This window comes from Camelus dromedarius, chromosome 5 (genome assembly GCF_036321535.1).
Source record: "Camelus dromedarius isolate mCamDro1 chromosome 5, mCamDro1.pat, whole genome shotgun sequence".
In the NCBI taxonomy this organism is placed as follows: domain Eukaryota; kingdom Metazoa; phylum Chordata; class Mammalia; order Artiodactyla; family Camelidae; genus Camelus; species Camelus dromedarius.
This window is the reverse complement of record NC_087440.1, coordinates 52,308,717-52,452,895: the sequence shown is the minus strand read 5'-3', so window position 1 is coordinate 52,452,895 and position 144,179 is coordinate 52,308,717. Positions and strand designations below refer to the sequence as shown.

At 39.8% G+C, this 144,179-nt stretch overlaps 1 protein-coding gene across 4 annotated transcripts; it reads right to left on the bottom strand.

Moving 5' to 3' along the window:
- Positions 1–31,134: 31,134 nt before the first annotated feature.
- On the bottom strand, positions 31,135–97,532 carry FRMD6 (FERM domain containing 6). Of its 4 annotated transcripts, XM_031453721.2 has the most exons (15): positions 97,436–97,532; positions 84,957–85,000; positions 66,481–66,726; positions 60,463–60,553; positions 58,365–58,468; positions 57,320–57,396; positions 54,930–55,116; positions 50,244–50,399; positions 46,973–47,038; positions 46,011–46,079; positions 43,423–43,597; positions 38,730–39,065; positions 37,856–37,987; positions 36,244–36,335; positions 31,135–34,119 (listed from the first exon to the last, which is right to left on the bottom strand). In XM_031453721.2, the coding sequence occupies exons 3-15, from the start codon at positions 66,577–66,579 to the stop codon at positions 33,835–33,837; spliced, it is 1,869 nt and encodes a 622-aa protein (XP_031309581.1). In that variant the 5' UTR covers positions 66,580–66,726; positions 84,957–85,000; positions 97,436–97,532; the 3' UTR covers positions 31,135–33,834. The 4 variants fall into 4 exon arrangements, with proteins under 4 accessions (XP_031309581.1, XP_031309576.1, XP_031309583.1 ...); XM_031453716.2 differs by lacking the exon at positions 84,957–85,000; XM_031453723.2 differs by lacking the exon at positions 84,957–85,000 and having other exon boundaries at positions 58,389–58,468.
- Positions 97,533–144,179: the final 46,647 nt, after the last annotated feature.

Genomic DNA, 144,179 nt, shown 5'->3' with positions numbered 1-144,179 from the left:
TGCAAATATACCACATTACCCATCCTACTGTTGACGAACATTTGCGCAGTTTACCTTTGGGGACTACTCCAAATAGTGCTATTATAAACATTTTTGTAAGTGTCTTTTGGTGAACATATGTAACACATGCGTGCATTGCTGTTGGCTCCTAGGAGTGGAACTTTTGGGTTAGAAATAAGAATATGTTTAACTTTAGCATATAATGCCAAACAGTTTTCCAGAGTGGCTGTGCCAACTTACACACCCCTCAGTAATGTCAAAGAGTTCCATTTGCTCCACGTTATCACCAACACTTGATATTTTCCATCTTTTTTAGTCATACTGGTGGGTGTATTGTGTTATTACAGTGTAGTTTCAATTTGCATTTTCCTTATGATGAATGTAACTGAACATCTTTTCATATATTGCTTGGCCACTTAGATATCATCTTTTATGAAATGTCAATTCCCTATCCCTTATTTTTAAAATCTTATGTTGTTTTCTTCTCTGTTCCTTTTTATTTCCTTGCTGTGTAAAGACTTCATCTTTCCGTCTGTTCTGACCCCTAGGGAATCTTGATAACATTTGAATTTTTAGGGTAGCAGTCTTTCATTTTATTTTTGAGCCTGTGCTCAAAATAAGCACAGTGTTTTATTAATGAGTATTTTATTTTATTTTAATGATAAATTGTTGGGGTGCTAAAGATATAAAACAAAGGACCTTTTTTCTTCAGAAACTTAAAATTTAGAAGCATAACCTACTAGGCAAAGGAAGTCCTGCTCAAAAGGTTTTCTTTTTGTCAGATAGATTAATTTAAAATGTGATAAAATGGATATAAAGATTTTTTTTAGTGAAATCCATACAAGATTACAGAATACAAGGTTATTTTCTTACTCAGAAAGCTTACATAGAATGATAGACTCATAAACACAGAGAACAGGTTAGTGGGTGCCAGAAGCAGGGGGTGGGGAGGAGAAATAGATAAAGGGGGTCAAAAGGGATAAATCTCCAGTTAAAAGATAAATCACTTCTAGGGATATAAAGTACAGCATGGTGACTAGTTAACAACACTGTATTTGAAATATTTGAAGTGTCTATTTGAAAGTTGCTAAGAGAGTAGATCTTAAAAGTCATCATCACAAGAAAAAAATGTAACTGTGTGGTGACGGATGTTAATCACACTTACTACGGCGATCATTTCACAATGTATAGATATATTGAATCACTACATTTCATAATGCATACATCTATTGAATCCCTGTACATCTTCAGCTAATACAATCTTAATGCCAGTTACATCTCAACTTAAAAAAAAAGCAAGAAAAGAAAATCCCTCATGAAAATATGACAGATTTTTAAATTGTCAGAATATTTGTTTTTACTTACTTAATTTTTAATTCAATAAAAGCTTCAAAATTACTTAGTGAACACTTTCATTTAAAAAGAAAAACAAAGTTGTCACCCTTCCTCTGCCCACATTACAGCCCAGTGGGAAAAAAGCACTGAGGTCAGGCCAAAATCATAAAAAAAACACTTTCAATTAATTAATAATTGCTGGTATGTTTCCATTTAAATATCCTTGCCTCATTATCTCTGGTTAATACAATCGTTCTGGCTTAATTATTTAAAGTCCAGTTTTCTTCCTCCAGCACACCTGAAAAAACACCATCCCCTAGCTATCAGAATTATACTGAGATCTATAATTTTTCGTGATAAATTTGTAGCTCTCACATACACAAAGGGAAGAATAGAACTCTGAAGGCAATTCACACAGAAATCACTGTGTCGACACCCCCCCAAATTCTGTATACACACACCCCTGCATATTTTTAAAAGACGGCCTCTCTAATATTAACAATGGGATTTTTGTTTCCCACTGAGCAATTTTAATCATTCTTTTAAGACATCTTTACCTAAAGAAGAATCATTTTTTAACCATACTCTCTTTGAATACTGTTTTTTTTTTTTTTACTATTTTAACAATTTTTAAGGTATAACTCAGTGTCATTAAGGACATTCATATTGTTGTGCAACCATCACCATCATCAATCTCCAGATTCATCTTCCTAAACTTAAACTCTCTTCCCTTTAAATACTCACTCCCTAACACCTCCTTCACTCAGCATTCCACTTTGTCTTTATGAATCTGAGTACTCTAAGTACCTCATATAAGTGGAATCATACAGTATTTGTCCTTTTGTAGCTGGCTTAATTCACTTAGCATAATGTCTTCAAGGTTCCTCCCTACTGCAGCCTGTGTCAGAATTTCCTTCCTTTTTTCAGGCTGAAGAATATTCCATTGTATGTACGGATCACATTTTAAAATCCATTCATCTGTTGACAGACATTTAGATTGCTTCCACATTTTGGCTATTGTGAATAATGTTGCTCTGCACATGGGTGTACAAATACTGTTTGAATCCCTGTTTTCACTTCTTTTGAAAGAAGTGAATAAAATCCCAGAAGTGGAATTGGTGGATCCTAGGTAATTCTACGTTTATTTTTTGAGGAACTGCCACGGGGGCTGCACCATTTTACATCCCCACCAGTAATGCCCAAGGTGAACACTGTATTTCAAATCCATCAAATCTGAATACCTTTTGTACAGATCACAAGACCTCAAGACCAGCATTTGTCTGTCTGTCTGTCTGTCTGTCTGTCTGTCTATCTATCTATCTATCTATCTATCTATCTATCTATCTATCTATCTATCTATCTATCTATCTACAGAGGTATTTAGAATGAAAACATTAATTTGCAACTAATGGAAGCACCCTGAATCAGTAGGCAGTTTTGATTGGGATGTTCCTAGCTGGGCTCTCTCTTGCTGTGTCTCTTACTCTTGCGAGAGGCAGGTCAGTAGGGGCAGAAATCTCATCCCTTCAGCTCTGTAGCCAGAGGGACACGTCCTGGTGACACACCTAATTAGCCTAAGTGACAGAGATCTGGTCTCTTCCAGAGGGCTTTTCTGCAGGCTTGTAACTATCTTCTAAAGGTGGTCCCCAAACAGCACTGCCCAGAATGGCTTTTTATTTGCAATTTACTTCATATTTGACAATCTAGTTGATTTCTCCTGTTTTTCCCCCTCTAGTCTTCTAATCAATATAATCATTTGTCCTTTAGTATTTTGGCCAATACTTGTCCAAGAATTTGTCCACTGGGTTTCCTTGTACCCAGACCATCCACACCCCAGGCAGGAAGTTGCTTTCTGAAAAACTTCCAGAAGGTGATCTGCATTTTGATCAGTATTTTGTTAGTTGTAATTATTGTGACATTTGGAAGGGCAAGAAGGTTTTTTATACCTGAACTATCTGGGCTGACAGACTTGCTCATGTTCAAGTCAGCTCATGGAGAACTGACTTTTGTCGCTGCCTTTGGGGAGAGGTGGAGGTGGGGCAGGGGTTCTATCAAGGGAGGGAGTGGCTCTCTGGAGCTGAGCTCCCGTATTTATTTGTACTATTAGAACCTGAGTATTTTTCTATGGATCCTTCTCTAGCTTCCCCTTTGCTTTCTGAAAAGTCCTTCTTCCAAATATAGCCGTGGATTCTGAGCTGGATCCCCCTTCCTCACAGCCCCTGAATGGTGGGAGAGCCTGGAACTCTCAGACCTGCTCTACTCACGTTCATTCCCTAGGAAATTCCTACTAGTCCCCGGCATTAAAGAAACCTGCAGGCTGATAACACTCCAGTGTGTGTCTCCAATCTTGTCCTCATCCTAAAACTCTACATTTGTTGATCCAACTGCTGTATAGTATCTCAAATTGGATGTCTGAGAAGAATGTGGCACTGAATATATCTGAAATCAAACTCTTTATCTTTCCCACCCAAGTAAATGTTCACCTTCTCTCTTTCCTAGTCCAGTAAATGGCTCCATCATTTATCCTGTAGCTCAGGCTAAAATTCTTACTGTAATCTTTGACTCCTCACTCTCAACTGTTACATCTGATTTAATCTGTAAATCCTGCCACTCTACCTTTAAAATACAGCCATAAAGCTAACCCTCCTCACCTCCTCCACTGCTGACAACCTTCCCTGGTCACCACCAGCTCCTTCCTGGGTTCCTGCAATGGCTTCCTAACTGGTCACTCTCCTTCCATCCTTGCCCCCTCTACAGCCTAATCTCCATCGGGTCCCCAGGATCGATATTTTAAAAATGTTAGTCATACCCTGTCACTTCTGTTCTCATACTTCTAAGGACTTCTCATTTTATTCCCAGCATGTCTACTGCCGTCGTTGGTCCATTTCCCTTTTTGTAAGACTCATGTCTTGGTCATGACCTGTAGGTCATATAAGGCCCTAGGTGATCTGTCTCCGTCTCTGGCTGCCAGTCTCATCTTATCTCTTACTGTTTTTTGCCCATACATCTCTGTTGCACCCACACTGGGCTTCTGGATGTGCCTCACACATCCAGCACTCCCACCTCAAAATCTTGTAACTTGCTTTCCCTCAAGTCTGGAACACTCTTCCCATGGTTCTTAGGTGCCTTATTCCCTCACTGTGTTCCAGGTCTCTGCTCCTAGGCCAGCTTCCCTGAGAGGCCTTTTCTCACAGCCTTGGGTAGAATCTCACCCTCCATATGCACCATATGAAATCGCCACCCTCGAAGGTCAAAAAGGGTAGAATAATGTCAACTTCAATTGGTTCAATGTACACAGAAAACATTATTGTACTTACCTGTCATCCTTCATACATTTACAGGCTTATTGTTTATTTATTGGCTTATTGTCTCTCTTCCCTGGGAGTATAAGTTATCTGGAAGGCAGTAACTTGGACTGTTCACCTCTAGACAGCACCTGAAACAAAGAGGTGTTTGCACATCACGCACTGTACACTTCTTCCCTCTTCTGCCCTTTGATACTTTAAGCTCAATAAACTGCTCTCTGTGCAATCACACTGTCATTTTTGGAGGCCACTCCCTTTCACTCCTTATCACGAGCCACACTCATATCCTCAGAATTTCAGTTTTGAGATCCTGCCATTCCTCTTCTACTGTTTTCTCTTTCTGATTGTCTGGTAACAGAATTAGACTGCACTTTCCTCTGAGTTTCTGAGAGCTGTGTACTCTCATTTAGGGTTCATATCAGAGCCTCTCCAGAATTGCTTTTCTTGGGCATTTTAATCCCCTATGTGAAAGACACACCCTGATTCCCAGCCCCCGAGGCTCCTGTACTGCTTCAATAACCACTTCTTCCTGGGAGGCCAGAATTAAATCTAGGAGAAAAGTTCCTTTTGTTTCTTCCTCTTCCTCTGCAAAATGCAATTATCAGCAAGACAAGGTAAAAAATATACCATATGTTCTGCTTTTATACAAATGAGATTTCCAGTTGAAATTCAGAGGGCTGGTAAGTTCCCATTACTGCTATGACTTGCAAATGTGTCAATTCTGCAGTCTTTTTAGGAACATATTAATCAGAGCTCCATCTCACTTAGCAGAGGCTATTATGTTCACTTATGGCATGCCAGGTGCTTTCCAAACCATTTAACAGTGGGTAGCATCTTTAATCATCAAGATGACACAATGTTTAAGACTTTCCCCCCAAAAGGTACCCAAGGTCTGTAATTTGATTCCTAACTACACTTCGTTCAAAGTGATTTTTGAGTGTCATTGTTAATGAAAAAAATATTTAAGACACTTATTAAAGATTCAAACCATCGTGAGGCCACAGGGATCACTGCAAAGGGATTTTACAGTCGGGGAGAGAAACTGGGCTTGAGGCAAGTGGGAATTTATAGTCAAGGAGCAGGGTGGGAGGGGTCAGCCGATGGAAAATTACTAAGAGGAAACACTAGGGATAAAGGGGGTTCTGGCTACACTGACCTAACAGGATTCTTCCTGAGAGCAGGCCAGGGTGATCAGATGTCACCTGTGGGATGGTGGAGGATGAGGGACCTGATCCAATATCCAAGGTGGTCAGTTAGTTAGCAAGGGTTGGGGGTAGGGTCTGGTTAAACTGATTCAGCAGGGTTCTCTGTAAAACTAGATTTTACAAGGCAGTGCACAAATGGCCTCGGGGAAGTTTCAGGAGCTTGAGTAAAGTTTGGTCAAGCAAAGAATCTTTGTCACCAGGTTGCAAATGGGGGTGAGGGTGGGGGAAATAGCACAGAATAGGAATCAAGGGCCTGGACTTGGAGTCATACATATCTCGTCTTGAATCCTATTGCTCCTATGAGTGTTAGAAACCAAACCAGTCATTTTAACAGAAAAGACTTTAATAGAGGCAATTGATTAAAAGGGTCTCAGAGACCTGAAAAGGTAAAGAGGAAACACTGGGGCACCAGAGACATAGTAACTTGAGAAAGCAGCACCTGCCCCCAGAACAGAGAGAAGAGGATGAGGTTATGAGAACCTGGGCACCCAGAGTAGGGCCCTTTATAACTGGGACCTGGGTCTCTGGGAAGGAGGTGCCCCTTGATGCTGGTATTTCTGAGGGGCTGGTTCTAGGAATGTGGAAAACTTCTGCTGCTGAGGTGAAAAGCCATTACTGGTCCCTTCTCCCTCATCCAGCCTTAGAGTCTCCTTCTAACATGCCCACCAAGAGCCACGGACAAAGGAAACATGGCTTGCACAGTGCCAGCCTGAGCATCGCACAGCAGAGCAGAGGAAGTTTTGAAACAGAAAGGAATTGTCTAACCACCAGTACAATGGCCTTACGTGAATGACATACCTCTCAAAGCCTCAATTCCTCTATGTGAAGGATTAACCTCTCAAGGCTATTGTAAGGATTAAATGACAGATGGATACAGATCACTCAGTAACTGTGTTGACAGCAGCTTCAGATCTGGCTACGTCTTGGACACCCCATCTTCAGCCTCACTTCTGCAGCCAGAGGGTGACCAGGAAAGAGAGAAGGAAAGCTGGAAAGAGGAGAGAAGAAAGAAGATGAGAAAGGGGAGGGGAGGATGAGAGGAATGTGACAGGTAGCCAGGCATGTGTAGCCACTTTTAAGGGAGGGATTTACCACCACCAGAGAGAAGGGCCAAAGCCCTGTGGACCATCCCTGGGAAGGCTTTTCCCACTTTGAACAAACTACATGCTCCAAGAACTTTTAATGAGTCCTGGGCTGGGGTGTGTGTTATGATTTCTGCAAAATCATGGGAACGAATAAGTGTAGCCGGAGGTATGTGATCATTTTCTAAAACGTGAAGGATCAGTGGCTTGGCAAAGGATGACAGCAGGAGTCTTAACGAGTTAGACCACAAATTAATCCTGCCTTGTTTCTCCTGTAACTGTTTTTTTCCCCTGTGTCTTTGGCTGGCTCCAGCAGCTGTTCCAACTGCGTAATTAAGTCATTTCTAGGACTGCTGAGCAGCTGGGTCAGTACTCCATGTTCTAGTGATCGCTGGCTGCCAGGTAGAAGCTTAAATTAATATTCTGAACAGTTATCGAATTTAGGCTGCCCCATCTTCATGAAAGCTGGCAACCGGAAATGCTACTGGTATTTAGGCTTCTACTTTGATCAATACATTCAAGGAGGGATAAAATTTAGAGCCAGCCTGATCCTGCCAGTCATAGTTCTTAGACTTGCTGTTGATGTGAAAAATAAGACTTAATTTGGTCCAAGGAACTGAAAATGTTACTGTTCACTCTGTCCTAGATGGGCAGGACCATCATCACCCCACCACACTGATGTGTCTCCCCTGCCTGTAGGCCTCATTTCCTTCCTGGATAATAAATGTAAATTCCCTATCTTGCAAAAGGACCACGTTCTGGAAGTGTAAATTGAAATATGCTGGCTGTATAAACTTATGAAATTAGTTTTGCTGGAGGAAGAAACCTTAATTAAAGAGCTGCTTTGGAATAAGGAAGAGTAATAAAGCATTTTTCATTATGGTCACCTTGGCACCAACCACATTTGCTTTAAAGACCGAATTTCTATTTTCCTTATTTAATGGATGACTTGGATTAGCTTTCCCAACAGGTTCATTTCCAAAAAGTTAATGAAGTCAAGCTAAGGATATATGGTAAATCATTAGGGTTTCTGCTTAGAACCACCAATATCCCACAGTCCTGGATTCTACTTTCTGTTTGGGGATGAGATGAGATTTATCAGAAAAATTAGTCCCTTTCACACTAAATGGCTGCATCCTCTATATTAGGAAATTATTGAACTATCAGAACCTCAGAGGAAACAGCACCTTCTCCATCTCCTCCAAATGAGTAAGCTTGACAGAAGATCAGGTTTTTTGTGACTTTCCACGATGAAGAACTGAACAAAAGCCATAGATACAATGTATGAGAATCAAAACTTGGGAATTAAAAAGCTGATGTGTGGTAACCTCTCATCAGCGAGTAGGGGACAGGGTATTAAGCATTTACTGAAGGCAGTAACAGGGAATAAAACTTAACTTTTACAGAATCCTTTTTTTAAGGGGAAACTATACCCACGCTTTGTTACATGAGGCCTCTTAAGGAAAGAGCACAGCTTTTGGGGTCAAAGGCCTGGGTTTGTTAGTCTGCCATTGCCAGTCAGAATGAAATACAGGGTCTAGATTTACAATTCCTGCCTAAAACAATAAAAAGAAACTAGGAAAAAATGAAACAATGTTTTTCAAACTATAAGCATTAGGAAACAAAAAAGAATTGTGACTCTTGAGACACGAACCCAATTTTAAAAATGGGCAAAAGATTTGAACAGGCATTTCACTAAGGAAGATATATGAATGGCTAATGAGCACAGGAAAAGACACTTATCATCATTAATCACCAAGGAAATGCAAATTAAAACCACAATGAGATATTGCTACTTACTTAACAGAATGTATAAAATGAGGAAGACTGACCATACCAAGTGTTGATCTGTAAAATGAACAACTACTCTAGAAAACAGTTTGCAGTAGAGAATAACCTTTGTTTTGTTTGGGACACTATGACCTAGCCCATGGGGATAGCCCATGCTGCAAGAACAAAGAATGCCTGCAGCAAGGGGACTACAACAATCAGCCACACCCCCTCCCTTATTTTTTATATAAAAGGAGCCTGTATTCTGACTAGAGCAGGATGGTTCTCCAAGACTTTAGTCTGCCATCCTCTCCATCTGCCGGCTCTCCGAATAAAGTCACTATTCCTTGCCCCAACACCTTGTCTCCCGATTTATTGGCCTGTCGTGCGGTGAGTAGGACAAGTTTGGACTCGGCAACAATTTTGGCAAAGCCAGCCAGGAGCCTTGCTGCTCGTGGCCAACCAGGCCCATTTGGGGAATTTTCAGGTGAGGCCCTAGCAGCTGCCAGGACCACTTGTCCTGAGGATCTTCCCCTCAAAATTCCCTCAAGTGGCACCTGCTGCCCCAGCGCTTGGCAGTTGGAGCAAGGAATCGACATTTGGGGGCGGACAGACTCCATATAGTAGGGTAAGTCAATGGTGTGTACAGCCAGGAACTTTTCTCCTCTCCATTTGGGCTTTTTCTCTGGAATGAGCCGATTTGTTTTAGAGGAGTACCCTGATGGTGAGAGGAAATAGTTGTTGGACTTTTACCCAATTTGGAACCGGTTCATTTGTTTCTTCGGATGCTAACATTTGTGTTTTGTTTGTCTTGTATTCTTGTATTAAAAAAAAAGAAGATAGGGAACATTTCAACTATCCCTAAAGAAGGTTCTTTGAGGCACATTTTGAATAAGTGGTCTGATTACATGCAGCTATGAACCCATGTCTAAGGGAAGGATGACTTCAGTTTTGTGTTTAGTCATGTTATACTTTGTGTTTTTGGTATTGGGGTTTGTTTGCGCCTTTTATGTCTTATTGTTCTTAAACTTATAGATATGGGAAATATTCCATCTGTCCCTAAGGAAAGCCCTTTGGGGCGTGTCTCAAATAAATGGGAAAATATAGCTGTGAGCCTCTGACTAAGAAAAAGATGGCATTTTACTGTAATACTGCTTGAGTGGTGTACACTTTAAGCTCTGAGGAACGCTGGCCTGGAAATTACTAAACCATTCTCCAGCTAGAACTGTTTTGCCAGAGAAAAGGTAACAGGAAGAAATACCATATATACAAGCCTTTACGAATTCCCATAATGAGGAAGGTAATGACTGACAGGGCCCGGGGCTCTTAGCCATTTTAAAGACCCCTATAACAATTGCCACCCAAGAGCCTTAGTTACCACTGACAGTGGGGTCTCAACTAGTAGACTTTGTAACTTCTAAACTTTTATCCCAGTACCAAGGACTCAACAGCTGTTATGACCTCAAGAATGCAAATTTTGAAAAAGGGAGTAATTTGGAAACAAACAGAATTCTTAAATGTCTTCCACAGAAGTTATTAAAAATGTTTAGCTATCTAGTCAGGCAACTTTAATTTGTTCTATCTGCCAAAAACCCAATTTGAATCCAATGTCTTGTAACTGATGAGTCTTACACTGTTGTATCTGACTCATAGCTAAAAGTTTAAAATGGGAACTATGAGGTCTCTGTGTTTGTGTGTTTGTACATACCTATGTGTGTGTTGTAGATATGTGGTATTGCCAAAATTAATTTGCAAAAGAACTCTGGTTAATTGGCTTAAAGAAAATTAAATGCTTATATAAATACTCAGAAATATAAAAGAAGCTGGCCAGAATGAAAATTGGGTTCATGTGATCAAAAAATTATTCAGCACTGAACTGATACCTGGTATTTGAAGCTAGCTTAAGCCTATTGGTTTAATTAATATAGACATGTCTCAAGATTCATTAATGTTAAGCATAAAACTTCTATTGTACTTAGGTTTAATAGAAGTCCAATAAGACATTGTCACATCTGTTACAAATTTGTGAGCAAGAAAAACAACTTGGAATAATATTCTTGTAAGTAACTTAAATGCAAATGAGAAAGCTTTTGGGTAAACTTTTAAGGAATGATTATTTCAGGAATGTCCACTCAAATGATCTCCCCAGATATTTGGTAACTTAAAATTTTAGAGTTTTGCTAAATTAAGTTCAATTATGGAAGTTTATTAAATAGCTAAGTCATTTTCAGATAAAATATCAAAACATTAATTGCTGAATATTGACTTCCTCTTACAGATAAACTAAAGATATTTAGAAATAAATATTAACAAATGTTTGGTGCCACCCTAAAATATTCTTTACTACTAAGGGAAACATCTCAGTATGCTAGGAAAGAAAGATGAATGTTTTCAGTGAAAGAAGGTATAAGGAATAGAATTATATTTTGTTAATGAAAAAAAAAGTGACTGTCCTAAAGCTAGTTGCTTCTGAATGAAAAAGAAAATAAGAGACAAAATAATATAGATAGAGAAAATTGTAAAAAGGTTTGTGAAAAAGAAACTCTGAAAAAAAGAATTTTGTACATGGTCGGGATTGGCTAAGTTTAAAGTAAATTTAGTTGATTAAATAAATCTTAAAAGCAAGCTGGTACAAGATGATTAGATTTGGTTCTCAGAGAACAAAGTTATCTTAAAATGTTAATCTTCTTTTAGTAACAGTTTTAAAGTTTCTTTTACCCCTTAAGTGATCTGTTCTGTATTTACCCTTGAAATACTTTTATTATTAATGAATACGTACTGTTTCACAGTGACCTATACTTTTATCTGACCAAGTATTTTGAAACTTTTTAACAAGCTTCCCAAATATAAAAATTTTAATCAGAATTCTTTTGGCCTCCAGCTCAATCTGGGATGCTTCAGAGGGTCCCTGAAATATCCCAAAGAGAGATTTTAAACTAGTAAGTTTCATTTGGTATGTTAAACAGCATGGGAAGTATTGTCAAATGAATAATAAATCTCCATAGGTTACATTGTTTGAAAAATATTATTAATATAGATATTCTAGAAATTATATAGAATCCTTAAAAACCTGGTATGTCTGAAATGTTACCAATCATAATTCTGGTTATTGTGACCAGGTCTCTTTATCGATTACAGTGTAACTAGGTGCTTAACCCTGCTTTTAAGTCTTTTGTCATTTATAGACAGTTACTGTTTTATTCTGATGCTTTTGCGAAATGCTTTCTCTTCAAGGAGATTTACTGGTTTCTAATTTCAAACTATAGCACTGAACTAAATTGGGTAAGAAGTTTTAAAAGTCTGATGGAAACTCTGCTTTCATAAAACTGTTAACAAAAAAAAGGATTAATTACATGGGACTGAGTAAACTGATGGATATGGTTATAATTTTTGATTTTGTCTGAAATATAGCTGGCTTTTAATCTGAGTTCTCCAGATATAAAGAAGTCCTTCTTCTCAAGCTAATTATGACTTATAGCAGTTTGGTAAATTATACCTTTGTAAGCACCTAATGAAAGTTCTTGGCTCAAATTCTCATTTATGACCTTACTAATACTACTAACTACATTATTTGTATTTTGCCTGTTTCACAAAATTGTTGTTTCTTTTATTACCAATTGTGTGACTGAGTGACTAGGTAACTTAAAACAGCAGATCAGATACATACTTCTGTATGAGACCAATGATTGTAATAGTGTGACTCTAGGTATGGGAAAAAGCAACAAGAAGAAATATTCTCCTGGACCATAACAGACTAGTAAGACAGGTGGTCCAGAGACTTTTTACTACCGTTAATAAGGTCTAGTCCCATAATAGCACATTGAGTGGCCTATCAATAAAAATCCTCGCCTGACCTAAGAATAAGCATTCCTAGCACCGTGGGACAAAATGGTCATGTCAAACCATGGTCAAATTTCTGATCATGAGGGCACTCGCCATCTGCCTCTACAAGGACTGGATCCCGTTGGCACTTGCCATCTACCTTTGCTTGGATTAAATCACAAGCCGCTGCAGCGGCTGACCTCCAACCCTCCCTGAAAGGAGTTCAGGGTGGAGATCAGGAATGAGGTGCTCTGTGCTCTGGGAAAATTGGCTGAACAGACCTTCAGATAGTTAGATATTTTCAGGAAAAGATTTTATGAGCCCAAATTCTTGCATCACCTCATATCTAGAAAAGCACTAAAATCATTAATGGTAACATCTACTTTGGCCATTAAGGAGAAAAATGCATTTGAAAATCAAGATGGAATAACTGTAGTTCAGACATCCAAGGTAAAATTAGGTAACCAATGTAGATGTGACTTCAGACGAGTTTCTGTGTAGCTGAGAACTTGAGTGTTCTGAGCGGTGTCAAAATTAGAATGCCACCAGCCATTCTCAAAGCAGTGTCTGCTGGCAACTTGTAGCTACAACCTTATAGGTTTAAGTTCTCCTCTTGTAGTTAATGAGTTTCTGGATTCATACTGCCTGCTGTACTTCTCTTCCAGATGCATCCAGGAACATCATAACTGCCCTGGAGGACATTAAACAACAAATATATAATGTAGGGGATTCAGAAGCATATGTGCGAAAAGTTCCAACCCAGGTTAATACCTGGTTTTCTGGTCTATTTTCATGGGTACCCCAAGGTCTCAAATCCATTCTTATGGGAATGAAATTCTACAGTTTCTGTTATCACTTCTGTTAACAGGAGTTGGTATATATCTAATATTTAGGCTGTTTTCCATTGTGTAATGTGTGGGAAATGAGCAGCTAAGGCTCTTCTGAACACCCAGCCACATGGCAAGATCAGGTTCACTCATTCCATTTCAAGAGCCCCGAAACGACACCCTCATTCAGCAGGAACACGACACCCATCTCCCTATTTCCATAGAAACAGAATAAGAGAAACTGACAGTGGGGATTTTGAAGGAGGATTAATAAAATGGCTGCACTTATGCTAACAGATTGCTTATTCTTATGATAGCCCTTAAAAAGGTCAACTGGCCTGACTGACTGGTTGCTACTCACAGCTCCAGGTCCATTGTTAAAACTAAAGCTATTGATCTTACTGTTTCTACTTTATTCCAGTAATCAAAAGCTATACTCATGCTTGGTCTCTGAGTCGATCTCCAGGGAGAAGGTCACAGGACTTTAACCTTACAAAATAGCCTGAATTACCAAGAAGACCACACCTTGGGTGCTTATATGATAAAGAGATGGAGATGGAAAGAGTGACAACCGCTAGCCTCTATAAAACTGGTCGCCTGGAGGCATCATGACGCCATTCTAAGTCTTCTGATGAACTAAATAGCACAAGGATCTAGTGTAATTATGGTACAGTGGGAAAAATTAACATTAATAGATATGTATGGAGAACTAGAACCAAAACTCCAAGTCCAACAAAGTACCAAGGAGTTTTATCGAAATCAAATAGTTACAAGTAAAGAGAAAGAGAAAAAAAGAGATTATACTACTGACTAAAGATGCCCAGGAATGTTCCCTGACCAAGGCTGATCAATTCCATTCCATAATCATCCCCTTATTGCCCCTTTTCAGCAGGAAGTAGCCGGAGGGGTCGTCGCCCCTTTTCCCACAAGATTGTGGAATGGACATTGACAGTGGGGAATTATAGTAGAGAATAACCTTTGTTTTGTTGGAGGTTTACAGGGACACCATGACTTGGCCCACGGGGATGGCTGCAAGAACAAAGAATGCCTGCAGCAAGAGGATTACAACAATCAACCACACCCCCTCCCTTATTTTTTGTATAAAAGTAGCCTGTATTCTGACTAGAGCAGAATGGTTCTCCAAGACGTTTGCCTGCCATCCTCTCATCTGCCGGCTTTCCGAATAAAGTCACTATTCCTTGCCCCAACACCTTATCCCCCGATTTATTGGCCTGTCATGCGGTGAGCAGAACAAGTTTGGACTCGGCAGCAAGTTTAGCTACTTAAAGTTAGACATATACCTATCATAGAACCCAGATATTCCACTTCTAGATCTTTACCTAAAGGCAATGAAAGCCTACATCCACTACAAGGACTGGCACATCAGTTTCACAGCAGTGTTATTCATAATAGCTCCAAAATAGAAATATCCAAATTTCCATCACCAAGGGAATGGTTAAATTGTAGTATATCCATATAAGGGACTATTCCTCAACAATAAAAAAAGAATGAACTACTGACACAACAACATGAATGAATCTCAAGATAAATACATGGCAAGAACAAAGTGAGACAAAAATGAATGCATATTGTATGTTTCCATTTATATAAAAATCTGTATAAAATGAAAACTAGAGTGACAGAAGGCACGTTGTCTGGGGAAGGCAGTGTGGGGTTGGGGAAGCGGGAGGGATTCCAAAGAAGCCTGAGGGAATTAATGGAGATAATGAATACGTTCATTATCTTGATTGTGGTGATGGTCTCACCATTTCATACACATCAAAACATACTAAATTTTACTTTAAATATATGCAGTCTATTGTAGGTCAATTATACTTCAATAAAGTTGTTTTTTTTCAAAGCCTGTGTTCCAGTCATAGTTGAATGATCTCGAACTCATTTCTTCACCTCTCTGAACCCGAGCTCCCTCAGGGGTCAAATAGAGACTCTAACAACAAGCCTCTCACAACCACAAGGAATTGTATTGGGTGAGACCCTGTAGCGACAGCCCTTAGAGAAGCAGTAAGTACATCAGGCCGGGAGAGCATCGTGTCCTCTCTGTAAAAGACTTCATTTTCCTATTAATCTTGCAGACAGTGTTCTCTCTCAGATATGTTGTATCTTTCATATTTAGAAATCGAAGGATGTGATTTTTGAAGCTGTAATAAAGAATAACCTTTGTTTTGTAAGTTTACCGGGACACCATGACCTGGCCCACAGGGATGGCTGCAAGAACATAGAATGCCTGCAGCAAGAAGTCTGCAACAACCAACCACACCCCCTACCTTGATTTTTTGTATAAAAGGAGCCTGTATTCTGACTAGAGTAGGATGGTTCTCCAAGACATTAGTCTGCCATCCCCTTGGTCTGCCGGCTTTCTGAATAAAGTCGCTATTCCTTGCCCCAACACCTCGTCTCCCGATTTATTGGCCTGTTGTGTGGCGAGCAGAATGAGTTTGGACTCGGCAACAATTTGTGGTTCAATCTCTTAAAATGCCTTTGTAAACAAAGTCAGATAGGGAGAAATGAGAACACATGGGGGATTAAAAACAACAGTCCAGCATCTGCAGCTTTGTTGAGCACTCAGGTACAAATTAGGCTTCCCCTGTCATCAAAGCACGTAAGTTCAAGCCATCCAGCCTATGTGTGCCCCTCCACCCCCATTCACATGACACAAATTATAAAAAGTAAATAAATTAAAAAAAATAAAGACCACATGCTTTGGAGTCACACTAATTCATCACTCATTGGGCCTGTGACTTTGACTCCCTCTTGCTGAGCCTCAGTTTCCTCACCTGTAGACCCACCATCCCATAGGATGGCCATGAGGAAGAAACAGGAAAAGCACCTTGGGCAGCACTTGGGGGCAGGTGCTCAGCAGGACAGTTTCCCTAAGGTAAGACACTAGATTGTGGTAGAGCCTGAGTGGGAAGCTCCTGGCCCCAGTTCAATTTCCTTTCCACTGTTCTGTTGGCTGGCAAGTCCGTGGCAGCAGGGTAATTAGACACCAGGTGCCTTAGCTCTCAGTCTGGTGTTCTTGCTGCTGTGCAAGAGCATTAAAAAAAACAAAACAAAACAAAAAAACACCAAGAATCAGAATTCACTTATTTAACTAGGGAAAATGGTACCTAGAAATAAAATCATACTGATTGAGATCAGGAAAAATCCCACTGGACCCTACTCTGGTGCTATTAACTACCAGTTCCGTTCCCAGCGTCTCTCCATTGGTGCACTCTCTGACAGCTACTGCCTCTGACCCAGGAACCTTTCCAGGGCCGTAAATCTGGTAACCCTGGTGCTGGCCTGGGCAGGATGCTCTGGGTGCATAATTATTGTTGTGGCAGCCCTCCACCACAAGATGGCACACAACTCTTCTTCCAGAAGAGAACAGCCAGGAAAGCAGTGGACATCTGAGACTAGGCATGTTTTAAATCAGATAAAACACATTCATTTTAGAAAGTTGCCTCCCTCACTCTGAAATGGTAAGGGCAAACCAAAAAGCAGGAAAGGAGATTCTGCTAAGGTACGAGAGATGATGGCAGAAGGGGAGATGGCAGTGGGAGACCCAGGAAAACCTAGTCCTCGGAAGATGGAGGACTAGCCTCCCTGGTGTTTGCATTTGGTCTTATTAGCTCCCTCTTTGTCCATATTCTTGTGGAGCTCATAACCCCAAAATGAGCTACATTTGGGGTCTCCGCTCTTGATCGAGGGTATATTTGAACCTTAACTAGACTTTAAAATTCCTGAATTCCTCTTCTACTCCCATGAAGATATGAATGTGTTTCTTATCTTGTTTCTCATAATGACAGGAGCATGTTTTTTACATTTTCTCCCATGCTCTCTGTTGCTGCCTGTCCTCCACTTCAGACATTATTTATTGTGGTTATGCTGGTATAGGGTTATGGGAGTGGATTTTAATCTCCATCTCACCTTGGGTGCAACTGGCCTGGGCTGCGTGGTCCTATATCCCTCTGGGTGGCGGCTCCATGAAGCCCTCTGGTCAGGGGGTAATCATCTTTCCCCGTCCTTCCTCCTCTAACAGCTTATGAAAGGCATGTTATCGAACCTAAGCCTTGTAATATCTCCTCAGTAGCTTATAAATCACACTCTGCAAGCAAAAGAATATTTTGATTGCTTAAAGTAATTATAAGGCCTGCACTTAACTCTGGTATCATTCTCTTTCCTATTAAATTTTGAGGAACCATGCTACAGACACAGAGACAAACAATTGCAATATAAACATGAGGGGACGGAGAAGGTAGATTAGAGATGATTCTCAAAGACTGTGCAGGAGATAGCTAAGCCTAGGTGGGAGGAGGGGCTGCGGCTGGGATGAGGAAAGGTGTTCCCCTCAGACAGCACTGCAGGGTGGAAGGGAGTGAGGAACAGCAAAATGCAAGCAACCATCACAGGCAGGTCTGTTGTGCTAGAGAGTGAAGTGCATTGATAAACAGCCCCTGAAATAGGCAATTGCTAGATATTGGGGCCTTGTGTGCCATATCAAAAGGGTGGGGTTCTGACTCCAAGTGATGGAATGAACCACTAGAGAGTTTGATGATGACAGTTCATATTTTAAATAGATTGCTCTACCTCTAAGGTGGAGGAAAGACTTAGGAAGGATATTCCTATATATAGTTAGTATGCTATAGCAGTAATTCAGCAAGAGATGATGGTGACCGGAACCAGGACAGTGGTCTAAGGTATAGAGATGAGCATTTCGGCCCTCTCAAGAGGACCCCATCAATCCTCTGAATATGTGGGATCACGGATAACTTCTAAGCTTCCAGCTTATAGGAGGAAGAGTTAATTTAGAAGGAAGGTGATCAAACTGGTTTTGTGCATGACAAGTCTGAAGTAGCTCAGAGGACATCCAGGTAAGATGACCACAGGCAGGTGGGTAGACCTAGTCCAAGCTTGAAGGAGGGCCTAGGCTAGTGATACTGATTTGGGAGACAGCTACAGGTAAGTGCAGCGAAAACCAGGAGAGTGGGTGAGGCTGTTCTGGAATAGAGTGAGAGGAAGAAAAACAGTGGGTCAAGGAGGGGTTCATTGTTGATCCCTTAACATCAGTGTTTAAGGGATAAGTAGCAGAAGAAAAGCTATTAGAAAGAGAAATCCACAAAGGAGACAGAGAAGAAATAACAGTCAGGCCTAAGTAAAAGCAGACAAGTGCACTGCCCTGGACTCCAAATGATTAGGGACTCCCAGGGAGGAAGGATTCAATGGTTTCAAAGGCGGCAGAAAGGCCTACAAGATAAACACTGCAAACTCTCCACGGTATTTGGCAATGAGAAGGTTGCAGAAGAAAGATGGCAGGAGACTGGCAAGTGAATGGAAGCTGAGGAAGTGGAGACAGTGAGGGCAGGTTACCTTCTGGAGGGCACTGGATGAGAAGGGGAGGAGGGAGATGGGGTGGTGGGCTAGGGACTCGGCAGGGCTGAAATGGATAGAGGGTAAAGGAACCTTTTGGGTTTTGTTTGGTTAAGTACATGTTCTTTAAAAAATATTGGGGGGGGTAATTGGGTTTACTTTTTAACTTATCTATCTTTAGTAGAAGTACTGAGGACTGAACCCAGGACCTTGTCTGTGCTAAGCATGCACTCTACTACTGAGCTATACCCTTTCCCGTTAAGTACACGTACTTTTAAAATACATTTAATTTTATAGATTCACTGAAAGTTGCAAAAACAGTACAGAGGTCCCATGTATCCATCACCTAGCTTCCCCCAATAATAACATCTTAGATTACTGTAGTATACATTTTCAAAACTAGGAAATTGACATTGCTACAATTTACAGAGCTTATTCAAATTTCAGCAGTTTTTACATGCACTTATTTGTGTGTATATGAATAATTCTACACAATTATTTACATAGATTTGTGTAACCACCACCACCACAAATACAGAACTGTTCCATCACCACAAAGAACTTCCTCAAATTGCCCTAACCCCTGGCGACCATGCATCTGTTCATCATCCCTATGATTTTTATCACTTTGAAAATATTCTATAAATGGTACCATATAGTCAGTAACATTTCACTATTGGCTTTTTTTTTTTCCACTCAACATAATGCCATTGAAATCCATAACATTGTTGTAAGTATCAAGAGTTTGTTTCTTTTTATTACTGAGTAGTACTCCATGATATGGATATACCACAGTTAGTTTAGCTGTTCCCCTCATGCCCCACCCAAAGACTTCTGGTTTGTTTCTAGTATGGGGCTTTTAGCAATAAAGCTGCTAGGAACATTGTGTAGATGTTTTTGTGACATAGGTTTACATTTCTCTGACGTATATGGCTAGGAGTGCATTTGCTGTATCACATGGTAAATGTATGTTTAGCTTTCTAAGAAACTACCAAACTATTTTCCAGAAGACTGTACCATTTTTCATTCCCAACAGCAATTTACAAGAGATCCAGCTTTTCCATATTCTCACCAGCATTTGGTATTGTCACTATTTTCTATTTGAGCTGTTCTAATAGGGGGATGATATAGGAGGCTTTGGTTGTGGTCTGTTTCCTTTGTTTGTGGGCTCATTTAGCAAAGCAGAGCCTTTGGCACGTTCATAGGCTGAGGGGAGGGAATGAGCAGAGGTGATGAAGTGAGGGTCCAGGAGAAAGGAGGTGGGTGCACCGAGTCCTAAGAGCCAGAGGAGCAGGGGTGGAGTGATGAATGAACTTTGACGGCTGCGCAGTTGTCTTCAGAAACGGAAGGAAAGGATGTTAGGATGGGTGAGTGGGGAGAGATAAGTGAGAGGGTGAGAAGTTGACTCCAGCAGGAGAGCAGCAGAAACAAGATTAGAGGAGGAGGCTCTGGAGGACACTGTCGCCTAGAGGGTGACAGCAGGCTCTGGAGTCAGGCAGATGCCAGTTCCCTCACCTCCCAGCTATTTGACCTTGGGCACACTATTTGATCTAAGGACTCACTTTCCTCATTTACAAAATGGGGATAATAATGGATCGTTGTAGGATTATTGTGCGAATTAAATAAAATTCTATGAGCTTGGTGAGTGAGAGTGACGATGATGATAACCATGTAGCAAATCAAAGAGCTAAACATTCCAGATAAATTCATAGCTGAAATAATTTGATCATTTTTGGCTCATATGTCTTTCCACTGCCTCCCTCATGGCTGAAAATACCTTAAGGGTAGGAGCCAGATGTTTTACTTTTCTTTGTCTTCCCAGCATCCAGCTCAATGCCTTCCTCACACAGGTCTCAAGCTGCACGTCCCTTCCACTGACTCTGGGTCGAGCTTTCCTTTCTCTGCATTTGCTACCCTCCTCACATCAACTCCTCTTTCTTTGCAGTCACTAGATGAAAGAATCATAACTCCCTGATTTGGGCTCTATAGTTCCGTTCTGGAACTGCGAAAGCACGTTATGACTCATTATTAAAGCCAGGTGCTCTATTTCTGTTGGTTATAAATGCCCAAGAACTAAAAAGGAAAAGGAGACGGTGATATATTACTGGAGAGACTTCTTTAAATTACCTGTTTTTATGACCACTTGCTTCCTGGGAGGGACTGAGCTTCAGCAAGTTGACAGGTTCAGTGTCTGGAGGCTGAGTGAGTCACACCTTGACCCTGAGGGACAGAGGAAGGGCTGTTTCAGCGGCGCAGCCGGCTGGGATCTGGGCTACTGAGGAAAAGGCAGCGGCACGAGTGATGAAAGCCACAGGCACACCTGGGTCTGGATGCCAGCTTGTTAAGCTTGGCCACACCCCCAGCCTTAAAAAAAAAAAAAAAACCTGTATTCTGAAAACACCCAACTTTTTTTCCTTGTCTGTCTGTCTCGGATGAGATGCAGAAATGCAGTTAAAATGCCACCTAGAGGTGTTTGGGGAGGGACACTGACAAAATGAGTCAGTGATGGAGGCAATACAAGGACTTTGGAAAAACCATGACCTGCAAACCACCCCCTCCTCAAATCGTCCCAGTCTTGGCAATAAAACCTCTGCTCACGTAGGCAGAGTTCATTCTAACTTTTCCCTGCATTGCAAACAGCCAAACGCTCTGGGTCCTTCCTACCAACCACTCACTTCTGACCACCAGGGGTCAGGCTGCAGCCAGGAACCAGCAGCCACCCCGCAGAGCGGCACTCCATTCTGTTCCCCCCAGGCCCTGCCCCGCCCTGCCTGCCCGGGAGCTCACCCAGACTCAGTCGAAGGCATCCAGCAGTGGGAAAGGAAGCTGCCTGGAGCTGAGATAGGTCTCCTAGTGAATCATCTCATTCCCTCGTTTCCATTTGTTAAGTTTGAGAACTACTCACCTAAGAATCTTGTGTTTTGAGGGAGGGAGCAGGGCAGGGGGGAGCTTATTAAAAAGCAGATTCTGGGCCTTTGCTCATGGAGGCTGATTCTAGGGTGGAGGGGTTGTGCCCAAGAATCTGTATTTTATGCAAGCTCTTTGGTTGGCTCTGACACAGGTGATGCAGAAACACACTTGGAGAGAATGCTTTAAGCTGTTGTTCCAACCCAAGGCAGTCCCCAAGCAGAGGGGTCCCATGTGCCCTGCCACCCCAGGGCTGTCAGCCATCAGATGCATGGTCTCTGGCACACCTGAGGTGACACATTTACTCCTGGCCACATTAATAAACACCCAAGGTGGAATGAAGGGGGCTGGAAAAGAAGGAAGATTCTTGCTGCCCAGGGATCAAAGAAGACCCCTGCCAGCCAGCCCTGCCCTTTCCTGATGCCCTTTGTGCTCCTCATTCCTCTATTTCTGGGCACTGGTTTCCTTATTTTATCCCCTTTGATGTGCCTCCCTCCTCCTCGTTGCTCAGGAAAAAAGCATCCTGGATTTGGAAGCAGCTACGCCCTCTGCTTAGAATGTTTGTTGCCCTTCATTGGTGCTAAGACAGACACGGTTTACAGCATGAGCACCCTGATGCTTTAACAACTTTTCAGGGAGGAATGGGAGTGAAACACAACATCAAATATGCACGTCCACTGTTAAGATGCAGCCCAGTTCCAGAGTCAACAAAATGTGTGTTCTACAGTTGAGGAAAGTGTCTCTCTTGTTCTCATAATCTAATACTACTTGGTTCAATCAACTCGAATTCATCAAGTGCCTGTGGGCCAACCTGTTCCAGGTGCTGAGGGTAGAGGGTTAAGCAGGGCTGACATTACAGAGTAGGAGGCAGGTAATCAAATAATAATAATAATAATAAATGAATTAGGGAATCAGAGAGTTGGAGATCATGACGGGCTATTAGAGAACTAAATAGGGTCACATGGTAGAGACGCGATGGAGAGGCCGATTTCAGATGGGGTGTTCAGGGACCATTTCTGAGAAGGGGTCACGAAGCTGAGGTTGGAATGAAGAGAAAGACCAGAGGAAGAGCATCCCAGGTGGAGAGGACTTCCACGTGGTTTCCAGCAAGCTCACCTGGTACGTTGGCCCATGGCTGCACAACTTTCACTCATCGCTTAACTCAACAGTGACGGAGCACCTTTTCTGTGCCAGGTGATGCCAGCTCCTCAAGAGGCACTTGTAAGCAAGAAACGTGGTTTCTGCCCTCAGGAAGTTTATAACCTGGTGCACTTTTTAAAGCTAAGTTTCAGCTGACCATCAATTTCTAAATTTACCATTTATATTCATCGTAGAAAATCTGTTTCAGATTTTGGATGAGGATGGCCTTGATGGGGAGGGCTTTGTGACCACAAACACTAGAACCCAATGGGAAAACCACAAAGAGCCTGAACACAGCATCTAGCGGCTCAGATAGAGAAAATAAATCCAGCCACTGTTCCCTGTCCCCTTTTGGTTCTCTGCTCTCAGCATTTCCTCATACCACCCCAGGGCTGCGTGATCTGGATGAGGAGACATGGGCTCCGAAAGCAGAACCTGCATCTTCCATAACTGAAGTCAGCCCATTCAGGTATTGTCATTTTTGGTGCTCCTTCATGGGGCTGAGCAAAAGCCTAGCCTCTGGAGGCCTCCTGCCCGTACTTCTCAGACCTTCGAGGCTGTCAAAGGTGAAAGAAAGACTTGTCTTTGAACCTCTCAGTTGCCTTTCAGAGGCTCTCACTGAGGATGAATGATGGGAATAAAAATTGCAAGAGTCTAAAGGAGAGCTGTGCTCCTGCGCCTCCCAGGAAAGGCCTGCTTCTCCTGTAGCATAAATTCACAACTGACAGATGCTGTCAAACCCATGCAAAAAAGCAGATTTACCCCCTTCAGGTTTCAGAAGAGTTTCTTTTGCATCTGAACTGCTGGTAAAGAAGGAAGAGAAACAGCTCAAATAGAGAGAAGACTGCCTTGGAGTTACAGGCTGGAGTGGTCTGGAATGGGCTGGCACAGGGGCTTCTGGGAGTGGTTGGAGGAATGGATGAGGGCATCAGAATCCTGGCCTTACTCCTGGAGGTTCTAATCAGTAGGTGTGGTGAGAGGCCTGGAAATAAATCTATCTTTTAAAAAAGCTTCTTTGAGTCTTTCTGAGAAACACTCAGCTGTGTGAGCCCTTGAACTGGGGGACAGACTGATCAGCAGTCTCCGAGGTAGCTCTCTTCCCATCCTGACATCCTCTGTGTCTCCACCCCCTCCCTCAACACCGGTCCAATCTGCCGCCCCACTTTGGGACATTAGCCCCCAGGGGCCTGTGGCTGAAACCTGAGTCAGCCCCAGCCCCCTGCCAGGTGGAGTAATTGACTTGGGCCGGTTTAGTAAAGGCTTTGGGTTACCAGACACCCATCTGCTGGCTGTCCTCACCAAGGAAATGGGAGCCAGATCGCTTTCACTGGGCATCCACTACACGCTTCCCAGCATGCAGGGAGGAAGGGAGATCCAGCTGCCTTCTGGCAACTTCACTACAAACAATTCCCGTGTGACTCCCCCAAGCCCTTTTCATTAATATCCCAACACTTCCCAGAATAGCCTGCATGCGTTGTCAGGCAGAGCCCACGTCCAGAGAACAGCCCCCTCCTCCCATCCTGCCTCCTGGGCTTGGTGCCCATGGACTCTGTTCATTGGAGACAAACTGAACAGCCCACTCCTGCAAACAAAGATTGATCCCCAACCCGCTGGCGTCCGTTTTCTGGGCCTGTTCTCTTTAGGGTCTCTGGGAACCCAGGGTGCTATGCTAGTGACTGAAATTAGTTTTATCTGCTTAAAAAAAAGTTTTACATTTTTTAAAAAGTAATACATCTACATAATTTGACAGTTGAATGTACTACAAAGCCTCTATCACACTAAGTGAAGTAAGTCAGAGAAAGACAAATACCATGTGATATCATATATGTGGAATCTTAAAAAATGACACAAATGAACTTATTTACAAAACAGACACAGACTCACAGACATAGAAACCAAACTTATGGTTACCAAAAAGGAAAAGTGGGGGAGGGATAAACTGGGAATTTGGGATTAGCAAATACAAACTACTATATACAGAGCAGATAAACAACAAGGTCCTAATGTATAGCACAGGGAACAATACTCAATAGCTTGTAATAACTGATAATGAAAAAATATATATATATATATACACACACACATATATATAACTGAATCACTATGCTGTTCACCAGAAACTAATATAACATTGTAAATCAAATAAACTTCAATAAAAAAATTAAAAACAAAAAACCCTGTACATACAAGGTAATTACATATCTTATCTTTCATGCTACACTAATACTCCATTGTGCCTTTGTTTTCATATTTAACATATGCTGAAGATCTTTTAATGTCTATACACCTAAACTGCTTGTTATTTTTAACTGCTAAATACTATACCACAAGATTGCGCCAGTATTTTTTTTGACATTTAGATAATATTACATACTTCTCTTCTCAAACCAACACTGTTAAGTCTTTTTTAAATATATTTTTATTTCTCTAGAAATAAATGAGCTGTAAGTTAACTTCATTCAGAATTGTCCTATAGTGCTGTACTAATTTATACTCCTATAAAAATTATGAAAGAATCTATTTCTTCACACTTTTACAAACACTGGATATTAGCAATTGTTTTAACTTTTGCCAATTTGGTTGGCCAATTTGCCAACAGGCAAAAAAAAAATCTTAACAGTATATTAATGTTTGGTTACTCTGTTATTGGTAAAGTTGAACAGTTTTTCATGTACTTATTAGCTGTTTTAAAATTTTTCTTCTGTGAATTGCTCAATAATATTTTCTCCCATATTTCTACTGTGTTGGTTATATTTCTTTTATTGATTTATACAAGCTCTTATATATAATAGATGCCAATTATTTGTTTGTTTTAAAAGTTGCACATATTTTCTCCCCACATCTCTCCCATCTTTAGGTGACATTTATTTTTAGGTAGTATATAAGAAAGTTAAAAGAATTTTTTTGTACTCAAATTTATCGACTTTGTTTTTGGTGACTTGTGAGTACTGTGTTTATTTGGGGAAAGCTTCTCCTACCCCAAGTTGGAAAATATATTTTTCTCTCCTGTCCCCTATTTTTACAGTTTAATTTTTAAATGTTTATCTCTTTAATTAATCTATTTTTATGAGTTATACAAAGTTGATACCTAATTTTATGTTTCAAAAGAAACAGCTAGTTTTTCTGGCACTAACCTCTGAATAATCCCATCCTTCCCCTGTGATTTGAAATGCCACCTATTTCATATACTAAGTTCCTTTTTATATATTGGTCCACTTCTGGCCTATTACACTATTCTAAATCAGGAATTGGCAAACCATAGCCTGTGGGCTAAATTCAACCTGCTGCCTGTTTTGTAAATAAAGTTTTATTGTAATACAGCCAAGTGCATTTGTTTACATATTGTCTATGGCTGCTTTCATACTACAATGGCAAAGTTGAGTAGTTGCAACAGAGACCATAAGGCCCACAATCCCTAAAATATTCACTATTTAGCCCTTTGTAGAAAAAATCTGCCAATCTTTGCATCAGTATTATCAAATCAAGAACTCTGTAGTGTGTTTTGCAGCTGGAAAAGTAAATATGTTCTCACTAGGTCTGAATTAAAAAAAACAATCTTGGCTAGTCTTTATAATTGTCTTTGGGTGAATTTTACATTTAATTGATTATTGATATGGTAGGGTTTAAATGTACTAACTTCCTATTTGTTTTTTAGTTGTCCTATTTGTTCTTTGTTCCTTTTCCCTCTTTGCCTTCTTTTGGGTTTAGTAATTTTTATTATTCTATTTTCTCTCTTATGCTTTTATTTTTAGTGGTGGCTTTAGAGTTCATAGGCTATGCCTCTAGGCTATCATAATCCACCTTCAAGTAATATTCAACACTTCAAATATAGTATAAGAAACTTCTAACAGTATACTTTTATCTTTCTTTCCTGGTCTTTTTGCTGTTGTGGTCATTCACTTTATTTTTTATATATGTTACAAACTCCATAATATACTGTCTTTACCTTTGCTTTAGATGGTCAATTATTTTTTAAAGAGATCTAAAATATGAAAAAAAATTGTATTTTATATTTACCCACATATTTACCATTTCTGGGGTTCTTAATTCTTTGTGTGGATAAAGTTTTTCATCTGATATTTTCTTTTTGCCTGAAAAACTTCTATTGACATTTCTTGTGCAGATCTGCTGGTGTTGAATTCTTTCAGCTTCTGTAGGTCTGAAAAAGGTTTTATTTCATCTTTGTTTTTGAAAGAGACTTTTGCTGGGTATACAATTCTAAGTTGACAGCACTTTTCTTTCAAAATTTAAAAAGGCTTGCTTTTTACACTAGGCAGGACCAGAACAACCTTTCATCTTGGAGAATACCCTTCTGAGTAGCTTATGAGATGTTCCATGTACTACAAAGTTTTTTTCACTCTAGCTGGTAGGAACACAAACTATTTCCAGCCCTTTATAAGTTCCAGGGGTGGTTTTGCCCCTTTCTTGTGGTTCTTTCCCCAAACTCAGGTGCTTTCCTCACTTATATGTGCTAATCAGCACTCAGCTGAAGACTTGAGGGGACCCTTCCGCAGATCTCCAGAGTGTGTTCCCTCCATCTCTCCCTCTGTCTTCCTCCTGCTCTTTGCATCTCTCTCTTCTCTGGTACTCTGTCCCCTGGACTCTAGTTATCTTGGCCTCCCCCAATCCTCCACTCTGCCTTCTCAATTCAGGGAGATCACCCCTCCTTCACTGTGGCCTAGAAATGCTCTCCAGGCCAGATAAGGCCCATCTTGTTTTTCTCCTTTTGGGGCTTACTCCACTGCACTACCTGTTGCTGAATGTCTAAAAACCATTTTAATGAGTTGTTTGCTTTGTTTTGTTTTTAGCTGTTTAAGGTGAGAGGGTAAAACTGGTTCTAATTACTCCTTCATGGTTAGACTATTACATTTGGGATTTTGATTGGAATTGATGGGAAAATTTGACATTTACATCGAGTGTTTCCTTTTAGGAACATGGTATATTAACTTACTTAGGCCTCCTTTTAATTGCTCCAGTGGATTTTATGGTCTTCCACATTTATATTGATGTTGCATTTAAAGGCCCCCAAATAGGCTCCTTACCTTCTCTCTTATAGCATCCTATTTATATCCTGTAGCAATTCAGGGATAGAGTCTAAGAGGACCCTCGGGCTTCTGCTTTGCTGAGAAGCTCCTATATTGATCGTCTTCCCTGACCTCTGTGGGTCAGAAGAAGGCGGCCTGATCTTAGGGGTTGGCTTTGTCCCAGCTGACTCTTCCATAATGGCAGAGCAGGGCTGAGCAGCTCTGGACTGGGGCCCGGGTGTGGATGAGAAAACACTAGCAGCACCTCGCACAGAACCCCAAGATAGAAACTGGCTTAGAGCCACTTCATTTTGGCCTGGCTGCTCTGAAGCTTGTTTCTACTTTTACATATAGTTGGGCACTCTGAGAAGTAAGATCTGAAGACTGAACTACTGCTCTGTTGGGGGTACTATCATCTCTACCTGGTTTTGGGGGTCACTCTACCTACCTTATGTGTATGCTAGGCCTCTTCTCTGACAGATGGTTACTAATGCACAGAAAAAAAATCTCTAAGAATATCTCTGGGATAAACAGACATTTGAGGGCTAGTTAGGGAAGTTGGTGTTAAGTATTCTAAATATCAAACAACCAATTTAGAAGCAAACTTGGAACATAATTCCTTCCTAAGCTGGGAACTGTCTGAAATCCATCTCTTGCCATAATGACACTGATAAACTAAGGAGACCTTAACTGACTACAGTTGATACCAGATGGATAAACACCCACCCTAAGTAATGAGTTGGTTAATTATAGCGGTGCCATGTTTATAGACTTGTTAATCTCTTGAGAATATATAACTCTATCACCTACAATGGCTCACAGCATCTTAGCAGGACTTTTCAGAGTTAAGGCTCCTCCATTAACTCAAAATACATACCTTAAGAGTTAAAGGGTTGGGTGGAATTTAGTTTACTATTTTCATTACACCTCTGTGTGGGATCAACTTGTATAAAGCATCAGAGAAATGACAAGGCAAATAAAACAATGACAGGAGATTTCAAAATATTTTACTGGCACTCACATAACTCCCACCTCATATTGAGCCGAACAGTCATATGTATATAACACCCAAGTCTCTAGAATATGGGTGTGTTCAGACTTTCTGAGTCTGAGTTCTGTGCCTCGCTTGAACATTGGTTCACCCTCTTGACAGCCAGGTTGGCAAAAAGGAAACAATGTCACTCTCACAAAATGCAATATACCTGGACACTCTTGGGACTCAAGCCATCCCAAATGTGGATTATGCCAGTTCAAGAGGAGATAACTGATTGGTCTAAATTGCTTGGGCTCACCTATAGACCACTGGGTTGCAATCCTGATGCATAGGAGCATCACTGGCAGGACTTTTAGCAGCACCATGCCCAACCAAGTCCAGATAAATCAGAATCTCTAGGCTGGGCCCCAGGCATTTTTCTCCAGGTCATTCTAATGTGCAGCCAGGGCTGAGAACCACTGCTACAGACTAGAGTGGTTGAGGCCACTGTGCCAATTTTCAAGGTATTCATGCAGAGATTTTAATTCATAATATAAAGCCATAATTAACCCTTCATTCCTCCCAGGGACACTGCTAAGTATGGCAAAACTGCCTACTTCTCCAGTTTTTAGCTTTGGAGGGGATGACCGTGGGTGTAAGAGTGTGTGTGTGTGTGTGTGTGTGTGTGTGTGTGTGTGTGTGACAATCCCATCACTCTGCTTCCCATATAGCTTTTGAATCTTTCCCTTTTTCTCTCTGCTGCCACATCTTTAGTTCAAATCCTCATCGTCTGTCTAGTCTTGCTGCTCCCTGCCCACCAATATCTGCACTGTTTCCATTATTTCTCTCAAACATCAAACACAGCTCTTTGCTCGTATAATCCCCTTCTGTGGCTCCTTGCTGTCCAGACTCTCAGTGTCTTCATCTGGGCCCCCAAAGTCTCTCACAAGTAGGCTGGGGAGTCATTACTCAAGCCAAAGGGTCCCTTGCAGGGCCCTGAATAAGCATTGTCATCTCTGGTTTTCAGCCCCTGCCTGGACAGCATGTACCTCACCCTCTTCTGCTACAAGTCCCCATTTAAGGCTCTTTGGAATAAAACCTTCTCTGATCTTTCCACCTCCCATCCCCACCTCCCAGGTCTTCACTGCCTGTGCCAAAGCAACATCTGATGAATCCTTGTGCGTGTCTAGCAGATAGCAGGTGCGCCAAAAAAAGTGTGAAAACAAAAAGTTCCATTTATTATGCTATCAAAGTTGCAAGTCTGTCTTTCCTATTAGATTCTGAGCTTTCTCTAAAAACAGTGGGTAACATGGTGTATGTAGTAGAAAAAAAGCAGCTTTTGGAGACGAATTTAGGTTGAAAACTCCCCTCTGTCACTTACTAGCTACAGGATCTTAGGCAAATTGAACTGTTTTCTCAGCTGCAAAAGGTGGGTGATGACACCTTGAAGGGTTGTGATGTAATATCAGAGACACAGAGTATGGGACCAGATATTTTCTCCCCTTGCCTCCAACTCACAATTTACCAGATACTCTGCAAAATTCATGAATAACACCCCCACTAGAAAGCTTTTGTTTTGTATTGTATGCTTCCAAATGCCCAAAGAACTCAATCCTATAAAAGTTCAATGTTAGAAGATTTGAAAACCCTCCCCTCTCCCACCCTAGTCGTCAGGGGCATATTATACCCATTACCTTATTTAATCCCCAGCAGTCCTTTGAATGATTCCTGCTTTACAGCCAAAACAGCTGGAGCAAAGACACGGTACTGAGTTTTCTTTCAGGAGGGGAGCCGGCTTCTCAGGATCCTGACATTGACTCTGAGCTCTGGGCTCTGCTTCATGCCTTGTCGCCCTCACCGACGGTCCTGTGAATGCACACTTTTAAATGCAACCACTTGTTTTTCTGAAATTAGAACCAACTTTCCAATAATGACTGTTTAATGTGCAAAATTTAAAATAGCTATTTTAATTAAAAAAAAAAACGAAAACTATTATTCTGTTTTAAGAAGTAGAGAGTCCTTTCCGCCCCACACTTTGGGACTGAATGGTGGCTGACTGCCACACCCTCAGACTTAGCCTCTGGGAGCTTTGGTCCCTGCATCTCTAACTTGAGAAGACTAGTTCCTGCCTTATGGGAACGTGAGACTTATGTGAGTTAACACATGAACTTCTAACCCATGTAGAGCAGGTCTGGCACAGGGCAGGGCTCAGCGTCAGCTATTAGCATCATCACCACAAGGGCTGTTTTGCTCAGAACTCTAACAGCTTGTCCTTTAATGTGCTCTACCATAGGAAAGAAGAACACAGAGAAAACATTCACTCTAACACTTCTTGCTTTACTGAGAAGTCTAATAATAAAAAAGGCACTTCAAAGACAAATAAAAAGTAACTTTATTGACTGCTAATCTTACCATGAAATTCCTATAAGAATAATTACAAAATAATGCATTTTTTAACACACTTTTGGTATCATCTTGATATGATGATCCTTTCACAGAAAGGATTATGTACAGTTTATGCAGTTATAAAGTTCATTGTTGCAAATACAAATGTAGATGTGTAGAGGCAACATATACCAAATTGGTATACTGACTAGCAATGGATATTAACAAGTGCAGAAATAAATAACAGCTTTATACTTTTCTTTTCCTTTTTTTATTTTTTAAAACAATTTCGAAATACAAAAACGTCGATATTCAAAATGGATTTTCATATACATATATATAATTCTGTTGCAAACAGTGGGTCAAAAAAAAGCAAAAATGTCCTTAGCATGTTTCAGTTTTGAAAATCCATGAGACTTTTCATAAATCCAATTAGAAAGAGGGTGTGCAAAACCACCAACAATGCTGGCAAAATCCTAAAGGCCTGATTCTGTTTGAAGTAGAGAGAAAACAAAGTATAAAGCACTATGTACTTAATTAAATACGTTGTTCTTTTTTCCTTGATGTTTAAACAAGAAACACTAAGAGCTAAGGAAATGCACCACATTACGGCCTGTGCTCTTTGCAGACAAACTTCATCAGGATTTGTCTCTTAAGCATCTATAAGACATGGCGGATTATTTAATGACTTATCAGTAAAACAGTCATTAGATGATCCTTTCATACTTACATCTTTTACACAAAGATTGAGACAGTTTTATACATTCTGAGATCTGAAACTTTGGTTCTTTTTAAAACACTGGATAAAAGCAAAATCATTTCACAACTATAGAATTCTATAGAACTTTTTTCCTTTTAAAGTGTCAAGTTAAACCAATCTGACTAGGCTTGTGTATACACGCTGTCCCGTCACACCCACGTGGGGACATGGACATGCGATGGCAGCACGGGGAGCCTGCTCACGTTCTCCCTGTGTTTATAACACTGACTCCCACCCACGGGGAACACTGCAGGTTCTGCTGGACCCTAAATCTACTTCTCTGTTACCTGAAAACTTAACTTTGTATAAAAATATGACTGCTTCTTTAGAAAATAATATAGTATTTTTTAATAAAACCTGATAGGTAGAAAAAATGGTATATCAAAATATGTTAAACAAATGTTGTAAAATATGAAATCATTAAAAACATCTCCTAGAAAGACATTGTGCTAAAGTACTTTCCTGAAGCACGAGCCACGCTGTTACTGGACGTCTAAAGGTTAGTGAGCTCAGCCCTGACTGGGCTTCCCTATCTATCCTGACAGCAGTGGCTGTAACTCTCTTAAAAATGGCCCATTCTCAAACACTAACATTTTCTTCAAAATTAATGAAAAGACATCCTCTGGGTCGGTGGTTTACAACCCCAATACATACTAGCTCCATCTGGAGAACTTTAAAAGAAAAGGCAATTCCCCCTGGGTCTTACCACGAGAGACTGATTTAATTCATCTAAGGTCGGATCCTTACAATTGCCATTTTTTTTAAGGCTCCCCAGATAATTCTATTATGCAACCAGAGTTGAGAACTACGGCAAAAGACATGAGAAAACAGTTGTTCTTAACTCTATTATCTATCAGTTGATTGTCTGTAGGTATCATTCATTCAATGACATATCCTCTGTGTTAAACAAGAAAGACGATGTATACAAGACAGTCATGGAAGCCGAGATGAAAAGTTAGTTGGTAAGCTTTAAACACATATAAACACGCAGTCTCATGTATTTATATATGTCACGTATAGTCAGGGTATTTTGGTTAAGCAGAAACCGGGATTACCATAATTTGTTCTTGATTTAAAAAAATAAAACAAAACAAAAACCACCAAGCACGAATATATTCTAAGACGTTTCCATAGTTTTAAGAGATACTGGTTTGGAAATTCATGATGACAGGAACACAACTGATCCGTTGCTGGATGAGGGACTCCACGGAGTCCAGACTAGAGCTTTCTGGAAGAGCAGGAGGAGGACATGGCACGGACCAGGCATGAAGGAGTCACAAGGCATCACACTTTTGGTTATTGCTTAATTCACATCTTCTTGACCCTGGGCTGCACTTCTGTGCTGGCCACATCTTTGGCGAGCTAGAACCACATGCTTTTGACCGCTTCATCCGTGTTCACTTTGGGACAGCCCCAGTGAGGTGGCGATGGTTACGCACTGGCAAAGGTCCCTCTGTTAAAAGAAGAGAGCCTCTTCTCTCTCTCCTCCCTCAAAACACCAGCATTTCAGGGGGGAGTGGTAAAAAAAAAAAAAAATTTACAAGCAAACAAATACACCTAACAATGCCTTTCATGTGATTAAAAAACATGATGTTACATGTAACTGAACTAAAAAACAAAACAATGAAGAAATGCACCACAGTTCAATATTGTGAAGGCTTGGTAACCAGTAAAGCACACTTCCTTCCAAAGGATCAGGGAACGTCTGGGCACTTGTCTTGCTGTACATTCTCTGCAGTTCTTTTACTCCTGTGTAATACTTAAAGTGCAACTGTCCCGGGGCTTTTATTTCCATCGCAGATATTATAAAGAAAGAGCTAAGTTTGGGGTAAAGAAAATATGGCACAAGTAATAAGTAAAGAAAGAACCCACGGCTTTCACAGCCTCTAGCAAGCAGCAGGCGGTCCGCATGCTGCACAGAGGCGTACTTTATACAACAAACTCTGGAACTTCATCGTGGGTGAGATCCAGGGAAAAGTACTTGCTGGTTCTTTTGACTGGAAAAGCATCTTGGATGTTGACACACTGCTGAGCCAGGCAGCTGCTGCAGTAGAGGCCTTCCTCATCCAGTTCATGGCCACACCCAAAGGTGTAACTCTGAGCCGTGTCCTGACACAGGCCCGCAATGCGCAAGAAGTCTTTCTGGTACAGTCTGATGTCGTCGAGGCTCAAGCTGTGTCGATCGGTGGAGGTCTTTGGTTTTCGACATATAGTCTGCAAGATGAGGGAAGGTTGAAACAACTTTTAAGAGTACAGGCTAAAGTGAAAGTATAGTGATATTGCCCTGTACACAGAGAAGCTGCAAAATCATGAAAGGTTAAGGAATCCTTGCACGTTAGAAAGTGGTTTCCAGCCTGTGGTTTCTGGGCCCTGAGGCCCTGTGGGGGGAAATGCCGCCGCCACCACCACCACCACGAGCAACAGCAGCCAGTATTTACTGAGCCCTTATTATGTGCTAGGCCCCAGCGACTCATTTCATCTCCCCATCCGCCCTGTGAGACAGGTGCTATCATTCTCTACAGATGAAGAGCCCAAAGCACAGACAAGTAACTGCAAGAGGAATTCAACTGTCTCCAGCAGCTCAGGAGTCAAGCAGTCACCCTAAAATAGGTAGAGATACTTCACAGGTAGAGATACTGTTTCTTTGTTTTTCCATGAAGGCGTGGCAATTCAGCACAGCAACACTCTCACACTGTGGTCTGTTATTATTTTAATAAAAAATGGAGTGTTTCTTATTAATAAGAATAACAAACCAATTATCACTCAAGAAACACAGTTTAAAGAACTATTTTTTGAAAAGCCAGAATTCTTGGGTAGAAAAATAATACGAAGCGTTCTTGGTACAGAAAAGGTTGGGAGGCATGCCCCAGGATTAAGAGGCAGCTCCTCAACACTGCAAGGGTCGTATTCTGCCAAATACTTCACCCAGCAGGTAGCGGACTTCTAGAACTCATTACCTCAAGAGGCAGTACTGGCTGAAAATATAAGTAGGTTAGAAAAACGGCTCCGACAATGACATGAATGGAAGACACTTGATGGGTTATTTATGAAAACGAGGCAGTACATCTCTAATCTATTTTTGTTGCTGAACTCCACAAAAGCCAGCCTTGTTAGAATAAGATACCACTTTTGCTGGAGGCAAAAGTACTGGGAGGAAAGAGTGAGTCCAACTTTTCACTAGGAGGTGTCATGTCTGAGCACCCCTGAAGATGACGGCCTCTTGTACTGATGCTGTCTTCCAAGGCACCACCACAGTTGCACACACAGCATTCATTAGGTCATCGCCACAAATCCTCAAGGTGGGCACACAATGCTCTCCCCACTTCATAGGTGTGGAATCTGACCCTCAGCTGTGTCCTACAAATGTTTATATACAGTAAGAGCCAACAATGGCAGGGCAGGGATGCAAACCCAGGCAGGATGACCCTGGATCATCATGCCACATGTAGTGCTGTAAAGATTCCTCACTGGAGTTTCCAATATTTAATAGAATGTTATATTCGTTTCACGTTATGGCTACTTAAATGGAAGAGGAAAACAGGACAAATGAGAAAAAGGGGAAGAGAGAGAGAAAAATACAGGAGGGAGGCAAAGACTGTCAGAATGCAAAAGAAAGAAAAGAAAGGAACACATGTAGAAGAAAAAAAAAAAAAAGACATGGAGGGAGCCCAAGAAAGAGGCACAGGAGAGAGAGCATGTGCTCAGAAGACAGAGATGAACATCAGTTGCAGATTATATCCAAACACTGCGACCACGAGTTTCAGAGTATTTTAATTTATCTATATCTTCTGACAGTTTAATAGTCTAACCAGTGATCACAGGTTATCAAATGCTCTACCTTAGCACAGTTTGAAAATTTAGTCTGAATGGAACAATCATACATTCCTGCCATAACACACCTAACAAGAAAACCACTCTCCCAGCTGTTAAGGTCAATCAAAACAAACAGACAGACAGACAGACAGACACACACACACACACACACACACACACAGTTACCCTGAAGCCTGAAGACCAGAGACTTTCCATCTATATAAAGTATGAAACAAAGTACATTATTTATCCAAATAAAAACCAACTCAACTTCAGCAACTATTTACAGAACAAACAGAGAAGGTGTAAGAGAATTCTTGAAAAAGAAAAAAAAAGCCTCCAAGATAAATGGAACTAGCAAATAAATGGACACAAATTTAGACTAAAACTAGAATTTATGTATCTAGTAAGAATCATTTCGTTAAGGTTTTTAATTTTTGCTCGTTTATAATATAACTGTAAGCTCCTATTTAAAATTCTCTATAACTTCACCTCTTGATTTAAATTCTTCAATCCCTTCCATACCTGTGGAAGAGAATCAGTACTCTGGCCACGAAGTTTGACAACCGTTTCCGAGGAACTGGAGGTGGAAGAACCGATTTCTTTCACAATCAACCCTAGAGTAAAACACAGAGGAAAACCAATGAAAATCTCAAATTATTCATACTCCCTGCCGCATATCTAACATACACTACTGCCAAGAACCAAAGGGCAAGTAAGTATCACCCATTCCTGGAAAACCTCACTGTGACCCTTCAGTGGCAGACAACCAGGGTGGGACACATTCTCTTTCTTGTCTTACAGTAAACAGGGAGCAGTGAGATACATGTGGGGTTAGAGGATGGAGTGTAGAAACTGAATTATTAAAAATAAACTTTTAATTAAGCTGTTTATGATGAAGTCAGGAATAAAAACAAAGACTGTGGGTGCACACACACTCAGGGAGTGAGAGCCTGTTCTCTGTGCAGCTATAACATGCATGTATAGAAATATATGTTGAAACGTGTATGATAAAGTAATTGGACAAGAAAGGGCAATGTTTGGTCTGAGAACTCTAAGCATGACTACAGCAACCAGCCTGCTGAGTCCCTGTTGGTCAGAGTGATTCTCTGCTACCATGGGCAGGTCTGCTTCTGGCCGAGCCTCTGAAGGCCATGGTTTCTGCTCCATTAGCAAATGCAATTCTGCAGTAGAAAGTCCCTCGTACACCTGCAGAGCACTGCCAGGATGACGGGGGTTGTGCGTGTTAACTTATTCATCCCTGATTCCCTGCCCTGGCACACGGCAGAGGCTCACGATCAGAGACTGTGCGCCTCGACAGGGCAAAGACAGGGCACTCCAGTCGTCACAGGGTCTTCCACTCAGACAGTGCTCTAAACGTCAGAACAATACACACCGAGGTCACTTTGACAGTGCTGGTTCCTAAAGCGTATTCCTCTAAAGAACAGAGACTAACTCATGACATATGACAAAAGCAATTACAAATCTAAGGTTTAAAAATAAAACCCATACTGCTGTTAGTTTTTTTAAGATAACATCTTTCATTTGTTAGAAATATATATCATATAATATTATATAACCCCATAAAAGGGTTATGGTGAATACATATTTTCTAGAATAATTCATCAAATACGAAATTTAAGAATCTTTTTATGTCGACCTTTTTGGACACTTTTTCCTCCAGACTCCTCCTATACCCTGTATGATATAGTGGGGGAAAACAAAACAAAACAAACCTGGAGACCCGACTTCCATTTCTAGCCACACAGCATTTATCCTCTCCAAACTATGAATTTTCTCATCTATAGAAAGGAGGAGCTCAGCCTGAAGGGGCTCCAAGCCCCTTCCAGATGTATTATATAATTCTCTGATTATCATTTAAAATAGCAAAAAAAAAAAAAAAAGGCAAAACCCTATCACACATGAGGTAGAAGATGCTAATTCCAATCCTGAGTGCTTCCCCTCTCCACTTTCCCTCTCTTCCACGGAAGGCACTGGATCCTGCAGTTCGCGACACTGACGCAGTCCTGTCTCTGATCTGGAGCCCCCGCCCTGCCCCTTCCACTTCCCGGGGCACCTGCTTCTCAGTCCAGGACAGCCCACTTCCGAGGGAGAGACCCTTCCCACAGGAGCTCACCGGAGTGTCCGTTCAGCTTCCGCGACAGGAGCATGTCCTCCGTGATGTAGATGCACATGTCTGGGCTGACTTCCAGAGATTCTTCGTTCATCTGCTCCAGGTCCCTGGGGTCGTCAACCAACATCTCTATTTCTGACAAAGAAGAAAGAAAAGACATTTAGTGACATATGGGGAAATGGCCACCAAAATTCGTAGCCACACCTTGAAGGAGGCTATGTCATGTTTTATATTTAAAAATAACTTTGCTCATGAGACACTACAACAGGAAGCTCTAGGAATAATTCCCAACTAGATGCTACCTGTTCTCGTTTTTCATAATATGGTTGTGATATCTCCATGTCTGCTAGCGCCATGATTTGACTGTCAATTATTCTTTAAGGAAAAAAAGAAAAGCTGTCCTAGCATTGCTGTGATGACAAAGGGCAAACTGAGACTAATGGGTCGTCTGCCTAATGCCAAAGCAGACCGCTGACACAGACAGACTGAGCAGTGAAGCTCATGAAGCTCCCCACTGCCCACGTCTGCGTCCTCTCCAAGCGTTTAGTGACTCGATTTGAGAGCCACATGAATTCTATAGTAACCACACATATGTTCTGCAATTTTCCTTAATGGAGTCAATATATCTTTTCCCCAAACCTGAATGCTACAGAATTATTTGAGATGAAAAACAATAAAAAAGGTGCACACAAATACTAAGTTTGGCTGATATAGGCTGTAGGTCTTGTTTTATCTCCAGCCAAATGCTGTATTTCCTTCTTCCCTATTACATCAATTCTCCTGAACCAATACTGGAAAAAAAGCTAAGAGAGAAAAAGCAGAGCCCCCGTGATGACGGGTGAGTGCTGTTAGCTCAGCGGGCCTAGGGGTAGGCTACCATCGTCCTGAGAATCCTCCTCCAGCCGGTCCTTGCCACCACTCTCCACACCGGAGGTGTGGGAGCTGCCGTGGCTGGTCATGGAGCTGCAGGTCTTCAGCTTGCGGTGGATGGCGCTGCCAGAGTATGCGTCCTCCGGACCTGCGTCCCGGGGCTTGGTGTCGGCCTCGATGCCCGAGGTGTGGGAGCTGCTGTGGCTGGCGGTGGAGTGACGGGACAGGCGCTTGTGCTTCATGCTGCCCGCGCTGCTCCCGCTGGCCCGGGACCGCTTCTCCAGCTGGTCCATGTCCAGGTCTAGGTTGTCGCTGATGTAGGACTCCCGGTATTGCTTCTTCTCTGTACGTGAGGAACACGGCTCATCATTATACTCAACCAAGGCAGAAGGAACAGTCGGTTAGCTTAGGGGAGTCCTCAGACCAAGAACAAGTACAATTTCACACTCAGAATTGAGTGACTGTAAAGTGCTGATAATTCTGATAGGAGCTCAATTTAAGACTGCATAAAAGCCAGTAAAATCGATCTCAGCAGGGTGGGGGGAGGTTTAAAGTACTCAAAGACTTTTAAAGCTTCAAACACTACAGAAGAGTGCTACTCAAAGTGTAAGATGGCAGACCACTTCTTGTCTGCAAACTGTTATTGGTCCACAGTGGAATAAGTTCAGGAGTTGAGAATAACCATTTAGATACTTTCAGAGCAATCTGACATTGCCAAGACACACACTAATGTGATTCTGAACTTTGCATAAGTATCAGTATAAAAAATCTAATCTTTCCCTACAGATAATTTCAAAAGCACTGCTAGAGAAATGGTTTAATAAATATACTTATGCTAATTGTTATTCATTTTATTTGTTCATCTGTTCAATTTGGCCTGTTGTTAGCTCTAACTGTAGAATACAATTTAAAATAAATTATTCTTCTGAGAATTTCTTCCAAAACACTCTAAAATTTAGATTTTCATGGATGAAGATTGCTTTTCTCCATTTAGGCTGAATTAGATTTTATCATTTATTAAGAAAACATAGTAATCACTACTGGTTTGATGATTTATACCCATGTAGCCTCTGATTGATAACTGTTCTCTGATTTAACATGTCAGTGTCAGTGCAGCTCTAACCCGCAGTCAATGACACAGTGTTGGAAAGACCCTTTTTTTCAACTGCTAAACTAATACATAAAGGCGTGAGGTTACAGTTGGGCTGCAACTGTACAACTGACACAAAAATCACATTTTTGTGCTTTAGGTCAGAAATTTAAAACAAAGAAATGGTTTAGTTGCCTTATATTTTTAATACTGATGAGAAATAACACACTAGAAAAATGTTAAAAATTGAGACTGTGTTTACAGAATGTTAAATTGATACTATTTCAGGAACTGCTAACTATTGGACTAATTAAGTTCTCAAGGGTCTTTTTTTAGGGGTTCTTTGCTTATATACTCACAATTTATTTATTTTGGGGGGAGGGGAGGTAACTGGGTTTATTTATGTATTTATTTTTAATGGGTACTGGGGATTGAACTCAGGACCTTGTACATGCTGAGCAGGCACTCTAGCACAGAGCTATACGCACCCCGCTTCAAGGGCCTGCTAATGGATTTAACTGTCTTGTCTCTTGGTTAAGTAAAAATACTTGCACTCTCAATGTCTGAATCCAGCTCTGAAGGATCATCACCACAGGCTTCCCCAGAGAGGCAAGGAATACCAGCAGAAAGAGAAGACACGCATTCCAGGATGCAAAATGGAAAAAGTGCTTGGAGGAGGTTGTGTGCAGGTTTCTGAGCTCCAGCCTACTCGTGTCAATTCTAAGGAATCAGGCCGAAATACAAAGGACAGTGTGCGTAGCCACACAAAAGCAAGCTGGAATCAGACACCAGAGCCTAACACTCATCACTGCAACAAAAGTGCATCCAACTACATCCAATATTTGAGGGCTAGACTGGGTTCTAATGATTCCTGTTTTCTGAAGACAACAGGAGCTGAGATGAAGATGAAGTGCTAAAGGGGTCTGCAAAATCCTCACACTTTCTATTCACCGTAGTGTCCATACACAAGCCACGTGGTCCTTGGAAGGATGGGAAGTGAGGAGAAAAAGTAAAAAAAAAAAAAAAAAAAGTCTTAAAGAGTGTTGGAGATCTAAGACAACTGGGAAATGTGAATCTAATGATTTAAAAGCTTTTCTACCTCTTTACAAATAGCCCTTTTACCCCCAAATTCCTGATAGATTTGAAGTCAATTATAGTTATTCTAAACTCACAAGCATTCTCACTAGAAGATTCTGCCAACTTGTTTTCTACCTAATAGGAGCCTAGTGTGAATTACATCCTATCCACGGGGCAGTGCAGCCTTGGTGTTCCACGTGCTCGCTTCTGTCCCCACCCGAGTGCTTAATCACTTAGATCCTCTGCAAACATTTAAGAAGCTTCACATCACTCAGTTACAAAATAAGAGAAACAATGAAATAATTCTGAAATTTATTCTAAGAAATGCAAAATGCAACCTCTCACCCCCTAGTAACCACTGGTGTCAATGGTGTAGATCATCAGCGCACCACTGCTGTACTTCCTTTGTTGTGAAAGCCCAGACTACCAGGCTTTTCACATGCTATTTTGGAATATAATGCATCAATGTGACCTCGTGACATATGACCTAAGAAGAAGCCCCAGCTATTGAACAAAGCTGGGTTAAAGAAATTTTTTAATGACACAAAGCATTTTTTATCCATCTCTCCTTAACCCTGTAGGATTCTTGCAATCATTTTTTATTATAAAATGTGAAAAACATTTCAGTCAAGGTGACTCTAAATGAAACTTAATTAAAAATAAAGATTCTTTTCATGCTGTTTTTTTGGCTAATTTTGAGAAAATTTTTTGTTGTTGTTGTTGTTAAAGTGATGTAGTCCTTACGTGTGGGTGAGATAACTGGATTCAGGCCAAGGTTAGCCCAGAGAAACTTAGTTTCAGGCTTTCTTTAGATGTGGAGGGACCTCTCAGTAGAAGAAACTAAGGATGTGGAAGGAGGAAAAAGGCCAGCCACCCCAAATCTACCTACACACATCCACGTAAATGATCCATGTACACCTGTGTCATTCCTGCAATGCTCTTACTCACACACGCCCCTAAATGCACGACACTCCCCTCTTAAGAACTCAACGTTCTTTTTAACTTTGCTTTAAAACATATAGAGGAGTTTCATTCATTCTTCAGGGTCTAAAGGGCTCCCGTTAAGGTCACCTAAACAAGAATTTACTAAAATGCTGTTGGCAGAGAGCTTCTGGAATAAATGAACTTCTCAAGGTGCCAAGTCGGCCACTCAGAAATGAAGCCAACTTGGCAGATGATGGGCTCTGTGCCCAAGTCACCTATTCTCACGAAATTCCTTGGCACTTCTGTCCTGTTTGAATTCTTACTATTCACGTCGGCGTCAGAGAGATATATGCATTTGTTACCCTGATGAGTCATCCTGAGGAGAACTGGCAGTCTGTCAGCAGAGGAAGCCCACACACTTGACAGACCAATTCTCTCCTAAGACAGACGCACATTGGTGGCAAACAGCAGAAAATGATTCATGTTCTAATAGCTGCTTAAGTTACAGTGGCATCTCCAAACTGGGTCTCATTTAGATTGAGAGACAGCTTTTGAGAGAACTCAGTCAGACACAAATTTCTATAAGGGTTTTTACTTGTTAAGAGAGGACAGGTATTTGTCTTGTATCTATAGGAAAAGTGAGGTCTGAGAGGCCAAAATTTGTTTCTGACAAGGACCTAAGATATGAATCTGCATCCTAATGTGCATGCAAATATCCCAAATCAAATCTATTTGAATTACCAAAAATTACAACGTAAATTTGCAACAACAACAAAAAAATGAAGACAACCCCCCCCCCAAATGTGCAAAGTAGCATTTTGGGGAGTCAGAAGTTGGAATGTGTTGAATGGAATATCCAAAGGGCACTAAAACTCAAGATAAAGGGCTAATCATTAGGTTAATACTGTAAAATTGAAGTCTGCTGTTAGAAGCCCCCATCCCTGTCTTCCTCTGCTTTATCATGCCCCCCTTTTCTGAAGCCCCAAATGCACTGCTCTATTCTGTGTCTCAGCAAAACTCCCACAGGACTATCTGACAAAATCCTTAATTGTAAACTTCTCTCTCCTTTGTTTGTCATCCGTGCTGAGCCAGACGTGGGGGCCTGCAGCAGTCAATGAGAGGCTGGAGACATTCTGTGACCCACCTTTATGGTCACTCTAACCTAAGGAATAATCACACTGGGAGGAATTCCAGATAGCCTGTGGATAACAGCACAAGGTGGAACAGGGAATAAACAAAGCTCTGAGATGCAGATAAAAGCTGATATGCAGATAAACCTTGGCCTGCACCTTCCTACAGTGGCTTTTTGTAAGGATTTTCAAGGCAAGTATGGACAAATTTAAAGAGACTGTCCTCAAGAGGCTGCCAAATGACAGGGATAACCTCAGACATTAGGACCAGGTGCTGTGGGAGGTGGGCCTTCAGGCCTTCCCCTGTCTTACAGGACAGCGTTGGGATGTAAATAGGAATGCTGCTGGGAATCTGGAGAGGCCCAGTCCCCAAGTCCCACTCCTCAGGAGACTAAAGCCCCAGTTCCTGGCAGCTGTAGAGGAAGGGGCCCCTCATGGCAAAAGCACCATTTGCTTCCCAGCCCGAGACCCTGCAGTACCTTCGTTTTCCTCCAGCTTCCGAATGTGGCGCAGGACAGGCTGCAGATTCATGTAGAGGCGGTGGCTGTTGCTCAGGAGTTGCAGGAGGTGTCTGGAGCGCATGGGGCACCCCGTGTAGTATATGAGCTTCCTGGCTGAGGGCAAGCCATCTGGCAAAATCTCAAATTTCTTACCCTGTGGAAGAAAAGTCTCTGATTTGCCAAGGTCCTCTTCATTTTCTAGTTAGTAAGGAAAAACTACAGATTCAGAAATAAGTGTGTAAAGCTCCAAGCAAAATTCTCTGAGGGATAAATTACTGTTTTCCCTTTCAAAAATGTCAAAGGGTTACCAAAAACTCAGGGAAGTGCCAAGCCAGGGTCTGCTGGTTCCATCTTTGGTTTCACTGGCTGGCCAAGCCATTTACATAATGGAGAAGAGAAGGGCCCATCAGGAAAGCATCCTCAGATGTAATCCCAACACCCTAACTCAGCAAACAAGACGACTCATTCTAGAAGGGTAATGCACTCAAATATTTGTTCAACACTTACAATATACCAAATGTTGTGCAAGGCCCTGAGAAAATAACAGCACATAAGACAAAGTTCCTACCCTAGTGTTGTGATATTTTGGTGGGAGGGATGGTAAAAAGCATGTACAATAATAATTGTTTACGATAAATTGTGGGAAGGAAATAAGTAAGGAGTTATGGCAGTGAACAATACAGGATACCTATTTAGTGTTTAGGAAAAACAAAAAGCTCTCCAGTTGGATAAAAGAGGGAACTGGAAGCCAGAGGGCCGGTTGGAAGGAGGAGACAGGTGGGAAGAAGAAGAGATGTTAAGTAGAAGAAGTATCTCTCCATCAGTAGAGGTATAAGGAATCTCATTCCTTAGGTCTGGGATCACTGACCTAAGGCGCTAAGTTGAGGGTGAGGATTCGGCAAAGTTCCTTACAGTTATGGAATATGACAAATTCCTTTAATTTTCCTGATAACAAATAGGGCAGCAGCACTACAGAAGGGAATAGTCTCAGCCAGAGAGGAGAGGCAAAGCAAAGAGGGAGGCGTATTTTAACTACACACTTCCAGTCAGTACAGAGCAATATGGGTTTGTGTAATTCAGACAGGGATGGAATTTTTCACTCTGGGTTTTCTATTGTAAAAGGAACCCCTAGGGGCTCTCAATGCTAGAATGGTTATAACTTACACTTAATGAGCACTAAGCATGTATTAACTCATTTAATCCTTACAAGTCTCTGGGGGCATGGTCAATTATCCCCATTTTGGAAAGAAGAGACCAAGACACAGAGAGGTTAAGTAATTTGCCCAAGGTCACACAGCTAGGCGAGGCTGTAAGAAGAATCATCTGGGATGTCTGCTGAAATAGACTCCTGGTCTCCACCCCAGGCCGACTGAATCATAAATCTCTTGGGGGAGGAGGATAAGGCCCAGAAATCTGTATCTTAAACAAGTTCCTCAGATGAGGCTGATGCACAAGCAGATTTAGGAACCACTGGGTCCAAGACCCTTAAAAAAGTCAATTTCTATTAAATGCATTTTATCACCACTTAACTGGGGACATGAACGGGGCAAGTCAGATAATAATTAGCTCATTTTCAAATAGCTCCAACCCTTTCACAAATAGCTTGAACGAGAGTGAGGAGGAGGCAGGTCAGGCACCATTTAATGTATGAGTAAAGTGAAATCAGACTGAACTGTGCCCAAGTAATTAAAGTAATGTCAAGACAGAAACAGGTCTTTTGACTCACAGGGCAGTGTGGATGCTCTTTGGCAACAGAGCCCTTTATTTATATAGGCCATCTTCCTGAAACAGAGAAGCACATGTGTCCTAATCCTTACCTTCCTCCTTTCTTTGTGTATTTTTTCCCATAATTTCTGAACAAACTGAAATTATGGGTTTTACTGATCACTTGATATACATACTATTAACTGTAATTCTTTGAACACTCCCCCAAAATGGATACAGCTACCAAAGTAGACAAATAGCTGGGAAAAATCAAGAATGTGCTCCAAAAAAAGGAAGTATATCATTCTCAATAATCTAAGACTCTTCTTGTTATGAACTGCAGCCTTTTCTTTATAATAGTGAGTCTCAAATAGACATCAATAGAAACATCTTTTTATATCATTCTTTATTCTTTGATCAAAAGTTAACTTCTGAAAGAACTGGACAACTCCCATGCTACTAGTAATTTACCCTCTGAGTACAGCTTTCTGTTTCCTAATTCCTTTGTTACAGGCTTTGCAAAACAATTCTGTTTGGTGAATTCATCATAAACTTTTCTCATCACATTTCTTCTGCAAATAGAATAACTTAGGGTAGAGTGGTGGAGACCAGATACAAATTAAAATTAGTCATTTCTTCTGTTAAATAAAAGACTCTTTGATTTTAGGGTCACTACTGATAAGTGGCAAGGATTATAATTACAGCACATGCATAAGAACATAAGAAAGCTAACTATCTTCATCTTCAATTTTGAAAAAAACATCAACTTTGGTGCCTGAAATAATATTGATTTAAAAAAACAAAACAATAAAATCCCACAAAAACAAACAACTGAGTATTTTAGTAAGTTATTTTAAACTTACCACAAATACCAACTTTCCAACATTGGTCCAAGGGAAATCATAAAGTAACTGTTTCTCTTCATCTAAATTCTGTGGAAAGAATTATGAGAGTTACTTACAACTCTTGTAAGTAATGCACGCAGAGTTACTGAGGAAACTGACAGACATTCTAAAATAGCTCTAACTTCTTTCCCAGAAAACTAAAATATAGTAATTAAAATCTGAAAGAGGTCCCCAATTCTCTTTGGAGACATGCAGACAGTAATTAAAAGAGAAGCGAGACAATTCTGTCGCTTTTGGTTCCTGAGTGACTGCATTAACTGGCCCTTGCACGGCAATCTTTTCCCGTTTGGCCTAGCCCTAAATTTAAATTAAAAAAGTCCAGAAGACTCAGGCCTTCAAGAGATGAGATAAGGCACTCAGACTTTCGTAATTGGATATTTTGCCTATGTCAAAGATAAGACATCCTTATATTCTCCTAGGTCTCACAGAGAGAGGCATGCTCTCTTCCCTGTTTATGACTGTGGGTAACACCATCCCACTCGCAAAAGAATGACAGCTACTACATATTCAAGGAACAAGTTTTACTGGAAAAGTATAACGGAAATTAGAATGTCTGGTTGGGCATTGTATTAGAAAGTCTTTTTTCTTTCCACAGTTATAGATGCGCCAGATGATAAAAAGGATTATTAGAAATCAATGACATGCAAAGAAAAATATTTGGATATTAATGATCTGTTAGTGATGAATGTGGGCCAATCTTTGGCTTGCTGTTTCCTGTTCTGGAGGACTTATTAGCATCAAGGACCTGACTGCTCCACTTCATCTGTCCCACATCATCCATGTCTGTGCTAGACAAATAGAAAGTAATGACCAATCCATGGTTGGAAGTGGGCCAGTGAACCTACTGCAGAACCAGACAGACACACTGTCAAAGTAGGGCGGAGTGGGTGCCATTTGACACTTACTTCTCATTAACTAACCTGAAAAATCTGTATTCCCCGCATGGTCAAACCAAGGGTCAGAGAAGCTTCAATTTCCCTTTTATCCTGTAGGAATAAAATTGTATGAAAAAGTATATTTTTCTTCCATAATGAACAACTCAGCACCAAGAAAAGAGATAGAAAGATAAATTTTAGGATTAGAAAGCTTTTGACTTAAAATGACTTTGCTTGTCTTTCTGTATCCCTCTTTTTTCTATAAGATTTAAGAAAATCCTGGGCACATATTAAATCAATAATGGTTATTTTCTACTTTTTAATCTCTGAAATTTCAAAATATTAGTGTTCTCACTATATTATATACACTTTTCATATCTGACAATATGTTAAATATTTGCATTATTGAGAATTCCAATAAGACTACTTTGTGCTTTTACACCATTTTTTTAACCTTCTATCTTATGCTTAATCTTTTCTCATATGTTAGAATCTTGAGCATAATGTCATAGTTATATTCTGAGATGTACTAGACGTTATGGTTTAAAATTGGGTAAACCTCCCAACTCTGAAACCGAAGTTAGAGGCAAGCCTAAACAGTTAATGCTCTCTCATGAAGATAGCTAATAAAGTATTATATTCAGTTGGTTTGGAACAAAAATACTTATGTTTTAGAAGTTCAATTATCACTTGCCAATATGATATACATTCTACCAGCTAAACCATAAACTAAAAAAATATACTACAATGAACATAAGGAAAAAAACTGTACAATTAAGAATGCATTCTGAACTTGGCCACATCTTTTAAGTGCTCATCTGTAATAGGTGGATATAAGGTTAAAGTTCAAAATAGAAAATAAATAAAATTGCTAAGTAACTAAAATACTTTCATTATGAGATTTCTCAATAAAAATAATATATGAGTATGTGCAGATCTTTATTACACTTAGTGCCAGTCTTTGCATGAATATGGAAAGAAGTATTTCTTAGAAAATACATCCTCACCTGGCATGGTCAAGAGAAGACATAGCCTATTTTCACTATTCAGGCTGTTTTCTAATATTCTTTACATCAATAAAGGTACATACAGTACAGGTTTAACAGAAGAAACCAATCCATCACTATGAATTTAGGCCAATTTCCCTTTCTAGGCTGTTCTGATTACTTCATGAAATAAGACTGTGCTCATAAAAATGCTGTTGTGTGTGTCTGAGCTGTATTACTGGGAAAGAGGCACAGAAGTTTTATTTTCTTATGTTTCCTGTCTTCTGTCTTCCTATCTCCATTTTATAAGCAGGCATTTTATAAGCAGGCCTTAAAGGAAGCAGTTTTAATGGCTGCCACTTGATTTCTTCAAAGAATGAAAATTCTGCCCATAAGGAAACAATGTATTTATTTGCCCACCTCACTCAGTTCATTATTATTGACCACCTTGTTTTAAGCACTCGAGAGTAATTCTCTATGCCATGTAAAAGTAACACACTTGAAGCAAATTTGAAAGATTCATTTTTACACAAAAGATAAACTGCAGATACCTACCTCACTAAAGGATTCTTAATGAGATTCCTTAAAATACCAAGCTTCTCTAGCAAATAAAAAGCAACTAACATTTACTGAGTATTCTCTACTGTGCCAAGCACCCCACCTGGTTATTTCAGATTCATCATCTTGTGGAATCTTCCCAACCCACAGATACAGGCTCATTCCCACTGAACAGGTGCCCAGGGGTGTAGTTACAGTAGCCTCGGGTCGCAGCAATGGTGAGCACGGATGCAACGTTTCTAACTGATACCTGATTCCAATGTATCATTCATACTTCTAATACATTTCCAAATATAAACTAATGGTAAAAAAGTCATTTATTTGCATTTTCTCATATAAATTGAGGTGTCACAGTGAACTCTCTTAAAAGAAAAAAGAACTCAGTTTTCTAGGAATTTAGGTGAAGAGATCTTACTGAACTCTATGCCTTTCAAAAATGACAGGGCATTATCAATGCATCTCTTGGGTATGGAAGAGAGAAGAAATAACATCCTTTGCTCTCTTATTAAGTTTTTTGAACCAGTCAGGAAAATTACCCAGCAATATAGCCAAACTACAGTCCAGTCTCTAATGGTCTAGTTATGCTAATCTTATCACAAAGGGTGTAGGAGAGATAACAAACCTACTAACAACCACGATAATGGTAACACAGCAACAAGTTTAACATCTTGCTTAACAGGTGCTGGGCACTGTTTTAAGCACTTTTCACCCATTAATTCCGCTAGTCTTCAATAAACCTCAGAGGCTGGTAATGGAACATCCCCACTCATCTATGGGGAAACTAAAGCACAGAAAGGCAAAGTCACATGCCTAAGGTTACAGAATAAGAGGAGAAGCTAGGATTTAATCCCAGCAAGTTAGGTACAATAGCCCATTCTGAACCACCTCATCCTATTTGGTTTGAGAATACGTATACTTTTGAGTACTTAAGTGGGAATTCAAGAGTTCTTGCCACAGAAGTGATACTTGTGAAACAGGGAGAGGAGTGGGGGGCGGGGGGAGAAGACAGGACATGATAAACAGTATTGTAAGTGCCACCCTGAAGAACCTGGCCCCAGTTATTATTGGGTATGTGACCTCTGATCCAGCACAGAAAAATGAGGCTAGACACAAAAACACAAAACACAAGGACACAGGACAACGACAGTGACAAACTTGAGAGAGTCTGGGAAGCACGGAGTTCAGCAGTGTAAGCACACAGCCTCTCATCAAGTTGACCCGAGTAGAACCCTGGCTCTTACTAGTGTTGTGATCTTTGGTGCGTATCCTGGTCTGTAAAATGAACATTATAGTTCCTATCCTAGAGAGTCATGAGAATTTTTTTAAAAAGGGTAAACTTGCCCCAGAAACACAATACTCAATAAACGCTAGTTGCTGCGATGATGTTCTTATTACTAATGGATATAATGCAGGTATGGCTTCATTTCTAGGAGTATTAAAACTTACTGACCAAACAAGTTGCAACTGTTACTCCCCAAGGCAGAAATGCAGATTTGGGAAGGAGGAAAATAACTATTTCATAATCAGATGCACAATTTACAGCCACTTGTTATCTCAATATTAGAACCATTAAGAAGACTCCATCCCACTCCTAGGCCTGAGGAGAAGCATCACTGAGACTCCAAGATTGACCTATGGTGACAAAGAGCAGTTCAAATGAAACTCTTTTAAAAGCCCATTAAAAAAAAAAAAAGAAAAAAGAAAAGACAACAGTAAATAAAAGCTTTTCCTGATCAAGAAGGTATAGCTGCAGACTTACTGCAGTTTTGTACCTTATACAATCTGTAGTAATGAACGGCGACGTCGTCCAGCCGGACGGCCTCTTTGATATATTTAAGATGAGCCTCGGAAGCTGTCAGTGCAAACTGATCTTTGTGCATGTTTGGAATGTGCTTCAGGATGTAGTCCTTCCCTCTCTTGGAAACAACCTGTTGGAATACAATAGGAGTGCAATGCAACATTTGTTGGAGGGATGCAAGTACCACCCTCTATACCAAAATGATGAAAGGACGAGAACCAAAAATAGGCCATGTAAACTGGCTAATCTCCATTAGAAAATTCCCACGCTTATTCTTTTTCGGACCATGTGTTAGGTTACCAGGCTGAATCAGCTAATACTAGAAGTTAGAGTCAATTTAGCTATAATACTCCATATCTAAGAAGAAAAACCACAAGGAATGGGAAAAGTATGTTTTCTTGGTTTTAAAATCATGAACAACAACAAAAAAAACAGATCAACTTGCAAAATTTGGTACACATCATTGTTTATACTTGCAAAATTACTAGTGTCATGAAATACAACCACTGTCAGCACGTCTTCAGGTTCTGGATCCTACTTGACTCTTCTAAAATTACAGCCACAGAGTGGGAGGTTCTAAATGTTAATCCAAAGAAGGCAGCGGACTGAGAGGAATTCTCAGAAACACTTCCGTTTTTTGCATAAGAGGCTGATACGAACACTCTGTTTGAATACTATGAGAAAAGAATTTCACCCAAATATCCATTACAATTCACTGTGACGTCAGTTTTCACCGGGAAGCAGTCTAAGATTTTAGATATCAAGAAATATAGCATCCAGTAGCTGCAGGCTAAAAGAAAGGTGTTGATAAGTTAAAAGTCTTAGATGATTTCATTAAGATCATAAAATAAGGAAAGAACTATACAAAGTAAACAAAAAGCATTTTAGTGCTTAAAAGGATCAGAATTTTAAAATTAGAGAATTTTTAGTTTTTTAGCAATGTTTTTACAGACATTGATACTTTGTTTCTTCCCATGAATGTTTAAAGGAGAATTAAACATGATGAAGTATTAGATAATAATCAAGTTTTGCTGAGAACTCAAGTCACAGATGTTTCTTTCTAGACTCCGTTCACATGGAGATCATTTAAATCAGTGCTTATCAACCTTTTTCAGGTCAAAGAACCCATAGAAAATAATACTTGTAAGGGCAATAAAGTAGATGGTTTTGGTGATGGCAAGGGTCAAAGAAGCTAGCATCTCAGCAGCCCAGATGCCATGACACACTAATTGGGAAGCTCTGATTCAAATGACCAAGAGTCAGTGAGCACCAGATGATAACTAGGAATGTAAATGCAGGCTAATTTTGGTCCAACAGTCATTGATATGTAATAGCTTAACACATTTCGTGGTTTCTCTTCAACAACTGAAGCACTGTCAATCAGTGAAAAAAATTTATATTGAGCACCGTGATGTGAAATGCTGAAGAAACAGAAAAGTCTAAGTTTATGCCTGTCCCCTAGAATATGCTAAGAAACATTTAGTTTACTGGGGGCAAGAGACAACAGAGCACTTGAAAATAAAATACTTATGTTCAGGGTCTGATAGAACCCAGGGGAGGGGCACTGGGCACCCAGACAGTCTGCCCTGGGAACCACACCTGAACAGAGTCTCAGAGGACGAGCAAGAGTAAGCCAGGTAAAACAGGAGGTGGCTTCACTAGCTGAAGGAGCTGCAGGAAGAAAGGCCCAAAGTGTGAAACACCTCAGTAGGTGTAGAGAAGCAGGAACTGCTAGATGTTTCTAGAGCATAACGTTCAAGGTGCGGGACAACCAGAAAGGAAGCTGGAAAGGCTAGCTGGGACCACATCCTGGGAAGTTCCAAGGTCATGCTTGGGAGCCTGGGCTTCACTCCGCAGGTGAAGGTTAAATCAGAGGCAAAATCAACCCCTCTGCAAGCCATGGAGTGAAGACTGAAGCAGGGGCAACTCTCCACAGGAGTGCTGATGGGAACTGGGACCCAGAAATGAGGAGCAACGAGAGGGAGAGAACGCTAAGCATTTAGGAAGTTAACAGCAACCAAAACACAAGGGAACTTTACTTCTTAAGCCGGGGGTTGAGGAACCGAGTGTTTCTGTTAGAGGATGTTCTGGTTGACTGGATGTGGCAGGGAGAAAGAAGGGTGACGAGGAAGGTCCTGTGTGACTCTTCTGGGTAATCAGGTGGACAGCAGTGCCTCTAGCTGAGGTTGGAAATGCACAGAACTGAGGTGGGAAGATGAACCTGATTTGGGACATTTTTAGTTTGAGGTGCCTGTGGGTAAACAGCCACCTCACAGGCACAGGGCAGAGAAATGGATTTGGGAGGTGCTAGCACATAGGTAGTTGTTAGAAAGCACTAATTTGGATGAGATCTCCTGGGATGTGAGTGATTAAGTGTCAAATGTAGTAGAGAAATTCAGGAAAAGAAGTGAGACGTATCCACCGGATTAGGCAATTTTAAGGTCACTGGTGACCTTAGAGACAGCACCATGAGTGGAGGGAGCGGTGAGGAAAGAAGGCAGATGGGTGTGGGTTGAGGAGTACATGTCAGAGTAAAGAAGCTAAAAAATCAAATATACATCACTTTTACAAGAAGTTTTACTGAGGACGGAAGGTGAGAACGGTAGCTCTTATGTCCCTCCCTCTCTCTCTGCCCTGAGGATGGGGAGGTGTGAACCAAAGTCTGTTCCAACTGAAGCAGAGTTCATTTGAGCAGAGACTAAAGATACAGAAGAGAGACATCTCAGCAGAGACCTGGAGGAAGAATGGGAAGTCCTATCAACAGGGTGGGGTGGAGAGAGGACAGCTGAGATTGTTGGTGCTCGAATAATCTGTTTTCTTGCTGAAGTTAAGGGGGTGGCTCCTCTCTTGAGAGTGAAGGAGATGACAGTCAGAACAAGGAGTTGACTTATATTCGTTTCTTCAACACAGGAAAAGCTGTGAATTATCTCACCTTTTAAAGAGTAACAGCACAGCAGCATGTAAAGTAATGAAGCTAGAACACTCCCTTACACCATACACAAAAATAAACTCAAAATGGATCCAAGACTTAAACATAAGACAAGATACAATAAACCTCCTAGAAGAAAATACAGGCAAAACATTATCTGACATACACCTCAAAAATGTTCTCCTAGGGCAGTCTACTCAAGCAATAGAAATAAAAGTAAGAATAAACAAATGGGATCTAATTAAACTTACAAGCTTCTGCACAGCAAAGGAAACCATAAGTAAAACAAAATGACAGCCTACGGAATGGGAGAAAATTTTTGCAAATGATGAAACGGACAGAGGCTTGCTCTCCAGAATACATAAGCAGCTCATACGACTTAATAAGAAAAAAACAAACAACCCAATCTAAAAATAGGCAGAAGACCTAAACAAGCAATTCTTCAAGGAAGAAATACAAATGTTCAATAGGCACATGAAAAAATGCTCAATATCACTAATTATCAGAGAAATGCAAATCAAAACTACAATGAGGTTATCACCTCACACCATTCAAAATGAATGGCCATCATTCAAAAGTCCACAAATGACAAATGCTGGAGAGACTGTGGAGAAAAGGGAACCCTCCTACATTGTTGGTGGGAATGCAGGTGCAGCCACTGTAGAAAACAGTATGGAGATTCCTCAAAAGACTAGGAATAGACTTACCATATGACCCAGGAATCCTGCTCCTGGGCATATATCCAGAAGAAACACTACTTCAAAATGACACCTGCACCCCAATGTTCATAGCAGCACTATTTACAATAGCCAAGACATGGAAACAGACTAAATGTCCATCAGCAGATGACTGGGTAAAGAAGCTGTGGTATATTTATACAATGGAATACTATTCAGCCATAAAAATGACAACATAATGCCATTTGCAGCAACATGGATGTCCCTGAAGAATGTCATTCTAAGTGAAGTAAGCCAGAAAGAGAAAGAAAAATACCATATGAGATCACTCATATGTGGAATCTAAAAAAAAAAAAAGAACATAAATACAAAACAGAAACAGACTCATAGATATAGAATACAAACATGGTTGCCAAAGGGGAGGGGAGTGGGAAGGGACAGACTAGGAGTTCAAACTTTGTCGATACTGACAGGCATATGCAGAATAGATAAACAAGATTATACTGTATAGCACAGGGAAATATATACAAGATCTTGTGGTAGCTCACAGCAAAAAAAAAATGTGACAATGAATATATGCATGTTCATGTATAACTGAAAAATTGTGCTCTACACTGGAATTTGGCACAACATTGTAAAATGACTATAACTCAATAAAAAAAGTTAAAAAAAACAAAACCAAAGAAAAAATAAAAATGAAAAAAAAACAGTAATTTTTTTTCCCTTTGAAGGGGAAAAATGCTGCTAGAATTAAGAGTAAATGAGAAGGTCAAGGCCATGTAAATGCCAAAAGAAGGCTGGCAAATTTCAAGTTTCACCATCTTTAGGATGGAGAGCAATCGTCTTCCTCCTTACCTGTAAGCAGGCCTGTCGAGTACACGGAGAGACTGTGTGTACCCTGTTCTAAGGGGTGAAATGTGTATCTGGGCATGACAGAGGGTTTTACTGGCCATAAATCATCTGGGTTCCCATTTCTTGAATCATCATGAGTAATGACACAACTGACTAGAAACCTGCTAAAGAAAACTCTTTAGAATTTGGAAACAGTGCCTACCCAAGATGGGAAGTAAGCCTCGGGCTCAAAGTATTTTCCATAGTGTTTATTCCTTTTGAAGTTCCCCAGGTCAGCCTGCAGGGCGAAGGCTGCCAGCAGGAAGTAGGCCTCCTCTCGGAGCACACACTGGGAATGAAGAACTTGTTTTCTCAGGTGCCAGTAATAATAGTATCTTGCTGCTCTGTCACTAGGAAAATAAAAGAAAACAGAACGCACATTTTGATGGAACAAACTAAAGGCATGTAAACAGAACCCAAATCCTGCTATCCATCTGGTGACAAGGCTCTTCTGTTACTGCTCCCTCCTCCCGCCCTCCCCACTCACTGGAAAGGGGGAAGCTGCAGCTAATAGCTGATCTCCCCTGATTGCGGCCTCACGGAGGTCGCAGGGAACAGGGACCCCAAGTCAGATGACCCAGACTGCAAAGATAACAATCCCTAAGGCCTGTAACACTTGACTTATTCAGAGAATGGACAAAAGATCCGAATTATTCCACTCCAATATGGTAAATACTACACAGAACAAGTTTTATAATAGAAGCCCAGGCATTTGTCGTCTGTATTAAAATAATTTTGCTACAGTACTGCACACATGATATAAATGAGGATAAATCTGAGGGGACAATCATGGTTTTAATGTTATGAGGCCCCTTTTGGTTTTGTTTTTCATCTGAGCACATTACAAATACTCTAAGGCCCTTTCAAAAATATCTCAGTTTATCTGCCCTACTAGAAAAAAATTTGCTTAACTATAAATAGTGGGGTTTTTTCCTCTCAGAATGAATGAACTGAAAACTTTCCTTAAATCGTTTTCTTTTAATTAAGTGAATGTTATGTTATGAGTGTGCTTTCACAGGCACATGTTGAAACAATCACAACGGTCCTCACAAATGGAAACGTAATAGTGCACTCATTACAATCCATTGAGGTCAGAAATAAATACAGTCCCCATTAAATACATTGAGTAAGAAGTGCTGACTGGGGAAAAACACGGTCAAGCTCCAAAATATGTCACAGGCAAAAAGAATGCCTCTGTCATCAAAGTAAAAATGCAAGAAAAAAAAATGTGTGTGTATGTATTTAATGCGTATTTGCCCCACTCTTATTTTTGGTTGAATGTTTATCTGAGATTCATAGCTCATTAATTGATAATAATAAAAATGTATGAGTTTATTTTAACCAAGATCATGTTTAAGAATGAAGAGTTTAAAAATAAAGCATTTATGTACTTTTTTTCCCCTTGGGACAGAGTGCTTTCTGAGTACTTCTTTTTATAATGCTGATTATCCACATTATTTGGACTAGCTCAACACTGGGGAAAGGGGCAGAAGTACAGGGCTGAATTAAGCATTTATTAGTCCCAGGGAGCTAATCAGTGGCTAAATAATGTATTTTCTTTCTTTCCAGCACATTCCATTCCATTCTCATTAAGTAAATTGAGTAAAAATTTTATATAAACTGAGAATAACTAAAAAAGTTTCTCTGCCTTTAAAAAAATTCTTCACGGGCCAATTAATGTATTTTACTTCATAATTTGCATTTGGCAATAATATGAACATTAAAAGCAAATCTCAGATATAACTCATTAGCCAAATGTGTCTGTCTCTTTTACATGGAGCTTCTCAAAATTTAAAAATAAACAAGTAAAAAACAGAGTTCACATTTCTGCTATTTTCTATCAGCCAACAAAATCACCTCTGAAAATATTCCAGCACTGCACCCTCCTATACCAGTAATTAACTGAGCTTCTGAACTGGTGAATTCTGAGTCTGTATCATAAGCATAGTATTATTCACGCACCCACCTCCAGAAAAAGAACTACCTTCCCCTGCCAAACCGCACCTAAGATTCTCAGAGGGTAGCTCCATTGGGCATAACCTTAGCTTTAAAGCTACTGCCAAGAACAGAAGCAAGATCCCAAAGGTGAAAAGAAAACCAGGCTGTATAAACACCCTGCATTTTTACAGAACAGAGTTCCTGCTGCTGCCCCACTCCCCACCCCACCACCAGAAAACATAATCCACTAACTAACTTCTCCACTTTTCACAAAAGTGTTAGTTCTTTCTTAAATGACGTATCTTTTTGGTGACTGATTTGTTATGGAAAGCGTGGAGTAGAGAAAATGTGAGCCAGTGATATTGTTAACATTTTCACTGACAGTCTAACATTATCATTCATTCATTCAACAAATATTTGAGTGTCCACTGTACCTCTATTTTAGGAACTGAAGATACATGTGTGTGCACAAAGATTTTTTTAAAATTCCTGCTCTTATGGACCTCATATTCTAGCAGGTGGAGACAAACAATAAACATGGGCACTTTATGTAGAACATCAGAAGATGAGAGCTATGTAAAAATAAAGGTGCGGAATCTCTGCCTGTCCTCACACCTGATCAGTCGGCCGTTCTCCACGTAGTACTGCACGCGGAAGTGGATGATCATAGGCGGTCCAAATTGGTCAATACCCTAAAACAGGCACACATAAAAAGCAAGCTATGTTTAGTCACTTTGAAAGTAGGTTTCAAAAACAACAAAATACCATTATTTACAAGATACTACATTGAACAGTTTTAACTACTTCTAATAAGTGGGGGCTTGCAGTGGGTAGACAGTGGTCCCACAGGGATACCAGGAGTATGCAAAAACGGGAAGCTATAAAGTCTCATCACTGTAGCTGATACGCATTCACTGTAATACCAATGACAACATAAGGGAAGATAAAAATAAATGCCAGTGGAAATTTCTAGCTGAGATCCAGCTCCTCTCTCAGCTCTGTCCCCTGTGGTGACCATTTGCTCCTCATTACAAATGTTCTCTTGTTCCTCTGACATTCCACATACCAAATTCTAACATGCTGTTTGTTTATTTAGACATTCATGTTCCTATTTTGTAGTTGGCTTTGATGTAGCCTTCCAGTTTACTCCAAGAATTCTTAAATACAAACTGGAGGATCTAGGATTAGAAACTGGGGATTATTCCTGATTTTCAAGGGTGATCCTGGAAACACTAGGTAAATTCCCACGGAATGCTCCCCCGTGTAAATGGAAAGCACCAGTTCTATGAAGTAACAAAATATCAAATGTAAGAATAGCAAAACTAGATTGTAAAATGACTAATAATTTCTAGAACATCGGTTTTGACAACTAACTTGGCCAAAGAAGAGGAACAAGTACTTTTTCCACGCTTTCATTTCAAAACATTATCCCAAGATTACTAAAAAGTTATTACCAGTATTATTTTAGCAGACATCCAAAATCTATCATTATATGCTATAAGCTATTAATACTTCATTAATGTGACATTTTAGAACTTAAAATTCATTTCTCTTTCCCATTCTTTACTGTATAAAGTGTTAAGATATTTTTCTAATATATAATAGCTAAAATAAACCCTTTAAAAAGTCAAAATAATTTTGCTCATAAATGTAATCTCACCCAAGTGACTTCGTATTGTCGTACCTTGCTGGCCTCTTTCTTCCATTCTTTTGGACAATACTTATAAAGCTTTTGTGACAACTCCATATACACATGTTCATTGTCTGCACATTAAAAAAAAAAAAAGGAGACAAAGTGATAAAGAAAGGCTAAATTTTTTAAAAGAAAAGAATATACAAAGAAATTTTTTTCAAAAAGCCTCAAGATTTATGAATGTACTCTGAATTCACGTATTATCAAGAAAACTCAACAAGATACTGAAGAATAAAACGGTCTGTGGGGTAGATATTAATGAGATTCTTCATGAATTATCTTGCTTTTGCAACACAGAACACACACAATTAAAAACGTGTAACATTTACAAGAAGTGTTAGTAATATTCCAACACTTGCTTTTACTTAGTTTCTAGGGTCATTATAACTTACAGTCTAATTTCCAACACTGTGGGTGTTACTTGGTCTTAGAAAAACAAGCTTTCTCTCTTTCTCTCTCTCTCTCTCTATATATATATATACATTTTTTTTTAACACACTACCACTGTGTCTCTACCATCTGACGGTTCAACCAGAGCTTTACACTTTAGGAATTCGCAAGCACACATCAATCCTGTAAAGCAGGTAGAGCAGTGATTTCCATCTGACATGAGACAAAGCTGAAACTGAGAGAAGTCAAGGGACATGTCTAAAGCCACATGGCTAGCCTGTGGTAGAACCAGAATCAGAACCAGGTCATCTGACTCCTGTTCCCATGTTCTTTCCCCATACTACAACCTCTTTTTAAAAAAGGACATCTTAAAAAACTCTTATTCTGAAACCTAAGGAAGTTGTAAACTGGTTTTATTAGATTGACTTGTTGAACAACAAAGATAAACAGCCTGGCTGTAGCTAGAATAAGAAGAATTAACTTTGAGTACAAAATGAAAGTAAAGTAATTTAGAATCTGTACAGCATCTTATTCCTTCTTGGCTCTTCCCTGAAAGAATGACTTAGGGCTGTACTAACATAAGGACAGAGCTGAGCATTCGTGTTTTTACTGCTTTCACTGCCACAGGAAGACCTGAAGAGCAAATGGTTGACTCCTCACTTCCTGATGTGCTCCCTGATCCAAGCTCTCAGGCCTCTCCAGAGCTGTCTTTTTAGACTAAAACAGTTCACATTTTAGAACAGAACTGGTTGATCCATTGATCATGATACACTTTCCAATCTGCCAGATCTAAGCATTTTATGATACTAACCAGATCCTCAAGATTTCGTAAGCCTTTAAATTTAAACCAATGCCAGCAGTAGAAAATAATTCATTCCAATTATAAAACATAAATATATTTCACACACACAAAAAACTGAGCAAAGGTTTGAAAGGTTTTTGGTATCTAGAAGACTAAATTAGAGAAATCTTAAAATACGACTTGAAAGAAGAAAGTTTTAAGGAATGGCTGCACTTAGCTCTGTGAACTTAACTCTAACTAAGGTGCTATTGGGAGAGAAAGCTTATATGAAGCCCTTTACTTGAATTGTCTCTACATAAAGTATACAGAAGAAACTGATCCCACATCCCCAAGTCACATGTTCTGACTGGAAAAAAGAGAAGGGGTAAGGAGGGAGAAAAAAAATAAGAGTAAATTAAGAGATCTCTGTTATACTATATATATTCAACAGCAAGAGAATTTGAATAGAGAAAAGTCAGTTTCACTGTATCTAAATGCCTTTTAATGTCAAAAATTATAAAACAAATTAAATTACAAAACCATCCAAGATGTTTTCCTACTAGCTCCAGCTGCTCCCTGATTGCAAAGAAACAAAAATCAAGCTTGGTTCATTAAAACGTAAAAGAGCAAACACATAAAATCCAAACTCTTAAAAAGGAACCAATTTTTATGTTCAAATCATAATAAATACATGACCTAAAATTCTATATCTTATAAGACATACAGAAGAATTAGGTTTAAATAATGAATACTAGATTAAAAATGATAATCAGTTCATGGGTATTTTGAAAATCACAATTATGTAACAATATGCCCAATTTAAGTTACAGCTATAAAATATCATTTCCTCAGGGAGAGTTGGCTAAATCCACCAGAAATGGGACTGAGACTTACTTTGTATAACACTGAGTCCAAAGAGGTGACAATCCTTTAGCCTGAGTAGGTCACACACCTGGACCAGCAACTGGTGACACAGAATTTTAACCTGTAGGAAAAACAAAAACAAAAACCCCACAACTTAAGATAATAATTCAACCAAGTCCACACACTGAGCCACAATCAGGCAACGCAATGCATCCTAAATATACGCCTTGAAAGGACAAGCTGACACTAGCAAAACAACAGTTGGAAATCACTTTAATCTGCAGCTGTGTTTCACTAACGATTATTACAATACAAATGTCTACAACGTGGTAATGAAGTATCAATGCAATCTTGTACAAGACTCATAAATCTTACGATACATGGACAAGGCCTTGGGTGCACAATAAATATGTGTTTCAGAAGGAACCCAAAACAGCCTAATCAGTTTATCAAAATGATTAATTTGGCAAGTATCTCTACAAGGAAAGTTTTCCTCTTGATGGTCTAAGCAAAATGCTCATATACTGCACAATGAGTGAATACCTTGCTTTTATTTATCTTAATTAATCACTTTTATTGATATATCTTTTAAGTACCCAAACCAGTGTTTTTTTCTGGGTCCTAGTATAACTCAAACATAATAAAACCATATTAATTTGAAACTCTGGGGTTAAGTTATTCTGAAAAGTTACATGTTGAATGATAAAACAGTCTTTAAAAGGTTTTTAAAGTCTTTAAAAGTTTTAACGACTTTTCAAATGTTCGATGAAGTATTTTGGGGGATAGTAATTCTAATAAGTCTGCCTTGTTGAATTCAGAATCACTAAAGCTTAAGAGTGTTGAGATTGACATTAAGGACCATCCAGGGCAATTTCTTCATTTTACAGAGGTAGGGGAAAAATAAAACCAGAAAGCTTGAAGTATATGCAGCTAGTAGTGGCAGAGACAGCAACTCACAACTTTGCTAATTTGTATATTATTTTTATGTGTACATTATTAAAATATGTGCAACATATCAGTTTATCATTTTAGGTACATATATTATGGGTGGCATTTCCTCTCACATCTGTACTATTAACTTGCAACTTCTTTCTTCAATTATGATGCCAGTAAGTTTTAACTATTACAAATTCTAAATTAGTAAACTCTGAATTAATGACTTTTTAATCATACCTTAAAATACAGCCCAGATTCAGAAAATTAAAAAATGCTGAGATCTGCTCAGGAGCACCAGGGACTCAGTGAAGCTGGGACAGTGACTCATTTTATATTCAGGATAAATAGCAGGCACTCAGTAAATGTCTGATGAATGAAAGCCAGAGGCCTGATTCCCCTGTGGGCCCCTCACCTTCCTTCTGTTCCATGACTACAGACTACTCTCTGACCCACTAAGCAGATCATTTAATAAACGTGCCATTCAAGAATTTAGGGGAAATGTATCAATGCAAAGCCAACACCACTGGGAGGATACATTTGCCAGGAGGAAATCAGGATCATCTTCATTCACTCAGAAAGACGTTGGATTTGAGTTTCTATGTTACTGTGATTCCACTTTACAGATAAGCTTAAATAAAGAAAATGATAAAGTAAAGGAAAAAGTGTCAAATGTTACATAAAACTGAACTATATACTACAAATTTTTGAGACTTAAAATCTCATACAGTCTAGGAGTTCTTTAATCCTTGGTTTTGACTGTATTTTAAAATGTCATATACAAAGTGCTCTAGATAATATGTGATAAAGAGTTAAAAGAAAAATTTCAAACCCCACACTGTATATAAAATAAACACTGTTGTAACTTTGTGTAACTGTTGTTCAAATAATGCTGTACATTTCCTCCATGCATCTCATATAATTATTCTTCTTCCTCTAGTTTAAATCAAGTACTTGGAGCCTACTGATAAAGCTCTTTAACATCTATCAAGGAAATACAATGTTCTTGTTCAAGACTGTAATTAAGTAAGGCTGTGGCTCTGAAGTTGTACCTGCTGTGAAAACAAATTTAAGTTTTTTGTATTTGCATATTATGAGTCTTTAAGGCTACATTTTAGCTGACTGTCAAATTTTTCAAGTTCTTTAATCTTCAGGAGCAAAGGGAACTTTAAAAAGTGCTATAGAGTATGAGGTATTAAGAATAAGAATTAAAACCTTATCTAAAAATATACTCTATATGGAACTTTTTAATAAGAACAGCATTTGATTCTAAATGTCAATGGTTTGTTACTGAGCAAGAAGGTTTAAAATAAACTCCAGAAAAAAAAATTGTTCACTCTTGTTTCAGTGAAGTATAAGCTCTTAGCCACAATTTACATCACTAAAATATTTTGTGGCTCTTACATTTACCATCATTTTATTTCCGAAAATTTCCAGGTTTCCACATTTAATACTTATCTAATGATTAAAATCACTTAGAACAGTCCCCATTAATTTAACTAATGGGGAATTAAAAATACTGAAAACACTAAATTTACCCCACACGCAGGAAGGCAACATTCCATCAACTATACTTGTCAGGGAAGAAACTTTCTTTGTTTAAAAAAAATATTTAGAAATGATTTTTTAAAAAAGAAAGCATTAATGAAATAGTTTTTGTTATAATTAATTTGTTCCACCACAACTCTACAAACATCAACTGCTACTTTCTGAAGACAAAAATAACACTTTGTGGAAAACAACAGTCCTTTGACAGTCCTGATTTGGTTTTCTAGCAGTGAAGGGGGCTCCATACTACTTAACCCAGTCCCTCCTCCCTCCTTTGGTCCAACAGCTTGCTAATGAGGAGTCTGGACATGGGAGGACCATCTACATACCCTGGAATAAGAACAGATCTACATGGAGTTCAGACACTCCAGCAGAGTTTAATTAACAGAGTGCCCTAATAAAATGAGCAAACAACTCAAAGAAATTAAAACAAGTGCTACTCTATTAAGTGCTCACTTACTGAGCAATACCCACGTCCCAGACACTGCAATAAGCACTTTATGCCCGTTATATCTTTATATGCTCGCAGTGTCCCTGTGAGAAGAGTAAGATTACCTCCACTTCATCAAAGAGGAAACTGAAGCAAAAAAACTAACTTGCCCAAAGCTGCAGAGTAAGTTGTGGAGTAGTTCCCTGTGACTCTAAAGCCCTCCTTAATCGTGATGATATATGGCCTTACAGCCCATGATTATAGTCCCGACTATCCTGTAGAAATTCTTATACTAATTTTGCAAAAGAAGATAATTGAAGTGTAAAATTAATCTCTTATAGGGAATTACAATGATAACAGCAGCTACTATCTATGTGCTAGAAATTATGCTATTTGCTAACCCTTAACTCTCACAATGACCTTGTACCATAGGTATTATTCCCATTTCACAGGCGAAGATGTTAAAGCTGAGGGAGGAGGTTTAATGAATTTTCCAAAAGTCACTCAGACATGGCATTTGAATTCTGGTCTGTGTCTTTTAAGTCCACTCATGTTTTCTCATTAGCATACTGCCCCTTAATTATTCCTCATAAAGCAGAAAGGGAGCTAATACAAATCAAATACCTACTATGTGCTAGGTACCGGGCAATTTGCTTTTACAAATGAGGAAGATGAGTGAGTTTAAACAACTTGTTTAAAGGTCACAAAACCAATAAATTGTACAAGTCAAAATATAAATAATCTTATAACATTTCTCAGAAATAATGATGACAGTTGTATCATCATCACTAACAACCACCAACATTTACTTTGTCTTTACCATGTGTCATGTACTGTTCTAAGGCTTAGGCTGCTAAGATGATGTCCAAAATGCGGTCCATTAAACAGTTCTGTAGAGTGAAAGAAAGTAAGTGGTGCTAGTCTACATGTCTCTGCCTGCCTGGCTCAAGACTTTAAAGTATCTACAGCACCCGTTCAGGGGATATTGTCAAATGCAGATGCCTACGTCCTAGACTTATTAGATCAGCATCTCCAAGGAGTAGAGTCCCATAGTCTGAGTATTTAACAAGCTCTCCAAATAATTCTGATGTATATCAAGTTTTAAAACCACTGATCCACAGGAACAAATGGACTGGCTATCTGCTGATAATAATTCTCCATAATTCTCTTCCTCAGCTGAGATTTTAGTACGAATTAATCAGCTCCTACTCTTCCTCACTCAGTTAGTCTTCCTTCCAGTTACCTGAGGTCAGTAAGGTTTTGCTCCATATCCTTTACGTGTATATAGACACACACATGAACGCGTGCACACATATTCTACCAGGTGGAAAGACAGGAATGGAATGGAGAGTAGCTTCTTAAGTGCTCATGCTATATGTTTACATACATTCTTAAAATTTAGTTGGTATCTTTTTTATATAACTGTATAAAAGAACTCAAAAAGCATATTCATATATATATGTAAATTACATTTTAATATATTTTGTCAGTGCCCATACTGGCAAAACATTGCCAATTTTAATTAGGCTTCAAAAACCAAATGCTGCGGAAATAATAGTCTATCACTTTACACGTCCAAAAACAACTTTGAGTACCCTGAATAGGAATGTACCTATTCAATAGAAATTCTGCCCAACAAATTGATAATGTTCATTCAATAGGCAGGTTTGATGGTCAGACAATTCCTGTGAGCAAAAACAAGGTTATATCAGTAACTCAAGAAACTCTGGTGACTGTCAGAATAAAACCAAAATAATAATGGTAATAAGCAGCACCTTTTCCTATATAAACTTTTAACGGAGCTATTTAAATGTCATGCAGATTCAGTGTACCATTTAGAAATATTCTTTTGTACAGAAACTGGGTTAAAAATATAGTAGCATATAGCAAAGGAAACTAATTCAAGGCATGCACTAAGGCAATTTTTTCCTTAATTCCATTAGAATACAATCAGTGAAAGAAAGAATATGAAAGCTGATAATAGGAGAGGGGCTGAAAAATGCTAGGCATGACTGTGATGCCCATAAATTGTTTGGAAGTCTCTACCAAAGCTAAACATACGTATACTTGATGATTCACAACCCACTCTCAGGTATAAGCCCAGAAATGAATACATATGTGCATACACATAAAATATTCATAACAGTTTTGTCCATAAATAGCCCCAAACTTAAAATAATCCCATATCCATAAATAAAAGCTGGATAAAGAAACTGGGCATACTCATACAATGAAATGTTATACAATAATGAAAAAGAAAGAATAACTGTCACATGCAGAGCATGGATGAATTTCACAGGCTAAATGCAGAATGAAAGAAGCCAGATGCAAAAGTAAGCACACCACATTATTTCAGCTGCATGAACTTCAGAAACAAGAAAGTTACTCTATGGTGACAGAGGTGGGAATAGTTATTACCTTTTGGGTAGAGACTGTTAACTAGGAGGGATCACAAAAGATCTTTCTGGGGTGCTAGAAATCTACTATATCTCAAACTGGATGATGGTTACATGGATGTATATACACTTTTGAAAATTCACTGAGATGCACACTTAAGATTCCTATACTTTGCTGTACATAAATTGTAATTTAATTTTAAAAGTAAAAAAATGAAGTATCATATTCCTCAATGTTCAAGTTAAATAAGAGAGTTAACTCTGACTCATAAACCATAAGGAACAGCTGAGTGTTCAAACATAGAGCCTATTCTTGAAATTGGCTAGACTTAGGCTACAGGCCACTATTAAAACAATGATCAAAATGCATATTAAAAAGCTAGCAATTGTATATTACCATGTCATTTGTGTAGGTGACAACTCAAAAGTATTTAAAAAGCAAACACATATATCAATAAAAATTATAGTTCAATAAAAAAAATTTAAAAATAGCAAAGTGTTCACAGTTTTCTATAATATAGTAACCAAAATAATTTTACTGGTGAGAGAATGTTGGAGGCAGCTGCACTTAAGCCATAATTCAAAGTTTATACCTGTGTAGATGACTTTAATTCCCTAATTCTGCCACATTATTAATGGTCTCATTCTGTCAAGATTTTGCCCTTAGCCAAGTCGTAACTTGAACATGGTCACCGGTGGGAACATCACTATTTAAACATTTCTCAAGTAGGATCTACTCACATTTATGATGATGTTCAGAGATTCATCATTGGGAAGGAAAATACACACACTCCTACGGTCTTGCATGACTCTGTTGTTATGGAAGTTCAGTTTGTTCATTGTGTTGTGGGCTCTCTGGTGGTCAGGGCTGGGCTCCGAGTCCTCGGCAATTCCTCTGGTTCCGAGCACTCCAAAGCCAAACTCTGCTCGTCATCACACGCCTTTACAGGAAAAGCATCACGATCTTCCACTACGTAGGTTTCATAGCTGTAAAAAAGCCCGAAAGGAGGCCGTGAATGAAGGCGGTGAGCCTGGTGAGGAGAGAGACGGGGAGAGGGCAGCAGTACAACTGCTCCTGTTGGCACAGGCACAGCCTGTCTCACAGTGAGGGCTGCCTAGTTTCATCAACGAGAAGGGACCGAAACGTACTCTGTACTTTGCCCACTATCAACTGTTTCAGAACTTTCATTCACAGTCATGTATCAAACATGGAGCCAATGAGTGCCTCATACATTCAAGGCAGTACCATACACTGAAGGGCTCACAGAAGCAGAGGCCTGCCTTTGAAAAGTGTCCAGTCTCACATGGAAGACAAGGAAGGGTTCTGAAATAAACATACAAAATGACAAAACAACACCGACAACAAAATTCTCAATCCCTCTCTTTTTCCGTCCATTACAATCAAACAAATAAATGCCTTGGCTCTTACATTATACTCTTTCTTCAACCACTGTGGCCTGGCTTCCACTTGCTTCTCTTCACCAGCATGGCTTTGCCACAGGAAGCCAGTGATCTCTAGACCATCAGCAGAATCCACAGGATTCACTTTGGCTGATCTCTCTATGGACGACACTTACCAAGGCTGTTAAGCCCTCCTTGCAACTTTTTTCTCCCTGAGATTTTATGGTACTGCTCTCTCTCCTGATTCTCTAACCTGTCAATGTAAACTTAATTTTTCTATTTGATTTCACCAATCAACTAACACATAGAAATAACGAGACTGCATATATCAAACTATATTTGTATACTATGGATTCTGGATACTGCTCATATTTAATCAGTTTATTAAACTATGTAATTTTATTTTTTAACTTCTCTCAGATTTTCAGCGTATACAATTATGTTTGTAAGTAATGAAGATTTTTATCTCCAATTCTCAATAATCATGCCTTTTATTCCTCTTTCATGTCTCATTGTGTTGCAAGACCTTACAGAATAATTTTATTTATTTTTTTAGAATAATTTTAAAACAGTGGTGGATATTTCCTACCTTTAATGAATGTGTCCAGCGTTTCATATATTATTGCTAATATAACACTATTCAATCAAAGTATATTAAGACTACTTGCTTGTCAAACCATTAGTAATTACTTACATTGTTTCTTTCCAGGTGTATTTGTGGAATATGTAGGAATTTCTAGGAATATGGAATTGTCTTACCAGGCAGAAAGTATAACCGTACAGTTTTAATAGAAAAGCTATTACTCACATATATCAAAGCATAAATCAGACAGAATCCTGGCCTATTTGCTTAAGGTTCAATGTCCATCTGTTATCGGCAAGAAGATGGGTGAGAATATATTCTTAGATGGCACCATGAGTAAATATAAACTAGTATTTCTTTTTAAAGCATAAATAAAATGCCACCCACAAGGGATCTACTCAAACTAAGTAAAAACAAATGATAATCTTATATACACTATTTCCTTACTAGGAAGGTGACCAAAAGCCCCTTTAGGAATATTCTGCTCTTCTTATAACATAATAGCAACTGTTTCACATCACCCCAGAGTGTCACCAGAGGTCAGTGCTACAGTTCTCCCCAGTATGGGATGATCAGCCTACCTGTTCTATTACCACAAACTAACTGCACACAAAATCCAGTCACCCATTTGAAGAATGCACACTTTTAGTTTAACAGTACCAAAGCACCAGTTGGAGGACCAGAGTTGGGTGCATCAGTATTACCTGGGTGTTTGTAATAAATACAGAATCCTGAGCACAGTGACATTGCTACTTGCTTGTAATCTCCAGAGTCAGGACCTGGGAATCTCAATCTTTTAAAAAAGCTTCCCAAGTATCTCTGACATGCAGTCACACACGGAAATCACACTTTAGTTAACAGAAGGAAGGTGTTGAGCTGAGGGTTTGATATGATACCTTGATAGTATACACTGGGAAAACATCTTGAGGGATAAGCAACATATGTGAAAGACAGCACACATCATCACTGTAACTGAAAAAAAGAAAGTCCTCAACATTTTCAAAGGTGTAAATTCCTAAAACAGGTCAAATTTGTGTACTCAGAACATTTTCCTGAAAAATGCTACTAGGTGATCTAGGGATAAATAAGTTGGAAAAGCAAGATATCCTATACATACCCTCTCTTAGAAATTCAGAAAGCATTAAAGGCTCTGAGAAGTCCTGCAGGCAACTTCTTAAATTTGTTTAACTTAATATTTCTCAATCTTATTTGGGCACAGAATATTTCCCCTCTCCTCACAAGGTATCTTTACTAAGTTTCTATAGAATAATATTCTTAGGCATACTATTTGAGAAATACAGTCTTAAAACTATTTCATTGTCAAATATATTTCATGGTAAATTTGTCCCTATGAATTGATATATTCCAACACTCAGGCCTCCTCTCTGATATTAAAATCTTTTCAAAAAATTATAAACTATGATTAAGTGCATCTTATTTAAATTCAAACTCTAAAATTATATTAATTCCAATATAATTATTTAAACCTACATTTCAAATTGAATTACTCATATAATTTTCCATTTCTAATTAAACCAACTAAAGAGGGGTACTTCTACTGACCTACTTTCTAGACTTTAAAAAATAAACTAGAGAAAAAATATCTTCTGAGGTTTGGGATGTTTCCAGAGCATCATTGCAATAATTTTAAAGTTACACTGAGTGAAATTTTTATTTATTGGTTTATTCATAGTTTAGATAATGCAGCATAAAAAAGGATAGCAGAGGATTACTGAAGAATATTTAATAAAAGTAAAATCTTTAAGAAGTAGTACTGCTTCATTGTTGCTTTTTCTGCTTTGAGGATAGCAAACCAGAAAAGCCCTGAGAGAGAGAGAGAGTATTAGGATTTTACTTTACCCAGGCCTGCCTTTAAGCTGATTAAGAAGTTCCACTAAAACAGCAAAATACACGTATCTCTAATGTGCTTCAGTATAAAATTTAATCTTAAATTGGAGAGTCCTGGGAGAGAGAATTAGACTAAATTTATACCAATTTTAATTGTAGAATTTAGCCTGTGAGCCACTGGCTACTTATTCTGTGTCCAAAGCTAAGTCCCAACTCAGTCCCAGGAAGGCACATTCCCTGCTCCAGGGCAGCCCTTGTCTATTCAATGATCCTGGCATAGATATCTATGAAGAACAAATCATGTCGTAGTATCATATCTTCCAGACAACAAAACACTTATATAGTGATCAAACCCCATCCTGCCATCTTTACGAATACACAGCATACAAACAAAACGTTAAGCTATGAGACTTCCCCACCTGAATTTTAAAGCCACATTATTGTAAGTCCCTTATTTCCTGATCAACTCCGTTGTTTACAAGGTTACTTCATTTCTTTTAAGAATCAGTTAGCCACCACCCAGTATGGATACTCAATACTTACTTCTATTTTTATAGAAATTATTCAATATAACCTTTAAAACTGGGTCACCTTGGAATAAAAGGACAAACCTTAGTTCATTATAATGTATCAATACTGGTTCATTAGTTGTGACATACTCATGGAAGATGCCTCAAGAGGGAAAGTAGGTACCTGTGTGGTATGGAGGAACTCTGTGCTATCTTTGCAACTTCTGTATATTTGAAAGTATTCTAAAGTCAAAAAGTTTATTAAAGGAAAAAACAACCAAGGGCACCAGAAACTTCCTACCCACGTAACGTGTACAGTCTCACTTTTAATGGAGGCAAAGGTGAATTCTCAATTATGAGATTGTCACCTTAAAAAAAGTGAAAGGGTGGTAATCTGATAAAAAAAAATTCACTATAATGCAAGCATAGTTATTAGGCATATATCAACAGTCAATGAAGTATCTTTAGTACCTAGCAAAGACAAGGCAAAAATTACCCTGAAAAACTGGACTGCAGAGATCCCTGTCTTCTAACTTAATCACTGCATATTTATGAAGCTCAAGTTACACACACAGTACTGGAATACTTACTTGCTGAAAAGCAGAATACAAAAGCAATAGAAGATGTGCCCCCTATACCCAGGAATTCACCATCTAGTTAGGGATATAACACTGCTAAGACGCTTAAGATGATGATACTGTCCCTGCTTCCCAAGAGCAAAGACTTTGATGGGCAATTCTTAAGGAAGAATAATAAATGACACTATTAGGTATGTGAATACTGTGGCTAAGATCATTTTGTAATAAACAGTATATAGTGTTTTAATGTATGGTGTCCTAAAAGTGACATCAAAATGCCCTTGGTAAAATTAGCTTTTTTTTTTTTTTTGATGTTGTTCACTCATTCATTCAGCATATATGCCTTAAACACCTATGTGCCAAGGGTTGTTGTAAGTGTTGAGTACAGAGCACCGAACAGAACAAATATCCTACTCTAATGGAGATACACAGACAATATATAATGTAGATGGTGAGATGCACTACGAAGAAAAATACACCCAGAGCAGGTGAGAGAGTTGATGACGATAAGATGGTAGTGTGGATGCTATTTCATGAAGGGTCGTCATGGGAAGCACTTCTGGTAAGCCGACATTTGAGCAGATACCAGAATTAAGAGAGGCATGTAATTTATTTCCTTCCTTCCTTCCCTCTAGCCATCCATCCACCCAAGGGAAGAGGTTTCCAAGTAGAGGGGACAACAAATGCCAAGGCTCACATACTCTTCAGAAGAGGCAAGATAGCAGCGCTATCATACTTACTGTGTGCCAAGGGCTGATGTTAGGTACTCATGGTATATTAAAGCATATCACCGACTCTTTGCCATGCTTCCCATTGAGAGGCAGAATCTATTCCTTTTCCCTTGAATCTGGGCTGGCCCTGTGACCAGCTAATGCTCAGTCAGAAATTCTGCCTCACGGACAACTCACTTGTGCAAACAATGTGTCTGTTATTCTGAAGCACTACCTCTACACTAACGCTCAGCTCAGTAGCTTGCAGTTGTTATTTTTCTTGTCTATCTCCTTTATTCAGATCTTCTTAGAGCAGGGTCACTAGCTATGTGGGTTATGTGTGTGAATGTGTGTGCACGCATGTGTCAGTGTGTATTTTTAATCTCTAATGGCAGGCACACATGTTCATTAAAAGTGGGTTGTTTGGCTTACTACACACATGTCCTTGGACAAGGAAGATTCTACAGCGGGGTTTCTTAACCTTGGCACTATTGACATTATGGGCCAGATATTCTTTGTAGAAAGGGGCTGTCCTGAGCACTGTAGGGTGTTCAGCAGCATCCCTGGTCTCTACCCACTAGATGACAGGAGAATCCCTTCACCTCCCAGTTGTGACAACCCAAAACATCTTTGAACATTGCCAAATGTCAACTTGGGGGCAAAATCACCCACCACTGAGAACCAACTGCTGAGAACAAGTTTCCTTATAGAGTCACTATGGGCTACTTTTTACCATCCAGCTGTTTTTTAAGTAGTAGTACAACTCTTACTAAACACACACTTTCCCACTAGAGGTTAGCAATTGAGTTCCAAACTCAGAAATCTGGCTTGAACCTTTAAGTGAAAAGTTTCAACCTCTTGAATGTCTAATGACCTCTATCTTCACAACAGCTTTGAAGTTTAGCCTTCTTGAAACTTCAATTTTTATTGGAGTGTACTGCCAAACTTCTCATGTAAGTAGACTTCTGTTATTACTAGGTACTTGTTACTGGAGAGTCCTGTATTTTGATCCTAGTACCTAGAAATATAAACACTGACCTGGAAACAAATGATACCTGATTTTCAATTTTTCTGTATGCACTGTATTATGAGGATTTTTTTTCTTAAGGGTCATTTGCTTAAAGACTCATTTTGGAACCACAGAATTATTTTCCTCATTTAATTTGAAGAGTAAGTAAATTGAACACTTTCTACTTCATGGCCAGTTTTGCAGTTACTGTTTTAGCTAAAGAAGAAAGTAGCTGACATCTATCAACTATCTGAAGCCAAACCCTCTGGAAAGAACATCAGATTCTTTGCTGCTCTCTCCTACCTCTGACCATTGTTACATAGATAAATGAGGGACTGTGAAAAGCTTAACATCACCTCCTATATGGTTGAACCTCAGATGTTTAGAGACAATATGGACAGAATACTGATTAAGAAGATAGATTTAATGTGCCCAATCAGTCAAACATGAATCCTACTCTAGATTCTACAATATGAGCTGTATGTGGGCAAGGAACCTAATCTCTGAGTCTGACTCCTCTTCTGTAAAATCTGTACTATTGGCCTACTAGGATTATTGGTCAAATTAAGTGAGACAATAGATATAAAGCATTAGATATCAAGTTGTTGGTGGGGGGATGTTCATTAAAATAACAGTCATGAGTTGCCAGGTCATGAGAAGACACATCTACCACTGACTGCCAAAAAATACATATCACATAGAGATCAAGAATTTAGAGCCAGATACAGCAACTGGGCTAAACTCTGGGATGTCTACATTGAGGAGGGGAAGTTAAGTATATTGTTGCTTGTAAGTGGGACAGCTGCACTGTATTATGTGGGGACGCCTTTAAAATCTTACGTATTGAAAAAGAGGAAGTGTGAAAGAGTACATAGGTTCAAATGTGTGCTTGTTGACCAAATGATGGAGTGTAAGAAACATCTGTTTTCATCTGCTTGGTACCATCTCCCCACTGGGGAGTGCCCCTCTCCCATCTGGTATTTCTAGTGGGGCTATCAATCACAGTGTGTCCCCTACTCTGGAAGGGTGAAGAGATGATGGAGGGTAGGGCTGTGACTCAAGACTGACCAGAGTATGCCATTCTCCAGTCACAGTGCTTGGTCTACAGGATGAACATATAACACAAGCAAGGCTAGAATCCCTCCATGAGATCTATTATACAAATGCTGATATGGAGAGGGCTGCTCATCTCTTTGGATTACTATTTGTGAGAATGATATGAGCCTGTTATTGCTGGTAATCACCTTTACATGGTAAGAACTTTCCTGAAGAAGGAAGTCATCACAGAGGAAAGAGAAGCTCAGAAAGCATCCTGATTACATCATTTGAACCGCCACATCTAGCTGCATCTGAAGCCAGAGACTGTTCCTAAGAATTCCCACACAGTGAGTGAATAAACTAGCTTTTCTCTTCAGCTAATTCTGCCACTTGCAACTGAATGAGTCCTTTCTAACACAGCCCATCTGAACAAGCTGATTTACTGCCTGATACATTCATTCATTAATTCACCAACTGTCTACTATCACTAGCTACCAACATTAGTATTTATTTGAGAAAAAACATAGCTCTAAGTTTTAAAGTTTCTCTCCATTCTACAACAAAGGAGAACATTTTCTATGATGAATATTCACCATTAGCAAAGACCTGAAAGGTAAAAAAAAAAATCTGAGCAACTGAAAAGTTCAGGTGGTTGAGTTGCTGTTCAGACACTACCGTTCTCTAAGAACACTATATACAGCAAGTGATTTATAGGTATATAATGCACAAATTCATTTAAGGTAAACATAGTACGCAGGGCAATTAATTCATAACAGTAATTTTCAGGAATATCTCATCTTGAATATTAATCTGTAGGTGAATAGTTGTCTCTTATTAAAGACTACTATGTTTTCTTTACTGAATTGTGCCGAATATGCTTTTATTGTGTTGTTCATTTGTAATAAATTACAGTAGCTGAAAAACAATGCTTTTTCTGCAAACAAAATAGCTAGAAAGCATCAATGATATATAATTTAGGAATTGGTCAGTTTACAGTATAGTAGTAGCAATTTTAGTAAAAATACCTCTAATTTGGGTCCTATTCGTAAATTAGGTAAGGGGAAAATCATTAAGCTAATTATCGAATGCAATCTAATATGGACTATACCTGACTATAACATCATTACACCATACAGCTATAAGTAGCTGTGTATGTCACACAAAACGCAGTTATTGTAATATATAGTAATTGCATGTAAAGTGTGCAAATATGTAAATATATATTTATCTATTTTAAATATGTAAGTATATGTATATATTTTACACATACAGCATATTATATAAAATATGTACATATAATATAAGTAATAATTACACTTGAAATGTAATTATTGAATCGGTTGGAAGGTTAAATTTGGAAAGAGGCACTATAACGTGCTGCTTAAGCTTGGGCTCTGCAGCCAGGCTGCTCTGATTCGGATCCCAGCACTGACACTTGCCATTTGGGTGCCCTTGGGCAAGTCTCCTTACATCCTTGTGTCCATTTTTTCATCTCTGAAATGGAATTGTTGCAAAGATTATTAAATGGGTTACTCGTTTACTACCAGGTCACAATACTGACTTCCTATCATGGAAAGCAAGTGAAAGGACTGCTTTCTGGTAATATATGGTGGCCATAACCTACGTATTGTCATTAATCGTATCTTGAGTTCTACAAGAAACAGTGTTTTTCTCCTATTAGTAGCTATTGGATTGTTTCATTTTTGTATTTAACTAATGAGATTTGCGGCACTTTGAAGCTGGGAATGGAAAAGAACCTTCCAACTAAAGTGCACATGAATTGGTACCAAGTAATGCTCATCATACTCTAATGAATAAAATTCTATAGCTAGTCCTTGGCTAGCTATATAGCCAAGAAAAAGGAGAAAAGGGATAATATAAGAAAGACAGGCAAAGAAGCTTTATATTGCAATATGGAGAAAAACTGGTGAAATCGATGTACATATAAAATGTAGTTAGCAGTGTAAATCACTGCAACCAACATGACTCTGTAGTAAGAATCATAAAAATGCTTACACCTTTTGATTCAGTAAACCAACTGCAGGGAATGTATAAGAAGGAATATAATTCAACCAAAGCAATCACATTTTTGATCAAAAGTAATAATGAACCATTATCCATCAGAGTAAGAACTGGGGGGGAAAAATCTAAACAGTCTAACAACAGGAATGGATTAGAAAATTACAGTATATCAAAAATAATATCAATAATAAAAAACACCATTTACTGAGCACACTCCCCCAAATCACAAATACCTCCAGAGCCAAAAATTATCCTGTTTCATTGTATGTTTTTAGAACAGAATTTACAAGAATAAAGAAGTAAAGAAAGCCCCTAAATAAAAGAGGTAAAGGGGGAAGAAAGAAAGAAAATAAAGAAAAAGATCACAAGTATTTTGTTAGTCAATGAACAAGCATAAACCAACTAGTACTCACTTTATTGACTCAATTACAGACATAAAGTAAAGAGTAATGATAGCAGTGGTACTCAAGGAAATGAAACCACCACTTTTTTTAATGCTTGATATTAAGAACATATTTCTGCAAAGCACCATTCTGGTTATACGCTCCCTAAGCAGAACAGTAGTAAACATAATTCTGTTAATCAACAATTACACTGGCCTCCCTCCTGGAATTCATAAAAGAAGTAGTGGGGAATCTTCAGTTATTTTAAATATTTCAAAAAGTCTGATAAAATTAGCATATAATATCTCAAGGGAAATTAAAAGATCACTCAAGTAATTTCAGTATCATTTTTAAGTGCTTATTTTGATAGCACAGTTTTACCTGCCAGATTAAAAAAAAAAGAAAACAACTGACTTAATTTATTTTGATAGACAATCTTTCCAAATATAAGACCCAAGGAAGGTCGGGGAGAGGAAGAATAACAAAAATGATCCTCAGTGGTCGAAAGGTTGGGGTAGATTTAGTCGCTATATATACATTTAAAAATAATCTGAGTAAGAAAAAAACCCCTTCCATCTCATCCATCGTTCGAGCGGCCTTCTCCTCTGCCATACCTCCTCATCGTTCTCTCCTGGATTTCTAAATGTTCTGCTTGTCTCATTCTTTAAATCTGCCACCCCCACAATGCTGCCAGGGTGACCTCACTAAACTGTACACTTGATCTTGCATCTCACACCCCCACTCACATTCTTCAGTGCTACAGCACCTCCACAGGATAACACCTCAACTCTACAGCACAGCAATCTCTCACAATCAGGTTCCCTCCTTCTCAGTGTGACTGTTCTCCAACTCACGTTTTATATTACTGCAGTTCTTTTCCTCATGGTTCCCTGAACAAGTCTTGCTCTCGTATTTCCATACTTTGGACCATGGTGTTTCCTCCGCCTATAATATCCTCCCTTGCACATTATTCTATCCAACACCCACCTCCAAGAAAGAAAAGTAAAATATTTTCGTTCTCCCTGGAAAACACAAGACACTGGTCTGTGCAGCACGTCTCTACATCAGCAGGCGGCTGAGGGGCGTTCCTCCTGCACTCTCTTCCCCTGGTACTTGTTAGGAAGTCTGTCTCCTCAAAGAGGACTGGAATCTCCTCAAGGCTAGGATCTGCCAGCATCTCTACGATTCTAATGCCTGGAGTAGGACTGGGTCTGTAACAGGCACCCAGTAAGGTGTGCTGAATAGATTACTTAGAAATTTACCAGAAATGTGAATGAATTCCCTAGCAGAATCTGAAAAAAAAGGGGCACATATTAGCTTATTGCAAAACAGAAACAGGTTCACATACATAGAACTTTAAATAATCTAAAGCCTAGAAGTAGGATGAGTGAGCTTGCAGTTTGACATGTCATCCAGGATCTAGTTTCTTCCTGGTACCTTGGAATCACCACACCTTAAAGCTGACATCTCTCATAGTAGCCAAATAAACAAGAATGCAGAGGCAAACAAGAGTGCTGATACTCATCCTGACTGGATGTCTTCGGTTATAAGCACCCTGTCACTGGGCAGGGGAATGGAATAGTTCGATTCGTTGAAGCCACTCAGGACCCACCTCCAGCTAGTAGGATCAACTTCCCCTGAAGTACACAGACATTAAAACAAAAACGTGGGTACCTTTGGGAAGTTGGGAGATGAGGGGAGATGCTAGATAAGCAGCCAGCAAGAAGAACAAAGGCAATAGTAAAATTCATGAATTTTAAACCAAAGAAACTTGATTTTTTCATACCCATCTGTATTCAGAAGTCATATCAGGTTTAGCAACCAGGCGCAAAAATTCCTTTCAACCAAGACGAATTTCTAGCATGACATCGCCAACAAAAAGTGCTGTTCTCAGGGAAAATCCTCCAACTTAGAAGCATCTGCTTCTAATTTCTACAATGAAATCTTTGATTCCTTCATTCATGGGACTTACACTCAATTCCCTCTGACACAGGAACTGCAGCTTTTTAGATAATAATTTTGCTGTGAAATTCTCATTATCTGGTGGTAATATATGGTGCTCTTTAAAGACTGAATTAAGCATTTGGGAAGTTGCTAGCTTTCTTATAACACTGCAAAAGGAGTTTCCATGTTATGAAATAATTCTTAATAACAAGAGTAAAATAAATGTACAAACTGGAAATGCAAAAGTCTATTGGCAGTAGACTAGATAAATAAATTATGGTACATTAAAACAATTCAGCAGCAAACATTAATGGACTGCAGCTACATATTAACAAGTATGAATCTCAAAATCAGTGCTGAACAAAAAAAGCCAAGTTGCAGAATATATGCTATGATTCTTTTCCATGAATAGAAAGCTCAAAAACAGGCAACCAAGCAATGATTCATTATACATATATATGTGGTAAGACTATAAAGAAAGGCAAAGGAATGATTAACCTCAAAACCATAATAGTGGTGCTGAGGGGCGGGGGGAGGCTGGGGTAGGGAATGTCTTCAGAAAGGGGCAGGGACGGTTTCCAAAGGGCTTGACTTAGCCTCATGACTGCCAAATTTTTTCCATGAAGTATAGAAGAAAGGAAGGAAGGAAGAAAGGAAGGAAGGAAAGAAGGAAGGAAGGAAAGAAGGAAGGAAAAGCAAGCAAGCAAGCAAGCAAGCAAGCAAGCAAGCAAGAAAGAAAGAAAAGCAGGGACTTCAAATATGTTTCAAATATTTCACAATTTAGAAAAGTAAAATAAGTCATAGGTACTGATGTTAAAATGCTGTGAATAATCACATACTGCTGATTAAACTTTAAAAAGATATATAAGAACCAGTTATACAAGGGTTAAGTCACAACCCACTGTAGTCACTGACCAACAATGCATCGAGAAAGGAATTCAGGACGAAAAAACAGGACGAAAAAACAGGACAGGCACACTGTGTTTTAGATAAACAAGCTCCTAAATAGTTAGATGCATATCTCAGGAAGAATTTCAATGACCCCAGATTCTTGCATCTTCCCATACATAGAAAAACACTAGACTCATTAATTTGAGATATCTGCTCTTCATGATTAGCAGTAATCTTTTACCAAGATGTATACCTGACTACCTGTATTTCGTAGCCCCCAAATTCATATATATATACTGGCTTCTCCCCTGCCTCTTTGGAGGCATTTACTCAGAGCTACTGAGCAGTTGTTTTCTGGGCTATGGTCCTCAGTGAGAACCTGAATAAAACTTAAAGCCACAACTCTCAGGCTGTGGTGTTTTTTTGTTTAAGTCAACAGTGATATGTGCATGGGTTTCTATCTACTATTAAATGAAAAAGTAATGCAATAGAGTACAACCAAATGAAAATCTTACCACTGAATCAGATATTAGAGATGGCCTACCTAATCCAACCTCTTAATTTTACAGGTTAAGAAACTGACACTTTGAGAGAATGACTGGGACAAGATGACACCAGGTAGTTTAAGGCAATTGGTGCGATTTTCCTGCCAGGATTTTTCTTCTCTAAGTTCTATTCGAAGACTCCCATGGGTAGGAAACAATTTAAACTAGTCTCTTTTCAGAGAGCTCATATTTTATATATTTAAGTAGAAAGTTAAGAAACATGTTAAAATAATTTACTAAAGTAAACATACCCAAATGCTAGTAAAATCTGCCTTTTACTCTAAAATAGTTAAGAATTATATGTAAAAAAAAGTTTAGGAAGCCAGAAAAAGACTTTGAAATGCCAAGAATCCAATTTTTACCCTTATACATATAAATTATGGGCTGAAATTATTTTAACCAGACACACCCAAATGAGCAGCAATACCAGGGCAGCACACACGCACACATACTGTCCACATGCCAAACGCGCAGAATGGTGTGAAGTGAGACTCACGGGGCCAGGCACTCTCTACAGTGAAAGATCAAAAGCACAGTCTACAGACTTCAAAGCAAAAGATTCCTCTGGACATTCTAACAAGGTTTCACAGTGCTACAAAAGTCTTATTTAACATCCCTTTGGGGTTTTTGCTGCAAATTCATAAGTTAGAAACAAAATTTTCACATAAATGTATAAAGACATCTAAAAATATCAATTTAAAATTCAGAAAAAAAACAATGATTATTTTAATCACTAAAAACCCTAGAACTCTGATTTACAGTTTGAAAAGCCCTTAAGAGAAATGATAAATGTTTTGTTTTGTAGTTTCTTTTTCTATTGAAGTGTAGTTGATTTACAATATTGTGTTAGTTTCAGATGTACAGCAAAGTGATTCAGATATATACATATACAGGTATCTAACTTTTTTCACTTAGTGTGATAATCTCTAGGTCCATCCATGTTACTGCAAATGGCAATATTTCATTCTTTTTTATGGCTGAGTAATATTCCATTTCACACACACACACACACACACACACACACACACACCTTCTTTATCCATTCGTCTGCTGATGGATGTTTAGGTTGCTTCCATGTCTTGGCTATTATAAATACTGCTGCTATGGACATTGGGGTGTATGTATCTTTTTGAATTAGAGTCTTTGTCTTTTCCGGATACATGTATGGCTTCTTTATTATAGCTTCACAAAAATATTTACCATTGCTATTGTCACGTAGGGATTCACCTCCAACACATTAAAAGACACTGAATCCTAACAAAGCTTCCGGCTAACCATTAACCAGAGACCAACAATCTAAACTTTAAGAACATCCTCCCACCCACCCTCACTCTACTCCCATTCCCCATTCCCCTGGGGCATCATCAAATCATTAGCCAATCTAGCCTAAGGAGACTGAGGTGGCTGGTGTTATTCTGGAGAAACATGAATCCAAGACTGTTAAGACTGCTTCACTGGGAGCCAGGGCCGCAGCCTTAGGTTTTTCCCAAGGGAACCTTCAATAAGAAGCTGGCTCTCCTCTACCCGCCATCCAGTGTTTAATTTCCTTGGCTTCTAGAAGATAACTAAAATGAATTTGCCAGTTCCATCAAGGATGATATCTTATTTTCCAGTGGTACTTACCTATGTAGTAACATTTCTATTTCCCATATACCAATTCATAGGCATCTTTCTCTTCTCAAGTAGGATTTTGAAATTAGACACAAACCAAGGTCAACTCAATTATTATCCATATATTCCAAAGGAAATAGAAATAAAAGCCACTTAGCAGGGAACCTCTGGGTTCCCTGGTGTTTGAAGTCAACACAATCCAATAGTGAGTCACTAAATAGCCCAGTCAAGTTGCCTCCATTTCACCTACATGTTCATTGGCTTTTCTGGTTCTATGCTGTGCATCCCCCCTGCATATTGCCAAAAGAGAGCATTCCTTCTTATAGCAATCATCCTCTAATGCTTTGAGAGAGACTTAAAGTTTGGTTTTAAAGGGTGTGGAGGAAGGAAATCAGAATTACACCTTACCCTACACTAACAGGGTTAATCCTCCATGAAAAATGGAACCATAGCTCAGTCTTGAAGGTTAAAGCTAAAAACAAACAAGCAAACCAATCAAACAAAAACCAGAAACCACCCTACCTCTGCTCAGTACTGCTTTTTTAATACGGCTCTAATCATGCTGGAAAGACAACTACTCCTGAGACTGACCTACAGACTTTCATCCTGGAGAAACCAGACGAGCAGCCTATGACAAGGTCAGTCATCACTCATGGCAGGACAACGGCCCACCACCAACAGTGACTGCATCGCTGCCACCTTTCTCCTTTAATCCTACCAAGAAAAGGCTATATTTTGCCAGTAATTGCCTTGGAATCATCTCATTTTAGATCCAGAGGCAAAAGACTATTCAAGTGTCCAAAAAATACTCATTAAGAGAGAAGTGCCTTTTTTTGTTCGTAACTTTCTCATTTGGACAAGTGAATTAAGAAAACATGGTTTGGTCCTAGTTGTGGGCTTTCTAGGGAAAGCTGGATGAGAATTTTTTTTCAGATAGAAGGGTTGGAAAGTTGTAAGTTATCTACTGGCTTTGCATCTTCAGTAAAAACATCAAGAAATTCAGGAGATAAAATCCTGAAAGTTCCTCTAGAGAGTCTTTCAATAACATCTTCCAATTGAATTCATCTATGATTTGGAAATTATTTGCTCTAAGAGTATAAGAAGTCATGACAATTTATGAAAAAAAAAATCTACAGCTAATATTACACTTAATGGTGAAAGATTGAATGGTTTTCCCCTAGCACTGGAAATGAAGCGAAGATGTTTGCTCTCATTACTCATATTTAAAGTTGGAGGACTTACTATCTGATTGTCGGCCTTATTATACAGGATACAACAGTAATCAAAATACAGTATATTATTGGCCTAAAGAGAGACATACAGATCAACAGAATAGGATAAATAGTCCAGAAATTGAGCCATACATAAAAAGACATTTAATTTTTGACAAACGTGCCCAGGAAATTCCAAGAAGGGATAAACTTTCAATACATGGTGCTGGAGTAATTAGAGATTCTTACAGAAAAAACTGACTTCAATCCATACACAAAATTACTATGAAATGAATTACAGGTCCAAATGTAAAAGCTACAACTATAAAACTTATAGAAACTTCAGTCATAAGATCTTTGTGATCTTGGGTTTCTTAGGGCACAAAAAAAAACCATGAAACATTAACAAAAAAAGGATAAATTGAACTTCTTTAAAATTAAAAATTCTACTCTTTGAAAGTCACTTAAAAATGACAAGGCAATCCTCAGAGTGAGAAAAATATTTTTAAAACATTTCTCTGATTAAAGACTTAAATTCAGAATAGATAAACAGCTCTTACAACTAAGAGAAGACAACTGTCTTAAAAACATGACTTAAATAGCCACTTAATCTAAGAAGATATACAAGTGCCAAATAAGCATTTTAAATGATACTCCATATTATTAGTCATTAGAAAAATGTAAACAAAAGCCACAGTGCGATACCACTACACACACATACCACACACAAGAATGGTTAAAATTAAGACTGAATACAAAGTCTTGATGAGAATTTGGAGCACCTAGAACTCTCAGACACTGCTGGTGGGAATGTGAAATGGTACAGTCACCCTGAAAAACAATTTGATAATTTCTTATAAAATTAAATTCATTTACCATGCAACTCAAATTTCTCATTCTTAAGTATTTGCCCCAGAGAAATGAAAAGATATGTCTACCAAAGACTTACACATGAATGTTCATAGTAACTTCATTCATAATAGTTCCAAACTGGAAACAATCCAAATATCCATTAATAACATGAATGAATACACATATTGTGACAGCTGAATGCTACCCAACAATAAAAAGAAACTACTGACATAAGCAACAAAATGCATGAATCCAAAAAGCATTTCGCTAAGTAAAAGAAGCCAGATACGTAAGCAAAGCAGAAAAAACTACACGCACTGTGATTCTACTTACATGAAATTCTATAAAAGCAAAACTAAAATTGAGTAGTTGTCAGGGATGGGGAGGTGAGAGGAAAAGGCAGAGAAGAGAGGAAGTGGTGGTGGGGGAGAAGCTAAAAAGGGTAATAAAAATTATTGTTATCTTGATTGTGACACAGGTCACATGATTATATAAATCTGTCAAAAGTCACTAAATAATCTACTTAAAACTTGTGAACTTTACTTCTACTGTATGTAATTTATATCATAAAAAAGCTAATTAAAAAAAATTTAATGAATCTACACATTCATTAAAGTGCCTTACGTGTTAAGTAATACATTACCTCAAACCCTTTGCTGCATGACGCAGGGGTATAAACAAAAGTGATACAATACATTAGGTAAATTGGCCAAATCCATGGCTTCAAGAAGTTTAAAGCAAACCTTAAGATTAAAATGTTGGAAGTCATGGTGATTAGAAAAGACTGTAATTTTGAAGGATACTAAGGTTGGCCTTTTATGTTTATCAAAGGTATCACCTAGCAAAAATTCTGGAGAGACAAAAGAAAATTCCCTGTTAAACAAAAACTGCAACTGCAGCGTTTTTAATAGGTAGTATTTCACTTGTCAGATGGTATAATTGTTCATTTATTTGTCTGTCTCCCCTCATCACTTAAGTTCTACCTTCCAGAGGATAGGTCTATGCCTTGTTCAATCACTGAATTTCCAGCAAAATGCTTGGCACATTTGAATGAAATAACGAAATTCAGATGTTCTCGTGGTAAATTATGTTTCATCTGGAAAGTAAGGTTTCCTACAGAAAAGTGTATGGTAGATATACTTCCACAAACACTAGCGCTATTTCATTGAAGTTTCACAGCCTTCTTTACTTCAATTCAAAGATAACAAAGTTCTAAAGAGAAATCAAGCAACTGTACGTAACGTCTCACCTTTAAATATATAATATGCAATCTTTTTTTTAAAAAACTTTTTCTTTTACTAACCAATCCTACAAATTAATAAGAGATTTGTTTCAAAGTAACAGCTGCTCTGAACAAAGGATTGATAGTGTGAAATTTTATGCATACCTTGCTTTCTTCAGACAAAATCCAATGACCTGGAATTTTGTACCAAGTTAAATGCATTATCATGGAAAGTAGAATATGTTTGAAAAATTATCCTATCTAGTTCAGACTGACACAAAAATTCTCTACAGCAAAATCAATCTAAGCTAATTAAGGAACACAAGTTGCTTTAGTGTATGGCAGAAATTAAATTGACTTCAAAAGTTTCTTTAAAAAAGAAATCAAAATGTTGCACCATATTTTGCAAACACTCTAAAGATGTTTTATAAACAGAGTGACCGTGACTGAGGTGGCAAGAGACAAAGCACAGGTCTCAGAGTTAGAAGAAGAGTATCATGTGCCGGTTTTGTCACAAACTGTATCAGGTAAAGGTGTCAAATCATACAAGCTATGTAACTTTTTCAAGAGATGAAGCAGGAACAGAAAACAGAAGGGGGCTGAAGAAACAGAAGTCAGGGGAAGCTGAAGCTCCTATCTCAAGGAGGTCAAGGCAACAGCAGAGACGATGGGCGGCACAGCAACACAGAAGTTTTCATGGTAGGTAATCCCAACGATTTGTTTCCCCCCCAATCTTCAAGAAAGGTAAGACCAATATAAACTCTTTAATAAGAAAACATGACATCCACTATCATCTCATTCCTGGGCCACAGGGACATATCAGCTCAGATGACCGGAGGTGCACGTCAAGTTAAGCTTACCTCCTCATGAACAACTTGATCACCACAGGAGTGGACAGCACCACCTGTCAAGCCAAGCAGAAAAAAACTGCAGCAATGGTTAAATGGATGTGTCCAGTGGATTAAGCTTATGCCTTGGCCAACCCCAGGAAAGCAGAGGAAATCTGTGCACAGTCTACCCTCCTTATGCTCCCAGAAAATGGATGGCATGAGGAAATGAGAAACCTTGCAGGCTGGGAAGAAACTGAAAACTAAGGCATTTCAAAAAAGACCTTGCATAACCTTTTTTGGATGAAGAAATCACAGATAATTTCTATTGCTGCATTCTATTGTTAATTTAAAAAAAAAAAACCAATCTTTACTTATGGTCTTTTGAAAGTTTAAGGAACAAAATTTGTATTTTTCATAGCCTTTTGAAAATTTAATCAATAATATGTATATTGTTCAATGCCAACATTAAATCTGAATACCTATCACTGTTAGAGAAGTTATATTTCACTTATATGCCAGACATAGGAGATAGGCAAATGGGCTTTCATAAATACATTTCTGCTACTTTTTTAATGGATCAAATGCCTCCCTGACTTGCTGAAGGTTTAAATATACATGACAGTTCTCTCACCTTATGTAGATCAGAAAGAATAAAGCTGTCATACTGTTAGGCCAGTAGTTTTCTAGGAGTTTATTTGAGGAAATAGATTTTATACACGATTTTGATATTTTCTAATCCTTTCACAGCCTCATAAAAATCATAGATTACCATTCACTGGAAGCTAACCCTAAACAATAGTCTATTAAATCTAAAACAAATCTGATAGGCACTAGTCAATTACAAGATAGGGTCGTTGCCCTCAAGAAACTCCTAATACAGTTGGGGAGCTAGGAAATATATATGAAAGGATGACTTTATAAAGTAGTGTGTGCTGGGTTCCCATGAAGTGACACAGGCCATAAACAGCTCAGTTTAGTGGAAGGAGAAGAGGAAGCGTGACCCAGACTAAGTCAATATGTTTGACAGGACAATGGGGAGAACAATTTGGCTAGACTTAAGGAGCTTTGAGATGACACTGGACAGTAAGTATCTACAACACGAGGATGGCAAGCTGACCTGCCTACCAGGGCAGTTAACAGAGGAGTGAAGGCTGCAGGATGAAAAATGCCAATAGCCACGTGGTCTCAATGTTGGAGGCCAGAGAGATCTCTGCTGGGGACTATGGGGGATGGCAGAGCACACACCCCGTATAAAATGGGAAGCTGTTACGCTGCTCCAACAGATCACTGCCACACTTTCCAGTTTTTTTTAAGAAAAGGTGTAATATTCCATTTTTTTAAACTTAAAATTTCTCAATTTTTAAATATTGGAAAATAAATATTTTCAACACTGCGTTAAAAACCAAAACACGTCTGCAGCCAATCTTGCTGGTGCGCCGCAGACTCGCAACTCTGGTTTGGCACGCTGGACTCCATGCTAAGAGATCTGGACTTCATCCTGCAGTCACTGACTTAAGAGACTTAACATGTATTTCATAATTTGCTTAGTTTTATACCTCTGCATACTCCAGTATTTACCATGTAAAACACTCAGCACTGCCAAATTATTTCACATTGGCCTGGTGTAAGTATTTCTGTTACAGGCCAATTCGTTCATTTAACTAACTGAAGAGTGACTTATAAGTTTCAGCTGAAATAACATACAAGCTGATACTAATAAAACAGTGTTGACAGAGCAGTACCTAAGAGAAGGCTGACATTATATGTGGATACCACAACCCACCAGAAACACACATATAATCACTGGAGTTCCACCTCTCAAAAAACATGTGCCATAATCCACTACAAAAGAAAAGTCCTTACTCTTTCCAGCATTTTCCCATAATTAGTAACTTTCTAAAGACTATTACTATACAGTACTTTCTTTTATTACCAAACAGCACTCAAATACATGTAACAATGTTTTAATTCTACAAATCACTATAAGCTTTTAACTATCCAAAAATAATATTTAAGCATTAAAGGTCTCTGTTTTAGCATTTTAAATAAGCTTAGAGAAAGAAAAGATAATTAGTATCAGAGACTCGATTCGTTTTGATGACAGCATTAGAGAAAGTTAACATTGTAATTCAAAGGTAATTCCAAGATGAGAAAATTCTTGGTGCATAATTATGATATGAAATATAGAACTATGAAAACTGCTTAATCACAGGCCTTGAGATAATTTTCACAATGAAAGTCATCAAAGTATAAAACAAACATTAAACAAGCAATGTTTCTATTACTCAGTTTGCTCTGGCTTCTGGGAACCCCTGACCTGAGCCATCTACTCCATGAATGAAGGCTTCCAGCCCAGTGGGGTACCATGATTTGTGGGCTGGTCAGCTCAAACCTGTCACCACTACTGAAAAGAAGCCACCTCAAAGCACATGTCTCACTGGGGCTCTGCTGTATTCTTTTCATACAAAAGGGTCAATGGGTTGAATCAAGAATATGACTTCACTTAGAAAACAAAACAAAATCCTAACACAAAAGTGACAGTGCTTCCAGGATATAGTCCTCTTCCAAAGAGATGCAATAAAGAAAAAAGAAGCTGCATTAGAATTGTTTTTCTATCTCAAAATAAACAGGCTATATACACTTTACATACTAAAGCCTTACCAATAATAACTAGGGGGAAACTCAAAGGCTCCCCATCCCTTTCAGAACCTGCTGAAGACCCTCACTGCCCTCAGCATTCCAAAGTCCTACCCCAGATTTTATCAGACATACTAAAACGTATACACATGATACTGAATATTTATAATAAAGAAACTCTACTGAAAATAAGAATTATCTTTCATAAGCTTTTCATTCTTGAGCCCACTCCACTGTAGTTTTTGTCCCCACCCCTCCACTAATACGGCTCTTGCCAAAGTCACCAGTGACCTCAAGATTGCCAAATCCAATGAGCAATTCTCAGTCTTCATCCTACTTGACTTCTCAGCAGTACGTGACACCGCTGATTCACTCTCTCCTACCTGAGATGCTCTCTTTACCAGATTTCAGGTATATTCTTTTAATTTCCCACCTATCCTTCTGACTGCACCTTCTCAGTTTTCTTTACTGGTTCCTCCTTATCAACTCAAGCTCAGCCCAAGTACCTCATCACAGAAAAAGTAACTCATAGCTCCTTCTTCCCATGGTGTAGGTCAATAGAATTAGTATCTACTACTAATAATACGGCTACTTAGGGAAAGGAAACATTTAATTAGGTCCACTATGTTGGAAATATGTGCATCATTCCTTTGGCTTAAGATACTTTTTTATGAGATATCTTCCCTTTTCCACAAACTGTAAATACTAATATGACCCAAGGCTTGGTCCATGGACTGCTTTCCCTGTCTACATATGTTCCCTATATTATCTCATCCAAAGACTTGTGTGACTTCCAAATTTCTGTCTCTAGCCTGCACTTCTTCCTTAAACTCCAGATGCCTAAATCCAACAACCAGTTCAACTTCTCCACTTGGAAGTTGAACATAACATGTTCAAAACAGCTCTTGGTTATCTTTCCCAAACCAGCTCTTCCATCAGATCCCCACCTCAGTTCATGGCAGTTCCACAATTATGCAAAAAGCCTTGGTGTTATCCTTCCTCTGATCTCTCTTTTTCATATTCCGCAAACAGCTGGCCAGGAAATCCTATTGGTTTGACCCATAAAGTAAATCTTGGTCATTTCTCACCACCTCCTCCTCTGTTACTGGCATCTCTCAACTGGATTATTGCCAAAGGCTGCTAACTTGTATTTCTGCTTCCACCCTTGACTACCCCACTCCGTTTTTCTATCTCAACACAGTGCAGTGATTCTATTAAAATGCAGGTCAAGTCACCTTACTGCTCTGCTCAAAACTCTCCAACGATCTCCCACCTCTCTCAGGGTAAAAGCCAAAGTTCTTAAAATGCTCCACCAGGTAGGCTCTACACAATGTGCTCCTAAACTTCTATAATCTCATCTACTACCACTCTGTGGCCTTCTCACTGGTTCTGGGACACCCAGGCACACTTCTGCCTGAGGCCTTCGCTGGACCCTCTGCTGGAACACTTTTCCCCTAGGAACCTCTGTGTGGCCAGCTTCCTCCCTCAAGTCATCTTCTCAGTATGTCCAACTTTGAGTACATTATTTCAAATTGCCAAAGGCCTCACTTCCCTCTCTCAGCACTCCTAATGTCCCTTACCTTGCTCTGCTTTTTCTTTTCCCAATCACACTTACTACTTTCTAAAATACTGTAAAATTTACTTTGCTGTGTTTAGTACTTTTCTTTCCTAACAGGACAGAAGCTCCATGAAGGCAGGACTTTCTCCCTTATTTTGCTCACTGACATATCTCTGGGGCCTAGAACAGTGCCTGGCACACAGCAGGCATGCATTATGTTGAATGAAGGAATGAATTTAATTAAACATTTAGCAATTTCAACTTCACAGTTTTCTTTTAATATCTGAGACTTTTATCAGATCCTGAACATTTTTGCTGCTCTCAGAAAAGCTCCTTTGTACTTGAAGAATACAAAGATCCCAGCCTGGCCTCATGGCCCAACAGGAACCCAGCAGCCCCAGGGAAGCTAGGGCCATCCTACCCTTGGCCTTCATTGATTCTGCTCCAGGATTCCACTGAGCACTTCCTGGGAAACATCTAATACCTCTCCATACACATATTTTGTTCCCCCACCTAGACAAGGAACACTTTGGCAAAAATGTTTCCTAAGTTCAAGATATTACACAATGCAAAGAGAGCACAGAGTTATCTGGGGTGGGCCCCCCTTTCAATGACCAGAGCAGAATGATACTTCATGATTATTCTGAAGGGTCCCGGGTCTATTTTTACTGGGCTTGTAATTATGCTATTTAGATGTAAATGTGTCTTTCCAATGTGCTTAAGTTTGTTTTTCTTAAACACTCCCTTTGAAACTTTTAGACTATTAATTTTCTTAGAATGAATGGTTTAAAACTCTTAAGCCCTGGGCCTTATAAATCATAAAGGGGTCTGACCCACATTTTATAAACTGTGCCAATGGTGGGGGGTGGGGCTGGAAGAAATAAACAATTGCTTTATTCCAATAATAGTGGCTTTCTTTAAAAGGACTCATATGAAATCTACCTGGTACAAGATCAATATACATAGGCCACTGGTACTCTTTAAAAGTACTTTGTACAATATTATTCATCATAAAGGCAATTTCTTAAACCTATGAATTTACTTTCCGGCAGCTGGAAAGAAATAATTATCAAGCAGGCAGAAGCTAGGGGAATGAGAATGCTGGAAATAGGAGAATTAGGGAAAAAACTCGATCAATTAGTGATCAGTGGCACATGGCAGCTGTTCTTAGTGCAGCCACACAGACTGCCCAGTGTCTGTGACTGAGAAACACTACAATTTAATGCTTAATGCCATCAAGCAATGAAATAAAATCTTGTGAACAACTGCTTGTAAACAAAAGCTTAGGGACTTCCAAGAACTATAAACCTTTCTATACATCATTTCTTTCTGTATTCAGTAACAAGAGCTAACTTTACTTGACTGTTTACCACACATCACACCATGCCACTTGCTTTACTATGCTATTTCGCTTAATAATCAAAACATTATGGGACAGTTGCTATCATTATCCTCAGTTTACAGATGAGGAAAAAGAGGTTCAAAAAGTTAAGTAACTTCCCCCAAGGTGACACACTGGAGAACAGTGGAACCTGAGTTTGGACCCCAGGGAACCAATCTCAAAAATTTTGTTCCTGACATTTATGCTTTATTGCCTCTCTTCCATTTTGTCTTCAAAACTCACTACTCTTTTTTGTAGTAATTTCAGTGAGCAATTTTATCAAGGTCATGGCATTATGGTGAGCACATTTTTTTCATTTTCTAAGATTATACATGCTAAGTTTTTGCTGTTTAAGCAGTATCTCATTTGAGCAAGATATATTATTTACTACCCATTTGTAAAATTTCTGGGTTTTTTTTAACTTTTTTTTTCTTACCTTCCTAATGAACATAAGTTTAAATTCTGAGTCTTTTCTTGAATCATGAAAATGTCCTTTTTCTTTTTAGGGAAACATGAAAGAAAATGTCTATATCAATAGTCTTCCTTTGCAAGCACTTTGCTTTATCTATTAGATTTCTCATAATCCTACATTTTACAATAAGTGCTTCTGGGGGATGGCAACAGATTTCAGCACCAGAATTTCACTGTTGTTTTAGGCACTGATACCAAAGACTGGATGTTTCCAGGGATAGTTAAGAAAAGATAACTTGAAGGGAGTGGGGACAAGAGGAGGAAAAAAGGGTATAGCAAGGGAAGGGAGGCATAATGGCAGGAAGAGGCAAAATACATATCTTATTCTTAAGAATAAAATATTTTGAAAATATTTAGAAAGCAGGCTTTTGAAATTAGGGTCCATCTTAGATCATTTATGGACGAATAAAACAATGAGTCAGGAAGGACTCAAGATACCACCTACTTGACACTTGTAATCCAAAGTCTCACCAGAGAGCCCTAATAGGAGATAGGAAAAAAGGGTTACAGAGAAATTCCAAGGGCTCCTTATGGGGATGGCGGTGGGGAGGCGCAGAGGTAGAACAGGGATGAGGAAGTATAATTCTGCCTCACTGGGCAGGTCTGCTTCTACCTTAACAGAGCCACAGGACATCTCTGTGTGGATCAGAAAAGGGCACCCCGTCCACCAATACTGTGGACTCATTGCTTGGACTACACAGCAGAGGATTGAGTTTCAATCCTTAGAGGGTGCTAGTCTAGACCAAACAAAGTCAGAAGCAGCTCCTACTCTTGGTCCTGTCATTAGCTGTGAGATTGAGTCACCTTACCTTAAGGATCTTCAGTCCCCTCACCTCTAAAAACTTAAGGGGCTAGCTATGACTGAAGGTCCCTTTCCTCTTCCTGATTCTCAACTGAAATTTTGCAATATCCGGTTGGTATGTTCCAAACTATGTCCCTGAAACACTAGGATTCTGTGGACTAAGTTGTGCCTTTAGTGTTTCTATAATATTGCATTTTTTTTCTCTCACATTTCTGGTGTATTTTTCCTTTTAATCTTAAGATTATTCTCCTTTCAATTTCAAACTGCTCAATTTTTCTTGAGCCATCAAAAGCCACAATCAGCCCCAAACCACTCAAATGTCCATCAACAGAATGGATAAATAAACTGGGTATATTCATTCACAGAAATTAAGGAAAAAAGAAGTATCACTACCTGAATCAATGCGGACATGATACCACTTTGAGTTAAAGAAGATACAGAAAGGAGCTTATATTTGACTGCATTTAAGTGCAGTCCAAGAACAGGTTCAAACTAACCCATGGCAGTAAAAGAATAGGTGGTCATCCTGGCGGCAGGGATTACGACTGCAGGGAGAAGCTTGGTGGGGGAGAAGGGTCCAGGGGTGGGGGGGCTGACAATGTTCTGTTTCTTGACTTCGGTGCTAGTTGCCTAGATATAATCAACTTCGTGCTATAAACTTCTGATCTGTGCATTTTTCTAGTTTATATAATTATTTGGTAACAAGTTCAAAGAAATAAAGCCACAGGGATACCCACCCTCTCCAAACCAAAGCCATCTACCTGAACTGGACAGCACAAGTGCTGCTACCTGTAGGGAGAAAGTTAATTACATTTCATTTAATATGAATCAGACAAAGAACTGCCTGAGAAGCTAAGAGAGAAACTTCATTAATTTCCTAAATTCTTCATTCAGAATTTGCTTGATTTTTATAATGATTTCCTCCCTCATGTGAAACTGCAGCTATGTTAGTATAAAATACTGCTTTTCTGTCTTTTTATGTCAGTAAAAAATTACTGCTCAAAGTTCTATAACATATATGTACAAAGGCAAAGTTATTAGAAAACACCTGAAAATATCCCAGGATACTCTATTTGGAATATTGAGTGCCTCTAAATAGGCACTTTTGGTCAGAATTATCCCCATTATCACATTAATGGAATGACCTGGATAATGATGAAATCTCTACCTAGTTTCTTTCTATAAAGCTTAAGCTCTGCTAGGTAAGGTCATACAGGTGGGGAAAGACATTCCAGAAAATGCTGTGCTACAGACAACTCCAAGGAAGCCCCAGTAAACACTGCCTTCTTGTTTGTCCTATATTTGGTTCAGCTGTGAATTTGTTTCAGCATCACATTTTTCTCCTCCTTAGATTATACAACCAGCTCTCAGATCAGTGATTTCTTTCCCCTCCCCAGTATGCTATGGTCCCTCTTTGATCACTATGATAGAGTGCACAACTGCTCCATTTGATACATATGAAAAGTGATAGCAGACAAACCTGCATCAGAAGTAATTACACCACTAAGTCATACAAGGTAACTGGAAGCACAGATTGTTTGTTTTTACTCAAAACTCTACGATAACTTCAGCCCCTCTGGTCCCACAGCATGGTAAGCAGGCATTAGCAGTTCTCCCAAACGCTGGGGGACTAATTAAATATTTCTCAAATCAACAGAGCTTCAACAAAAAAAATGTTTCCAGTCTTTGAAATGGGAAGTGGCGGGGGCAGGGGTGGTAAGGAAAGTAATAAGCATCAAGTCCCTGAACATTCTTTAACACCAAATTAGTGATTCAATGCAAGGTTTCCAGGATAAATATCACTTAGCACTATTTCATATTGTATGAAGACCTTATAGGGCACATTAATTCCAATTCTTTTTCCTCAGCTAAAAAGATCTTACTCTTTAATTTCTACTTTTAAATAGAAAGCTCTCCCTACATCAGCCTTGTTCCCAATACTCATCTTTCTAAGTTTATATTTTCCTTGCAATTCAGTGTCCAGTACTCTATTTCTTCCTTCCTCTCAAACTATTTTTTTTAACTTGTTTCTACTTATTTTTATAGGCCCCCAAAGCCTCTTCCTCAGGATAATGCACAATTCAAAAAGCCCTCTCAGCTATCTCTATATCCAAGTTCAACTACAGAGGCCAACAATACCATTTTTCCTGTTTGGGTCTCAGGAAAGATACATTTTAACTGAAGTTTCACCACTCATAAATTCCTTTTCTAAATCTTTCCTTTCCCCACTCTTACACTGGATTGTTTTATACACAATCACAATGTCATCAAGTATCCAAAATATGTAATTATAAAATCATACAAAAGTTTCCTAAAATATATCATTTTAAGCGTGTAACACACACCCTTTATAACTCTGGTACTGGGAGTACAGGTTTTAAAAATATGTTGGATGTTTCTTATAAGTTGTGTTTCTTGTTTCTCAGTAAGGAGAGTAGAGGATCATCACTGTAGAGGACCAACTGCTGTTATCACCACAAACTGTGTTACAACCGGATTCTACTGAAGACTGTAAACACATTTAAAACTTTCTTTTCTTTAAAAGAAAAAAGCTTGAATTGTATGAACATAGGCCAAAGCTTCTGTGCTTTGCCCATAAGGATATAGGATACTTTTAACTGGAGGTTTGTACCTCTTCATCAAAAAAAAAAAAAAAAAAAAAAAAAAGGATACACAATACTGAATAACTCCAGTTTTCCCATAGGCTTCATCTATCAAACCAGGGCATTTATGAGGTTGGTATTAATGAGTAACAGGAAAAAAATCCAAAAAATCCATCCCTGTATAAATGCAGAAAACTTTCTACCCTTTAGAAGACTTAAGACAGCATTAAAATGACTTTATAGAGAAGGCTGGTGAAATTTAGTTCTGATCTCAGAAAACCACCTAAGGGATAATTTGTGAATGCCATCTGGGATCCAGGCAGCCTCCTCAACAAAAGGGAAAACTTGTTGAGATCATCCAAATCTAAAATTCGCATACATTTTTACATCTGGACTGAATTAATCTTTTCTTGGTACTGGCTTTCATGTAATAAAATAATTGTTTGCAGATTTTATTTTTTTAAACCCATAGCCTTAGAAATCAAAATGTGCAACATCCAAGTTGAAAACTACAAAGAATTCCTTTATCAAAAAAGTTAGTTGTTAGATGGGACTCATTTACACTAAATTCTGAATCTGACAGCTCAGTCAAAAACAATTGTTTGACACTCTCATTTCAAGCATCCGCCTCAAAAGACTACACAGTCTACTATGTCATACGTTCTGAAAGCCAAAAGCTTTGTAAGAGTAGTTAAAAGTGGAAACAGAGTTCAGAAACTAGAAGAAGCTCTACAACAACCCCCACCTCCTAACTCAGCGAGCATAGGTGAATGAGTTTTTAAAGAATTTGTAGCTCAAAATTATTACCCAGAACATCGACATTTCACTTTCGAAAGCAGCGGTCTTCATCCTGGCCCATAATGTTTTCTTGTAGATCCAAGAGCATCTTAAATCTGCAAGTTCAAATTATGTATTTGAAGCTGGCATCTTACCCCTGTCACCCCCCGAAAAGGAGTGGGTAGAAACAGAGAAAGATTTCCTGTCCCTTAAAATGTCTGGAGCGCTGCAAGAACTGCTGATTACTGTGGTCCATCAGTGTCAGATCTCAGGCACTCTTACAAGCAATTCAAAGGGGGCAGAATTAGTTCATATTACAGCCAGTCTGCTTTCTGGAAAAGATATCCCACAGATAACTCGATAGTAGATATCCCCTGGGGGACCGTTCTCATCTAATAACTCCAGAAGTCCATTTTAATATGAAATATAAATCCAATATGTTTACAAACATACTGAAAGAGCATTCAAATGTCAGCTGTCTCATACTGTGGACTATTCATTTTTAACATAATACTTTTATTTCTCAAAACCACACCCAAGGAAAATGATTAAGTGCTAGAAGTTTTATACTACAAAGGACAACAGCACAGGCATCTGTTTTCCTGCCTCTCTCGGCTGGTCTTCTCCCCTCCCCCACTCAACCCTGCAGGCAGTTTGTAGGTCTTGGTGGTTGTTAAAATTACTTTCTACAGTAGGCTGTAGAAATAATGCTGTAGATTCTAAAAAACTTCTTATTCTTTAACATTGCTGAGTCTAAGTTTATGCCCTGCTCTAAGAAGAAAAATCCAAAAGTCAAAAGCCTTTTTAATGACAGATGCATTACGGAAAATTTTCCCCACAAAGTTGTGATGCTGTGAAATATCAACTCTCTGAAATCACAGAAAGGAAATGACTTACATTCTTGGAAAATGAAGCCACTGGCAGCTTTCTCCAACAGTATTCTCTAATCCCTAAACTACACCCTGTGGCAACGGGGAGTATTTCGTTCAACTACTAAATTTAAATAGATGCTTATAAAACCAATAAACAAACATCGTCGGATGCCAGGGAAGAAGAGACGGTATCCTACACGGAAAATCTAGCTAGAGGTACTTTTACTGCACATTCAAAAAAGCTGGAGAGCACAGGCTTAGTCAAAGGCAACCCGAGAACGCTTACTGAAGTTTTCCTTACCCCGCTGCGGGCAACGCACAACTCCTGGGGGGAAATACTAACCAAATAGATTTTTGCTAAGAAATCCAAACGAAAAGGGTGTCAAGGAGTTAACATTTCTTTGGACACTAGCTACACAACTGCACGGGCTGAAAATCTGCCAACTTTCATTTCAACTTTAAATTATGCTTATTTTGACAGCTTTCCATTTCTTCATGCCTTCAAGAGGACGCCCTCACCATAAGGTTATGCTGTCCCGGGACTCCCGGTGCTGCGATAATCCCTACCGACCTCACCCGGGTGGCCCCCAGCTGTCCATCCCTGACAGGTCCTGGCCTTGCCCCCTCCCCAGCAGCGGCTGGGGGTCTCCTCCGCCCGGGGCCGGGCCTGCGCTCCGCCAGCTCCTCCAGGAACCCACTCTACAGGCCGCGCCCGCCCCCCCCCAACTCGCATCCCACCAAGGCCCCCTTCCGGCGTCGCCGAGCCCGAGTTCAGTCTCCGGCTCCCCCGACTAGGCACTTACGGGGACGGTGGAGCAAACGCCGCGCTCGGGTCCCTTTCCGCAGCCGGGCTGTCCGGCCAGGCGCGCACACAACAGGCGGCACCGCGCAGTACCTAGGAACCGCGCGGGCTCAGGGGCTGGCCCCGGCGCCCGGTCACAGCGACGGGGCGCGACGGGCAGGCGCCCCCAGCACAGGGCGCCGCCGACCACCGGGGAGCCGAGCGCGGGCACCGAGCCCGGGGCGCAGCCGGCAGCGCCGGCCGGCCTCCCGCCCTCGCCGCAGAGGCGGCCTCGGAGCTCCGCGCCTCCTCCGCTGCCCGGCTCGGCTGCCCCGGGGCCCCGTCCTCCCGCCCCGGCGTGGGCGAGCTCCGACTCGCGAAGAAGAGACTTTCCCGCCCGGGGCCCGACGCCCCAGAGCCGAGGGTGCGAGGAGAAAGCGAAGAAAGACGGGGAGAAGTGAACATTGCCTGGGCTGGGACTCGCGACTTCCAGAAACCCTCCCGAAGCCCCGTCCAGTCGCCACTGCCGCCGCCCGGCCGGCAGGGGGCACAGTGAGCGGCCGGGGCGCGGTGGCCGAGCTAGGGGGCGGCCTCGAGGGACCCCAGGTGCCGGGTTCCTGCCCATACCTCGGAGAAAGTCCGGAGCACCAAGCGTCGGACTCCCGTCAGCTCTCCTTGTCTTCCAGCCGGCGCCGCGCCTGCCCCACTCCTCTCAGACCGTGGGCCTGGGCAGCCAGACGAGCGCTCCACGTCCGCCCCGCCCCCCCGCCCACGCCTCCGCCTCGCCCCGCCCCCTGAGGCTCCGCCCCCCGCAGCCCGACGGTGGAGGGGCACGCTGCTGAGCCGCGGGAGCCCAGCGCGGAGCTTGCAGCCGCACGTGGAGCGCCTGCAAGCCCCGCCCCGGGCCCAACCAAGCGTCCCGCGGAGGGGGGTGCTGCGAGTTGGGGGCGGGAGAAAGCTGAGGGAACCACGCCCCCGGGGAACTGGGGAGGCAGACGAGCTGCACAAGGATGCTGTGTTATGACTGTGGCGATCTAGGTCTCTCTCCGCCCAACCGAGACCGAGGCTCGAGGGGACAACTGTCAGTTTCCCCCCTTCTGGCCTAATTATTGGCCCTCTCCGACGCTCGGCCGCCGGCCCCCGGGACCTCTCCCTTCGGAGCCCAGTCGGGCTATCCGGGGGCGGCGGTTTGGCCTGAGTTCCGTCTTAAGAATTCGGAACCACGGAGGTGCGGCCACCGAGAGAGGGGGCGGTCCCAGCGGAGGAGGCTTCGTGATTCCTTCCTTCCCTCCCGTCCTCCAGTCCCGCAAACACCTGCCCACCCACCATTCGGGACGCCTCTCCTTCCTGGGTTTTATACTGGATCTAGGGAGCGTCGCCGAGGAAGCCAAGCCTCCCCCACCAATTCTGCCTCTCCAGTTCTTCAGGTAGACACAGCCTCTTTCTGCTGTGGTTTTAGTGCCAGAGACCCCTTAGAAATTATATTTGCCCGCTCTCGATGGTACCGGGGGGGCGGCGGGTGATGCAAAGGGCTAGTGGAAGATCTTTTTATGGCACTAAGACTCAAGTCAGGAGACGGAGATCTCTTTGTCAATTTTGGTTGTTGGGTCTAGGAAAGGGGTAAGCTACGCCTCTCCACTCACCCTGCGCCCACTGGGACCAGCTTCTGGGGACTGGAGACAAGAGAGAACCAGCCTCCACCTGTCCCTCAGGCCTGCGACCCACAGAGCGCCAACCTCCTGGGCTTTACCGTCCTAGGTCTTCTGTTGACTGCTGATCCAGTGACACTGGCAGTAACGCCCCACAGGACCCCTTACTAAAGGAGTGATGGGGTGTGCCTGGATATGACAAGGAGACAAGGAATCAGAGGACCTAAGAAAGGACACTACCCCAAGTCAGATTTGTGCTGAGAAAGCCAACTTTAAAATTGCCCTACTCTTTTGATTCAAACATAAATATATAAAGCTAGCTGTTACTGTTTGAAAGCATGCCTGTGTGAAAGTATGCATGACGAAACTCAACTTACTGTTCATCACAGCTGAAGCTTAATTGGAATAGTTGTCTCATTGACAGCTTTTACATTTTGCCAACCGTAACATTAGAAGTGAACATTAGGAACGATGGTTTTTGTTTTTCTACAATTGATGATACATTCCGAGCTTATTTCTGATAAAGCAGAGCAGTTTCTAAGGATATTGCACTCATGATTTAAAGTCATGACTCCATTATGGGAAGGAGGACAAGAACTATGTTCCAATGACTGCCTTTTAAATTAGCTGTATTTAATTAATAGGCTAAATTTAAAAATTGGTTGAGTGATTACAATGCTGGCGTTTAAAAGTGGAAGATTACAATTTTTCACACATTTTTGTCTGTAATATGCATTCAGAATGAGTGCATATTGAACAGTAGTTGGTAAGGTCTTAAATTAATGTGATATCTAATGAGATAATCCAGCATTTCATATGTGAAATAAATGAGATAAGTGAGGAATATATTGGAAAGCAGTTCCTAAATCTGATTTCTTTTTGGGCTTCAAGCATAAAAATCAAGCAGATAAAAAAAAGTCTTGTTAGATTGTAAAACATTGCTGCAATATGAAGTGATTAGGTAACCCAAGGTGCAAAATATTTTAAACAGCTTTTTAAAAACGTACATTTAAGATTAGGTCTATTGTCTAGAATTTGACTATAGCAAAATTTCTTACATGAGTATTTTTTGAATCATAATGATCATTTTAGTGCGAATACCACAATAAACATAGACTCTGATATGATACATTTTTGTAAACTAAGTACTTTAAAACTCTTAAAATCAGTTTTATAACCCCCTGAAACATAAACTTCTGAAAGGATTGCTTTGGAAAACAACACATACTCCACTCAAGATGGAAGTGGAACTGGGAAGGGATGGCTTGTTTTAGATGTTTCTTATCAAAGGAAATGTTTTTCTGTGCTTATTACAATAAAGAATGCATTTTTGTAGGTAATCAAAGTTATATTTTATGATTCTTTTTAATGTTGAGATATAGATATATTTCCATTAATATGATGAGGTGTTTTCCTAAAAATGAGACATTGCCCATCAAGTGAAACATCCTAAACACACCTTAAGGTAATATTTTTTCCACAGCATATAAATATTAATATAACTGTATGTTTTTGCTTTAGTTTTATTAGGAAGAAGTTATTCCATGAATTTATTGAGTACTCCCATACACCAGCCACAGGGTTAGACTCTGGGATTCTTATGCAAAAATATTTCTGAATCCTATAATAGTTTGAGGGAACAGGTGAGCATGTAAATGTTTACAATATACTTTAATAATTCTTGCTATGGTAGAGACATGCAAGAGGAATAATGGAGGAGCACTCTGTCCACTCAGATGGGAAGGATGAACAAAAGTGGGAACGAGTTGGTTGAGGTTGTGGTTCTCGAACTTGGTAGCCCATTGCAACCACCTGGGGAACTTTCAGAAAGTACTGATGCCTGTGTGGCAGACATGTGTTTTAATTGGTCTGGGATGTGGCTTGGGCTTGGGAATGTTTTCATGGTCCCCAGATCATTCTAAGTGGAGACACGTGGGGACTACGGGTTAAAGTATCTCAGGAAGAGGGGACAGAATGAGCAAGTGCATGGAGGTGTGTTTTTAAAGGACAACAGCCATCACCTCATTTTGTAATGGAAGAAGCTTAAGCTTTGGTGGGTGATAGTTACACATTTTGGTGTAAGGAATACAATTATATAGAAAACAAAGAGATATGAATGGCTATAATTTACATTCCTTTACAAGTATTTTCCAAACACCAGAATAGTATGTTGAAAATTAAGATCATTTCAGTGTATGAGAAGGAAAAAATTTAGTTCTTTTCATCTTTTATATATAACTCAAGGGTATTTGGGACTTATAGTATGTTTTAATGCTGAAATATAAATTCTAGTCAGGGGGAGAAGTCAATAATTTAACATACTAGCTTTTAAAGTATACTTTCCCCAAATTAAATATGGCTCATCATCCTGGCTGAAGGTCATAATAAAGAAATTAGGTTCATTTTTCTTTTTGGTAATTACTGAAGTTCATTTAAAAAGTAAAACAAAATGCATTTTAAAGCAAAATAAACTTAAGTAAGTCCTACTCTAAGATCTTAAATGGCCCTTTATTTAACATATATTACTTTGAAAGACAAAATAATCTCATGTAGAAACTTAAATAGTGCAGTGAGGTAGTCCTGGTTTTCACTGACTAAAACTTAAAGTGCCCTTTTTATTATTCTCAATTAGTATATTATTTGTGTTCTGTAAAATAAAACCACTGAAAGAGATTTTAATTCTCAAAAAAGTCAGAACTGATTATAAGTCATTTAATCTAGCTATCTCATTATTATGCATCAGGAGTACCTAACCAGGAATAGAAAGAATTACAGGTGACCCTTGAACAGCACAAGTTTGGACTGTGCAAGTCCACTTACACATGGATTTTTTCTTCAATAGTAAATACAACAATACTACATGATCCACTGTTGATTGAATCTGCAGACACAGAGGAACAATGCATATGGAGGCAGTGAATATATACAGAGGGACAACTATAAGTTATACTCAGATTTTCAACTGCATGAAGGGGAGGGTGGGCACCCTTTCGTTGTTCAACTGTATTTTGCAGAGGCAGCGCAGCACTGGGATTAATATTATGTACCAGTCTAACTCGGGAAGATTTACCTTTACCCAATTTAGAGATACAGAGTTGAAAAAATTAAATTCACAAAATTCTGTTCTCTGGGCCATCAAAGTTTGAGAAAATATTTTACAATAGTTTAACTCAATACTCCTGGAACAAAGTTTGGATTTAATACAGCACGTAAAAATTTACAAGAGATATATTTGAAGAGCTGCTTTCTTTCTATTCCATTATGGTTTTAGTTTTACCACAAACATCACATTCCAGGTCCTTGAGGGCTTGAATACTTGAATACTCCAGACAAAAGTTTCTATAAGGCTAGGAAGACCAGGCCAGACTCTTCACTCTTGAGGAGAGGCTGTTCTAATTGCAATGAAGGAATTAGCTACCCAAAGTAGGATAACCCGGCACAGAGAATTGCACTGAGGTCTTGGAGTTGAAAGGCATAGTAGTGAGACAGGAGGAAAGGGGGCAGGGCACATCCATTAAAAGAATGACAGCCATTAAGGATAGGGCATAAACTGGTTAGAACCAACTAGGTCCAAGATGGTGGAAGATTCAACTTCCAGTAGACCTTGAGCCTCATTATACACTCATTACAATAAAGTTAGCCTTACAGATAAGAAGTACCCATCGTGTACCAATACCATAACACTTTCGATCAAGACTAAATAAGGACAAAAATCTCTCCTCCCCTCAGGAAGGTGAAGCTGAGATACAAATTAGGAAATAAGACCCCAAACCCCTCCCTCCCCATTGAATATTCTGCCCATTCATTTTTATACTTCATGTAACCAACTTGCCAAAGAAACTCAGTGCAGCTATTCACATGAATTTGTCTTCTCTCCCCTTGAGAGCATACTATTGCTTAATAAATCCTCGCTTTGCTTTCTTGACCTCCATGGCTTGATTCTGAATTCTTTCTGTGATGAGACAAGAAACTACTCTCCGGTAACAGTGACAGAGGCAGTGCTATGTTGAGGGTTACCACTGCCCACCAAAATGTAGTGAGGAATTAAGTGTGAAAATAGTACTGCTGCCTTATGCATGGGGCTTCACATTCCAGAGAAGATGGAGGACAGTTTGAAGGGTTTCTTGTACAGAAAAATGGCTAGTTGAAGGGACGAGACAAGGGGTAGACTCCCTACAGCATAAAACTTCCTCCTGTATGCCATTTCTGTGTTTATACAATGGATCTTCAAGGTCCCAGAGCAGTTTTTCAGCTCTGATTCCTTGATTACTCTCTGAAAAGCTGTAAGAAAACATTCCTACCCCCAGAGATGGGAGGCAACACCCTCCATTCCCCATGGAGGGAGACAGATGAGAAAGGAAAGGAAGTAGAACTGGTGAGAGACTGGTTACTCTGAGTTATGCCTCAGGCACATTCTGACAGTCTTTATCTGGGGTAGTGTTCTAGGTGGAGTCACTTTCAAACACAAATGTTAACTGTGAAACTCTGATCAGTATTTACTGCCATCTAATCAATTTGTGCCTGAGACAGATAATACATACTGAACTAGAACACAGGGAGATGTGAACATCCATCTCCCCGAAAACAGGTTTACAGCCTGGCTGATTCTGGCTTTCTTGAGGGAAATCCCATTTATGAAGAAGGTTTATGAAATCTGTCCATTCTGTTTGAATTTGGTTACCTTGAGCAGGTTGTAAGCACAACAAGCATGCCTTTAAGCTTGTTTTTAGTTGCTTTAAAAAAGAATGATGGGAAAAAGTGCAAATAAGACTTGCTAGCTCTGGAATTTCTCAGGAGATTCACTGAGGCTAAAGGACTCTGTTGGTTGGGCCTCCAAAAGACACACTACCATCTGCAGTGGTGGAATTTGGGTTATAACACAAGGTCCTGGTATGCTCGTTATATTAACTGGGAGCATAAAGGGGAAAAAGTTATTTGTGAAGACCCACATTAGATCCCTGTCTTCCTTTCATCTGTTCCTAGTTTAGAAACAAAATCTACATTCACTCTTACTCAGTTTGGATGTGGAACCCAATCACAACAAAATCTTAAGAAATTCTTCTATAGGCAAGGCAGTCCTTCCATCTTTCTTTTTCAAGGGTAGCCTAATTCTATTAGCCTAAACAGAATTCTTATGGTCTAGTGCTTTGAAGAAGGAACAATGATAATTAGACTGTGGAGTGTGAATCAAGGCTTGTGAGATTGTTCTCAAAGGACCTCAGACTTGGACCCTGTTTTGCTCTGACAGGCCTGGAGGAAAAAGTGCTGGGTGATCGCACTCTTAATGAGGTCTAGCTTCGAAGGTTAAGACCCTTGCCGGGGGGTGGGGTGGGGCGGTGGAGATAGGCTTTCTTAGACATGTTTTCTTTTAAAATTTGTAATAAAGTATTTGTGATTCACATATGATTAAGACAAACATTCTGTGTCATTTCTTAAGCAGAAAAAAACAGAATCAGTAAATTAGTGACTTTCTCTTCCGCCAAGAGTTCTATATTGGATAATAGTTTCTGTCACTTTCATCCCAATTTCTTAAAGGATAATGGGGATATATACCTAATATATGATCATTTTATATACATACTGACTTAATATACAAATGAGTATAAAATATTTTATGATCACATCACTCAGTTTTTTTCATAGCATTTTCACTATCTAAAATTATTTATGAATATGTTCACTTGTCTGTCAATTGTCTCTTCCTTTAGAATTTAAGCTTCATGTGAGCAAGGACCTAACCTCTATTAACTGCCGTGGCCCCAGCATCTAGAAGTGTCTGATACTTTCTTGAAATGCATGAATCCCATAAATTATGTGTAGGGAGGGTGTGTGTGTGTGTGTGCGTGAGCACACAGGTACCTTGAGAGTGAGGTGGAGAAAAGGGAAAAGGCACTGAGAGAGAAGGGGAGAGGATTAACATGTTTTGAGATGGTTCTTGGACAGGTATCCCAGGTAATGATAAGAAGGGATCAATCCCTTAAGAAGATTTTTGGTTGATTTGAATGGGACAATCATACACCAGCTAGTTCACCTAATGTTTATATTTAAAGTATAAATATATGATATAATGATCAATGTTCTATATCTACTGATATTCCTTAATATATATTTTGTTTCTGTTTGAGCCTTCCCCTTCCCTGCCTTTAACTATTCACTCTATACCCTTTTGAGATATTTAGAAGCATCTTGGAGGGATTTTACTAGAGCAGTTAATCAGTTATTTAATTCCTCGCCAATAAAACATTCTGATGAGATGCCCTTGGGCACAGAGTGGTTTGAGTTGAACAAGGGGAAACTTCTTTATCTCTGTACTTCCTTCCATTATTTTTCATATAACTAGCATTTATAATAAAGAATATATATGTATTATTTAAATATATTCAAATTCTCATGAAAGCAAAAACCCAAGAAGAACAGCTATAAAAAGACATTATTAAGCACCTTTCACAAATATTGCCTGATTTTCACTTAGACTTATTAGGTGATTTTTTTAGATAGTGGTTTCCAAATTTGTAAATATAGCAGAATCATTTAAGAGCTGATGACAGGGCTAGGGATCTCAAAAAAAAAAAAAAAAAAAAAAAAAGCAACAAACTCTCCAAAAGATTCTGACACCCATTTGTGACTATATGGGTAGTTGCTCTGTTAATGCTGATGCTAAAGTAAGATTTAAATGAAGAGGCCAGAGAACCTAAATGTCCATCAACAGATGACTGGATAAAGAAGTTGTAGTATGTGTATATAATGGAATACTACTCAGCCATTAAAAAGAATGAAATAATGCCATTTGCAGCAACATAGATGGACCTAGAGATTAACATACTAAGTGAAGTAAATCAGAAAGAGAAAGACAAATACCATATCAGTTATATGTGAAATCTGAAAAAGAAAAAAATGATACAAGTGAACTTATTTACAAAACAGAAACAGACTCACAGACACAGAAAACAAACTTATGCTTGGTTACCAGAGGGGAAAGGAGGAGGAGGGTTAAATTAGGAGTTTGGGAATAGCAGAAACAAACTACTATATATAAAATAGATAAACAACAAGGTCCTAAGGCATAGCCCAGGAAACTATATTCAATAACTTGTAATAACCTATAATGAAAAAGAACATACATATGTATAACTGAATCACTATGCTGCACACAAGAAACTAACACAACATTGTAAATCAAGTATATTTCAATTTTAAAAATTTAAAAAAATAAATGAAGGGGCCAGGTTAGAGATACATTTAAAAAGTTTAATTTGAAATCACCAAAATACTTTAGGTACTGCTACCCTACCATCCCCTTCCAATGAATAAATATGTGTGTGAGGGGTGGAGATGAGTTAAGACGTGTAGGTAATCTTTTTATCACAGCAAGGACACTGACATCAGTGCCTCCAAATCAAATTCGGGAAGGGTTGCCTATTTTTATTTTTCTGTGATATGAATGGAGCAAAAAACTGTAATTGTTAATTTAGTCAATACAAAGCTGCTGACCTTAAACAGACTGCCAGTTATTTCTCTAGCAAAAATGGGTTTACTCAGGACCAGCAAAGAATAGCAATTTGGAATCTGCAACCATAGTGAGCCACTTGCCTGTCCCACACAACAGAGAAATGGGATCTCTTTTATAAAGGGGCAAAGGAAGTTGGGAGGGTTACAGCAGAGTCCTTTGAAGGAATTGAGAGTTCAAAGCTTAGTAGCTTTTCATTGGCTGAGCTCTTGCCAAGCAAGAAAAGGACATCTTTTTTTCTTCCTGTTGGGCTCTGCTATCTTTGTAGGGCATCTTAGCTTGAGTCTATTTTAATTGAGGTTTCTGTTTATTAATTTTCACAAAGCCATTCAACATAAGATAAAGCAACAGAGCCTATTAGTCTTTGTGAATAGCACGAATAACACATCCCCAGAAACATCACAACACAAAGTCCCCAGAAATTTCCACATGTATCTAATAGTGTGTAAGTGAATCAGAGTCTTATTTAATATTTTCATAAATATGCTAATGGACTGAGAAAATGGAATATAGACTGAACAGAATATATAAATATCCTGGTTTTTACTTCTTCCCACGTCATAGCTTTCCTCTTTTAATGCTGCCTAATAAACGTTTATATATTTCATCCTCACTGCAGTGACCCTCTCAGGGCTTTGGATAGATAAGTACAAGGCTGCATGGAAAGATACTATTTTGTTCTATGAATGACAAGTGACTTCAAAAGAGTGGTTTGTAGGAATGCAGTGCATTCAAGATAATAATGACAGTTGATTTTTTTTATTGACTACTGTGTTGCAGGTACTGTGCCAAGTGTTTTAAGTTTATTATTTTACTTAATCATAAGTCACCCTATGAGACAGGTACCATCATAAATCCTATTTTCCAAATAAGGAAAACAGGGCACAGATAACATACCCAAATTTAAATAGCACTTTTTAGTACTGGAGTTTCTAAATAATTTTTTTAAGCAAAGTAGGAAAAGTCATGTGAAAATAATGGCAACACCTACATTTAATAAAATTTTAAAAACCTGACACCTGCAGTGTCCACTTTCTTAGCAGTGTTTGATTTTCAGACAGCAAGTTTTGGTATCAGAAAACTTCAAGAAGTACCCAAGGTCTTGCCCACTCAAAGGGATGCAAACCCAGATTCGTATGTGGGACAGGAAGGACTGGAAACAAAATTCTCAGCCCTGTTTCCAGTGGGTAGATCTATTTAAAAATAATTATAAAGAATTATATGAATTTATAAAGAATTATATATCATTTGGCAAGAAGGCATCAACAGGGCATTGCTTAATAGCACCCCTTCCACTCCAGTAGCTTAATTCTGCCTGGGTTTTAAATTGATGAACTGAAGGAAGAATGACCAGAGCCCCCAGGTAAAGTGCCACTCCCTCTGCATTCTATCAGCCACTTAGCTTTTCCCCTTCAAGTTTCCAGTTACTTCATTTGAGCCATGGACACAGCATAAAGGAGAGAGTTGGACTATTAACGGGACATGTGGGGAACTGATGGCAGTCCCTGGAATCACCTCTGCCTTTAGTCTCTCTGGTTTTGTTTATCATAGCTAGAGCTGAGTTGTAAAACGTAGCATGTGACAGGAGACTCCTCTGTCAGCTGTGGCTCCCAGAGTGACTGTCAGTCCCAGGAGGAATCCCAACAATGCAGAACCACCCACAGCTGGAGGCTCCCAGTCTGAACGGGTGGTAGGGACCCTACTGTTCCCACTGACGTTGAGGACTGGGCACCACGCTATCCTATCTCGCTCAAAACCCATGGAAAGAATCTGGCAAACTATCTCTTTCTCAAATCAAAGATTTCCCTATTACTCTTTGCAGCCTGGAGAAGTCAAAGTCCTTGAGTTTCAAGAAAAGCCAGCCGTTAAAATCCTTTGGGGGATTTGGGGAGAGATGAGTTAAATTGGAGTTAAAAAATGGTTTTAGATGGATTTGTGGATTACCTTCATGAAGCTATAACGATATGAACTTGTGAATTTTATCTTTATCCTCAGTTTTTGAGATTGTCCCTATTATTTGTCATTCCTACTTAAAAAAAAAAAATCCCTTTAGCTTTGTGACTTGATATGCTAATTTACAAGAAAAAAATGTTTTCCTTGTTCTCCACTCCCTTGAAGCTTGTTTTTAGACACAGGGCATTGCAAGTGTGTCTGGTAGGGCAGAATGTTGTTGCTAACTGTAGTCTTCTGTGCTGATGACATGCCATTTGCTTGATGTCAGTTTTTTCCCCCAGCAACTATTTCTGGCCAGTGGTATCACTCTTATGTATTATGCTTCCCCCCCAAAAAAAATTGCAAAAATGTGTTTCTAAAATAAAGAAATGACACATACATTTAACATCATTCCTATTTACCTACTAAATGGGGACATGTCAGTTATAAAATAAAATCAGTTTTTAAAGGGTTTTGACTTAATGGTTGTTCTTTCCAATGTTTCTTCTTTCCCTTCAGTAGGAGAACTAGTCATACAAATAAAATTTCCTGCCAGTTATTTTAAAGAAAAAGAAAATTTTCTTTTTTAAATGGAAAATACAATTACTGTTTACTTAAAATGCTGAGGAATGTAAGGAAATAGTTCCAAATGAATCTGGCCTTGTCTTCCCTCCAGTTGCCTCGGTCCTTCCTTTCTCAGCCCTCTTAGAGGGTGGGTCTCGCCTCTCTCCCCTCAGGTCATTCCTCTCATCGTGCAGAATCAGGACACAGAAACAACCACTCCATGACCCACAGGAAATGAGCACTGTACCTTGTAATAATGAGAGACCTTCCAGAGGTCACATCCCACATTCTGGCCTTTTCCCTCTAGATTTTATCTTCAAATTGGACCCTACGTATAATAAGCGGCATTTGAACAGCATTGTGCAGCGTTTAAACCACAGGCATTATCCCACTCGCCTCACAAAAACAAGGACAGGGACTTTCTGAACCATCATTTTTAACACAAGTCAGCTTTTCACGTGGCAACTTCTCCAGAGCTGCCCAGAATGGGCCAATAGCACGTAGCCAGACAGATAAATAGTCAACTTGAGGCAAATTTAATGAATTGACCAATGCGATTTAGTTAGTTGCAGAGAGGAATAGAGCCCTGGGGTCGGAGTAGGGGCAGGAGCAGTCAGGCAATGATCCCGCCTGTCTTCCTCACTTATTCTACAGATGTGAACGTAAGTAGGTCAGAGTGAAGGGGTGGGTATATACCAAATGAACTCTTTTATTGTGTTCTTTAGTAGGAAAATTGTTTCCTAGATAAAAGATATTTGGGAAAGACCGATCATAGCTGCTTTATTAAGTGATGACTACATGACAGGCATTCTCCTAAGTGCTTTGCAAGTTCTTTTTTTTTTTCATTTAATTCTTATACCTCCCACAAACCTGTGAAGTAGATAGCATTTTTTTCGTTCTTTCCTTTTCTTTTCCTTTCTTTTCTTTTGTAATCACTTAAAGAAGATGAGGTAATTGAATCATGGAGTAGTCCCTTGTCCTAAGATCTTTTTTCCCCAGTTTTGTTGAGATGTAACTGACATAGAGCCTTGTATAAGTTTACGGTGTATGGTGTGATGATTTGATACACATGTATATTTTGAAATGACTACCACAATAAGATGAGTTAGCATATCTATTCTTGTCCAAGTTCTAAAGCCAGGATTCAAATCCCAAAAATCTGACTACAGAGAATATGTTCTTAACAGCTAAATATGCTGCCTTGAGATAAAATATTAGTTAAAATATTACAGGAAATGAGAGCATTTTAAATTGTTTTCCAAATGTACTTGTTTAAAAATTGAACAATCAAGAGCCTTTATTTACATGCCAATGGTTTTGTTCGCCAGTACCTGGGCTCACGTAATTCAGAATGTCTCGGGTTCACACACTGGACCATGCCAGAAACGGCTTACTCAGGACTGAAAAAGACCTGCAGCTTAACACCAAGCACTGCTCAGGAGTCTCTGGGAGAAGAAGACTTGGAAAATACAATTTTAGAGCTGGAAATAAATTTATAAATGATTTAATCTCACCTTTTCATTTTGTAAATGAGAGCACTGAGGCTGCGAGAGATTATGTGACTTGATCAGGTTACATTTAGCTAACTGGTAGCAGAGCCAGGATTCAAGCCCCTTTGTGTCATCATTGTTCATTATACTCAGCTGCCTCCAAATCTATGAGAGAGAACTTTCTGCCTCTTTTTCCAGTGTTTTAGGAAATGTCAAAAGCTAATAGCCGTGTATTTAAATAGATTTATCTAAATTTATTTTTGTCTCTATTATATGCATTGGTAAATGAAAATGTGTTTGAATTTCCCCAGAGTATTTGAATTTCATGAGTTTTACATTTCCTACAAAGGGGCCAGGCTCAGCAATTTAATTTTCATGGGCAAAGAGCTCTGATTAAAGCCTTTACCTTGACAAATAATTGGTTTTGAGAATAGAGGATAGAGATAATGTGGAGATATGACAAGCATTCATTCATTACTCAAGCTGACATGTATCGCCTACCTATTATGTTTTAGGCACTGTGCTAGAGACAAGTCATACAGATATAATTACGACATACTTCTTCTCCTTTAGGAATAATATTTCCATTTCTTTCCTATCGGCAAAGGATCTAATATAGTCCTGCTGCTTTTAAATTGGGAAGGTGTTTCCCATGGTGTATTAAGAATACTACTTGTGGTATGTCACATGATTTTAGATGGTAACAGATAAGTGTTAAAAAAAAAGTTGTGTGTCTATTTCTATGTATTTTAGAAAAATGAAAGCAGCTCACAAACCTGTATTAAATGGTGTTATGACTCAGGACATGGCTAATCATGCCAGTGATCTACTTTCTACAGACCATATGCACCACAGCATGACGTTCAGGCACGTTCTGTAAGCCTTCTGCCATAACATTTAGAAAATATGACAATATGGTTTTTTTGAAAGTACAAGATGATATGGATGAATAGCATGGATTCTGTGTACTGAATTTCTGTGCTCATCACTGTGTTCTTTTAAAAGAGCTATCAAAATGTCACTTTGAAAGGTTGACAATCATTTAGGATGTGAAGTATATAATACATAACTTTATTATGCTAATCACATAGAGTAGCCATTCTTTCTAAGGAACTTATTTTCAGGTACACATGTTAGGAATTGATTAGGGTTATTATTTCTGTTGTTGGCTTTAAAAATATTCTATTTGTAAATAGAACATTCCTTATTAATTATATGTTTGTTATTCCCTTCTAATTATGGCAAATGATTATTTACTTTTTCATCTTTAATTCAAGGATGTGCAACCGTGTTTGTATTACAAGCAGTAAACATCAAAACTAATCAGTAAAAACAAGTCATGTTAAACTTACTTGTTTAATGAGATGGTTGAGCATTGAGTTAGCATCAGTAGCCTCAACTACATATCTGGGCAATAGGGTTTCTTCTACATTAAAACTACCTCATACATCTATAACACTGCTTTGTAAGCTCTTAAAAAAAGCTGTGAAGGACAGGACAAAGTGCAAAGGCTATAACAGGGGAAGCTAATATCTCAATTTTCCAACTAAAAACCCTGATACTACATATGATTTAAAAAAGAGAGTAAGAGGAGAAAGGAAATGGTAGCAGACTTTCAGGTCCAATCTCCAGAGAGTTTGAGTTAGTGGATCCGGGACTGACAAATCTGCATTTCAAAAAACTTTTCATCATCAAAAAATTCAAGCCTCCAGAAAAATATTGTAAACAAAACTTCCATGTATCCCACTACTTAGATGGAACACTTACTAATATTTTTCCATATTTGCTCCTCTATTTTTGAAGCATTCTAAAGCAAATCCTAAATGTCATGGTATTTCATACTCAGCACTTGAATATACGTCCTTGTATACTCAGATACCATCACATACCTAACAAAATGAGTAATAATTCCTTAGCCTTCAAACTTTCCACTTCTCCCCCAAATGTCTTCTTACAGTTGGTTTGTTAGAATCGAGGTTCAAACTCTGCATGTAGTTATTATACAAGTCAGTTTTTGCTAGTTTGTTTTCAGTTTTGTTTTTTAAACGAAGAATTTCCCCTTCACATGAAACCACCATTAACCAGGGCCTCAATCAGCCTGGCTCTCTAGGGTTTTAGAAAATAATCCAGAGTTAGAAAGGGTCATAGTTATCATTCCTCTCTCCATATCTTTCTATGCTCTGTGGTTTACTAGTCTGGGTCCTCATTGAAGATATCAGACAGAATGTGGATAAAATGCGAAGAGTTGCCTGGATGTGTGAACTTGGGATAAGATAAGAAACTATACTCCTAAAGCAACTGCAAATTTTCTGCATCATCTTTTCCCAAAATGTTTTATAAAATTTTCTTGTGATTGAAAGTTCTCCTTTTCAAGCAGGTCAGGAAATCCCTGTACAGCATCCCCGTCTTGGAGGCTGATAATGCACATTTAATATATTCAAGTCCTTTTGGTGCTGCACAAATTTCACTCCATGTTCCCCAAATGTACTTGATTGTGGAGTTGGGTTTTTTTCCCCCCACAGAGCACCTGTTAACATTTTTTTGGATGAAAGTTTGGGAAGGGTATTCATCTATGCCATAACTATTACTGCTTTTATTAGGTACATCAATAGACATTTGTTCTGGCAAAGCCCCTTGTAATCACTTTTGCTGGTTTTTCCTCACTCAGGGATCCTGTGGTGTAAACTGGTCTTTCTATTCCCATTCAAAGATAAGAGCTACTAAGTACAGGATATGAGCTGAGGAACAAGTCGCTGCCAGAGTCAGGATTTCATTTAAAGCCTGAAAATGTGAAGACTTAATTGGTAAAAATCCAAATAATCCCCAAATCCTAGAGTTTGTGTTGGCTGTTAGAGAAAAAGTAATTTCACAGACTATTACTCATATTCTTGTCTCTCATCCCTGGTCCCTCCTACCACATTCCCACCATAAGCATGGACAGCCCCTAACTTGATGCTCTAAGGAACAGAAGAACTAAAGGGAGGCAGTACCATTTCCCTAGAAATGAGGCATCCTAAAGATGGGTTACCACTTTTCCTTTCATGATGACCATATAAACATTTATGGGAAAAACCAGAGTAAGAGACACATAAAATCAAATATTCTTAAAGATGGAGATTAAGGAGAACTCCACTGTAGAATCTGTAAGTGTGTTTCTTTGAGACAGTTCCTCCAAGTACTCTGTACGTTCTTCTAAATGCTCCACTCCATTTACCTACAGCTGTGACCACCACCACGCGGAGATGCCAGGTGGTGGTGGGTGGCAATGACATCAGTAAAGATTCCACGTACCCGAGGGAAACAGAACTCTTACTCAAAAAATGTACCAATTTAATTCTAGAATTCTCAGTTTCTCACCCTGGGTGGTTAAAAACATCTCTGGATTTTCTCTGTGCTATCTGGGCAAGTGTTCAGAATGAACAATCTTTTCTCAGCTGGGGGAAAATCGAATAAGCAAGAATACCACTCCTCCGCATCCTTTCTGAGGCCTCAAGTTTGACTCCTAGTCGCCCGGGTTTGAACTCTGTATATGCATAGGAACCAAAGTGTGGGAATAACAGAAATCCTGCACCACAAGATAATTGTTGGCTGTATAATTTAGGTATCATAATTGACCACTGTAATTGTCATTGTTATATTTTTCACTCGTTAACATTTACATGAACTTTTTTCTCTCTGTTTCTTACAATTTGCTCCCTTTGTTTATTTCTTCTCAGTTGGCAGAGTGAAATAAAATTGGCTTGGAACTAGGTGACCTGGGCTGGAATCCCAGCTGCGCTTACTGTGTGACCTTACACAATTTATCTAACCTCTCTGAGCTTTCACTTCTTCACCTGTGAAATGGTGATTATAAATTTATCTCAAGGATTATGAGAATTTCATAATATGAAAAATATGAAAATGCCTCTCCCATATCCTGTACATGGACAGTTGACAAATGTTGGGCTCTTTGTTTTGTCCTCTTCTTCTCTGCTTGCATCATTTGTCACTCAATTCCCATCATTTGGGGAAGAAAATCAAGAATAAATGACCTCCCGGAATTTGCTTGTTTGCTAGTTTTCTTTGAAATAACACCAGTGGGCTATGAGGGGCTTACCATAAAGGGATGTGCTTCAATTTGCTGAAGGAGAAAAGTTATATAGGAGAAACAGCTGGCTTATTGGCCAGAAGTAGGAGACGGTGAGCAGCAAGCCACTACCAGTGCTTGCCCACATCAAGTGCTGGAGTGTGTGTATGTGTTTAACTTACTGAATTGCTTGGCCAAAACAAGAAAATAGCAAATAAGCATTCCTTTTCTGCTTGTACAGATGTCAACTGTCTCAAGTTGATAAGTGAATTCTGGTCATTTTAGGATGCTTTGATCCTCCTGGATGGGTAAAATTAAAAAGACAAACAATAGTAAGCGTTGGCAAGGCTGTGGAGAAACTGGAACCATCTTATATTGCTGGTGGGAATGTAAAATATATTTGTTCACTTTGAAAAATTATTTGGCAGTTTCTTAAGAAGTGAAACCTACCATCTTATCCAGCAATTTTGCTCTTAGGAATCTACCTAAGAGAAATGAAAACATGTATCACAGACATATATGTGAATGTTCACAGCAGCATAATTTATAATAGCATAAGACTGGAAACAATTCAGATGTCTATCAGTTGTGTATGGACAATGGAATACTATTCAACATAAAAAGGAACAAACTACTGATGAGTGCTACAAACAAGGAGGAAACGCAGAAACATTATGGTAAGTGAAAGAAGCCAGATGCAGAAGACACACTGGATAATTTCACATACATGTCTAAAGAAGGAACATCTACAGAGACAGCAAATTGGTGGTCACCTGGTATTGGACGTAGAAATGGGGATTAATTGAAAACAGGAATGAGATCTTTCTGAGGATGCTGGAAATGTTCTCAAACTGGATTGTAGTGATGATTACATAACTCAATGAATTTATTAAAAATTGTAGATTTAAAATAGAATTTATGATATGTCAATTAGACTTCAATAAGGCTGATTAAAAAGAATGCCTACTGTTATGCAATCATGAGATGATCTCTTTATCAAAAGTAGCATTCAGAGGTTGTGAAGAATATGATAATCAGGGTATGTTCCTGGAAATAGGTGCACATCTGTCTTTTGGCTCAAATATTCACTATTCTGTGACTTTGACAGTAAATAATCCCAGTGCTCCAGCTTTCCAATTGGGTAAGGCATGGAGCCATGAGTGGAGGAGGGAAGTGGGATTGGGTGATGTCAGCCACAGAAGAGAGGGCACGGTGAGCAGAAGAGCTGACCAGTTACTTCTGTGCACTGATGTCACCAGTGGAGATGGCCACACACACCTGCATGGACTGATCTTCTGCAAACCAGGACCCTAAATGCCCATCTGCCACGTCCTGTCTTGGCCAGCAGTCTCTTTTTGCCCTTCCCTCTTCTACTCCTGCTTTTTCTTGATTTCCATCTTCCTCTGGGCTGTCTTTCTAGCTCTTCAGTCATCTGTGCTCCAGGATGTCATATCTGACTAGACCTTCTGAAGTGTCTTCACCCCTGTATGTAACAGTTCAAACCAAGGAAAACCCTATCTTTCAATTATTTATTTTTCAGTTATAAAACTTCTTTCTAGGTCTCATTCATAAACATATACCTAAGAAGCTAAGATGATTAATTTGCAGTTTACATTATTGAAGAAAACAAATGTGGGTGAGAATCTCAAAGAATAGTGAAGATTGACAATCCAGAGCTTGGTAAGTTAATAATTCTCCCTTTTACTTCATCCAATATTTCACGGGAAAGTTATCAAGAGAGAGGGAGCAATGTTATTGCACAGATAAATGTGATACTTTCCTAATCCTGATGGTTGTAATTCTGCAGGCATATAAAAAATAACCAGAAATGGTGTGAATTTCACACACAAAATATGAGCTAATTTGGCTTGCAGTGCTTATTTAAAGTGGAAGCCTATTTAAAATCTACTTAAAACTGAAAATGCCCTCCCAAACCTATCTGCCAGTTGAATAACTTGGATTTTGTACTGTGTGGGTTTTTCTTCTACAAGAAGCTTAGAGTACTTTACAAAGAATAGTTAATTATTGCATTATTGTGATGTTCCAGGCACCTTATTGAATCTTCACAATGACCCTATGAGATAGGAACAATAATTACCCCAATTTTACAAATGAAGAAAGTTAGACGTAAAGAGGTTCTCTGCTCAAAGTGAGAGTTAATAAGCAGCAGTTAGGATTCAAGTCCAGGTCTTTATGACTTCACAGCCAGTGTCTTCAGTCACTGCACCATGTATCTAAATAGATCTCATGATAATATCTTGTAATTTTTTTTTTTTTTACAACTAGGGAAGTTACAAGGGAACAAGGGCATATGACCCACTCAAGAACAGGCATCAAGTCAGGTCTTTGTAGATTTCTGTCCTCGAGCCCTGGGCCACCTCTTCAGAGCTTTATAAATTGTTCACCAGGCTCTAACACCCTCTTGAAGAGGACTCTCTTTTTTTCACAGGGGACTCACCTGAATTTCAGCTACAGATTCTCCAGACAGCCAAAGCATTTCAGACGCTTCATTTGCTGGAAATCACTGGAGTGGCTGAAAATAAAAAGACCATTTTGTGTTCAGGCTACCAGATCATTAGAGCTAATTAACTAGCAATTTTGTTCAGTTTACATTTAATGCAAAGATTCTGGCATTCGTTCCACTGAGGAAAAAACAGAGGAGATTATGGATCAAGAGCATTATCACATGGTAGATATATGCATGTATTTTGAGTAACTAAAGCTAGTCATTTGACTAAAGATAAATCATTACATATCAAATTCCTATAATATCTCCCTTTGGTATGGTTCAGAGTTGTTTATCTTCTTAATCTGACATCAGGAAAGAGTAGCAGAGAAGACTGACAATCCTGAGAACAGAGTGAATGATTTGCAGAGGAATATGCTTTAAAATCTTTCATTGCAAAGATGTGACTGCCACTACATTCACTGGGCAGAAAACCCCCGTCCCCAGCCTGATGTTGATAAGTAAAGAAACATTCATACAGCCTGTAATATGCTGCAACTTCTCTCATTTTCCCTCTAGACTTCCCCAATTACAAGTTCAAATAATGTTACTCAGTAATTTTTATTTTCCCTCAATAAGAGAAATCTCACAACTCTACTTTGTTTGGCAAACGGACACAAAATAGAGTCATTATTTTCCAGGTCTTAGTACATAATCAATAACAGCTTCCATTTACTGAGAGCCTCCTAGGTGAAAGGCACTGTACTGGCTTCTCACATTATTTCTAATCTTGATAATTTGGCAAGTTGGGTCTTCTTATTCCTATTTACAAAGAAAAAACTGGAACTGAGGGAGATTTAAAACTTCTCGAAATTCATGTACTTTTTCCCATCATGCTCCCTCACTCTTCCCCAAGCCTTGGAGAACCACTGAGGAGCAGATTTTTTTTTTTTTTTTTTTTTGGCTGCTTGAACAACCGTTCATAAGTTGCCTCTTTAATGCCTGATGTGAGCATAGGAGATGACAATCCTTCCAAGTGAGACATGGACCTTGCTCTCCAGGAGCTCACAATTCAGTACAGAGAAAAGGAGAATAGAATGAAGTTAGTTCTAAGGAGAATGATTCAGGCAGATTCCACCATGGGATAATATACCCATACAGCCTCACCCTACAAATTCATCTTGCTTTGAGGAAGGCAGCAATATTAAAAGTCAGGAATGAGAGTAGGGGCAAGAAATAGCCTGATTTGCACCCTGTGGGATGATGCTGACCCCTACTTCTCTCCCCAGATTGCCCCACCTAAGCAGGTGTCCTTAGCACAAGGTATGGAACCTGAGGCTTAGACAACTTGGGCAGGGGTCAGGGTGTGGAAAGGGGGATATCTTTTAAGAAAAAGAAATTATGCATGCAAAATTGAGTACAAAAATGAAGAATTATTTAGGAAAGGGATGACAACAGGTAACTGAAGCTTTGGAGATTCGGGACTTAAAATCTCTTTAGGGTAGTTACCAGCTTACATAGAGATGCTTCCTGATTGAGGTCTGGCTTTCCCTCCACACCTACAACACTCTGCAAGTCCGGTCCCTTCCTGGCACTCATGCTGCGAGTGAGGAACCCGAAGCTTATGGTTCACTGGTTTCGTGGTTCACCCAGATGTGGTACCACTGATAGAGGCTGCAGGAGAATGACTTGGATGTGCATTTTGGTTTGCCAGAAAGTCCCAGGTTATGCCTGTTATTCTTGTTTAAATTTTTTTCCAGTTTTATTGAGAAATAATTAACATACATCACTGGATAAGTTTAAGGCGTACAACGTGACGGTTTGATTTACATATATTGTGAAATAATTGCCCCAATACGTTCAGCTAATATCCGTCTTCTCACCTAGCTACGATAAAAAGAAAAGAAGGAAGAAAAGAACAAAGGGGGAAAGTTTCTTTTTCCATGAGAACTCAGGATCTTCTTGTAAAAACTTTTCCATGTAACATGCAGCAGTGGAAGCTATAGTCATTATGTGTCCATTACATTCTCAGTACTTTATCTTATAACTGGAACTTTGTATCTTTTGACCACCTTCCTCCAGTTCTTCCTCTCTCCTCTCTCCTCCACCTCTAGTAACCATAAGTCTGATCTCTTTTTTCTATGAGTTTGATTTGTTATTGTTGTTGTTTTCTTCAGATTCCACATATAAGTGAGATCATACAGTGTTTGTCTTTCTCTTTAACATAATGCCTTCAAGGTCCTTCCATGTTGTCAAATATATTTGGATTTCTTCAATTTACATATATATATAGTTATATACATTATATATATACACACATATATATGTGTGTATATATATATGTGTGTGTGTGTGTATATATATATATATATATATATATATATATATATATATAGTATGTGTGTGTCTGTGCTCTAACTTCTTTATCCATTCATCCATTGATGGACACTTAGGTTGTTTCCATGTCTTGGCTATTGTAAATAATGTTGCTATGAACATGGGGGTGCAGATATCTTTTTGAGTTAGTGTTTTAGTTATCTTTGAATATATCCCAGAAGGGGAATTGCTGAATCATATATGGTAGTTCTATCTAATTTTTTGAGAATCCTCCATACTGTTTTCCCCAGTGGCTGCACCAATTTACAATTTGCATCAACAGTGCACAAGGGTTTCCTTTTCTCCACATCCACACTGGCATTCCTTAAGTCTTATCTTTTTGATGATGGCCATTCTAGCAGGTGTGAGGTGTTATCTCATAGTGGTTTTAATTTGCATTTCTCTGATGACTAGTGATGTTGAGCATCTTTTCATGCACCTGTTAACCTTTCATATATCTTCTTTGGAGAAATGTCTATTCAAGTCCTTTACCCATTTTAAAATTAGCTTATTTGGGGTGTTGCAATTGAGTTGTATGGGCTCTTTTTACGTTTTGGATATTACCACCTTATCAGATTTATGGTTTACAAACACTTTTCCCATTTTCTAGGCTGTCTTTTTATTCTGTTGATAGTTTCCTTTGCTGTGCAGAAGCTTTTTAGTTTGGTGTGGTCCCATTTGTTTATTTTTTTACTTGGTTGCTTGTGCTTTAGGTGTCAAATTAAAAAAAAAAAAAATCATTACCAAGACCTATGTCAAGGACTTTGTTCCTATGTTTTCTTCTAGGAGTTTCATGGTTTCAGGTATTACATTTAAGTCTTGAATCCATTTCGAGTTAATTTTTGTGAGTGGTGTAAGATATGGGTCCATGTTTAAATTTTAGTAATTTCCTTTTCATTCTGAAAAAGCAGTCCTGGTTTGTCTGATAAATTGTATGGTTACCCTATTTATGCTGGACACCTCTGTGACTACACAAGCTGGTCCTAGGTGGGAGCTTTTCCATTCTAACTTTAGCATTTTCTTTGCCTGCCTGCCCCGAGTAGGCCTGTTAGAATCTCTGTTTCCCAGTCTTAAAGTGGGGGTAACCACAGTCACCTACTTATTGTGAGTTGCAAGGAGGTTCCTGTTTTGTGTTTTGCTATCTTCTTAAAAGTCGTTGTTTTGGTATTACATAAATTAGGACTTAAAAAAATTTTTTTGTCAAAGTTGTATAGGGGCTCTTTCATTTAGACATCCAAGAATACATCAGTAATACCATCTAATCCAGTAGCTTCAGTCCTCTCTGTTGTGCTTTCATGATGATCCACCCATCTCTGAACTACCAACAGGGTGGAGCAGTGGGACATTCAGGCCTAGTTTAAAAGATCAGCTGGGTGTCTGTCCTTTGGATGAAACATCGCATCTGAATGTGCTGGTGGAGCTAAGGAAGTGTTTTCTGGACAACAGCTTGGACTTGGTGGGTCACAATGTGTCCATGCATCACTGTAAGAGACAGACAAGCAGGAAAGCGAGGCAGAAAAGCTCCACCCCCATATGAAGCTGGTTTACACGCTGGACCAGTTGAGGACGACAACACAGCTCCGTTGTGGGCAGGCTACCAGATCCAACACAGCATTTCAGAGCCTTTGAGTCACACATCAAGCGCAAATAACCGGGCTTATTTTTCCTGCCAAAGTCACATGCAATGTCGAGGCAACATCAAAAAGTTTCTTCCGAGCGCTGATTCGGGCACATAAACAGTGGCGTGGTTCGATGCCACTCTGTGTTTAAAGTAATTATATGACAGCGCTGGAATGTGGTGATGTGAAAGCGCATTGCAGCAAAGTTGATTCTATCAGCAAACTCTGGCACGTCAGCTGGCCCGGATCCTGCTTTTCCCAGAATTTACTACTTCCTACTTGGGAACGGTCTCTGGGAAAGTCAGAACTTGAGGGCAAGTGGGGGTGTGCTGCCCAGCTCTCTAAGGCTGGGGCCAGCTTGCAACCAACCATGTCTGGAACACAGCTTGTGGATGTTGGTCCAGAGCAGCTGTGGTCGCCCATGTTCAGTAGGAGCCCTTGGAAAACAGCTGAGGCTGATGCGAGTGATAGTGGCCTGGGTCTGTGTCTCACCCTGTCTTGCCAGATCCTACGGGGGTTCAGCAAGCTGGAGCGATCCAGCCGGAGAAAGGCTGGTGGTGTGGGCAAGGCTTCCTGGGAGAGGTGACAACCCTAGGCATGAAGATGACGGCTCTCAGGTGCTGGCTGTAGAAGCCCTGCCTTCACGGGCCCAGGCACATGTCTGACTGGTAAAGTCTAACTTCATCCCAAATACAAGGACACACGAGCTCTTTCATCCATTTCCTCTTTGGAATCTTACCTGTCTCCTGGAAAAAGCCCTGCTAACCCCTCTGCCCTATGTTCTGGCGCCCAATCCCCAACTGTGTGCCAAACTGATGGAATACTTTTGTGTCTGGGGAGAATCATTTCCCTTTATCCTCACAGAACTTCCTTCATAAGTTAGTGCTGGCAACTATATTCGTGCTAATTAGCTGCCCTTGATGGATGTATTTCATCCAGTTGTAAATTTCAGAGAAGTTCCCAGGCCAGTGGAAAAGTAGAATTCTCAGGACAAGCTGAATGGAAATCAGGTTTGGATGACCTCCACAGACCGAGTCAAGCCAATTCCCATGGGGCTGAAACACAGCGTTCCCAGGGAGGCAAGTCAAAATCTAGTGGCAGACCTGGAAGAAATCTCACGGACACCATTTAGTTCTGTCGCTTTATTTTACAACGAGGGACCTGGGGCTCATAAAGGTGAATTAACTTGCTCCATCACACAGCTATTTACTGGTCACACTGAAAGTGAAAAGCATATGGGCCACATGATTGACTACAGGGCAAATACCTGCTTGTCTTCCAGGACAGATTAAATACAGTTCTCATAAGCAAAAGCCTTGTCTATTTTTGTCAAGTTCATCTTTCTTTTCACCTTCTCACCTGTGTTCACGGAGTAATACTATATCTCTAAAGAGACCATGTAGAATCTAGCTGATGAGATATTTCAGGTATTCCAAAAAGCAAAGGTGCTGACATAATTTTGGTAGGTCAGGGGAGCAGCTGTTGGAAAGGAGGAAGCTCCCCAAGCATCTGGACTGCTCTGCGTCCTAGGTTCTGATCAGACTGTCTGCTAGCTATAAGCCTTTATCCTCTGAGTCTGGAATATTCTGACTCTCCATCCATCTCTGGCACTTTCAGAGTAGTTAGGGAAGGTAGTGACTGCTGGGAGGTTTGTTTTATGGGGGTTTGGGGAAGGAATCTTTCTTGTCATTTTTATGACACCTCTTCCAAATGGTAGTTTTTCTTGCAAATGCATTGGCTTCAGATTTATTAGAAGTGAGAATCAGGATTTTCTCTTTCCCTTTCTTTATTTTTCTTTTCTTTCCTTTTCCTTTCCCGTCTCCTTTCCTTCCTTCTTCCCTCCCTCCCTCCCCCTTCTCTCCCTTTCTTCTTCATTTTCCTCTTTCTTTTCTCTTCCTCCTCCTCCTTCCTCTTCTTCACACCTCAAAGCTCCACTGTGCTGTTGAATAAACAGTCACCCACAGTAACAGCTTGTGGAAGGGATACTGTATCAGGTGGTCACTTGTTGAACCCTGGCCTCCTGGGCACATATGAAAGGTAAGTGTTCCTTGGTGTCACTCAACTTTCATATAGATACTATGAATATTCATCATTTAATATAAACACAAGACAACTCTTCATTTTATAGATAATTAAGACCAGGAAGTTTTAGCATAGAACTTCTGTCATGAGAAATTTCTGTTTTGTGTGCAGAGCTGTAATCTTTTATGCTTAAGTTTAAATGACACCAAAATTACAGTCAAGGGGTGATTGACTGATTACCAGATGACAGACTGTATTTTTTGCCTCACAACCAATTACTTGAAATTCTTTAAACATAGGGAGTCCAAGGATCACCCAGATTTCCTAAATATTACAACTTTATATATATATATATGTATGTATCAGATGAAACTTTGTCAGTTCTTCATAAAATGTACATTTATCATTGTATTATAATAATTACTGATAGCAATGGATTGAAATAATTTGCATTTCACTGAAATGATTACAAAAACAAATCACAAGTACTAGTCATCTTCCCCACCAAACCTGTTCCTGCAACAGGCTTCCTCATTTCCATCGGTGGCTGTACCACCTCCCCGACATCTCAGGCTAGAAACCTGGGAGCCATTCTCAGCACCTCTCAGCCCTCACCCTTCACACTCCATACATCACCAAGTCCTGCCAATTTCACTTCCATGATATATTTGGACTCTGTCTATTCTGCTTCCCACCTCCACGTACCCCAGTCCTCCCAGGCCAGCACCATTTCTCTGCTTCCTACCTCGTCTCTCATCTTCCGCCCTTGCCTCTCCAATCTGTTCTGCTCACAACAACCAGGGTGACCTTTTAGAGAAGTAAACATGACCAAGTTGTGCTCTTGTTCCAAATTCCTTAATGTAGGTCTCTCTTGCCTCTTTTCCCTCGGCTCCCTAATCCCTAGCTGCCTTTGACCTTCTTTTGGTATGTAAACTGATCTGGAACATTTCCTCCTCCTCCCCTCCATCCCCACCCTACTGCTCCAGACACCAACGACTTTCTTTTCATCCTAAGGCAGGTCTTAACTGACTATCAGTCCTCCGGAAAGTTTTGTACCCCGACTAACGTCGTTCTCACTGTGACTCTCAAACATACCAACTGGTTCTTCTCTTTCAAAACCTTCACCACAATTGTAAATTTTTATATTTGTGTTATAATATGCATATTGTATTATTCTAGTACATATAATGCCTAACTTCTCTTGCAGACTATAAGCCCTATGAGGACAGACACCATGCATGTCCTGGCTCGGAATAGGCATATAATAAATGTTCAATAACTATTTGTGGATAAATGGATCATCATTGTAATGCCTGCGTACCCTACGGGTTTTTTTTTAAATTTTGGGGGGGTAATTAGGTTTACTTATTTATTTAATTAATTTATTTTTTAATGGAAGCACTGGGAATTGAACCCAGGACCTCATGGATGCTAAGCATGTGCTCGACCACTGAGCTATACCCGCCCCACTACACTGTGTGTTTTATTTTAGTTTAAGGTACATGAGTGTTCTAATTCCTTTAAATTTATGTACCTATTGACTAGTTGATTTTCTCCCCCAATTTATGGATATTAAGACTGATTTAAAGAAGAAAAACAAGCTAGGAAAGGCGATTTAATGTCCTCAAGTTCAGAGCTGCCGAAAACAGAAAAATAATAATAATAACAACAAAGACGAACATTTACTCCTCTCTTCTGATGTTCCAGGAGTGTTCCACTCATTTAATTCCTGTAACAACCCTATGAGTTGGTAATATTCTTTTTTTTTTTTAAGGAAATGGAGGTTAGGGAACTTGCCCAGGGTCTCGAACATGTACATACACACATCGCATTAAACGTTTTTGACATAATAGGCATGAATTCATGTTAGTTATTGTGCTGTCATATTGAGTTTTAGCCAGTCAGGTTTCCCATACTGAAGAACCCTGCAGGTAGCACGATTTCCGGTTCCTCTTGGTCATCATTTCCTGCCCCTATATGCCCCTTGCCCCTACTCTCCCTACCCTCCCTCTGCCCTTCCCTTCTCCTGTTCCTGGCTTTCCCTGAGGCTGCTCAGTAGGAAACCTCTGACAGAGCCACTTTTCTGCCAGACTATTATATACATGGTCAGTGTTCCTACATTCCAAAGGTGGGTAAAAATGTGTGCAGAGAGCAGGAAAATTTGGCCAGAACAATGACTCACTGTGTACATGCAAAACGGTTCAATAATGGGTCACTTAGCAAGGGCAATGCTGCCCATCCCTAGGGGAAATAAGGGGGAGACCACACGGCACTCCTGTGACCTGGGACAAGCTTTCTATGAAAAAATGGGAGAGCCACACCCACCATTAACCTTGTCCTGGCTTTTTATTTCCTGGGCACGAAAGGTGATTTTTAAATAGGGCTGGGCGGGAAATGAGTTCTTGACTTGTTTATAGTAAGTGTGTACAGTCAACTCTAGGTTATCCAGCAACTAGTTATACAAGTGCTGGAGTGTCTGGTCCCCTGGCTTCTCCCAAGTGGTTTACTTGTCTGTTTTGGTCCAAATTCCTGCTGATAAGAACTTCCACTAGCAGAAATATAGAATCCTGGTGGATTGGGCTGTTCCTTCCCTCCCTTGCTTCCAAGCCCAGCCTAGACTGCATGGAAATGACCTGACCCCTTTCTCATGCTCGGGTTTCCTCCAGCCAGTGTAAAGCCCACCTCTGGACAGTCCTGAAACCAGCCTCCTTTGCTGGCACAGCACTGCTGCTGGCAGGAAGAAATCGGCCCTTGCAGACTGGGGCTCTCATACATTTACGATCTTAAGACTCACTGGCTTTAAGACGGTCTCAATTATTTTGCTTTTTTCAGCTTCCTTTTCCATTCCCCTCAGCGGCTGTTCCAGACTGCTCCACTCCTTTCCTCAGCCCCCTTACTCTAGTCACAGCCAGGAGTTCTCAACTTTTGGCAACTTGTTAAAATCACCCCAGGACTTTTAAAAAATCACAATGCCTCGGCTGTGTCCCAGGCTAATTATATTAGATTTTCTGGCAGTGGATCCAAGCATCAGTCTTTTTTAAACCTCCCCCGATGATTCCAGTGTACAGCCAAGCAATAGAACCATTGATCTGAAGCAGGTAACTTCCTGTCCTACTTCATCAGACAATGTGAGGTGGTAAAGCACCAACATCTCAAATTCCTATCTGCTCACAAGCTTTTCTACATGCACATCCAATCCATTGTCCTTCCCTCTGGTCTCAGCGGTTGAGGCATCCCTCTATTTCAGGACAACTCTGTCCTTTACACCCATATTTCCACGATCGCTCAAGATCTACTTGTCTCTCCAATCTCTTCCCCTCTACTGGGTCTTCCGCTTCAGATTGTAAACAAGATTGTCTGCCTTATCTTTGAAAAGGTATCCCTGGAGCTGTCATCTCTCCGTCTCCAGCCTCACCTCTATCCACTCTCCACTTAGGTCTTCGTATTCTGGTCATATTCTCCATAAATAGAATGCTTTCTTAGCTGGATTCTTACTATATCTTTCAAAATTCGGGTCAGTTACTACACCCTCCACGAAAGGGTCCCAGACTTGCTGGCTGGACCAAGAGTCTTCTATAGATTGTAGTATATTCAATTGACATTCTCTATTTATTTTTCTCTCCTCCTCCCTCCAATATAAGCTCCTTGAGGACAGAAACCATGTCACTTCATCTTTGTTTATGTTGGCACCTGGTTTTTTGTAGGAATTCACCTATGCTTGTTGAAATGAATTGCAAAACAGTCTTCTACCTAGTTTCTTGGGCAGAATGATGTGGTCTGACCAGCTGTAGGTGAATTTCATTTAACCAGGCCCCCATGCTTTTTTTCCATATGAATAACTATTGTAGAAAGGACTTGAGGGCAATTATTGAGACATTCTTTTGGATTTCCTATTGTGCACAGAATAATGTCATATTTACTTGTTTAGGATGAATTTCTAACCAAATCCAGTATAGGAATCCCCTTCTCAGCATCTCCACACTTTCCAAGGCCACTGCCCCGACAAGAATGATCATTAGGAATCAGAAGAAAGAAGGACAGACAGTGTGGCTTGTACTTCTGATACTGTTCAAATGACACCTGCACCCCAATGTTCATAGCAGCACTATTTACAATAGCCAAGACATGGAGACAGCCTAAATGTCCATCAACAGATGACTGGATAAAGAAGATGTGGTATATTTATACAATGGAATACTATTCAGCCACAAAAACTGACAACATAACATCATTTGCAGCAACATGGATGTTCCTGGAGAATGTCATTCTAAATGAAGTAAGCCAGAAAGAGAAAGAAAAATACCATATGAGATCACTCATATGTGGAATCTAAAAAACAAAAACAAAACATAAATACAGATCAGAAACAGACTCATAGACATAGAATACAAACTTGTGGTTGCCAAGGGAGCAGGGGGTGGGAAGGGACAGACTGGGATTTCAAAATGTAGAATACATAAACAAGATTATACTGTATAGCACAGGGAAATATATACAAGATCTTATGGTAGCTCACAGAGAAAAAAATGTGACAATGAATATATATATATATTCATATATAACTGAAAAAATGTGCTCTACACTTGAATTTGACACAACATTGTAAAATGATTATAAGTCAATAAAAAATGTTAAAATAAATAAATAAAACTTAAAAAAAAAAGAAAAATTAAAATTCATTCCCTGACACAGTCACTTTATTATAGAATCCTGCACCCTTTCTCTGCAGAGGCAGAGCTGATCCAGCTCTGCAAAGCAGCCAGAATAGGCAGCAGCTTACTGAAGTTTCTCTGTTTCCTTTTGTTTTCCTCTTAAACTCTCCTTCAAAAAGCACAAGTTACTCCTCAGTCATACTCCAAACGCGTAGCTCCCTCAACCAAGTAGCCAAATCCCTACCCTGGTTGACTAATTAGCTGAGTCAATCTAAGAAATTCCTCAGCTGCCTAGCCCTTCCTTCCGCCAAGTTTCATAAAATTCATAGACGGCATGTATTCAGAAGCACAGGAAAACACCTGTGAGCAATTAACCAAATACCCTTGAGTTAGAGGCCTTGGAAATACTCTGATGGCCCTCAGACGGTTGGCATGGATCTGTAATTATGTGAGACCACAACCACATCAACCCAACAGGCCAATTACAGGAAGGGTCCTTCTTTCAAATACAACATGATGCTTTCTCTAAAAATACTTCTGCCTGGGAGTCAGAAAGAAGTATACTTTATAAGGGTGCTGCCTTAAAGCAACGACATATAGGAGTTTGGAAAAGGAGTGGCACCTCAGGCCATAACCACGACAAGGAGAAAGGAAACCATCTAAACCAATTTTTTAAATTCACTGAATTAAAAATTGTGTTTAAAATTATTCACGTGGGAAATGTTGTGTATAACTCTTTGTTTCTATCTGGCCTAGGAAGAATACCTACAGAATTAATAAACCAAGTCTGCAACCAATAGTGTGTTCTGTGAAAATGTAAAAATCCACCCTTTGGCGTCAACAGTCCACTGCAGAATTATAAAACAAAAAGCTTTGTTTAATCTTTTCTTTTAGGTACAAGTGTGAATTCTCATTACTCTTCAGTAGACCTTACTTTGTAGTCTACGTGACTAGAATATTTAAAATTAACCCCATGCTATTGAAGAAAGCCATCTATTTTCAGAATCAGTCTCAAAAAACCCTAAGACCCTAAAAGCAAGAGTTCTTAGCCAAACATGGATATGCTTAAGGAGCTATGAGCATCCCCAGAAATTCTAGAAAAAATTTGCATGTATGTGTATTTTTCAGGGCAGGGGAGTGAGGGGGGTGGGTGTATCTGTAGCTACACAGTCTAGTGCAGTAGCCACTACTGCACGGCCATACTGCACTTGATATATTGTAGCTTCAGCTGAGATATGCTGTGTTATAATTCCCACTGGAAGACTTAGAGTGATAAAAAGAATGTAAAAAATCTCATTAATAATTATTATAATGATTAATATTGAAATTATATTTTGTATCTGTTAGACTAAATAAAATATATTGTTAAAATTAATCTCACCTATTTCTTTTAATTTTTTTAAAATATGGTTACTAAAAAGACTAAGAACACACACCCAGCTCACAGTATATTTCTATTGAATGAGACTTAGTATATAGCGTTTATCAGTTTCTAAAGGGCTCTTTTTCTTAGAGCAAAGAGGAACTTGCTGAGATGTCAATGCTCCTCTCTCATCCTGCAGATTTTTGTCTCAGTGGCCTTGATAGAGCCCAGCACCAGGGAGCTCTGGTGCTGGCAAGGCTGCCTGTGGCCCACAACTGGAGACACACTGCCTTGGAAACCTTTAACATTCCTGGTGTTTTCAGGGACAAACACTGACCCACCTTCACCACTGGCACACAGATTCTACACTCCCTCCAGCCTCAGAGGTATGCGTATCCACAAATCTGCACTGTCTTCCTGGATTCTCCATGTAAAAATGGAACTTATTAGCACTTCTCACACCATCCCTCCTGATCTTCTATCTGGGTCACGGGCATCTTTGAATTCCTCTTTGCCTCATTTCCTGCCCACGCCAGCACATGCAAACAATCATTAAGGCCTATTAGTCTTTCTAATACACCCTTTTGTGCTTCTTTGTCACCACTGCCTGGATTATCATCCTAACCTCCCACCTTGCCTCCTTTTTTCAAGATTATCTTCCTCACTGCTGTTAGAGTCCATTTTAAAATCACAAATCAGTTTATATTATCCCCTAGTTCAAAGAGTATGTCATAAACTCCTCACTGTAGCCCAAAGGTCTGCCATAAACTGTCTCAATCCAGGTTTCATCTTCATTTCTCCCCACCCTCCTCTACCACACACATCCACTCTAGCTACACCAGACACAGTCTTCTTTCATGCCTCCAAGCCTTGGCACAGGCACTTCCCTCTGCCTGAATGCCTTTCCTCCTCTTCCCTTTCAAGACCCGTGTTATCACCACCTCTACTACATCCACTTTGAGACTCTCAAAACACTTTGCATTGTTTCCATCATGGCACACATCATATTATATTGAATCGTTTGTGAGCTTCTCTGAGTTATTTACTTTTTATCTTAGCTGTCTAGTACAGTGCTAAGAAGTGTAAGAGAAATTCCAAGGAATCTTATTTTTATAAATCTTCCAAAAGTCAAGCTCTCCAGCCTCACAAAGTAGAGTTGGAGGAAACTTAGAGATCTCTGAGTCAACTCTCTCATTCGCTGATGAGCAATCAAGACCCTCAGAGCTTACAGGAGTCCTCCCTTACTGATTGCCTACTGTCACGTTTCATCCTCATGATGTCCCATGAAGTAGGCATTTCTATCAGTACCTACTTCATAAAAGAGAAAAATGAGGTCTCCGTGTGTGTGTAAGCAATGTGCCCAAGGTCACATAGCTAGTTACCGGGTGAGATTAGACAGAATTCAGGTGTCCTTGGATTTGCCCTGGTCAACTTTCACCTTGTCTCACATGACTACTCACAATCTGAGGTGCCCCCTGAGTTATTCAACAAACACAAAGATGATACTTTACACAGAGAAATATAATGTTTTAGTGGAAATAACCACATTATGACAGTGAGACTAGTTTTAGGTTCAGTTTTGTCTAGCATTTTCTTATCTATTAAATAAAGAGAATTTACACTAGCTGTACCCACTTTTAACATAAAATACCATGGAAATAACCTACATGTCCATTGCTGAATAAATGGATAAAGGAAATGGGATCCGTACGGTAGAATATTATTCAGCCATTGAAAAAAGGAAATTTTGCTATTTGCAACAGCAAAGATGGATGTTGAGGGTATTATACTAAGTGAAATAAGCCAGAGAAAGACAAATATTGTATGATCTCATTTATATGTAGAATCTAAAAAGGCTGAACTAATAGAGGAGAATGATGGTTGCCAGTACCTGAGAGGTGGGGGAAATGGAGAGATGCTGGCCAAAGAGTACAAAGATGAATAAATTCTGGGGCTATAATGCACAGCATGGTGACTATGGCTGACAATATTGCACTTTATACTTGAAAGTTGCTAAAAGAGTACATCTTAAGTGTTCTCACCACACACACACACACAAAGGTAATTACGTGAGAAGGTGGAGATGTTAGTTAACCTTATTGTGGTAATCATTTTGCAATATATCTGTCTCAAATCATCCCGTTGTATACGTTAAACTTACACAATGTTATAGGTCAATTATATTACAATAAAGCTGGAGAAAATAAAATTAGATATAAACATAAATTTAGATATACTACAGTAGTTAATGTACTCTATGATTTCAACTTGCAGGTACTTAGGCATTTCTTTTAAAACTATTCTGTTCATAATGAAAGTACTCCATGCTCATGATGGAATACTCAAAAACTACAAAAATAAATAGGAGAAAAATATCACCACCAAGATCGCTATTAACATTTGATATAATTCGTCCCAGTTTTTTCCTATGAATTTTTTAACTTGTTTGACATATTTGTGATCATATAAAATTTAAATCTGCCACCATTTTTTTTCATTTTCCATTGTGACAATGGAAAACATTCTTCCATTATTACTATATAATCTTCAGAAGCATAACTTTTCATGGCTGCATAATAGTCCAACAACTACTCATACCATAATGCTCAGAGTGGCTGGATTCCTAATAGAATGATATTTAAAAGCATGAAATCCAGCAACTTGGTAGAATGATAGCATTAACAACTGACAAGAACCTCCAAGCTCTCTAGTCCACTGTTTCTTGAAGTGTTGTCCTCAGATCAGCAGCACCTACATCACCTGGGAGCTTGTCAGCATTGCAGCCTCTTGGCCCCTACCCCAGAACTACTGAATTCAAATCTGCATTTTAACTAAATAACCAGTTGATTTCTGTTCACATACTATGTAAGAGGGAGTAACTAAAAACAGTAGTTCTCAAGCTTGGCTGCACTTTTGAATCATTTGGAAAGATCTTCAAAATCCTGATGTCCAGGTTACACTGGAGACAATATGAGAATCTCTAGGAGGGGGACCCAAGCCTCAGTCTTTCTTAAAGTGACCCTGGCGATTCCAGTGTGCTTGAAAGCCATAGAAGGAGGCCCTGAGACCCGGCTGACCATAAACGGATGAGATGTTTAAGCATCCCGCTCTCCCTAGTGCTCCAGTGCTTTTCACAAGGTCCCTCTATACATTTCAATGGGAAATTCTGGTAAAACAAGACAATGCAAAACAAAACAACACAACAGTGGAAACAAAATAAGACCTCACAATGCTTTTAATTTAAATTGCAAAAATTCTTAAAACTTTCCGTTTGTGTTTTCCTTTTTTGCCCCTCCTAGCCTCCTTCTCCCTCCCCACCCCACCCAGGGATTCCTGGACTTGATTCTCTCTGGAGATCAGGCTCAGAGACCACAAAAAGAGTGAGTTTCCTATATCACAGAGCAAAGAAGCAGTAGAAAGACTACTTGATTTCTTCTCAGTAATTATATTTGTACCGGCACATTCTCCTACTTTCAAGCTCCAAATCCAGTTTCTCCTATACTCCTGTGTTTAGGCAAGCCGGTGGATTTGGAAGCTCCAGTTCTGTCTAGGCAATGCCACAACCATAGGTTGACAGAAAAGTCAAGGTCACAGTCATGAACTGTTTTCTCAATTTTCTCTTCAATGAATTGACCACTTAAAAAACAAACACTTGCGTTAACTGGGAAGCCTGTGGCCTCCTAGCCCTGCAGAGCATTGACCCACATTGAACTCTGGGACCAGGAGGAGGATACACTTTTTTAAAACCTAGGACTCAGCACTGTTTCCCTTTTTACAAAAACTGGGATCATAACCTGTACTCTGAATATTTTGACTTTTGTCGAGAAAGTTATAATGGAACACTGGGCACATGGCATGACACTTGGTCAACTAAAAATGATTTTCAAATTTTTTAAGCTTTACTCCCAGTGTTACGGACTTCAACCATCCTGGTTCTAATTGATTTCAGTGTTTAACTCCAATTTTATATCTGTCTTAAATTTAAACATTTATTTTAAAAACTTACATTTTAAACTCTTTACTCTTAAAAAGTACAAAAACTTTTAAATAGGTATCTCACTGGTCATTGCCAACTGAGTATAAGTATTTACTTCTTTTTCTTCTTGATAATCACAACAGATTCAAGATTTTTTTAGGGTCTAAAAAGAGAATGGGATGGGTGTATCAGGTCATCAAATCATCAGCTTATGAGATATTTTGAAATTGTCTGGAAGAGAGAAAGTGGTTCGAAGGATGGTGACTGGGAAACCCCAACACCCCATTCCCCTAGGTCCCTAGGTGGGGAGCTGCTCTGTGACTGAGGCTTTGCATAGGTCACAAGAGGAGCAACTGCCAACATGAGGACACATCTGAGTTGCTCAGAACCATTTCAGCTGCCACTGTGGTCTGAGGTGGGCTGCAGGGATGTAAGGCTGGCACCAGAAGCGGCGCTACAGCCACATATGGAAGAGGAAGAGCCAGAACTCAGTTCTACATCTGAACATGACATTCCTGCTTAAAATTGCCATGGACTTCCCCGCTGCCTAGGCTGAGGGACAGGAGTGGGCTTCAGATCCTTTAAGCCCTGAAACTCTGTGTGATGTGCATTTTAGGGGGTGAGAAGGTCTGTAGTTTTCATCATATTTTCAAAAAGGTCCATGATAAGTGTTTAAGAACCACAAACCAATCATTAAAAAGTCCACAAACGACAAATGCTGGAGAGGGTGTGGAGAAAAGGCAACCCTCCTACACTGTTGGTGGGAATGTAATTTGGTGTAGCCGTTATGGAAAACAGTATGGAGATTCCTTCAAAAACTGAAAACAGACTTACTCTATGATCCAGCAATCCCACTCCTGGACATATATCTGGAGGGAACTCTAATTTGAAAAGATAAATGCACCCTAATGTTCATAGCAGCACTATTCACAATAGCCAAGACATAGAACCAACCTAAACGTCCACCAACAGATGACTAGATAAAGAAGTTGCAGTCTGTTTATACAATTGAATACTACTCAGCCATAAAAAGGAATAAAATAATGTCATTTGCAGCAACATGGATGGACCTGGAGATCATCATACTAAGTGAAGTAAGCCAGAAAGAGAAAGAAAAATACCATATGATATCACTTATATGTGAAGTCTAAAAAAAAAAAAAAAAAGACAAATGAACTTATCTACAAAACAGAAAGAGACTCACAGACATAGAAAACAAACTTATAGATACCAGGGGAAAAGAGGGGTGGAGGGATAAATTGGGAGTTCAGGAGTTGCAGATACAAACTACTATGTACAGAATAGATAAACAAGGTCCTACTGTACAGCACAGGGAACTGCATTCAATACCTTGTAATAGCCTATAATGAAAAAGAATATGAAAAGGAAAAAAAATCTAAAGACTAATGGAAATAAATCCAAGTTTTTTTTAACTGTTAAAAAAAAAAAAAAGAACCACAAACCAAAAGCCCCAATCCTGAGCATGGCAAGTTATGTGACGCACAGATGGCAGGTTAGGCACAGTCCAGACTAACCGATCTCTCTCTGGAGCCTCACCTCCTGCCAGTGGCCTCTCTCCATCCTCCCCAGCTCAGTGAACACTAAGTTCCACTCATAGAACTTCTCACCAATCTCAAACAGGCCATAAGCCCTTTAACACCTCTTTGATCTAACACATGCCTTTCTCTCTGCCAGGAATGCTATTCCCCCTTTGCCACCTCCTCCGCCCCTTCTCTGCCTGGTGAATTACCTCTTATCCTTTAAGACTCAGCAATAAAATCATCTCTTCTGCTGTGCCCCCTTCTCTTTCCTCCTTTGCAGGCTCTTCCCCAGTGGTTTCCTGATCTATCCACATGGCGATGAACGTGGTGCTTACCCCTGGGTGTTTTAACTTCATGTGCTAGTCTCTTCCACTCATCAGGGAACACTTGAAGTCACAGACTACACCCTCACCACCCCAAACCATAACCTGCGACAGCAGACAATAATATTGATGCAGCAAACTGACTGGGTTGAATGAATGAAGGAATGGATGACCACATTTATCAGCTTGGCCACTCGTCTCCTTGGATCTAACAGAGAACCTGACCTTGGGAGGCTGAGATATTCATAACCAGGTTTCTGCTGAGGTTGTTAGAATCTGTCCTGGCCCAAATGTACATTTCTGGCTGATTCCTATACACTTTTCCAGAACCACTATGGAAAACGAATAATCAGAACAAGTAAGGAGACTTGGAAATTAAAAATGGAATTGCTGACATAAAAAATTTCAGGAGTCTTTGGAAGGGAGAGTTACAGAAATGTTGGTAGAGAAGGCAGGGAAGGCTGGTGTGCATGTCTCTCCTTAAGGCATCCTGGACACACCTTCCCACAGGAGCACGTACTTGCCACCCTGCATTGCAATGGCCAGCTGATTGGTCTGTTACCCCCAAGAGACCGGGCTTCCTCAGGAGCTGGGACTGTGTCTCTTTCTACCCCATCACCTCTCATAGTGTGTGGTACGTGGTGGGTGCTAACATACACATGTATTGAAAGACTGAATGATGAACACGTAAGGGAGTGAAGACAAGCTGTAGCTGGGCTCAGAGTTGAGGGAGGCTCTGTTGTAACCAGCTCTGAGGCTGGGGTAAAGCTGATGATGGCAAATCCCAGGGGCATCCCCCCTGGAGAAGGGCCAGGCTGGGGCTCAGGCTTGTCCCCAGCTATTGGGAGCTTGCATGAACAGGGGAAGGGAGAGCTGGGCAGACACAAGGGGTAGAAGTGCCGAGAACTGGCAGAGAAAGAAGGGGAGGGGAGAGCTCAGCCAGCAGTTAATAGTTGGTGAGAAATTACTAGACGCCAGACCCTGCATTAAGAGCTTTTCCTGCATTCCCTCACTTAAAGAAAACCCCCACCAAATAGCTATAATTTTTACTACATCCATTTTCTATATGAAAAGGATAAGGCATACGGGTAAGTATCTAACCCAAAGTTCTAGAACTAGCAAGTGATGTAACTGAGATCTGAGGGGGAAAATGTCTGATCATGTTCCAATCACGGGGCTGGTGTTCCTGGAAAACAGTCCCATCTGTTGGGGGTTGGCCCCGCTGGGAGCCCAGAGTGCTCGCTGGGTACCATGGCTCTGGGACCCATCTGAGGATGGCGGCCGAGCCCTTTCCCAGATTACTGCAGTCTCCCTTTCCCAGAAAATGCTGTGTGGGAGAGAGTAAATAGCTGGGTTTGGGGCATAATGGTTTGCTTCTGTTTTGTGTTACTGGATTTGATGCACAGAAAATTGCCCAGAACCTCAAATAATTACAGTAAGACGACTCTGCTTCCTTCACGTGGCCACAGCAGACAGGCAGGAGCCCAGAGACACTGCAAAGTGAGTGCTGCAACCGTCAGATGGGAAAAGGCAGGGGCCCGGATTGGGAATTTCGGACAGAACCGCGAGTACCACGTGGCACTTGGCAGAAATGGGGAAAGGCCTCCCCTATCCCAACCTTGAAGTTCACTGACTTGCTCATATAAAAAAAAATCGCTTAATAAAAAGACCTTCAAGACGTATAATTAAGTGGGAAAAATGACAAGTTGTAGCACAATTCATGTAGTGGGTACTACTTGTGTCAGGGAAAAACGCCACGAGACAGTCTACAGTCTGGACGACCATTCCCTGTCTGCTAACAGGGGCTGTCTCAGAGGAGGGGGCCAGATGGGAGAGACATTGGCTTAATCCATATCTTTTTTTTTGCAAATTTCACAGGACTATGATAATCATGTATCACTGAGCAATGAAACAAATAAAAATAAATTGGTTTTAAAAAGAGAAAAACAAAGTGAAAGACAACCCCTGTTGTCTCTTTGTCAGTCAGGATTAGAATTGGTGCCTCAGTGACAATTTCTTCTTTGATCATCGTGACAAACCCCCCAGTGGCCCCCTCAATTTTAAACTAGATGCATAATTCACTTCCCACCACCAGGTGCCTAGCAAACACTGGTAGCTGTATAGTCTGTCCTGAGCCAGAAGAGACTGGAGAGACCATGGGGTCCAGCATTTTTGTAGATGAAGGAAGGGAGGTCATTGCCTTTCTCTGCCCTCCTCATTTTCCCCACTTTTCATCATTGGTTTCAGAGACTCAACCCTAGGGCTACTGAGATATGGATAATTCATGAATGAGCCCAGGAGAGCCAGGGTCACTTGGACAGTAGCTCAAGGCCAGTGTCTCATTAGGGCAGAGGTGGTGGGTGAGGGCTTGAGGGCCTAGAAATAGTTCTTTGGAAAAGGTCTGCCCAGTCCCCAGCTGGTGTCTGCATAGGTGTGCATAAATATGTGTGCATTTGAGTGTGTGTGCACACATGTGGGTGGGTGGTTGTGTGTATGTGTGCATTTGTGAATGTTTTTGTGTGTATTACTGAATGTATGTGTATGTGTGTGTGAGTGTGAGTATATGTGTGGAACGGAGGAGCTTTCTTTCCTTAAACCAGAAGCCCAAGAAGATGTTGCAAGGTGCTTGAAGACCTAATGACACATTCTTGACTCCTCAGAGGACTTCTTGGTACCCCACTGGAACTCAAGGATGGGGCAAAAGATAATCTTTACCTTATCTTGGAGGGAACACACTTTCCCTGCCTCTGGAAACTGACTCATCTCAGTTTTGGCTATATTGTCAATTTTCAATCAACGCACCACTTTCTCTGGCCCTCTGGAGACAACAGCGTGGAAAATGGGTAATTAACACATTGATTACCACATCACCCAAATCTGGGTGATGGTTTTGTTTCCTTGGGGACACCCGATCCACAGTGGGCAATCAGCGTGTTAACAGTCCCCCTGGAGTGCCTCAGAACATCCAGCTTCAGCAGTAGGGAGGACACAAGTTCCGGCACTCAGAGTTTCCAGCTCCTCCAGACACGCCGGCAGTAATCCCCTTTACAGATGAACAAACTATTTTGTGACTCTAGGTACTCCTTTTCAATAGGTTTCAGATTATATAATATAACCCACATCACATTATCAATCCTTGCAAAGTCCACATACCACCTCTAATCATAGAGGGGGCCCAGCTATAGAAAGAACCCTCTCCCAGATCCTACAGAAAATAAATCCTAACACAGTCTTGGTCTCCTGGATGTCTTTCCTGCGGGTTGGGGTATGGTGCCTCACTGGAGTGCCTTTTACAGTATGATATATGTTCTCTCTCTGCATCCTCAAGAGATGCAGAGAGAGAATATAGATTTAAATAGAACATACATCTTTTGGAGTAAGACATGAGCAATGTAATTATACAGACTCTAAATACTTTGGGCATGAACACATTAAGAGAGGATGATTTATTTCTCTTGTTTAACATAACAAAGGCCTGCCTGTGCAGACCCATCCTGCAAATGGAATAAATAACATAATGCAAATACATGTAAAGAAATCTGCAGAGATGTAAACAGCATAGAAAAAATAAGGACTGTGTAATGCGTTAGATGAGTAGCCAGGCAGGGCGGGGGTAGAGATATAGTGAACTTTATAAAAAAAAGGTTGTGTTTTTGGCTGTTTTTTTTTTTTTTTCACTCCTTATGTAGCTCATACAGGCAATTTAAGGATATAATCTCAAGGATTGGGCCATATTCACAGGCTAGTGTTAATAGTAAGCAATAGTCTAGGGGGTTGGGAATGAACGGATATGGAGAGGGTCTGGGAGAGAGTCAAGGTGGAAAGTGAACTTTTCCCTGGAAAACAAGAAGGACAAGGAGGATGCAAAGAACATGACACACTGCAGAGTTTCCTTGTGGCATCATCCCACCCAAGGGCTGCTCCCTTGGTGTTTGTTGAAAGAAATACAGTGGGCCATAGAATCTTCTCTTCACCTTTCCCGATTCTCTCAAGCTCATTGTGTCTAGCCCCTTAACTTATCTTTAGTTTTTTGGTTTTTGTTTTTTGGGTTTTTGGGGGTTTTTTCTACTTTTTTTTTTTTTGTAAATTGAAGTATAGTCAGTTTACAGTGTGTCAATTTCTGGTGTACAGCATAATGTTTCAGTCATACAGGTACATACATATTCCTTTCCATATTCTTTTTCATTATAGGTTACTACAAGATATTGAATATAGTTCCTGTGCTATACAGTAGAAACTTGCTGTTTACCTGTTTTATTTATAATAGTTAGTATCTGCAGATCCTGAACTCCCAGTTTATCCTTTCCCAGCTCCTCCCTCCCCACCAACCGTAAGTTTCTTTTCTACGTCTGAATCTGTTTTGTAAGTAAGTTCATTTGTGTCTTCAGATTTTTAAGTGTTTTTTTATCCCTGGCTCAATCATTTCCTTGAAACAAGGTTATTTTAAGAATACTGTAGAATGATCTTTGTTTGTGCTAAGGCTGAGTGGGCCAGCATTCCTTGTTAGGCTATTTACCTGAACTGGAAAATATGCTGGATGCATAAGTGATCAATCGCCCAACGCCTCTCCCCGAAGTCACCTCTCTCAACCCACCATGAGGTTCTGTAGCTTGCTCAGAGCTGAGTTCTAGGTACCTTGGGATGCCTAGCACTTGTGTCCTAATAGACACACCAAGCTGTTGAGCTCAACTGTGAACCATCAGAACAATTTCCCTCCGAGACCGCACCATCATGCGCATGAGCACATCCTGGCTACGTCTAGCTGTCTGCAAGGCTGCGGGTCTTAATGCAAGCTGCCTGACCAAAGGACAAAACCAAGGGCTCTTGTGAGCCACTCTGCATCTCGTGTCCCACGTCCCGTGTCCTCAGAAGAGCTGGTGTTCTCCTGCCCTCACTGCCCACCTGCTCACGCCTCCCCTCCTCTGCTCCTCCCTCCAGACAACTCACTTTAGGGACTTGCCTTCACTGCAGAAGGCAGGACATCTTTATAGCAAATATTCTTCATAAAACATGCTGGAAACTGGCAGATATTTAATGCTTATGTGCCTGTCTCTATATGAGTTGTTAGTTGTTTTGAAAGCATTATCTTATTTAACGCTTGAAAAAGTCCTCAGAGGATTTTTTCTTTTTCCTTACTGGAGAACTGAAAAACTGAGGCTCAAAGGGAGTGAGCAGTCCCTTCCAGATTGTAGAACTAGTGACAGGCAGACTTGGTTCCCAAACCCCAGTGGGGGTTTGATGCCAAGGCCCTTGTTCGACTATCTCCCAGGAAAATTCATTTTGTTCCCCATAGGAAAGGATGAAAAATACCTAAGGTATTATAATTTTGTTCTATTTTCGCATCCATCGGAGGAAAAAGGGTTTTTCATTATACATTTTTTCTTTTTATAAAACTAATTACTTGTTTGCAGAAAATCACATAGGAAACACAGTGAAGCAAAAAGAAGAAAAAAAATCACTTGTACCCCACTACTCAAATAAAACACGCCTAAATTTTGGTATGGATCTCTGAAGATATATTTGATTAGAACACTTTTTATGGGTTCATGCCGTACAAAGAGTTAACGTTGGACACTTAATTTGATGCCAATAAGTGGTTCTACCACATTCGATTGTGTAGATGCACCACACTTAAACCAATACCAAATGGTTAGCCCTGAAAAGGAAGAAATATTGTTTGCTCATTTCATAAATGATGAAAGGCTGCCACCCCAAAGCATTAAAGCTAAACAGGAACAAACAAGAAAACTTTATCTAAATCAAGAGTGGCCAGACTTTGCTTGTAAAAGTTCAGGTAGTAAATAGCTTTGTGGGCCATGTGGTCTCTGCTGGAAGCAGTCACCTCTGCCATGACAGCACAAAAGCAGCCACAGACCATACGTAAATGAATCAGTGTAGCTGTGTGTCCACCAAACTCTAGACGCTAAAATGTGAATTTTGTATAATTTTCACGTGTCACAAAACAGTATTCCTCTTTCGATTTTTTAAAAAAATCATTTAAAAATGTAAAAACTACTCTGAGCCTGTGAGCTGTACAAAAACAGGTGATTGGCTGCAGTTCACCCACCCTTGCTCCAAACCATCCATTCATGCTTGGAGCCCATCACTAGACCCACAGATCAAGTTACAGAATCAATGAGAATTGTCTTTCCAACCCTTCCTTTTCCTGGATATTCTCTCTCTCTTTCTTTCTCTCCCTCTCCCTCTCTCTCACACACACACACACATACACACACACAGTTGGTTGCCCCAAAGTCCTTCCTTCACAGGCTGGCCACCTTCTCCCCGAGTTCCATAGGCTCAAAAATTACTTACATTTTCCCCAATTATCTTTTTGGGAGCATTTGATGATCTGACCAAAGTGGTTCACATGATGAAATGGTTGCAGGCAGTGCCTCCCTCGGGGAATTTTCATTTAAGAGAAAATAGACCGATGTAGGTAACTGGATACCAGGGAAGACATTTTTGAGTAGCAGGATATCCAGTTCTTTATTCAGGAGGTTGTTTTGGTGTCATGAAGCTGGTCACGAAGGCTAAGATGACTAGTCTAATGGGTACTTGCTATCTACAGTTGACCTGGAACAGCACGGGTCTGAACTGCGCAGGTCCACTGACATGTGGATTCTTTTCCTTAGTAAATGCTAGAGTACTACACAGTCCACAGCTGGTTGACTCCGAGGATGGAACCAGGACTACGGAGAACCGTGAGTGCGGCAGGTGGATATGGAGGCTGAATCTAAGGTTGGCGCCCCATTCCCCACCCCTAGTTGTTCATGGGTCAACTGTAATTAGGGGAGCAGGACAAAAAAACTTAGAAAAATTAAACATTCAAACCAGGGGCTATCAACTGTCAAGAAAGGAATAAATAAATTAAACCTCCAAGCTCTGATGGAGACTATTAAATAATTGCCCAAAGGCATCAAACCCAGGCATTTGAGGTCGCTTCTTCATATACTGGTAGACACAGGGCTTTACTCTTTGCCTTTTGTGGAGAATGTCTTCACAATATCCTCAGGGCTCTAGGCTTTTATCCAGCTACAGTCCTTACTTTATGGTTTTACTTGTGCTATTGTATTCAGCAGCAACCCAAGCTTCGAGGCACTTCTTGAGCCTTCCGTGAAATAGCCGGAGATTCGTTAAAACACCAAATAAGATGACTTCACCAGTCCTTTGGTGGCTGGGCCAGGGAGTTCACCACTAACTCTAAGGCAACCATTGGACAAGCAGCGGGAAACAGGACAACACGCGTGGGTGTGAAAACGTCTCCGGCAAAGGTCTCCTCTCACTAATGAGACGGAGGAAGGTAGGTTGACTTAGACTGAAATCACAAGAAACCTTCTTTCCTGAAAGATGCATCCTAAACTCCAGGGCATTGAAAGCCTCCTCAGAGGTATCACAAAAAAGGAGGAGCAGAAAGGGGCCCTTGAGACACAAAAGCCAGCTGGGACTGAGGGGCTGTTCACCAGTGGCTTCCCTTGCAGTGATGTTTGCCTGACGTCCGTCCAACCCCAAGCCCAGCCATGGGGTTCACACACTGGAGTTCAGGTCCACCCCAGCACAGGGGAAGCTGGGGAAGGGTCCACCCAGGAAACACCAGAAGAAGACCCAGGGCTAGGAGAGGCAGCTAGAGGGTCAACATCTGGGCGCCAGACTGTACCTGAAGACAAATGGTGGAAACGACATCTCCCCTCCATGTTCTAAAAATTGCTGCCCAGATACCCTTTTTTAAAATCACCCAATTTTCATTTCAGTGACAAGCGCTAATAGGTCATTAAAATAATATGCATATTATTAACCCAGGGTATTGGTAACTGGAGCTCCCTGAAAGCCCTTGACAATGCCTTCCTGAATCTGACCCTGGTTCTTCATCTGGCTCCCTGCCTTGGCCAGGGTTAGATGGTTCAGAGAACAGCAAATTGCCTAGCTAATTAAACTCTGTAGTTTTAAAAAACATTTTTCTCTCATGTCAGGCTACGTTCATTGGGTACCACTTTCTTTGAGAAAGCCAAAAATAAATTCTGAGCTTAAGATATTGTAGATAAAATTGCTGTTTTAAATTCTAAATTGCAGAAAAATAAAGGCTTATCATGGAAATTGTTATTTAGCTGTAACTGTGGGGGTGTAGGTACAATGCTATTATTAACCTGCTTTACAAATGCATGTGTCGGGAGCTGTGAAGAAAGGCCCAGAATCTGGTGGCCTGATGCCAGTGTGGATAAATATCCATGGTGAACTCTTCTCCCTTTGGTAATAGTAATTTTGTGTCTGTCTCTAGCCTCTCTCACCTTGGTTATAGCACTCTGCAAGAGTCAAGTGGGTTTCAGAAACTAACTACAAGGGAGTAGTTCAGATCCCCATTAATAAATAAATTATGCCCCAATCCCTGGTGCTCTTCTGAAATATGTTACTGAATGAAGCAAGAAATTAAGCCCCTGAGCTCCAGAATATCTTATTTGGCTATCCGCTGTAATAACTCTGTGTCTCTATTCAAGTAACTCATTCCCTTTGACAATTTAAAGGAAAGCTTGAGGTAAGGATGGGGAGAAATACAAACCAAATTGCCCCTTTGTAGATACCTTTCCTGGGGAAAAGTGAGAGTGCTGTAGTTAAAAAAAAAAAAAAAAGAATGGTAGCAATGTCACCTTGTCTTTGTAAAGTGTAAGGAGTTTTCAGATTTGGGATTTCAAGTCTTCTGACAACTTTTTTGTTGTTGTTTTCAGGTGAGAATAGTCAGGAATCTGTGTGAGGGAGGTCCGGCTGGCACTGGGGAGTGAAATGGAGACCAGAACTCCTGGGTCCCTCTCCGAAGCCTGAGGACCCAGTAGTCACTCAGAGTGCAGGTCAGACTCCACAGGGAATCGTGCACAGTGAAGCAGGAGGGTCTCAAGGGCACGTCTTTCTGCATTTAACAAATAGAATTTTACCTGGGAGATCATTTATCATTTAAAACCTGACTCCCAAGCTTGAAGAAACACCAAGAGCAACTGAGAAAGCTCCTGCCTGCTTCCTTGGAAAAGCAATGAGCTATAACAAGTGAGGGAGGGGAGACAGCCTCCCACCTGCATCCTGACAACCTGTCTCATTAGGTCTCAGTCAGACTTCGCGGGCTTCTAAGGGGGTGGGTGGTTTAGCTCTTGGGGACACTTTCTGTGTCTGTGACTGCAGATTACCACGATGATTTCTGTTTGTTTTGGGGTTCTTTTTGTTTTGGTTTGGTGGGCTTTCTTGCAACTTTTTCTCCTCTCTATGGCAAAGCTATTTCTCTCTCTCTCTCTTTCTCTCTCTAGCTCTCTCTCCCCCAATCCTTTATTTGCCAAAGATGACACCAAAGAAGAGCTGAAGGCAATTTCAAGCAGGAAATTTTCTAGCTGGAGAGAAGGGAATGATGTAACAGGGCTTCTTTCCATTTCTTCTAACTCCACATTAGTATTAGCAGAAAAAGTTAGGGGCAGCAGCCATCTGTTTTCAGAAGTTCTCTATTTCCAGGCCTTGTCTCTTTCCACTGCTGTCCAGAATTGTCCCTGGGTTTAGTGGCACAATGGCCTTGGGAGGCTGGTCTCCTCCATCAGGAGGCCACTCAAAACTCTTAGTGGGTTTGTGTGCTGGGTCCTTAGAATTACAAGGATCTTAGAGCTCATCTGACCATGGAATCTCTTCACCCCTCACATTAATAATAACTCAGATCTAACATTTATAGAACACTTACTGTGTATTGAGGGATGTTCTAAGTGTTTAACTTATATTCACTCATTTGTTTCTCATACAGCCTTATGAACAAGGCACTATTATCACCCGTTTTACAGATGAGGAAACTGGGCACTAAGATGCTCAGGAACTTATGATGG

What these genes read in the sequence shown, in the direction of transcription:
- FRMD6 (XM_031453721.2), bottom strand. Translation starts at nt 66,579, where the DNA reads ATGAACAAACTGAACTTCCATAACAACAGAGTCATGCAAGACCGTAGG. An exon ending in AGGCTTACTTCCCATCTTGG is followed by an intron (nt 50,400 to 54,929) that starts GTAGGCACTGTT and finishes GTATTCCAACAG; the next exon opens with GTTGTTTCCAAGAGAGGGAA. An exon ending in GAAGCTGGAGGAAAACGAAG is followed by an intron (nt 39,066 to 43,422) that starts GTACTGCAGGGT and finishes CCTCACGTACAG; the next exon opens with AGAAGAAGCAATACCGGGAG.